This window comes from Saccostrea cucullata, unplaced genomic scaffold (genome assembly GCF_032062105.1).
Source record: "Saccostrea cucullata isolate Sc308-1 unplaced genomic scaffold, CSIRO_AGI_Scuc_v1 ctg4190, whole genome shotgun sequence".
Lineage (NCBI taxonomy): Eukaryota > Metazoa > Mollusca > Bivalvia > Ostreida > Ostreidae > Saccostrea > Saccostrea cuccullata.
This window is the reverse complement of record NW_026920770.1, coordinates 28,310-172,488: the sequence shown is the minus strand read 5'-3', so window position 1 is coordinate 172,488 and position 144,179 is coordinate 28,310. Positions and strand designations below refer to the sequence as shown.

The window sequence follows — 144,179 nt, the reverse complement described above, 5'->3', positions numbered from 1 at the left end:
ATTTTGTGTATTGTTTTGTGGGATTTTGCTCTTCAATGCCTTTGTTTATTTTATATATTTGTTAAATAAATTTATATGAAGAGAATTGTATAGGATTTCATGATCATTTGGTGACTTTGCCTTCAATGAAAATTTACTTAAGTTTGTAAGATAGGAAATTGTACACCATGTAATGAATTCGTATTAAATTGCAATTTTCATGACTTCTGTATCTTTTTTTTTAATACTTGGTAAAAAAATCAAATGAATGGTTGTGAGATTGCACTTATATTGACAAATGCGAAAAGTTACTTGAAAACAAGTTTCTTTTAGTATTGAAAATGTACCAAGTACTTCAACTTGCTGTGTTGAATTATGGCAAAAGAGCACTTTTTTACTCTAGGAAGGTACATTAATGTTTTGAAATGGGCATTCAGTCCAGATAAGCAAATTATTTGATTTGAATTCTAGAGTTATGTCCCTTTTAACTTGGAAGAAATGTTCAGTTTGTCATCGCAACTCATCTTAAACTGCTGCACAGAATTTCTTGAAATTTTATTGTTAAGAAGGTCAAAGGGTCAAATTAAAGATACCGAGGGAAAGGGAAAGCCTTGTTGTCACAAATACTATTGTGTAATATTAAAGTCCTAGCTCAAACTGTTCAAAAGTTATAGATAAGTTAAAGTTTTTCAAAGTAGGTCAAGGTCAAATTCTTGGTACCTAAGGGAAGATCTAGTCTCAAGAAATATAACTGTGCAATATGAAAGCTGGTACTAAATGTTCAGAAATTATCTCCAAGGTTAGTAAGTATTTTTAAATAGGTCAAACTCTTGGGTCAGGGTAAAAAAATCAAGAATATTTATAGCCATGGAAAAGCGTTCTAATAATAATATATTGTACATCTTTTGAAAGCCTTAGCACCAACTCATGAACTGCTAAAAAGTTATGACCAATATCAAGAATATAAAGTTTTTACTATTATTATTTTTTTGGCAAAAGTGGGTGAAACTGTCATACTCCATGATCAAATTTGTTGGTACCCAAAGAAAGGTCTTGTCGCAAGGAATACACTTGTAAAATATGAAAGCCATAGCTCTTACCAATCAAAAGTTAACATTTTTGCGGACAAACAGCTAGACAGACGGAGAGGTCGAAAACTACATGTATACGCCGAATCTTCGATTACGGGGGCATGGAAAGTGCGGGAAAACCAAGTGGGGCAGACGGACAGAAGACAAGGAGGAAACCTATAGTCTGGTTTCACCGGTATAGGGAACTACGTACTGGTATTAGTTATAAAGACGTGCCGTGTAGATGTCCATTTACATATAATGAGGACGACATACCTTATATACATGTATACATTTTCACAGAAATACTGATTTTTGTCTTGAATGGTATTGATTAAAAAAAAAACTTATATATAAAAGAAGAGAAGGGGTAGTATATTGTATACAAAACATTGCTATTCATTATGTGAAGCATTGTACAGCAATGTGTATATCTAAAGACTATATGAGCTTGCTAACTTTCTTTCCTTTTTTCCTCCAGAAAAAAAACTTTAAAACATAAATTGATATGTAAATGAGTACTAAAATAACATCGAGTATTTATCATTTTTAAGGTCTTCTATTTGAGGTCACTTGTATCTATTTTGATTTTTTTTAGGAAAGGAAAACATCTCGAGGACTAAAGATGAGAATTATTTAGAAAAGTTCATATTTACTCTTCAGATTAACACGATCTTGATAGGCCTATATGTACATGAAGATTCTGCCATTAGTACATATATATACAACGTAATTGCTGAAAAGGACATTTTATACAAAACATGTAATCATTTAATACCGGTAGTATAATTACAAAAATAAAATCAATTATTTTGTCCCTTACTTATTTCAATCATGGAACACTGGTTATATTTCTTTCTTCAATCAAATGCTTGAGTTTCTGATTGAAAAATTATCTGTGTGGTATTTGGAGACAATGTCTTCCAGTAATCTGTTGGAATTCCAGTGGGTACCAGTTGCGCCCCGTTATTAGCAGACCTATTTTTGTATTCATATGAAGCAGAATTTGTCCAAAATCTTATACTTGAAGAGAAGAAAACACTTGCTGTGGTCTTCAATTCGACATTTAGAGATCGACGACGTATTGTCAATAATAACAATTAATGGTTCTTTCCATTCTTATCATATGTCGATACAATATATCCCGGTAAGCTTGAGATTGCACAGAGTCTGACAAATATCTGTTTCATATTTGAATATTTTATACTTGAAAACGACGTTGATGGTAATGTAGCGCGACCAAACTCTATGATAATTCAATTCATTTTATTGACAACACCATCATACTTTGGCATATAGTCATGAATACAACAATTAACATACATACAATAAAAAAATCAAAGAAAGCATATCAGGTTTGTTGAAGGTTTTCTTTCCTAATATCTGTGTAATATCTATGATAAACGTGATGACTTTAACTTTTCAATCGTCAACTTCCCGGCCTTACTTGTTCAGCAATATAGCTTCATCACCTGCATACAGAATTTATATCTCTTTTGATTCAATACTAGTATACGCAAGAGCATGCTCTACGTATAAACAAGTTCTAAAACGCAGTAATAATAAATTATTGACAAACAAGTTGATGAAACAAAAATATCAGCAGTCTCGTTTAAAGCCATTATTTCGTATGTTCTTTGGTCGATACATTTACCTTGTCATCAAATACAATTTAACATTGGTTCATATATTGACTGCCATGGCGTTTTTTATACTATAATTCTATTGTTAGTCCATTATTCACACACTGAATTTTAGTGACGACAGAATGAGATTTTCCGTTATTTCCCGATCATAAGCAATTAAGGATCAGAAACGACGAGTGTGACCAGTCGGCAGGGGATGCTCACTCCTCCATGGAACCTGATCACACCTCTGGTTTTTTGGAGGTCCGTGTTTGCTCTGCTCCTATTTTGTATTGTTTACAGGACTTTTGAGCTTGAATACGGTTACTGTTCGTCATCTCCATATATTTCACTTGAATTCAATAAAAAAAATTAAATTGTTAAGTATAAACATGATAGCTTTAATTAAGAGATGACATCAAACAGGTGTTAAGCCATTGAACGATATCAGAATCATGTTATTCAGGTGTAAAATGTTTTTACTTTTAAAATCTAATATATACTTCTTGTGTGTATGGTATGATTTCAATTAATTTCACTTAAAAATGTTGAAAATATGAAATGTCTACAAGCTAAAAAAAAAAAACTTTAATAAAAATGTCTGCAAAATTATTTTTGTGCGAATTTAAATTAGTAAATGACTCAAAATCGTACATGAAATCCAGAGAAAAACCCCATATTAATTTCTCATATTTTACAGTTTTAGAGTTTCTATTTCATTCAAAACAAAAAATAAAGATCAAATGTTCATTATAATTTTGTTTTGTGGTTTTATTTTAGTTTGCATTTAGTTTGGTTTATTTACACCCAATGCTTTTTATATCGTTGTCAAGAAAACGGTCCCCTGGGGCTATTATTGAATCAAACAATACGGGTCGTCAGGTCGTTATCGTCTCCATAATTATTTTATCTGCGCATGCTCATGGAGTAATTGAAAAATGAAAACATGGACCGAAGCGGTAAAGGTAAACAATAAAATTAAATATATTGTAAGCTAACTTTTTCAGTGTAAATATATAGTATGCTAAATACATCATACAGTATATGTTTCCTCAACTGTGTCAAGACCATATATTTAATGCGCATGTTATGAAAACTTTGCGCACGTGTAAAAAACATGCAGAAGAAGGTAAGACGGGGTTATGTCAATATTTTAGATTTTTGAGTTTTGAGTCGAGGATGGTGTATCAGCAGAATAAGTAGACAGAATATCCAGTTATTTGTTAGTTTCATGTTGTTTGTAACAATTTTGTTGTATGATGAAACATTTCAAAATTATGTACCATTATATAAAATGTGTATTCAAGCGTGTGTAATTTCGAGAGCCGGGTTTTTGATAATTACGATGAAATTTACAGACATAGTTTATAAGTATATGTTTTGCCTTCGCTGAACACAATCAAAATGTTTTGTTTTGTAAATCGTTAGGAAATAAAAGAGATGTCCCTAAAAACAAAAGAAATGTTTGTGAATTTGAAAATGTTTTTTAATTCATGTTAATTTATAAATATGTCAATATTTATTTTTAAAGAGGGTGGGGTGGGGGACTTTGCCCGGGACAAATTATATATCAGTTAATGTTTTTTCCCCTACTGGCTACAGATAAGGGAAAAAATTTTTAATAAAAAATATTCACTTGATGTATACAATGTGTTCAGGAAATAATTTTGATTTCCAGTTTTTAAAATACACAGTTTATTTTCATGTCATATTTTAATTCAAAGAAAAAAAAATGGCATTGCATATGTAAAAGATTTCAAAACAGTTTTTCATACCAGGGTTAAAGAGTCTACAAAATAATTCACATGTACCAGCTACATAGGCTTGATTAAAGTCCTTAAATGTTTGAAACATTTATTAATTCATTAAAGTGTGTACTAGACATAAAGAAAATATTAATTGAAAAGTTGATCATGTTCTAGTTAAAAAATACATATTTTTTTTTTCATGGGCATTCACTTTCATATACAAGTTTTCCAATAACAAAAAGGAAATGTCTTATCGTTTTTGTTGTCCCAAAATGTGATTAGGATAAGCTAGGGAGTAAAAATTTTCATTTATGAAGATATTGCAATATATTAAAGTCAGTAAATTAATGTGACATTTCAAAATCGGTCACACGCGCCAATCATCGGTCATTTCTTTTTAATTTTGGGACATTTCCTAGTATAAATATGCAAATGATTATATTTCAATTATATGTCATTATCTGAATTTCAAATAAAAGGTTTTTCCCGACTTTACTTATTTGAAATTGTCAAATTATTTTTCAATAATCGTGATTTATTATTGCAAAGTTAAAAATTCACAAGTGTCAGAAAATAAATAATTGTACACTGCAATTTAATTTCAATCGCCAAAATTTTTGTCTCCCATTTTAGTCATCTTTAAAATGGTGATAATCAAAAAAACACAACATTTTGACCTAAAACTTTCTTCGAAGGCCAATCGAATTCATGTTAAATTTTCTCGTTTTTGTTTTATCAAAAACCCGGTTTTCGTCCACATCATCAGTCTTACCATCAGATTTATCACACTCTATAAAATGTGTATTCAAGCATGTTTATCGGTATGTTGACGAACACGTAATATTGCGCAACACAATCGAGATTGATTTTGTAAATCGTTAGGAAATAAAAGAGATGTCCCTAAAAACAAAAGAAATGAAAGAAAAGTTTTTTAATATGTTAATTTATAAATATCAATATTTGTTTTTAAAGAGCATGCTGCACTCCTGACACCAGTTTATTTCGTGTGCGTTAGATAAGGTGATAGAATTTTTAATAAAAGATATTCACTTGATGTATACATTGCAGGAAATAATCTTGATTTCCAGTTTCAATCCTCCTTTTTGATATTTTAGAAAAAGAGAAGAAAAAATGGAGTTTAAAGAGATTTCAAAACAGTTTTTCAAGAAAGAGTCATGAAGACTACATGTATCGTAATGCTGCTAGTGCATGATTATATATGCGCCATTATGTGTACGCAGCATTTATTAATTGAAAAGTTGACATTTTAAAAAATTCATATTTTTTTAATATTCATTTTCATTCAAGTTGTCCTACAAAAAAAGGTGTTTTTTCATTCAAGTTGTCCTGCAAAAAAAGGTGTCTTATCTTTGTGTTGTCCGTAAGATTTAATTAGCAGGTAACTTTAAAAAGGAGAAGAAGTTCTAGATTCCCTCCTTGCACACATGTTTGAATGCCATGAAAATCATGGGGTTAGGGCATGAAGTCTGGGAAAAATTCCTCAAACCCATATAAGTCTTAAGGACCATCTTGACTTTAAAATCAGACAGGCAAACTCAACGAATTGTGGTCCTCTGCTTTCGATGTCTTTTAATAAGTGGATGTGATGCTATTATATATGGCATACAATGCCCTTACATCTGTCATTCAAAAGTAATCACAAAACTAAATTTTTTTTTGAAAATTAGGACAGACATGAAGGTCAAGGTCAAGAGGTAAATAAAATAGCATAATAGGAAGTATCTTGTTACAGGTAATGCACATTTCAAATATGAAAAACCTCTTAATCAAATGTTTTAAGGAAAGACACATTTTTGAAAAGTATGTCAAACTTCAAAGTCAAGGTCACAGGATAAAAAAAATCATAGCATATTTGGAAAGGCCTTGTCACAAGTAAGATATACATTTACAGTGGACCTTCAAATATCCAGACGCCAGATATCCGTATGCTTCAGTATCCGGACGATTTTTCATCGGGACGGAATTTTTTAACGTTATTTTGTGTTGTTTAACAAGTAATTCAGATATCCAGACGCTTCACATATCCGGACAAATTGACTGGGAACCAAGTGTCAGGATAAATGAGGCTCCACTGTATTATGAAAGCCATATTTTTTCTCTATGAAAAGATTTGACCAAATTAAATACATGAAATAATGTTTAAATTTTTGAAAAGTAGGTCAAACTTCAAGGTGAAGGTCACTGAGACAGAAATCATACTGATTATGTACATGCGAAATATGAAGACCCTGTCTCTTCTCATTCAGAAGTTATGACCAAGTTTAAAGTTTGTTTGAAAGAGGAACAGACTGACAGATGAACATGATGAATGAGATAAAAGGGACCAGTGAGCGTATTTATTTTTCTTTTGACAGGTTGAAATTTTATAATTCTATTAAAAAATGATTCAGTTTGAAATGTCTATATTTAACTCTTTCTGTTTTACACTTATATTTAAAAAAAAAACAACAACAAACAAATTGGCCAACTTCTCTTCCTCCCCCCCCCCCCAAAAAAAAGTTTTAAAAAGGAGTAGAGGAAACTTTGCTGCAATAATGTGACAAGAAGTCAAATATTCGATGCATTGCAGAAAAAAAATGATTCCTTTTGTAGATTCTGTGTGTTTTTACATTATTTTGTTTAGCTATTATTTCAGTGCGTTATTTCCGTGCTGAGTCCTCACCGCTGACACATAGATCTAGCGAACTCTGTCACTTAGTGTAACAGCTGCCTCCGACTTGATATTGATGATCAATTAAAATATTTCATGCAAGGTTTGTCTTGCTCAACTGTGAGAATGGTATTTCAGCCCATATATCATTAAGGTATAAGTAGTAATTGCTCCTTGATAAAAATTATTAATACTTTTTTCAAGGGAGTGGGGGTGTACAGACAGATAGAATACACAATAAAACATTTAGCTGTTTAGGGAGCTTGCAAACACATAGTAAATGTTAGATACTGAGTAAATAACAAATCAATTGTCTTTCCTTTGTGATAACTTCTAGTAAGCTTGCTTGAGAGATTCAAAGTAGCTGCTAATGGCAGTTGCTATATAAATCTATTTTTACTAACCTCTGCATAATTCCATTGAGGAATGAACTCGTTTGTGCAGATTGATGTTTTCTTTAAATGACTACATTGTGGGACTATTATCCCCTTTCACTCTGCCCACCCAACTGACAATCAAAAAGTCTCCCTTTTTTCTTGATAAAAAAAATTTTGTATCCTGAAATGAACAACAGAATTTTGCCGTACCCGTTCCGAAAAGAAAATTTCCATATTTATTTGTTTTTAAAGAAATTGGCAAAACTTTGCAAATTATCCCTAGTTTATAAGCTATGTACTTTTTAAACCTTTAAGTGTGAATATCAAGCAGTGTATTGATTTAAGAATCTCCATTTGGTTAATATACCTAAGTTGACTTGCCTTTATTATCTTTTAATATGACATACATTATAGGAAAATTTACACATTCCATTGATCAGTTATAACAGGTGGAACATTGTAACCTAGGTAATCTAATTTCAGGGTATAATGTGTTAAAACTGGTGTTTAACTTGTAGAATCAATCTTCCCAATCATTCCGCGGGCACATTACTTGTTTGCTGCACTATATAGCTATTTCAGATGAAAAAAAAAATGGTCAATTCATTTCCAAGGAAAAAAGCAAAAGTGTCATTTAACAGCAAGTATAGATTTTTTGCAGAATTGATTTTGTTCCTCTTTGTCTGTGTTAATTTATTTTTTTGGCATTGTTATGGATATTTTATGGAATATAGAAAAGGGTGTATTAATTGATCATAAATAGGCCTTATTCAGGCATTGTTTATACTAAAGGCATTTATTTTGTGCAAAGGTATTAAATATATTTTATTCCTGTATATTTAAAATAATCTTTTAAATAGTTACTTAATTATTACAAAATTTAATTATGAATTGAGCGTGATCTTCCCCGAAACCCACTAGGTTAAAAAAAAAAATTGTTCAATTAATTTTTGGGGTTGCAATTTGAATTCATCTCATTTTAGCAACCCTTTACAAACAAGGAGTTTAATTTCTTTTTCATTTTAGGTAATTCACACAAGTATTTTTTTGTTGATCCAGTCTGGACATTAGGGTTACCGCAAACTTTCAGGCAAGTTTCTCAGTTTTGCTTTTATATGATATTGAACATAATAAAGAAAATTCCTACAGAACTGCAAGTAAAAAAAGTTCTCCAGATTTGTGAGAGACAACATGGAGAGAGAGATAAAAGTCATCTGTATTGATGATAATGTTTGCAGGAAAAAAGACAGATCTCCAAGCTTGTTGTCAGTAGTAAAAAAAAATATTCTCTGTAATGTAGGTTTAATGAAATTGGAAGAGGAGTAATGTGAACGACTGACAAGCAATCATTTTGATAATCTCATAAAAAAGGAAGATTTGAACAAGCTCATCATCCAAATGTATTGCCTTTTGTTTGACAATGCTCATATGTTACTGTAATCCTGTCATAAAGGTCACCTAGAATTGTGTGCCAGTAGAAATAAATCTTGCACTTTTTTTCTCTTTCATAATGAACTGGGCAAGGATTTGCGGGTGCCCTAAAAACTCTGTCTGTCCGTCTGTCCGTCTGTCTTTGTCCACAAATTTCCTGTTTTTTCTTAATAACTTTTTTTATGGTTGCCCAATTAAGATCAAATTTGGTATGGTAGTTCAATAGGCAGAAAGACATATTTTGATGCTAAGTTTGTTTCTCTATGTCCCTTGGTTTGGAGCTGGGGTGGTGGGGTATATTCCTTAACTTTATATAAGAATGCTTTGGCAAAGAGAGATAACTGCTGAAGATGTTTCCATTGTAAACTGAATGCTGCAATGAGTCCCTTGGGATTAATTAGCTTTCCTCCTGAAGAAAATCCAAAGCATTATCTTTATCTGTCACATTGAGATTAATTACCACCTCTGTCTGCAAATGAAGTTTGTTTTGAAGTTCAGTCAATTTGGAATGCTATGAACACTCTGAAATGTGGATTTAGATCTAAATGTTTATACTTTATTTTGGTTAAAATACCTACACAATGAGTTATGATTTCATTGAATTCTAAAAACAAGAAATAGATTAAAGAAGACATATCTTTTATATTTACTTTTTTCCCTTTATGTAAATTCAAGAATAATATTAATTTTTAAGGTAGTTGGATTATATAAGCCATTCTAATATTAACACTGAAAAAGTTCTTATTGTAACTTTAGAAGAAAATGATGAGAGAGGTACAATTAATCCCTCAGGATTAATTATCTAGCCTGCTGAAGAAAATTTAGTAGGCCTATCTTTATCCGTCATTTTAAGATTAATGAAAAACTTTTTCTGCAACTGCTGTTTGTTTTGAAGTTAAAGTCAAGCCTTCATGATACATGTATTTGCATTCATTGAAGACTGGCATTTTATATAACACAAACACAAACTTCATTATTGTTTATATATACATTCAATGTTAGGTTGTTCTTTACTGCCAGTGCCTAATGTAAATATACAAGTATTATTTACAGTTTTTGGATATTCAGGAATTATGTTGAAAATTTTAAGAATACAGTTGCTGTTGCTTATTTCTTTATATTTTTTAATCATTCCATAAGCTGCATCCTTATAATTCCACCCCATGGCGGGGCCCTTGCTGACTGGTCAGTTTTCTAGTTTCTTTGGGATATATACCTTGATCTTTTTAATATTGAAGCTGTTTTGCTGTAGCCTGTGATATCAACCTTATCTTAAGATTTTATGTCAAGAAGATTTGCTTGGTCATTCATCTGTTCAGTTTTATGAGCATACAACACTGCCTTTATCTCTTTATGTGATTGTTTGCAGATTTTGCAATATCAAGGGATATTTTATTTTTGTTTTTTCCTTTATAATGATAACAATTTTTGATCTGAAAATGGAAATTAAAATGAAAATTTAATGCAGGAAAACTTGAGTCAAATCAATCTGAAAGAGGAAGATTTTGTAATTTCTCAATTGAAGAAGTTTCTTCCTAATCAGAGGGAAATCTTCCATTGTAAGATTACTTCCCTTAAGAGATGGTCAGTCTTCCCATTTCAGAGTTATCTCTCTTAGCAGATGGACAGTCCTCCCATTTCAGATTATCTCCCTTAGAAAAGGGTCAGTCCTCCCATTTCAGAGTTATCTCTCTTAGCAGAAGATCCAGAGTTGTCTCTATATAATCAGATCAGTGGGTCATTCTTCCATTTCAGAGTTATCAGAAGGTAATATCGCAGAATTATATCCCTTTAATTTCTCCATTACAGAGTTATCTCTTCATGCAGAGGGTCAGTTCTCTGTTACAGTAATCTCCCTTAGCAAAAGGATATTCCACCTTAATCATCATTTGCAACAAAAAACATTTTCTGTCTACTTTTCCTTACATTATATTTACTCATTTCTCATCCACTAAATTTCTGTTGTGAATTTTGAAGAAGTTGAGATTGAAACTTCAAATTTAGTCTTACTGAAGGTCAAGAGTTCAGTTACTAATATTTAGATGTTACATGTACAATTTAAATGCAATGCAGTTTACCAGCTGCCTAATTTAGGAACATTGATGTTTAATCCATAGCTTCATTGAATATAGAGTACTTTAGGTACTAGCTTGTAAGAGTATGTGCTTATGTCTTCTTGAATGATATGGAAAGTGGAGAACATTAAAGTATCAAAATTGTTTATTATGGATGCCTGAACCTTGAAAAGGATGCCCATATTTGGTCCATTGAATTGTGAATTTTTAAAACAAATTCAGAAAGTACATGCATCATGTACATGTATCTAAATTATTCAATTTGCAGCACATTAAAAGAGAAGAGATGTCCATGCTTATTAATACAGGAATAAATAGTAGAATAATGTGATACGTTTATAAATTATAAATTCATTCCTTATTTGCATCAATATCAATTAGTGGTAATAAAATCAATATTTACCATTTAATAGGTTCAATTTAACAAATGAGAAATTTTATTAACAGCAAGCCTGACAAAGAGCCATTCTTTTGAAGTAGACTTCATAAGCATTTCTGCAAAATAAAAAAAAAAGTAATTTAGGAAAATGGGCAGTTTCTAAGATGTATTGATAAAAGCTAATGCATAGCAACACTAAGTTAGAGGGAAGATTGCAAGTTTTTCTTCCCGTCACGTATTTAAGAAATTTCCTAGCGTTTTCTGCAGGTCGTTATCAGATGATCAATAGCGTTTGAACTTTTCATTTGACAAAGTATGAATATTATGTGGGTCAAGTGATTACGCTTAAGAGAAAGGCCACCACTTTTTCATCCGTCTCTGAAAATTATTGTCTGTAATTAAGACCTAGATTTGCTGGAGTTTGGTAATTCTCGGAACACTTCTGGCATTTTCTATAGACAGATTAATACAGATATAATGAGAGAAATTACATTTAATCACCGATAAAGGTCCGTTATGGATTTTATACCTTTGCCAGGGGAACGCTTCTTAAAACCGCTATATGCAAATGATGGTGAAACAGAAGGCCAGATTGTTTTTATTTCTTTTTTTACGTAATATTTAGGATGGATCTTGGTTTTAAGTAGTGTCCTGAACTTTTGAATGGAAAATATAGGGTCATAATGTTCAGAATGGAGGAAGTAGGATATTATGAGCAAGAAGAGTAAAAATGTGAATTTTTTTCCCATAGGCATCTAGCTATACCTGTTGTTCATTGGATAAGTGGTCAGGAGATGGGATTTGTTCTATAATTCATTGGATCAGTGTGCTATAGGAAAAAGTGCAAATATTTTATTTGGATCCTTCATCTTCAATAAAATTTTATTTTACTCTTCACTTCACCTTTCAATTCAACTTTTACCATGGACCAGTATGTAGTGGTTATCTATGTGTTTGAAGTTTTATGAGGGTTGCTGTTCTGTGCAAATATCGCAATACTCTCCAGTTCAGTATAAAAGAATTTGAAAGAAATTTTGAAAACAGTGTGTTAAAATGTCAGTTAAACATGCAGTGATGGCATTTTCATGTCATAACATTCCTGCAAGTATCTAAGGACATTTATTGACTGGTAGATACTGCAAAATGTCAACAGTACTTTGTGGATGCATAGGTAAGATGACTGTTGATGGAATATTTTCAAGTTTAAGATGAAGGAAAATAAAATGGTGAAATTTATATTTGATGGAAGAATTAAAAATATTTTACAGTCATTTTCTATGTGATATGAACAATTTTTGTTAAAACTGATAGAATCAATATCTAATTCACAGTATGATGACCACTACCATGGCTACCACTTATGGGTGAAAATTATATAGTTCATTTTCTGAATCAATGAGTCAATTTTTTTTCTAGATACTTCAAATGTTGTGATATGACTTTGAAATGCAGGAATTATCATATGTAAATTAGAAATGGAATAAGATGACAACAAAGTGGTAGATAATTTGACTAAGCATGCTAGGTCACATCTTGTGATGTCTATGAATTTAAGTATTGCTAAAGAGCAGGGAAATGGAGGAAATCATCTGAAAGTTTTTGATGAGAGGATATATTGCCTGAATAGGAGGGAAGTCATTACACGAAGGAGAATAAGTTAGCTATATAAACCAAGAGGGAATATCTTGTTTCATTCGTTATCAATTTATGCTGTAAAAAGCCAAAGTGCCTGAAATCTGAATCTTTGTATATTAAAATAAGGATATAATGATCAGACTCTCTTTTGTTGGTGACGAATAAATTACAAATTTATATGCATGTAGTAATTAAAATATTGATTAAAGTACAATCCAATCAGTGAATGGGCTTGCAAGTGTACTGACAGTTTCTACCAGGGGAATGGAGATTTTGCGAAATGATTGTCAGTAACTGTCAGTAACTGTCATTTTTGGTTTGTATGATTTTAATTAAAAGATAAGAACTTAGAATCTGCATTTTAAAAAAAGGGGGGTAGGAATTTTTAGTTATTAATGTAATTAAATATTAGAATTTTGATCCACTTTCAATATTAAATGTCTGATGGTTTAGTTATGTACCAAATATTAAAATTCATGTCCACATTATTTCAATCTAATTAAAATTAGATCTTCCATCTGCTCCCCAATTTTTGTTATATGTTGCGACATATAAAAAAAATTGGGGAGTGGATGGAAGATCTAAAAAAAAATTGGAGAGAGAATGGAAGATCTAATTTTAATTAGATTGACATTATTTTTTTTATAATTACAGGTGTACCAGACGAGTCGAGCCGCCGAGCTAAAAGCTCCATTGACCTGTCCACGCGTCCTGACCCTCACGTCACGTCCCCACCCTCGGGCTCCAAGAGGCGCTTCTGGAGCAGCTTCAGGAATAAAACCAAGAATCTCCGACACCGACACAAGAGTAAGAGCAAGGAGGGGGTGGACGGGGGTCTGTCAATCAGCCAGCCAGACATTAACACCAGCAGGTTCTCTTATGATGAAGAGGAGATTACGTGTATTAACAGGGGAGGATCCAGTGATTTTGATCACTTATTTAGGTACCTAGATATTGGATAATGCAAGTCATGTGTATGTTCTAAAATATTGGATTTTATTTTTTCCAAAGGAATTTTTTTTTTTTTAGCAAAATTAGAAAAAAATATTTTGTTGCATATTATCTTATTTTTTCAAACCTTTGTACAACAAGGGTAAGCTCTTTTTTTTTTTTGGACACAAGAATAGTAATTTAAAATTATCCTTTTGTCATATTCTAAAATTTGAATAACACCAGGCTAAAAATTTTATGAAAAAACACCTCAAAAGAATGCTTTTATTATGATTAAAGGGGAACAACTCAAAAATCTTTATACAAGTTATCCCCCTTTATCATAAAATTACAGCCTAACTAAGTATGTTTTTCAAAGGAAATAAAATGCCCAAGAAAAAAGCTAGATTACTTCAAAAGTAAGTTATTGTTTACCAGAAAAATTTTATAACATTGATCATGATGCTCACTGAAAAATAATTATATTTGGGATGAAATTCATTTTAGCTCAGTTTTATTTTTTCAACCCGCATTTCTTCTATTGTTTCCATCACGTTATATTATTTTTTAAAACTTATTTCTGCATATTTCATACCTCAGTCAAAAGTTTTATTTGCAAAACTTTGAGAATGTCATGATTTAATGATTTAATTTATAGCATTTCCTAATTATTATAGCAGTCAACATGTTTGAATATTGTTTGTTTTTAGGACCATCCATGCTAGCTGTTACATTATTTCAGTAGATCTACCATTTATAATGGTTGCATTTTCATTACATCATGTTACATTATTTAATTTAATTAAAATTCTTATTTATGAATTATTAATAAAAAAAAAAGGTATATTTGTGAGCAAAATGAAGGAGCAAAACTAATTTTTTAAGTGATAATTTTTATTTATTTCTTCAGTTCTACAGACACTACTAGTCCAGAGAAATGTGACCCGGACCGAAGTGTTAGTGACCCAGATGTGAGCCCGTCTAAAGCTAACCCAAGTGTCTCGACCCCACGATCTCGCTCGCAGAGCGCGGAGGAGAGGGAGGACGAAGGGGATAGTGGGATAGCGGTCATTGAAACATCGCACTCAGGGGCACTGGTAAGTAGTTATCCATGTCATTTGTACTCAGTAGGGACTTCTTGGTGGATGGTGGGAAAGAAATCAATCATTGATGAATACTGATCTATGAAAATGGTAGGTAGTGTAAGGTTATCTTTGTTATTTGTATCTAATAGGGACTTCATAGTAAATATGAGGTTATAAGGACCCATGTCAAGGGATATTGACCTCGGACAGAGAAAGTGAAAACGACCTCGCAAGATAGGTTGATATCACTTTCTGTGTCTTCACCCAATACCTCTTGACATGTGTCCTTATTAAAAGCCATGTTATCAATCTACAATGATACCACATCCTGAATTGTATTTTATTATATTGGTATAGTAACACTATACATTTATTGACTGAGTTCGAGGGCAACATGCATTTTGTCGGACCCAAGAACCAAACTTTCTGCATGAGGCTGTTAGGCCAAGGCAGACAGTTTGGTTCGAGGGTCGACAAAACGCATTTTGCCCTAGAACATAGACAATAAATGTTTTGTTATACCTTTCATTTTAATTTTTTTACATACATGTATTTTTTACTGTCTTTCGTGATGTAACCTCAGGTTCGTCACTTTTGAACACTAACAAATGAAAATGAGATTAAGCTTTGCCCATTCTGTGACATAAGTGGTCCAACATCTCCTCAACCAGTACAGCATCTCACTCAGCGGTCCAACATCAATTTTTTTATGCCCGCTCAGCAAAACATTAGACCTTTTTTTTTTCGTATAGATTTGTATAGGAACAAATATTTAAAGGGATAATAATAGTTATTATTATAATTATGATAACCAATTGTCCTGAGCTTATTTAAAGATTTTACATAAAAAATGGTAAACCTGGATATCGGTATGCTTATTAGTGGTTATCACAATTTTGCAAACTTGTGCCTTTACTTATTGACTTGTGTGAATCGATCAACTTTCCCTTTATAGTTAAACATTTAAGTAAAATTATCCTATTTCAATATTTATTAACAGTATAGATTATAATTCCAGGCAATAAAAAAGCATGTGAGTTGTAACATCTTTAGATGTGTAAATAAAGCTATCATTTTGGTAAATCGAATGGATGTTATAATGTTTTAACACCAGTATCACTATCTGTATAAGAGATGCCATATTCAATTAAATCATTGAAAAGAGGAAAACAAATGGTAAGAATCTGAACCATTTCTTGTTTTAAAAATTGGGCATTTCTTTTTTAAGTTTAAATTGATGTATGCTGCAGTCTTTGAAATGATAACCGTATTTAAGTTTTATATACATGTTGAAATGAATTTAATAATTTTAGAATTCATTTGAAATGAATTTTCAAAAAAAAAAAGAATAAAAAAAAATCATTTAACATATTTTTTTGATTGCTAAAAAGATGAGACTTCGTGTAAGAATCATGTCTTTCAAGAAATTGTTTTTCAAGTCTATTTGTTTGCTCATTTACATAGTTTTATTATTTAGACACAGCTATTTCAATTTCTGATTTGTGAGAATGTGACAGAGAGTTGTCTCTCTTTTCACATACTTGTATTGTGCTTAACATGATCTATGCAATGAAAAACAGAAAATCCTGTGTCTACCTTCATAATTTTGTCATATTTTAAATTAATAGGAAATTAACAATTTTATGGATCCAGAATAGATATATCAGAATTTTACAGTAACTTATGTTTGTGTTCTGCAGTTAGTAGTTAATATTCCACATATATTTGTATTGACAATTCTTCATGTTGAAGTATTTGGGGTATTCACATGATTAATTTGATCAATATCATTTTGATTAAAAAAATAAACAAACAGTGTTTGATGCATTCAATAGAATATGACCTACTTTAGGATTTCTGTATGGGAAAAAAAAAAAAACATGAGAATTCCCTCTCCCTTCCCCCCAGTAACACCCCACTCTCTAAAAAAGACAGAATGAATGACCTGGGCCATCACAAACATGGTTAGAGCAGATCAGCTTTAAATCACTTAATTACCAAATTTATTGATTTATTTAATTGGTGTATATAAGTATGAATTACAGATTCTGAGACATAATTAAAGTTGAAATTTATTTATCATCTGTATTTTCTAAAAACTTCTAAAATTAAAGTTCTTAAGTTAGCAGTGTGACCTAGTACCCTAGGACATTAGCCTATTGAGGATTAACTTAGATGCTCGAGTGATTTCACCAGCAACAGGAAAACAGACTTTGATTATTTTAAAATCTTTTAAAAGGAATGTGTTGTTTTGTGTAAGGGTGATTGAACCAGGTATGCTGTCAGTGTGACTTCATTTCAAACAGGACCTGACCCAACCCAAACCAAGGACTGAATTGAATTCTTAATACTGTACAATAATGAAGTCTAGTATTTGTGATGTTTTGAACTCCACTAATTAAGAGATTTGGAATTTGTTAGATTTGACATGTTCTATCACAATGCTGATGTCCAGTGAGGTAAGAAATTTCTCTGTCTAATTGATGTATGGGGGATTTAACATATGCATATACAGGAAATAATATTGATCATGTGTTCATGCAGTCAGTATATATGTCTACCGGTATATCTTAACTTGTAGCTCACCTGAGCTTAGAGCTAAAATGGGAATTTCTGATCATCTGTTGTCCAGTGTCCACTCGTAAGAGTACAGTTATGTAGCTCTCTGTGTCCATTATGCCTACCTGATGGGGTAGCTGTTTGTCTCTCTCTGTTGTCTTTTCACCTTTTTGACTTCTCTCAAGAAACACTGAGCCAGTTTTTACCAAAGTTTTCATAAAACATCCTATGGGAATTATAAATTGTACAGATGTCATATGACTAGCCATGCCCCTTTCCAAGGGGAGATAAACATTTTTAAAAGGTGAGATTAGGATTGGGCAGCAGTGGGTGATCAGGTGTAACATTGGACTATATAAGACATATGAAAGAAATTTTAAGAACAGCTGGACCAGAAAAGTTAAACTTTTTGTGAAAGCTTTCAGACATAACGTATTTTTTTCAAGTCATGGCATCCGGAATAGGATAAGGTTGCAACGTAAAGAAAACAAAATTAAATGAGGTGTTTGTGACAAAATTTACAAAGCTACCTGTAAACCACAATAGAACCATATAAATTTTCAAACATTTCCAAGTGTGAGTTCAATTTCAATTGACTAGAGTTACTCAGGTGAGCCTTGTGGCCCATAAGCCTTGTGTTATATACAATGTGTGTCTTGCTAATACTACATACGCTATCCATTCTATGCACACTTAAAGATGTACAGTATGCCATCAAGGTTCTTTAGTGGAAACAGAATTAATACTTGGATGGAATATATACACTGGTTTCTGAAACCTGTTGTGCATGCATGTTTTGCAGGCCATAATTTGATAGCATGTGTTCTGGGCTTTGTATGAATGCCAGAAGTTAATAATGCTTAATTGTACTTCTCTTGTTAACTAGCTGTTTCACATTATACGAGGTCTAATACACTTTGATTTAAATAAAAAGTATTAAAGACTCAGGCAGAAAAAATGGTGAAGGACTCATACAAGTGTAATGCAGTCAATTTCACTATTGGGTGATAATCATGGTGGCTAATTTAGATTATTATAAGAAAATTGAAGCATTTGTACTATATTGAATATTTTCCTCATCCCTAATATATCTATTAGCAAGAATTGATGGATGGATGAACTAATAAAAAAACATAAGGAAATATTTGTTTAACAGAGAGTTTATTGCTTCCTGATAATCAATAAAAATTATTTATTTAATATATAATATATTAAAGTGATATTATTTTATTTACAATATTTTATGATTTAAATGGCTCAAATATGAAGGGTATGTGTTTAATCTTTCTTTTGAATTAAAGTATAAGCTCAGCTGTTTAATACTTATAAGTACTTACTTTAGACAATGTTTTTTTCTCTATGAATGAAGGTTGGATTTTATAAGTCACATACAGGAACATTCTCCCTGCAGACTATGTTTTAGATGAGTTGTACTAAAAAGGAATCATTGCTTTAAACCTCTAGAAAGCTACAGAATCTGTGTGGAAGACAAATTGTTAAGGTCAGAAAAAAACTTTTTGGCATTTTAATTGTTAATGGTTTGGGCTCTGAATATTAACCCCTGGGTAGCTCTGTCGGTAAACCTTCAGGTTTGTTTTACTAGTCCAGCCATACATTTATTTCTCCTTTCCTATTACAAATCATTATCAGTAGATCAGTAGGTACAATAGCCAAAGTATACAGTATTTAATCCCAATTTAATATATGAAAAAAAAATCAAGTGAAATGAAAAGCTTCATTATGATTATAATCATGATTATTATATGTAAATTAGAAAAAAATATATCAATTTTTTTCAACCCCTTAGATGAGACCAGATCATTAAATTGCTATCATACAATGGAAGCAAATGAGGAAAAAATTACCTTGGCCAGCATCTCTATGAATGTAGATTAGTGGATTTTTTTTTTGGTTAAGTCTGGCTATTGCAGTGTGTTTATGCAGGTGTAAGAATTGTGGGATAGTAGAAAATGAAGAACTCGGAGTAAGTTAATTCCACTGTGCCTCTATAAATCCTTCGTTCATTTGTGTATCTATAAGTATCTAAATATTAATGTCTGGGGAATAAGGCATGCAATTTCTGTCCCTCTGATGACTAGCCTTTGATATTGTCCATGGGTTTGAAGGTCAAAATTTACTAAGGTACTGTCTGTTCATTCCTATATATGTTTATATTAAGCAGTATTGTGATTTATAGATTGATCAGTGCAAATGATTGCTTTCTGAAAGGATGTCCAGATATACCACTGAATTCATTTTAAATTCTATTTTCTCCTTCATATTGTTTCATTACCATAAAATTCTGTCCTAGTAATGAGGGCATATTAGTGTAATGAGAAGAATATTGAAAAAAAAGTATCAGTTTTCCTTCATAACAATTTTTCTATTTACTGTAATGAAACGTTAATGATTATATTTGTACGAGTTTTTATTATTTTTTATTGATCCTGTTTGAAATTGTACCTAATAATTGGTTTTTTGCTTGTTTTTTTTTTTTTGCTCTCACATTTTTTTATCTATACATTTTGTAACATGTCCGTATATTGACATCGTTAAAAAAAAAAAGGCTGCAGAGACAGTTCACTGTTGTGATTATTTACATGTCAAGTAAAGAATCTGCAAGATAGAATCTCTTTACTTGCATGTGCATAGAAAGCAGGAAATAGAATTATATTGTTTTATAATTTTTATAAATTCTTTCTTTTCTCTTTTTATACCCACAATTACCTGTATCTTTTAAAACAATTTAAGCTTAAGAAAAAAAATACAACAGTTTTTATGCTCATCAGCTTGTTTTGTAAATTATTAAGTCATTAATATCATAGAGGTTCAAATTTAGGAAAACCTGTGTGATCCTTTATATATACAAGAGTGGTATGATTTACCAAATGTCAAACATGTTCTACTTTTCTTTGTAAAATTCATATTAATTAACAGTTTGGAACTAAATGTCAGACTCAATTCTGTATCAGCTTCTTCTGACAAATACATGTATAATATGAAAAAAAATTAACTTTGTTCTTACTAAAAAAATGTTGTTTTTTTTCTCAACAGGATATTGCATTAATGGTAAAATCAAGTTTCTTAATTATAGACTGTTTCATAAAAAACCAAAAAAAAAAATCACAAAAGATATTCCATGCTGCTTTTACCCTTCTAATGGACAAAAACATGCAAAGGTCACAAACCAAACCATAATTGACAGGTAATGGATTGATTTACTCCTTATTACGATGTACTTTATGAACAATTCTTATTAAACCCATCAGTGGCCATTCCATGCTAGCCACTTTGGTTCCATAATGGAAGAGATTTACGGATCAAATTTCATGAAATTGGTATCTTCTCCTCTTTTTATTGATCTCGATTTTCCGCTGGTGTATATATAAAAATGCAGTAGTTTTTCACACCTGGCTGTTTTTGCTCTGGGAGATCAAAGATAAGGCTTTAGACACGAGGCAAGAAAAAAAGCAGCCAGTAGATTGGAACTTTGTGTTGGAAGTGATTGCAGTAAATGGTTTTGAAAATTGTTTCTAATTATAACTCTGAGCATCAAAGAGATTAGAGATCGGTGACTAAACCTGCTCTCGGAAATTATTCTTGATCAATGCTGTGGTTCTGGTAAATGGACCGAGGTTTGATTGTGAAAATTCAGACATGACAACTTCAGAAGATTTGATTGAGAGTCTGTTGGTAGGACCCCTCCATTCTGTGACAAAGAGACTGAAGGTGTTGGAGAGAGAGAGGAGGGGGTCCTCAGGCAGTGACAGTAGTGTTTGGGATGAAATTCCTGTATATCATATGTCATGTCATCAGGTAGGCTTCCAGAAGTTCTTTTTATCATGTGCCATGTCTTCATTTAGGTGACTAGAAGTGTTTGGCAGGAAATTCTTGTTTAATATATGGTTTGTCATAAGGTAGGTTAACAGTAGTGTTTGGGATAAAATTCTTGTTTAATAGGTCTCATGTCATAACCGAGTACTCTCCACAAGTTGTTAGTACATGTAGTATATGACAGAGGAGTGAATTCCATGTCATGTTTCCATTATATCTTGATTATCATAGTAATAATTTCAGATTAGATGATGGGAATCTGTTAGCAGAGCAAAAAAGATGTTTTGAATTTATGTTAATTGTAACTAAGAATTTTCATGCCTATAGGGTACATGAGTGATGATGGCCGGGACAAGTGATTTGGTCTGTATGTCTAGCTTAATTTACTTAAAATACTTTCACATATTAAAAAAAAATTGTAATTTGAATTTATTTTTTTTAACCAAATTGTAATTTTAATGAAGGCTATAAAAACATAATGAATAGGTTTGATGAGAAGAAGTTATGCATATTCTATAAAAGTTTGTATGTTCTGTAAAAGACGTAACAATTACAGTCATACTGATCAAGCTTTTATGAGGTTGACCGAAAAAAAAAACCTAACAACAATTTTTGTAAAATTGATGTACACTTGAAAGGGGAGAAACCATTAGTAAGTGAAAGGTTAGCTTTGATAAAGGCCTTAACATTTGATGATCATCACTTTGAAGAGGAATCCATTATACATTAAACATCAGATTCTGACATCAGATATAGTCCAGAGAAATTCTGAATCATCTGATGGTAAGCCAATGTTTGTCTGTCATGTATTGGTTTGTGGAATCAAAGAAAGATAAAACTGTGCAAGATACATTTTGAATGTACAGACATCATGCAGTACATGTACCAGTATTTGTTTATGCGATTAGAAAAAAAAATATGAAAAAGCTTTGTGTTTTCCTTTTCCTGTATAAAAAAAAAGCAGATTTTTATGCACTCGAATTTATTCGGGGCGTATATTTTGTCCTGTCTGTCTGTTTATCTGTTTGTCTGTCTGTTGTCAACTTTAACCTTCACCATAACTTTTGAACCATTCAAGATAGAGACTTCATATTTGGAATGCATACTCCACTAATTAAACACTTTCAACCAACACCAAGGACAATGACCTTGTGACCTTGACTGTGACCTTTGTGCTAAAAATAGATTTTTTGAATTTTCGCTATAACTTTTGAACCATAGGAGATAAAGACTTTATATTTGTTATGCTTACATGTACTTCACTAATTAAGTGCTTTCAAATGACACAAGGTCAATGACCTTGTGACCTTGACTATAACCTAAAAAGCTTTTTCGAACTTTGTTGCCGCCGGGCGCATAGTGTTTCACAAACACATCTTGTTCCTCCTATTTCTAAAGTTGATTTATTTACATTTTGAACTTGAAGCATTCATTTGGATATTGAAATAATTATACAAACAAATTTTTAGTTAAAAGATACCGCTGATTCATTTTAATCCCTGTTGGAATATTAATTGTCATCAGATTCTATATGCTCTATGAATTTTAACTGTCATACTCATAGATTCATTTTCTATTAATTGTCATCAGACATCAGATATGCAATACGATTATGAATTAAAATGAAGTAGAGGTGTCAGATTTTAAATTACTACAATTGGATGATTTGAAGAGTATACACGTGCTGAAACTTTGCAGGGCTAGAGATATTGTAGTGCTCTTGAATTTTTTAGGAAGATGAATGATAGGATTGCACAATTATTAAACTAATAATTGAAATATTAATTAAAGCACAGTGCTTGATGCAACAAATTAAACATGTAATGAACCAAGGGGGAAACTTTAGGTACTCTCATTGGACATAGTTTTATAGATATTTTTGGCCTTGTGAATTCCTTGGGTAGTGTAAATTGCTTCTGGGGCTAGGGTGGGGCCACAATTATTTAGGGATTTACACTTGAATATTTAGGAAAAATCTTTTAAAATCTTCATCTCAAGAACCAGAAAAACTAAAGCTTATTTGGAAGCTTCCTTAGGTAGTGTACATAGATTCTAAATTGTTCAAATTCATAATAGTCCCCTGGGGGTAGGGTGGGACCATAATAAGTATAACAATAGGGAAAATCCTGTGAAGAATAGCAGGGCCAAAGTTAGTCAGGTGAGCATTATGGCCCATTGGCCTCCCAATTTTGTTTTTGTTTGAGTGTGTGTGTGTGTGTGTGTGTGTGTTTCACAGTATTTTTCTGAATTACTGTAAAATTCTTGCTGTGGGTGATCGCTTAATCAGAATGTTATTGATCCAGATTCATGTTACCAAAACTATTGGTCTTGATGTGTCAGGTTTTTCCACATCAAGTGTTTTCATGCATTAATACTAAAAAGATTCATACATCACTTAAGAAGCAATTACATGCCTGTCATGTTATTAGCTCTACTGGTCAGAGACCAGAAGAGCTTATGCGATAGTAATGCGTCCGGCATCCGTCCGTCTGTCTGTCTGTCTGTCTGTCCATCTGTCTGTAAACAATTTTTCAAAATGCTACTCCTCCTACAGTTTTGGTCTAATTTCAATATAACTTGGCACACAAGTAGACTACACTAAGATACATAATTCTGTGTATCGGTTTTTGATTTTGAACGGTGTTGCCGTGGTTACTAAAAATAGAAATTTCTGTGAAATTCTTTCAAAATGCTACTCCTCCTACAGTTTTAGTCTGATTTCAGTATAACTTGGCACACAAGTAGACTACACTAAGATGTGTATTGGTTTTTGATTTCGATGAACGGTGTTGCCGTGGTTACTAAAAATAGAAATTTCTGTGAAATTGTTTCAAAATGCTACTCCTCCTACAGTTTTGGTCTGATTTCAGTATAACTTGGCACACAAGTAGAATACACTAAGATACATAATTCTGTGTATCGGTTTTTGATTTCGATGAACGGTGTTGCCGTGGTTACTAAAAATAGAAATTTTTGTGAAAATCTTTCAAATGCTACTCCTCCTACAGTTTTATTTCAGTATAATTTGGCACACAAGTAGAATACACTAAGATACATAAATCTGTATATCGGTTTTTGATTTAGATGAACGGTGTTGCCGTGGTTACTAAAAATATATCTGTAAAATTGTTTCAAAATGCTACTCCTCCTACAGTTTTGGTCTGATTTCAATATAACTTGGCACACAAGTAGAATACACTAAGATACATAATTCTGTATATCAAATTTTAATTTTGATGAACTGTGTTGCCGTGGTTACTAAAAATTTTCTGTGAAATTCTTTCAAAATGCTACTCCTCCTACAGTTTTGGTCTGATTTCAGTATAACTTGGCACACAAGTAGAATACACTAAGATACATAATTCTGTGTAATTTCGATGAACGGTGTTGCCGTGGTTACTAAAAATAGAAATTTTTGTGAAAATCTTTCAAAATGCTACTCCTCCTACAGTTTTGGTCTGATTTCAGTATAATTTGGCACACAAGTAGAATACACTAAGATACATAAATCTGTGTATCGGTTTTTGATTTAGATGAACGGTGTTGCCGTGGTTATAAAAATAGAAATATCTGTAAAATTGTTTCAAAATGCTACTCCTCCTACAGTTTTGGTCTGATTTCAATATAACTTGGCACACAAGTAGAATACACTAAGATACATAATTCTGTATATCAAATTTTAATTTTGATGAACTGTGTTGCCGTGGTTACTAAAAATTGAAATGTCTGTAAAATTGTTTCAAAATGCTACTCCTCCTACAGTTTTGGTCTGATTTTATATATAACTTGGCACACAAGTAGACTACACTAAGAACATAAAGAGACTTTATCATATATATTGCTGTTGTAAAGTTTCAAATCCCAGCTGCTTAAGTACTCTTCTCTTCCTTTGCTATAAGTTCAAACCAGTAGAGCTTCAGTCCTGACAGAGACTTCTGGTTTTTTGTTGTAAATTAAACTCGATACCAGTTATCAGTGTTTTAGTCTCCCTTGACTTACAAACAATTCTATGATTGAGTTAATGTAATTTATTTAAGGAATGTATTCAAGTTTCTCTGTGTATATTTCTACGCATGAGTATTATGTACACGAAAATGGGATTCAAATCAGTTTTACAGTTGGCTTAGTAGAAAAACACAGTGAATGTAGTTATATACTGTAAAATAACATTTTTGTGGGGTCAAATTTTTCATGGTTTAAGAAAAAAATATGGGTTCATTCAGATTTAATTTTGTGGATGAAGAATTGTTGAGTGGTTATACATGTATATGCGAAAAATTACATTTCATGTAGGACATAACTTCACCAGCCTTTTCATACCTCTAAAACCGTGAAAATTAAACCCCATGAAAATTAATGATTTCACAATATACATGCAGTCAAACATGGTCAATCAGGACACTCCTCTTCCTCAGCAGAGTGTCCGGTTTATTGATTCTTCCAGATTAATGAAACATACTTGGTGTTCTTAAATTATGTAGTGTTAATTCCTACAGCTTTTGGCTAAAGGTGACTGGAAGCTGAAATGTTCAGATTATTGGGGTTGTACTGCAGTTTTTAATTAGCAAAGGAAAAGGTTATAAGGACAGAAATTTATTTTCTTATGCACAAGTCAAAGTAATAAAATGAATATAAAGTTTTTTAAGTTTTAGATGTGCATTGATTTTTCTCCCTTAATGATTCTAGCAATGATAAATGCAGCTAGAAGAAGGACTTTATTAATCACTTAAATATTTGATTTGATATAAGATTTATCATTATATGAAATTGAAATAGAGGATGGTTAATATCATCTGTATGTTGATATAATAAAAAAAGAGAATTATTTTTCACCACTTGGGAAATCGGATATACTTAATATAGTCATGCCCAATTGCTTTAAGGAAATACTTCCCCTGTGGAACATTTATAAGCCCTTGTATTAATTTGATAAGTCACAACAGTGAAGTTCTGCATTATAATGGAGTCCTTGGCTTCTATCTCTTCCTCAGTGATTTATCAAAGAAGCCTAAAATCCCCGATGTCAGTCCGATTATTCCATTGATTTGTAGGAAAATACGGAAAAATCTTTGAATGTCTCTTGGCAGGCGATGAATTTTGTCTTTGGCAGTGGATGTAGTGTTTATAATGAATTCATTATGGATCATAGCAAATAATCACATGCATTTTTTTTTGTAACAGTGGGAAAGTATTTGTAATTAGGAGGAAAAAAAATTGGACAGGCTTATTTACTAAGAAAACTGGCATTAATAGACCCTGCTCTAATATAGAGGAATTACAAGTAAAATAACACTGCATGCTTGTAACAGCTTGTGATGGTGTACAAGGATTCTTATTATCACCCCAAAAATGTACAAGAAATGACGCAAGGCCAGAGGAAATGGATTGTTACAAGGACTGCATGTAGAGGACACTATTTCACTTGATTTTAAGTGCTGGGGAATTTCACGCTTCAGTGAGATGTTGTGTTGTAATGTTAAGAGCCATAGGTCGCTCTTTTGATAAGTGTCAATTTACTCCCGAGGACAAGTTTATCAAGTAATGGAGTTTTTATCGTAGTGTGCAGTTATAAGAGCGATTGCCTTAAAATTGACCATTAATACACAGTTTATGGAAGTCAGTGATAATTAGCTTGATAGTGCAGATCAGTGTTTTGGTTCAGTGATTTTTCTACGTTTTCCTTAATTTATGAATGGACTTAATGAGAACTTGGAGTCTAGACATATTTCACACCTTTCTTCCATGAAGATGTCTTCTTCAGACGAAGACAACGTCTTGTCTTCTGCAGCGGCCATTATGATGAGACATGGTCAACGGAAGGACAAATGGTACAAAAGAGTGAGCTCCCACATGAAAGGGGCCTTCCACAGCAAAAAGAAAATGAAAAGGTTCGCAAAATCTGCCGAGAACCTCAGCAGAATAGCCGACAAGTCTCATAAGGGCCATAATGGCAGGAGAGAAAACTTAAGTGGGTCTCTGTTGAGTTTGCCCGGACAGTGTAGAACGGAATGGTCCGACAATGAGTCCAACTCAGATCTGGAGCTCTGGAGAGAGAATGGTAATGGTCAGTGGACGGACGGCGTTACGGAGCACGATTCTGTGTCCCAGGTGGACATCCAGGTGACCCCTGCAAATACAGACGTGAACTCCGATAAAGAGAATTCTCTGGGTGGTGCCGGCCACCACAAAAACCACCGCCACCACCATCATCACCACAGTGGCATCTGCTCTAGTAATTTTCTGTGTGTTCCTCACGAAGACTCTGATGGTTCCGATGTGTCGGACATGGAAACAAGGTCTTGGTCCGGGTCTCTGTTTGACTCGGTGTCAGAATCAAGTGTAGACTCCCTGCTTCAGGTGATTTTCTTAATTTTTATTTTTAAATGAAATGTCTGTTTTAATTTGATTTAATTATTCATACAGCAGCGAAAGTCAAATGATTGATGTCTTATAATACTGACATAGTTTGGCTTTAAGCAATCTGCATGCTTATTTACCACACACAGGTAATATGGCATAACATTTCTGTATTTTGAACCATTGATATGTCTGTGTAACTGTATTAAGAAATATATGAGCAAATAATTAATATTCCTTAATATTTACATGTACTAATGCTTTATGCAATATATTGCTTAATTTTTCTGGAAACAACAGGTTTATTTTGGCACAATTGAAGTACATTGCATACATTTTATACATTTATTACTTACATTATACTTGTTTTTATAAAAGCAGATGTAAAACCGCTGCTGGTTTTCATCAATACTGTTGCACTAACTGCCAGTGACTAGTCGCACTGCAGCTAAATTTCTCACTTAATATACTCCGATTTCATTAGATAAACATTGATCACTGGGTAATCAATGCACTATAAACTTTCATTTTCTCTGGAGGTAAATCTATTGAGTTTCATTGGTTTGTGCAGTGGAAGTTGACAAGGAAGAAAACAAAACCTAAGTTTCCTGTCATTTCTCAAGGAGTTTGATATTTAAGATTATGTATATGATGAAAGGGATTAATGTTGCATAAATTTTTCTGTGACTGTCAAGATTCAGTTACATAGGTGTACTTACTGGGCATTGTAATTCCACAGGAAATGATGAGGATGCTTGTGTAATGATTTTTTAATTCATTGTCTATACTAACAAGTGACTGGACCACACCATCAGATAAAACAGGCTCAACTTGTAATAGCGTTAAACCACTGAATGGTCGCTTGATTGTTGTAGGGGGAGAAATCCAATTGCTCGGTCTCTATCTAAACTTAGATATGCAATATACGCTAAAAGGCCCATAGTCCAGGGAGCATTCACAAAGCTTCCACTTACCAGAGCCAAATAAGTTCAGGTCCAGATGAATAGCTTGATTGACTGGAATATAAAAAGGCTTGAGAATTGACGTCTGCCAAAAGCTCGAAAATTTGCAGACAGTGCTTTTCCGAGTGATGGTAATGGGATATTGCATTGTGTCAAACATTCGGTAAATACAAGGAGTGAGACAGTTTTGGAAATTCCAGAAAATTGACACCTTATTCATGTCGAACTGTTCATTTAGGATGCGTTTTTTTAAAAACTACATTCATTATGTGCTGAAATTGGTTCAATATTGATCAATTATTCATTTGAATTGGATGCACTCATGAATTGTTATTGGAAAGTTATTGTTCTACAATCTACATCTTCCATTAAGACGAGGGAATGAGTTCTGTCGGGATATAAGTATGTGAGAAACTTGTCGAATGTTATGTGAACATAAGTTTGTTTTTAAAATGTGAAGTGGATGATATCCCTTAATTTTTATCATTATGTGCATGGATGCAAGTTTTCCTTAGATATTGATTTCAATGTGTGATAATTGTAATTTTGACGGATGTTAACATTTTTTCCCCCACAAAAATTATAAAAAGCAGTGGATAATTGTCATATCAGTAGTACAAAAGGGAATTCCAATCAATGAAGCTTTAAGGCTGCTAATGTGATAATCATTGGAGACTCATACAAAATTCATTGTGGTACATCATTTTATAAAGCTATGTGTTTTTCATCAGAACTTTTTCCACTGTTTGAAGTACTAGTCAACCCAGTTATAATGTGGTGAAGTAAAATAAATAATAAACTGGATGAGATGTTTTTGATCTGTGGATAATTTTGTTTATGAGTGTTTAATTGTCAAATTTGGACCAGGTGGAAGTATAAATTTGTTTAAAGATGGAGGAAGATGGAACAGGAGAAAATTTACAAGACTCCATGCAGGAGAGGAGTGCAGAATGTTGCGGCTCACCGAAGCAGTCCCCAAAAACAAAGCAGAAGAAAAAAACGAAGAGCTCGGAAGCTCTAGGAAGTGAATCTCCACGGAAAAGGAAGGAGTCCATATTTACAAAACTTGGACACAAACTTCTGCAGTCCCATAGAAAAACCTCCAGTGGTGAAGACCTGGAAGACAATTTGTCAAGGTCAATGGAAAGCTTGCATAAGTTATCAACAGAGGGCGGTAATGATGTTCAAAATGGAGCGCGATCAGCCTCCGAGGCTAGTATATTTTTGGGAAAGAAATCGTCCAATCAAAATTTATCAGCTTTTGAGGTGGAAAATTCTGAGGATGGAGAAGGAAGGGGTAGGTCTTCAAATCAGAGATCACCTATGCTAGGGATGACTGCAGGGGTTAAACGTGTGTCATCTGAAACATCAATTAAAACCCAGGATGTTTCTGCTAGTGGTTGGAAAAACATGGAGGAGGTCATCCCAGTTCTATCACAGGATTCAGAGTTCTTCTTGTTTGACATGAATGAAAGTGTTCAACAGGTACCATGATGAAAAAAGTCAATGACAGGTTTTAGAATATATTTTAGTTTTATTTTCAGCATATTTTCTGATTGATTGATTGATTATTTATTGTTTAACGTCCCTCTCCAGAATATTTCACTGATATGGAGACGTCACCATTGCCGGTGAAGGGCTGCAAATTTAGGCTTATGCTCGGCACTTACGGCCTTTGAGCAGGGAGGGATCTTTATCGTGCCACACCTGCTGTGACACGTGGCCTCGGTTTATACGTTTTTTAGTCGCCTTTTACGACAAGCAAGGGGGTATTTTCTGAAATAAAACTGGTGCACTTCAAAGAACAAGGTTCACTTAGGGTCATTTTTGGCCTTTTGCTCAATTTCTGAAAAATTAAAACTACTCATTTTTAGTTGACAATACATTTAAATTTCACTTGGACCTTATGTGACTGTATAGTAATTAAAAATAACACAATGTTCTTGCCAGTCTAAGTATTGACCTCATTATTAATGCTTTACTCTGTTTATTTCTTCATGTTTTCTCTTCCCCATGGCACCTGATCCCACCTCTGATGTTTTGGAGGTCTGTGTTCACTCCACTCCTATTTTTTTAATGTTTAATGGACTTTTGAGCCTTGAATACCGTTTGTTTTATCCACATATTTCATTTCATTATATTACTTTACCGACCACTGTGAATCTCTGGACCTCTGTATCATACCCGGTAATGGTAATTGCACAACAAGGTTTTAATATTAGGCCTAAAATAAAAATAAGTTTGTTTGCATTGTCTCCACATATCAATTTTTTTATATTTGTAATTTTATTTTTTTTTTCAATTTTTCAGAATATTGAACTGTTTCATTTTCAAATTTTGACTTTTGTTTTTATCAATCAGTGGTTTATAATAAGAGTTAAGCTTATTCAGGTCTATGAAAACATCTTTTATAATTTGTTATTCAACAAAAATTAGATTTTTTTTTTTTCAAAAAAAGAAAAAAGAATGCCTTACCCAGTAAATTTATAGTAACTGCAAACAAAGAATTTTTTAAGCTATTATTTTTGGTGCCTTGTTATCAGTTTTCTATTCTGAAACAAAAATGACTATATATATATTATCTCAATAAAACACTCGTAGTACTATTTCTGGTTCATGGGCTTTTTATTGGCCACATCCTTACACTAAGTGAACAAATGATTGCAGAAGATTTATGAAGTATGTTTAATTTCCAACGTTTGAAAGTAAGATGAAGATCAAGGAAATGAAATGATAAAGTGTATGCTATTTTAAATACTTTTTATATTTTTTCACTTTAAATTCATTTAAAATTTTAAGTGATCTTAATGATGTTATTTATTTAAAAATCTTTTTTAAAAAATCGTTTTTCTGGATGCTGACTCTCCGGACCAACTTGCTAAAATTGTGCAGATTCAAAACTTTTTTTTGTTTTTTTATTCCTGATTTTTTTCATGTCATCAACACTTGTATTAAAACTTTCTGGAAATTTTTTTTCCAAACCTACCTACTGATCCCAATTTTTTACCCTGAGTTTGTAATCCCTGTTGAGATTCTGCTAGGCTAGATATTTGGACTGACGCCGACGCAGAATCCCTGGATGACTACTAATAATTCATGTCTGGAGATTAAGTCCCCACTTCGGTCGACTATAGCAAGAATTATTCACCTTGATCACACTGCCGTTCGCTTCAATTAAGTCATTTAGTTGTTTATTTGACTCTCTGTCACTATTATTTCTACATAGCTTACTGTTTAGGCATGTAAATCCCAACATAAAAATATTCACTGAAATCTCAGTTCAAAATATGGCTCCCGTCACGAAATTGTTTACCTATAGTCTGTTTTTACCCTATGTGATGTTCAATAGTCACATTATACTTGGTTCAGAATCACATACGGTAAAAACAGACTATAGGAACTCTTTTATTCGAGGAGGTAAACAATTTCGTCATATTTTTGAGATTTCAGTGAATATTTTTATGTTGGGATTTACATGCCTAAACGGTAAGCTATGTAGTAATAATAGTGACAGAGAGTCAAATAAACAGCTAAATGACTTAATTGAAGCGAACGGCAGTGTGATCAAGGTGAATAATTCTTGCTATAGTCGACCGAAGTGGGGACTTAATCTCCAGACATGAATTATTAGTAGTCGTCCAGGGATTCTGCAACGGCGTCAGTCCAAATATCTAGCCTAGCAGAATCTCAACAGGGATTACCTGAGTTTGATGAAGACAAACATTACCTGTATTTAAAGATGGCCTTTATAATTTACTTATTTTAATGGGTGAATATCCAAAGGGATGGAATTTAAATGTGAAGGAGGCATAGATTCACCTCATTGAAGTTTGGAGAGGTGGGGGAAGCTTATGTGTAATACCCTTAGGGTGAAGATTTTTAAGCAAATGCATCTAAATTGATCCTATATCATGTATATTGATTAGTGATTCATGGAAGATGCATCAATATGTTTCACAGTGTACCAGCATTGTCCTGCAATGCGTAGATTTCTTCTCTTATTGTTTTTAAACATCTTATAATAAATTTGAGGAGGATAAAATTAGCAGCAAAAAATAAGTATTCTGAGAGTAAAAATTTTATCATTGCAGGACTCCAATATCAGACAGCGAAGACATGAGTTAATGCAGCATTCATTCTTTCATTTGGAGGTTTGGCTCAAGGAAGGAAAAGATCTGGTAGTCCGAGATAGTAGTGGTACGTGTTTATCTCGCAGATTTTATAAAAAGATCTGATAGTCCAAGATAGTAGTGGTACATGTTTATCTCGCAGATTTTATAAAAAGAGCTGGTAGTCTGAGATAGTAGTGGTACATGTTTATCTCGCAGATTTTATAAAAAGAGCTGGTAGTCTGAGATAGTAGTGATACGTGTTTATCTCGCAGATTTTATAAAAAGATCTGGTAGTCCAAGATAGTAGTGGTGCCTGTTTATCTCGCAGATTTTATAAAAAGATCTGATAGTCCAAGATAGTAGTGATACATGTTTATCTCGCAGATTTTATAAAAAGATCTGATAGTCCAAGATAGTAGTGGTGCATGTTTATCTCGCAGATTTTATATTAAAAAGATCTGGTAGTCCAAGATAGTAGTGGTACATGTTTATCTCGCAGATTTTATAAAAAGATCTGATAGTACAAGATAGTAGTGGTATGTGTTTATCTCGCAGATTTTATAAAACAAATGATAGGTACCCAGAGTTCTTGAAATCTTTCGGTCCTGTCGGCAAAACCGATTGAAACAACCAAGGACCGATTACTTTCCGTTCTGTGTCAGTCCAAATGACCGGACGGTGTTGACAGAGAACTTGCGAAAATCCGACTAAATTTCGTACAAATTCCCTATTATCGATCGATCGTTATCTTTCAAACTCTTTTTCTGCATGTTGTAATGGCTTCTTGATTAATACAAGTGCAAATTTAGAGACAATGTTCTATCGTTAAAATGATAAATGTCCTACGGACCCGGTTTAATAATAGAATTTGTTCCTTATATTCACTATGTCACAAAATAAACACCGGCAATGACTCGAACTCAGTACATTTACTACGAAGATTCCAGAGAGTTCCGAATGCAAACATGGCGTGTAAGAAGCGAGAAAAAAACGTTAAGAAAATTAGTTGAATTATCGTCTTTATTTGGATCATAATTTAGGTTTAAGGACATACGCGACCTAAATAATAGGTTTGTTGTAATTAATTTTGAAGTTATTTCCAGTGCATATCCTTTCCTATACTTCAAATTCGTTTCGGAGCAATTCTATAACTATTTGCTACATTGCGAGTATAACTGTTATGAGCTACTGACTTGTTCCGAGACACAGAATATTCTAACTTGCGCCAAACTATTGGTTAACTGTTAAAACAAGTTTCTTGACGGTGCTAGGGTAAGAAGTATGCAGTGTTCATATAGACGCTGTGTTTATTGATAATAAAATTTAAATACAATTTTTTTTTCATGTTTTTATTGAATTTATTTTGGACTGATAGAATTCTGTCTGGACTGACAAACTTCACATGGCAGTCGGTCCAAATGACTGACAGCGAAAAAAAGATTTCAAGAACTCTGGGTACCTGTCCTAAATAAAATGAATTTTATCTGACAGGGTATCTTTGTACAATACAGTCAAACCTTGTTTCCTCAAACTTGAAGGGACAAGGAAAAACTTTGAGGTAACTGAGGATTCAAGATATCAAGGGTAAAAATACTTGAGGAAAAAAGTATATAGTGGGGACATCAAAATGACTACCACATATCCATTGTATTCCATGTTTGAGATACTGAATTTGAACTGTATTTCTGTGTAGCAGTCAGAAAGGGCTAAATTGTTTAGATTATTCAAGGTCGGGTGAACTTTGACATGCATGTAGCAGTGTCACAAGTTCAAGTTAATCCCTGAAGTCCGGGTTGATATGTTTAGAAACATTTAAGGAATGACTCTAATTCTTGGCCAGATTATCGAGTATAATATGGTTTGGGTCAGTTTACGCTTTATAATCCGCGAAGCGGATTATAAAAGCGGATTATAAAAAAGCGTAAACTGACCCAAACCATATTATACTCGATAATCTCGCCAAGAATTAGAGTCATTACTTATAATTTAATTTTAAAATAATTAAACAACTGGGGATGTAAAATTGTGTTGTTTTTATTAACCGTAGTAACGGAAGTGATGGGAAGCAAGGGGAGGTAAAATCTGATACATAGATCTAGCAGCCATGATGCTTGTTTACATGAGGTAAGATCGAGCAACTGTTTGAAGTTAAAGGTACATTCATTAAATCCTGAATTTTTCATGAATCCGAAGGACTGGAAATGAGGGGATTGATGGATACAGATGATTCAGCTGGTTGTCAAGGGGGTGTGTCCCCATACCAAACCAGATTATACAAAATGTTATGCGTTCCTTTTTGGAAATCAACCAATGAGAGACAAGAATACAAACAGAATTAAATTATAGTAGAATAGAAAATACAGCAAAAACTGTCCAATCTGACACCTGAATAATCTGATACACTGTGAATTCTGATGTTCCCATTTTACATGATTGTACAATTTTTCATCTTTTTGACACTGTGCAATTCGACACCCTGTCTATTTTGACAAAAAAATTGTCTCTGAATTGACAGGAGAAAAAGCTTGACAAGGTTATGAGATTCTGTTTTGAATTGAGTGGGAACAAATTTTTCTGCAAAATATAATTTAGAATTTCATTAGAAGTAATTGAAAAGAATGTTACAATATATGATTCTGCTACTAGGTGATAATCATTGAAATAATGTCTTTTTCATTAATATATTGAATTTTAAAATTTTTTAAAAAAGATTCCCTCATTAAAATACTAAGAGTGTAATCACAAGAGATGAAGTGGTCACAATTGCTTTAAGAGGGTTTTAAGCCCAGGGTCTTGAAATCGGAAACTGTAAACAAAGTATGCATGGCTATTCTGTATTGCTTTACAAGCTGTTCTGCTGTTGTTTCTTATATATATATATATATATATATATATATATATATATATATATATATATATATCTTCGTATTTTGTTTTTTAGGTACCAGTGATCCATATGTGAAGTTCAAAATAGGTAGCAAACATTATTATAAAAGTAGAACTGTGTTCAAAAACTTGAATCCAAAATGGGATGAAAAGTTTACGATTCCTATTGAAGATGTGTTTAAACCAGTGTGTGTGAAATGTTACGATTACGATCGAGGAGTGTCCGACGATCGCATGGGATCTGCAGAATTAGACCTCTCAACGCTTGAATTAAATACGTAAGTAACGTCTTCTTTTTTTGTGTAAAGCTGTAGATTTTTAAAATCATAAGTTGAGACTTACAAAATTATAAGGAGCTAGGTCAAAAACTTTGTCCTAAATGCTTTGTCATTGAGACAGAAATTAAGCCATATTTTGTCTGTGGATCTTTCTGTCAGAATGTCGCTCTATAAATGATATTTGTTATTGAGAAATATTAACGATAAACTCCATATTCAAGGAATTATTTAATGTCTGTTAGCAAAGTATTTTGCATATTATGGCTGTTTTGGGAGTGAATGTGACTGCATAATGAAAAAGGATGTCATGGTTTCTGACAAGCATATTGGAACAAGTTGATAAACAGAGGATAATGAAATAACAAATAGTGACTTTTCTAGAGAATTGGATATCTTGTTTGAGAGGAAGGGGGAATATTTTGTGACTGTTCAATGTCAGAAATGAATTGCAAACATTATCAATGGCTTCGGAAATAAGTTTTGAGGGAAATACCTCTCGAAATTCTGGGAAAAAATTACGATGATGAATATTTCATCTGAGGGACCAGAGATGCTGGCGAGATAAAAATATTCATGACAGTGTCGTATCCATAAGATGTAGAGGGACTGTGTAGATTGACTATAGATTTACAAAATAAATTAATTGTAATATGGTGACCGTATTAGTGGAAATTTTAGCGAGATGCAAATTAAGTGATTGGTTCTTAAAAATGGTATTTAATTTTTTGCGAGAAAAATTAGTGATATTTAAAATCATCACACAAGAAGCTATTGCAAATAAAATGCGATTTAACCCTCACTAATAATGCCAATATTAAATCCTTGCGAAAAATTCTGCTATAGCCAGGCAAGTTTGTATGAAATGTGTGTATTATGTAGAAGTTTGTATGGCCATATAAATGATTTCGTGTATATCACGATTATGTATTTTATATGAAAAGTCATAATTTTTCTGAAAAAAAAAATATGCTAGAAAAGCAAAATTTTACTTTCTTGAAATTTTTATGTATACTATATAAAATCAATTATATTTGGACGATAAGATGCCGTTCTTTTCACTTTTTACAGCATTTTTTATACTTTCTGTAATTGTAATTTGAAAGATTGAACACATAAATGAATAATTTCTGGACTTTATAGTATGTACCTAAAAACCGGTATTTAGGTCTCCGTATCACGATACGTATCACACAACAAAAAATCGCGATAAACCGATATACCCATTAAATCGCACATCCCCTAATGATTTCAATCATTACCTGTACATGTAATTAAAATATTGATTCTCAAAGGAAAAATGGAATTAATTGATTTTATTACACATATGGCTGCATTTAATCAAAACAATAGAAAGATTACTGTTTTCAGAAATGAAAAGATTTTACAGCTCAAAATTCTCTTTGTATAATATGGTCTTCTTTTAAAATTGTTCAAGGGAATATAACAATGTTTTTGATCACACATCTATCAAATCTATAATAGTCAATCTTTCCATAAGTAGAATGAAGAGAATGCCCAGTAATTAAATGAAAATTTAAAACATGTAACATCCTGTTCTTGTATCAAGTTATTTTCCTTAAATTGAAGGGAGGAAAAAGTCAATTTATAAACAGCAGATTGATAGACTCTCCATATGTTCTATCTATTTCCATAGTTTAAATATTATTACATTGTTTTTACAGTCCCACAGAACTGAAGCTAGAGCTGAAAGAAAAGAAAGATGAGGGATATATGGGATACATTCTGTTACAGTGTACCCTAATACCCAAGTCCAGTGAAGAAAAGGAGGTAGGTTAAAGCAGTACAAGGATAGAGAGGTTCTACTGTAAAATTACAAATTACTGATTCTTTTTTCCGATTTTTTTTTTGATTTTGCGACTAAAAATGAAAACACACTCGCATTTTCACGACTGAGAAAATTTGGGCTGGAAACGTCAATTTTTAAGATATTTCATTTGTAAAGATTCTCTTTCAAGAAAATGTTTGAAGACATGTGTTTAAATACACTTTACAACGCATCGGATGGACTTAGATCACGTAATGTTATGGCAGCATGATGTACAAAGTTTGATAGAACCAAAGACGTGTATAAATAATGTTCCTGATAGGGCATTTGGTTTTCTAAGATCAGACCTTGTTATTGAAGCATTTGGTCAATTGCTTGCATATCACAATGAATCATGCTAATAAAGAGTCATTTATAATGACTGTGTAATGGGTTAGGTACGTAGTAGTAAGTAAACATGACAAACAGCAGGCAAAGTCCTGTCTCAACAGCTGTCAAGCTTGTACTTACATTTGATAAATTTTTATTTCTGTAATCAGATTACCTGTGTTCTTCTGTACAACCATAAGGGTACATGTATTAAATAAAAATATTTCATTCAACCTAGCAAATTTTAATAGTCACAGTAATAAGTAATGTTTTATTATAATAAAGACATAATTCATATCCTTATTCAAATTATCAAGTTTTATTCACAAAATGTATTATTTTATGGTGAGTGAAATATTTGATTATGGCGACCAGAAATTCTGAAATGGCAACAAAAAAAATTTTTAGGTCGCCATTTTGCGACCTAAGAGCAAGTGTGACTTGGAGCACTGGGGGTGGGGGTGGGGGGGGGGGGTAGTTTCATGGTTTGAGGAAAAGTTACTTGTTTGTGTGGATTTGGTTTTGTGGTTGAAGAGATGTGCCATTATAAAGTCTTTATCGATTTGATTGTTAGCAAAACATAATTCATTTTATTTAAAAAGTTCATTATTTCAAAACAACAGGAAATGAATATCATATATGTTTGAAATAACCCATTCTAATGTAGACAAAAATTAAACATGTACTGGTACTATTGTTAGAAATTTCCTGAAGGAAATTTTTTGTAGATCTTTTCAAACAAACAAAAAAAAATCAACAAAAAAGTCATTTCACAGTAATTTGCAGGCAGGAAAAACAAAAAAATGGTCAAATTTTGGGTCACCCTTCATTGATTTCAGAGGAGAGTGCCAGATCCAATATGGATGTAAAGCAACTCATTGAATGGATTCATTCATTTTTCTGCTGGTGAAAGAAAGATGGTCTTAATTGAGTTCAATGTCTTAGTCTTAGATTAGATATGTCTGTGACATATACTAGGAGATTGGTTGGGAGTGATTTAGTTCAGAAATGGAGGTCTCTGCCTTGTTCATTAATTACGAGATACAGTTCATTGTACTGTGAAATCACTTATTTTGATGGGGGTGGGAGGGGTGGGGGTGGGGTGAATTTTCGTTGTTTTCGAGGTAAAGAGAGACCCACAAATCTGTGACCACCATGAAATGTAAACTTTCATTTGCATTACTACTAAACATTTTCCAACCACGAAATCAAATGCCCCACAAACCAAATGAATATTTTTTTCTTTAATCCTCAAAAATTTGACCCCACAAAAATATGTGATTTTACAGTATACAGTTTTAAATTAGTCGTTTATTCAGATGAGATTATAAATATTGGGTAGTCTTTCGGTTTAACTGAAAAGGAGAAAATTTGACTGGCCAGAAGGCATCTGACCCCCTTTATGTTAAAAAAAAATCTTAGAGAGTTCTTTTTTTAGGGAAATGGTTGATTTTTGACATTTGAAATCTGACTTTTTGAGCTCTTGGGCTTGGTTAAAATGTTTTCATTTCATCACTAAAAAAAAATGAAATTTACCAGAACTCCAGTTCAGTAAACATTAAGCTACAATTCACAGACAATAAATGCAATTTTGATGCCACAGGGAATAGTTTGAAAGTTTTCAGGAATTTGTCCAGCCAGCACGTAGTAAACTATTCATTTGCTTTTTGTTATCATTTCCTGCATTGCCATGGCATCAAAGCTAGTGATCTATTGTCACTTTTTAGGGTTTTGTAATTAAAATCTTGCGTTCCTGATTCAGACATTTACATAAAGATTCAATAAACAGGAAAAAAACCTGAAATGAGAAAGAGAGATTGCTTAATTCAGATACATAGTGACAAGATCCAGCCTTCCAGGGATATGTGGTCGATAAAACCTGATCAGATAGCTCTTAGGTCAGCTTTGTTTTTTCACAAGGGATGTCTTGATGTTTCAAAGTAAACTGTTTTACATTCCTAGCAAATTGAAGTCTGAGGGGTATACTGTAAACATACTACATTTTGCTGTGAATCCTTTTTAGTGCCTTTGGCAGAAAGCAATTTCTGCTAATTCAGACATAATAATGCTGAATGTCTTGCACAAATATGCATATGTGCTAAATCAAATCTTCACCAGCCTAACTTGTTCAAAAATCATTTAATGTCAAATATGGTACAGGCTTAACCCCCATCCCCGCAATCACGCATTTTAACGCATTACCGTTGCCCCGCAATCAAAACGCATATACCTTTGCCCCGCAATCACGCACTTTAACGCAAATTTCGTTTTTGACGTTTTTTTGCTCTGATTACGCGTAAAGTTTTGATGGTGTGATAATAAATGATTAGAAAATAAATTTTATTATTCCATACTTATATATTTCGCAAATAGTATTATTTTTCCTCAATTTAATATGTCCACAACCCCCACTCCCTCACCATTCACTGGTGTGGTGATGTGGAATGGAAGTCACTCACTCTTGTGTGAGATAAGACATTTAATCGTTACATGTAAGTGTTTGATAAACACATGCTACACAGCAATAAAAAAAATACACATACACAAATAAAAAGGAACAGAATAAAGGAACGACAATATCATGTTGAAAAAGAGGTTGATTTAAATTTGAATGATTTCATTATCAAGTCAGCGTTTCCGATATTGTTAAATAAAGTGTTGCACTTACTCGATCGTGTGTCTTGATTTCTAAAAATATACGTATGTACATGTATACATAAAATAAGGTATTCGGTTTTACTCGGATATTTTTTTAAAAGGCAGAACAAACAAGAAGTCTGTGAGCCAATGTTCACCAATAATGACCCATGCACTCTGATGTGAATTTACACACGTTCAGTTAAAGTGCAAATAAATATGAAATTAACAAGTAAATTACTATATGACATGTCTCAAAAAAGATTGTGCTAAAATTTTAAGAATCTCTTAGTTGCTTAGAAAAATATAAAAATTTGTTCCAGTATGCACTGATAGGAAGTTGACATCGGATTTGATCAAAAACGAAAATGTATTTCTTTTGTAATAATGCTGCGTATTGCTGAGCACTGCTACCAAAAACTTTGTTACGGACAGATACACAGCTAGAAAGACGGAAAAACACACACATTTTTTAAAATTCAATGATTATTTTATCAGATATATACACAAGATATAAAATCATAAGTATGTTTCACAGTGTTACTTTTTTTTAACTTTCGTTGGCATCAATTTTTGTGGAATCTGCTCCGTAATTGTAATGTAACTCAAATTTGTCAATGTACATTGAAATTTGACGACAAGGAAATCCTTGAAACTTGGTGGTCAACGGAAATTGATGAAACGACAATATACTCTGAAGGTTCATGTATGTCAACACTGCATACCCTAAAAATAATAAGTTTTGAAAAATCTTAATTGGCCTAAACAGAGCGGAATTGGTCTGATTGGATTTTTCTACCAGCTAAATTTTTTTATGTTATACACAAAAAATACTTTTGGTATCCACATGTGTATCAGTTAACTAGATTTTATAATATTACGGGACGGTATTTTGTAGTTTGTTGCAACAATGGCCATCGGTTTAATTAAAGCCTTTGCCTACAACCAGTTGTAATCAAACACAGCCATATCGATAATCGCACATGTAATATCATCCGCACACATGATCTTTCAAATTTAACATCCATGTTTTTTAGAATTTACAGCTTCTGCCGAGAATTGACAAAAATATCTAATTTATTTAAACCTAATGGATTTAAAACGATGTTCAGTGAAAACAAATAATTAAAGCCAAACAAGAAATAAGGGTAGAAGACAGCCGAAGGTGAGAAAACCCTTGTCAGGTATATATTGCCCCAAGTGCTTGGTCACGATAATTACTGTATAATCACTGCCACAGGTGATAACGGTCATTTAGAGTCGTAGTAAACCCTAATTACTGTATGTACAAGTGCAATGAGCATTTTACGTTTTAAAAGAGATTGTTTAATGCATAATGAGTAAGCTTAGAAATATTCAAAAATATACATACTTGAATTCGAGTAACCGATATATACCGATTTTAGCATATTTTTCGATACTGCGGACGTCATCAAAAAGTAACAAAGGTAATGCTATTATTACGTCACAGACGTTAAGGGTTAATGTCATGAAACTTTACCATAGTAAAAATCTTATCCAGTCTCCTTGTTCATTTCCGTCAATCCCTCCACATCCCTATTATGTATATATACTTTATTTACAATATAAGATGTGCTTGTGTTTTGTGTTTTACAGTTTTTACTTAGTAATGAGATTTCACAAGATGTGAGTAAATGGTGAAAATGTTTTAAAGAACTTAGTAAAGAGAGAACCTTGATATTTAACAAGAGTTTAGTTTTGACACTAACAGCCCTTCATACTTACAATATTTTTCATATAGTTAGATACATCTCATGAGAGCACAAGTTGTCATTAATATTTTTCCTATTTCTAAACACATTCTGGAGTTATAATCATGATAATTGGTAAAAAATTGTATATATTTAATTATATTAATGTTTTATTCTTTTGATATGTTTGAGAGATACACAAAAATATGCATATATATATTTAGACTATATCTTTTAAATTTTTTGTAAACTGTATGATTCTTTTCAATGAATTAAATAAATCTTTCTAAGTTTCAATATTAAATGTTGATGATTAAGGGGAAAATAGATCCAAACATAGAATTCAAGTTATAATTAAAGGTTTAGAATTAAAAAAAAAAGAAGGAAAGAAACAGAGAAATTCGATCAGTATAGAATGAAAGAAGAAAGAATATATTGAACATGTTAACCGATATCATTCATATTTATATTCTATAATTTCCAGACAATCATAGTTTTCTCTGGAGAAGATCATTTAAATCATCTCAGCAAACAGTGATAATGATTTTTTTGCTAGACATCATATTATTATTTCGACAGCAATTTCATCAGTTTAAAGGATCAACGTTACGCAAATCACCCGGCACTCTCGAATCTCAGGCACGGAAACTGAAGATGCAGATCTGGAGTGGAATCGTGAATATCGTTTTAGTGGAGGGACACAATCTCATGGCCATGGACGACAACGGTTTGAGTGACCCCTACGTCAAGTTCAGGCTGGGTCAGGAGAAATACAAGAGTAAAGTATGTCCTTTTTCATTGGTGGTTTTTTTATATTTTGGTTAGCCAATCAAATGCTTTTGCACTTTAACGTTCACCAATAATGTAAAAAAAGGAATGGTATTTGACAATAAAATGAATTTTTTGGATGATTTTATGATCAGAAAATTTGGCTTAATTTCAAGGATCTATAAAATTCTTTTAAGCATCCCAGCTAGTGCAATATTTCAAAATTTGTTCACCCTTTAAACGATCAGAAGTCTAAATTTCCTTTATGAAATAAAATTACTTCACTTTGTTATTCATGTAATTTAAAATGAAATTACTTTTTCTTTACTTGATCAGTTTTGTTTCTATTTAGATTCAATATGAATTATTTCTCATTTTAGCACAAATTAAAGACCCTGAACCCGAGGTGGTTAGAACAGTTCAGTCTGCGAATCTTCGACGACCAGAGTAAGACTTTGGAGATCAGTGTGTACGATCACGACCTACGATCTGATGATTTTATGGGCAGGTTTGTATTTATTTCTCTCCTGATTCAAACGTTTCTGCACCTGGGCAATTTTTCTGTTAATTAATTCTAGAGACTAAATCAATGAAATAATAAATTAGAAAGGTGGGGATGGTTCACCTGTTAAAAAAAGAGTTTTATATGACATATGTGATTTGATCAACAGCACCACAATCTAAATGAATCCTTTTCATTCAGAAGAGTTGCTTTCTGTTTTGTAAATTCATTTAAGAAAAAATTCTTTAACTCTTTTGCTGATAAAATTTTTTAGGAGTTAGCGTGAAAAATAGTGATGTATTGTTGTGTTTAATTAAACTTTCTGAAATAATGACTACTATTTTGTCTAGACCAAATAATGGAAATGAAGACTGTTTAATGGATTCTTTGTAGTGACAAGAAAAGCCATCCTGTCTAATTTATCAGGATTCTATCTCCTAATTATAAATGACGCCTTCTCTTTTCTTCTTCTTCAGAGCAACAATTGATCTGTCTGAAATAGAGAAAGAAAAGACGCACACAATCGTTAAGGAGCTGGAAGATGGAGCGGGCACGATCAAACTTTTATTGACCATCAGCGGGACACAGGGTGCGGAAACGATCACCGATCTCGTCAATTACACGACCAACACGAAAGAGAGGGACGATTTGTACCGGAGTTATGTGAGTGACGTAATAATGCATATAATTTCCCTTTACTGCACACTCTGCAATCATATCAAACCATGCAGAAGCAAGAAACTTAATAGTGATTGATTTTTCTGTTTAAGAAAATAACACTATTCAGCAAATGAAACGGAAGAATTGCATCTGAAATTTTAAAAAAAGTGATTTCAATAAATCTTTGACTGTTACAGGAAGTTATAGTCAGAGTTCTAAAAAAAAAAATAAGAAGATTTTAATTGACCTGGATGCTAGAGTTTTAAGCCAGCGCTAGATCTAATAGTCTTAAAGTAGTAGTTGTCCAATATTTGAATGCCAATAATTTTTAAAAGACTACAAACATATTTGGTATATAATGATATCATGAGTTTGGCAAGAAAGCAATGTTTTATTGATTGCTTCTAACAAAATTGTTTTTATTGATAAATAGATTTTTTTTTTGTTTTTGGTTTGCATGAAAACCTCAAGTGTTTGTTAAACTGTCAGGAAATGTTCTGTAAAACATAAGTATTTTTTGAAATGATAATTGAAATGATATTGATGTAACACCCCCCTCCCCAAAAAAAGGTTGGAGAACAAATTTGTTTTCCATTAACAGAAAAATTATGCTTTATAAATTTTTGGAAATTTCCTTTATCCAAACCAGTAATTTGCAACTTGACTTACTTCACTCTTTATGCCAATAAAATTCAATCATTACTCTGCTTTTGTGTTGATTCTGTGATTAACATTGTATCACTGTTGTTTCAGGGAATCTTCAACTCCTCTAAGAACCTGAAGGATATTGGGTGGCTACAAGTGAAAGGTAAATATCAGAAAATATCACCTCTGTCCTGTTGTCTTGCTATAAGTGAAGCCAGTCGATGGATTGGTTATTATTCTTGATATCTATAATGCATTCAATATTTGCAGACAGAAAATCTATCCATTAATTAAATTGGATATTCTCCTTTTCTAGTGTTTATTTTTTATATGAAAATGTATTAACCAAATTGATTTTGGTTTCTATGAAAATTTGTCTAGAGTGACAGTTTCACTGAAAAAAATATATTAATACAATCGTGTTTTTAAACCTAATTCATCCGTAAAACATGTTTAATTAACTGGTTTACAGGGTACCTCTTGAAAAAACATGAATATTGTGATATATGCTAAACAAATAATTGTCAGAAAATGTTTCAGAAAACTTAATGATATTTGTGTTTTTGGTTTCAGTGATCAAGGCTCAGGGTCTAATGGCAGCTGATATCGGGGGTAAGAGTGACCCATTCTGTGTCCTAGAGCTGGTCAATGCTCGTCTTCAGACCCAGACAGAATACAAGACCCTCAACCCAGAGTGGAACAAGGTCTTCACATTGTAAGAGCTGATGAAAAGATTTAGAATCATTATATAAGCCTTAAATCTGTACAATAGTGAGTAGTGTTCCTTATAATCAAATTTTTAATCAGATTTTTGCAAAGTGCTCCATAGTTTAATGGGATAATTTTGATTTCGAGGTCTCACTGAAATACGATTTGTGGTAAATGTTTTTTTTTCTGCAATTAATACTCATATTTCAGGGAGGTTATTTTTTATTGTGTAACACATTGTAGACCAATCGAAATAGTTCTGTATTTTTTCTTTCAGTAATGTGAAGGACATCCATTCCGTGTTGGAGGTTACAGTGTATGATGAGGACAGAGACAAGAAAGCGGAATTTCTCGGCAAAATCGCCGTGCCTATTCTTCAGGTACAGATTGTTGTCCATTTTCTTTGGAAGAATCTTAATGATTTTTTTTTTTTAACATGTAGCATTAAAAATAGTACAGTTTTCAATAACTCTGAACTTTGACTATTTCCTGTCAATGACAGAATGCTAATGAAGCTGCTGAATTATTTTAAAATTTGATATTAAAAAAAAAAAAAAAAAATTATGATACTGTACATATATGTACAGTCGAATTTTGGTTTCTCAAAAACCAATATCCTGAATGACTGTATAAAATTATATATGTGTTTATTTATCTAACAAATCATTATTTTTACAGATGAAGAGAGGTATAAGACGATGGTATGCCTTGAAGGACAAGAAATTACTGGGCAGATCAAAAGGAGCCATTTTATTAGAGATGGATTTCATCTACAATCCGGTAATTTCTAGAATCTGTAAAGTTCTTTCCGAAATAACAGATATTATTAAGATACAACCAATAGCATGTTAATTTTGCGTGCAATCTGGAAGAAATGAATTATCTAACGAGCTGTGTTGGTTTCCCGTAATCTAGTAATGACATTTGCATGATTTTATGCATTATCTCTGATTTACTTCTTTAGGTATTGGATTTTCTTGTATAATCTTTGGGAAAATATTGATTTTCTTTTTCGGTTTTCAAGGTGAAAGCTGCTGTCCGAACAGTCAATCCCAGGGAAGAGAAATACATGCAACCAGAGCCGAAGTTCAAAATTGCGGTACGTTAATCCAGATCTCATGAGTGTTTGAATTTTTGTTCAGCATTGTTTACTGCATTGCACTGACACAAATATTGAATGAAACGATTGATTTATGATTAAATTAGATGTGAAAAAAAAGAAACGCCACAAAATGAAATATTTTTGTGGCAGTTCCTGATTCATATCATTGCTCATTTTTTGTGACAAGAGGCAGCCTTATAATCCACTGTCAGGCAATAATATTCCCATTGGAGAGTTGATATCTCTATGATATATAAAGATATTTAAATGAAATCACCCCATACATCATCAAGTATTGACAATATGTGGACCCATGGAATGGCATCTGAAATTTAGGCCATCATTAAAAAATTGTTTGTTTGGAATTGCCGCCTGAAGGGTCTCAGACACAGGAGGGAGGGAGGGAAATTATTTTTTTTTTAATTGAAAACCTAATTTTACATAGATCTGACTCTTTATTTCAGTGTTTTGTATGGTGCATGTGATACATGTAATGGGCAAAAAAAATTGATTTAATTAAAAAAAAATCTTCCTACTTTTGGTCAATAAAATTTTTTCAGGAGGGGGCATTTCAATGAGGCGGGAGGCAATTCCAAACAAACTATAATTTTATTTTGGCCTTATCCTCATTCCTTTGGGTCCTAGAATTAGAGTATCTGAAATTTGACCTGGTTTTGTTTTTCCATATTTACAGCTGATGAAAAGGAATATCAACAGAGTTTCGCAAATCATTTCATCTATCATGGAGGTCGGTAGATTCCTGCAGAGCTGTTTCGAATGGGAATCCAAGGCCCGGAGCATTACTGCCTTCACAGTTAGTATTTATACAGAGACCACATTAAACATTACTTTTACTACACTTCAGGTCGATATGTGTAGAAGTAAATCTATCTGCACTGTTTTATAAAGAGCATACAAGCATATTATAGCCAGTTCACTGTATTTCAAGTACCAGTAAAAATTCAATCAGGAAAAAAATAAAAATATTTAACATAAATAATAGCTGTAATATTAGTACATGTATGATGACATATATTTTTACTTACTGTTTATTTGACAACAGGTATTCCTTATCATTACCTGGTTTTTCGAGCCCTACATGTTACCTGTGACGTTACTCATACTCTTCCTAAAGAATTATCTCATCAAATCCGCTAAAGAGGCCTTCTCTGTGGAGAACAAAGAGGAAGTGGTAAGTTGTGTGTGATTGTTAATTTATTCAATGCAGAAAGGAAGTCGATTATTGTTGATAATTTTAATTTGACACTCTGTGTGATATTTTTCTCAAAGCTGTAAACCAAGTATTTTTCTCGACAACATATATGTGTGATTTTTTAAAATTTTTTTTTGTTTGAAATCCATCCAAGGCTATTAATTTCTGTGTCTAAGAAAACATTCTATTTAATTAAACACGAAATTGAATTAATGGTTCAGGGTATTAAAATTTGAGGCAAAAGAAGTTGCAAAACTCTCTGACAGATAGACTGTATTTCTTGTATGCAAATAATAGTTGTATACTGTATCAAATAAAATTTTATGAGTTCTTTAATGGACATGACCTAATTAACAGGTAAATATAATCTAATTAACAGGTAAATGTAGATGAAGAGGACGATGATGATGAAGATGAGGCTTCTAAGGTAATTACAAAATTAAAAGATATTGTTATAGTATTGGGATATTAAAATATTTATTACAGTGAAATGTATGGAGATAACGAACAGTATTCAAGCTCAATTTACCAAAAAAATACAAATCAGAAGCATCAAAAACATGAACCTCTTAAACTTCAGAGGTGGGATCATGTGCCATGGAGGAGAAATCATCCCTTGCTGAGCAAAACAAAATACAAATCAGATTTCCATTTCTCTAAATTGTCATGAAAATCTTGGTGTAGGTTCTGTACTAAAATTTCTTGTTGGAGCTCAAATGTAAGCTCAAATGGCAAATGAATGTGATTAAAATACAGTCTTAACAATTATGCATGTAAGCATGTTTGATTGATGTAGGTGTAATACTGCATGTATATTGTGATGGATGTTTTAATCATAATCATATTTTATGCAAAGCAAAAAAAGGTATGATTTTTATGTACTTTACAATTTTTTTTTAACAATTTTATTTTTCAATATAAAATAATCCTGAATCTGTTTCTCTCACAAAATACTGTACACATTTTTTTTGTATTTTTTTTCTCCGATTTACTACCTGCACCCTGACTTTAGTCCTGTTTCCCCGTCAGAACCTTTAACTTGCCACTGTTAGATATCTGATCTTTGACTATAATTCCTGTAATTTTACTAACTTTGATTGATTTTAAAGGGAAAAAATTGCCATAACAAAATTAGATTTTAGGGGTATATAGGTTGGTATTCAACATCAAGTTCTTTTGAAGTCTAAATTTTCTAAAATCCATTTGGTTTTGAGATACTTAGATGCATTACAATCCACTACACTGTATAATTATTTAATTTTTTTTTTTTATTTCTTCAGTGACAATTAATCCTCTTTTGTTGACAATAGCTTTGCACATTTTTTTTAACCACGAACTTAAAGCAGAAATAGGGTAGTTTTGATACCTTTGAATGTCTTTTTATCCTGCATTAATTATCCTACATGTATTAAGACAATGCCTTGTAGGAGGAATATGTATACTGAAATAATGAAGTGAATGATTTATTGATTTAGAAACACCGGAAAACATTTAGAAATATTATTAGAGTGATAAAGGTAAATTCAATTGATTTATCCCTATGAATACACAGGACACCATTCACCATGTTGTTTCACCAGTTTTGATGAACATTCCACAGTTTTGCATGATATATAATTCCCCATTAGTATCATCAGCTTTGATTTGCATTTTTGACAACCTGATGGTTCACTATTAAAATCTTCCTTTAAAAGAATATCAGTCATATAGAATTTGTTAGTCTAAACCTAATTTTTAATTTTTTGCAACTTTCTGTCAAAGTAATTGGACCTTGATATGTGAAGCCCCATTCTTGTTTCGAATCCATCACACCCAGGAATATTTTCAAGAACATAGGGGCTATTTAGCTCAAACAATTTGCAGTTAAAAATTGGGCTTTATAGAACTAGGTATATGACTTTAAAACTAGGATATCTGCAACAGTATTGAAAAAAGCTTGGGTTAGATCATTATAGTCTGGAAAAAAAATTTACATTGCAACTGCAAAACTTGAAATATTAATGAAGAACAAAACTGGTGACTGGTGACCTATATGTACATGCTAGTTACATAATCTATGCTCAAGCTAGTCCTTGAAATACAGTAAAACCTCAACGGGACAAAGAACAAAAATGTGATATCCAAGGATTTGAGAAAGTGAGGGTAAAATACTCTTACTAAGAATGTAATTGAGATATTCATGAAATTCAAGATACAAAATTTCAACTGTGTTAAGTGTGGTACTTACTACATAAATAAAAAGCTGTTTCACAGTCTAGGTGAAGAGAATCTCTTACAAACAGCATCAGGTCCCTGAAATATTTCTCCAAGGAAAAGGATTACTGCTTTTCGATTACATTGTTTGATTTTTTTTTTGGGGGGGGGGGGGGAGAGAAGGGGGATTTTTTTTTAATATACACAAAGTAGAAAATCTTAGAGCTTTAGTGCATGAATGTTCCCAGGAAAAAAGCTTTGATATCTTTCTAAACAGAATGATTTATAACAATGTAGAAAATAGAATCTGCTTGCTAGTAAACTGCCAAACATTTTATAAATACTGTGTAACAGGTCATTTCTACAGTTGTCCACTGCAGAAATTTTTGATTTAATCTTAATAACAAAATAATTGAGCTCCATGTATTTTTTTGTGATGTAGATTGCATGGAAATCTGAATCAACATCTGTCATATACAGTGGAGCCTCATTTATCCAGACGCTTTGGTCCTAGTCAATTTGTCGGGATATGTGAAACGTACGGATATCTGAATTACCAGTTAAGCAAGAACAAATAACATTAAAATATTCTGTTCCGAGGAAAAGTCGTCCAGATACTGAAGCATCCGGATATCATATATATATATATATATTTACCTATGCTTGATATTTTTTTGAACATCACCTTATTTAATTTTTTAAAATATTTCAAAAATAATTGTTTCATTTTTTGGGGGGGTCTGTCCTGTAAAAAGCTCCCTCCAGCACTTGTAGCATAGTTTTTGAATACCGCAGACTTGAAGCCAGATGCTAGCTACCTGTAAATTGCACTGGGTTGAAATTATTGTTTCACCAGTTCACAAGCATGTCATGGTAAACTTCAGTCATTGAGTATTGAACAATACCATTTGTACATTAATTGCTGCATTTTTTTCCCATTTCTCCTTTATTTTGGTAATATGTGCACCCTAAAAATAACTTGTTGCACTTGAAGACATGAGAAGTATTATGTCATGTACACAAAAAGTTCATATAATCTACTAGTCTTAAGACCTTTCTTTGTGGTTTCTTCCTTTTCCACCTTGGTATATAATTTTCCCTACACCCTAGTATTTTTTTCACCCCAATAACGTTCTTTTTCACTGCATATATATATACATGTATCAAAACTTGCTTTGAAAAAAAAAATTACTACATTCTTAACTTTGAGAGAAACTGTAAATTTGGACTTCTTATGTCTTAAAAAAATTAAAAATTACAAAAAAGTGCCATGGTGTTCAGTAAAATTGGCATCAGAAGACAAATAAATCTTTTTGTTTGGATTTAACACAGATTTTTGATATTTTAGGATGAGAAAAAGAGTGTTCGAGAAAAGTTACAAGCAGCCCAAGAAGTTTGTTTACAAGTTCAGCAGGGGATGGACATGGTGGCTTCACTCGGGGAGAGGATCAAAAAGTAAGACATCGATTGTTACTGTGCATCCTCTAAACTATAATTGGCATGTCAGAAATATACGCGAGTTCCGCAACCTACTTTAACAAGCCAATATTAGTCGCCGAGAACCAATCTTTTTGCTTAGTATTTGTAGAGAAATGCTCCCCCAGTTGTGAAAATTAATCGGCACAGATTGATTTCAAACTGGCAAATTGCGAATTTTAATTCCTTGTTAATAAGCACCATTATAAATTTTTAACACAATTGTGTGCGGACAAATTTAAAATTCGACAAAATTGTTTGCAAGTACATGTATGAAAATAACCCTGTAAAAAGAAGCTTGCAATTTTAGTAGTGCGGTAATGTGATATTTAACTTTTCAGTAGTTTTAACTGGACGGTGCCTTGGTGCTGTTATTATGTTGTCTATTCTTGTTATTTTATAGATGTACATGTAGTAATATTTAGTTATTTATTTTTTCAGTACCTTTAACTGGACGGTGCCTTGGTTATCCATTCTAGCTGTGATTGTGTTGTCTGTTCTTGTCGTGGTTCTATACTACATTCCAATCCGCGTGCTCATCTTATTATGGGGTAAGTATAGAGTTATCTACTACATTCCAATCCACGTGCTCATCTTATTATGGGGTAAGTATAGAGTTATCTACTACATTCCAATCCACGTGCTCATCTTATTATGGGGTAAGTATGGAGGTATCTACTACATTCCAATCCGTGTGCTCATCTTATTATGGGGTAGGTATAAAGTTCTCTACTACATTCCAATCCGCGTGCTCATCTTATTATGGGGTAAGTATAGAGTTATCTACTACATTCCAATCCGCGTGCTCATCTTATTATGGGGTAAGTATAGAGTTATCTACTACATTCCAATCCGTGTGCTCATCTTATTATGGGGTAAGTATAGAGTTATCTACTAAATTCCAATCCGCATGCTCTTCTTATTATGGGGTAAGTATGGAGTTATCTACTACATTCCAATCCACGTGCTCATCTTATTATGGGGTAAGTATAGAGTTCTCTACTACATTCCAATCCACGTGCTCATCTTATTATGGGGTAGGTATAAAGTTCTCTACTACATTCCAATCCGTGTGCTCATCTTATTATGGGGTAAGTATTGAGTTCTCTACTACATTCCAATCCGTGTGCTCATCTTATTATGGGGTATGTACAGAGCCATTCTGATGACACTTTTGGTTTGAACCTCCAATTGAAAAAAAATTGCAGGAGAAAGAATCAAATGAAATAATCACTCACCCATTAAAGTTGGCGTGGTTAGTTCCTACCATGCTAAAAATCCATTGTATATATATATATATATATATATATATATATATATTATATGAGTAAAGGTTTTAATCTATTGTGAGTAATAATAATCGAAAGTAAAGATCTTTTAAAATTGTCAAAATGCATTGCTGTACTGTTTGATTACTATATCAGTCTCTCTGATGTCTTCATCATTGTTTCAGGCATCAACAAATTTACGAAGAAGTTGAGGGCCCCTAATGCAATACCAAACAATGAACTGCTGGACTTCCTGTCCCGAGTGCCTTCAGATAGTGAAGTGGTAGGTCCTATCATCTCCTACAGAACATATTGTAAACCAAATACATTGTTTTGTGCACTAAAGGTCTTAATTTGTTCATTTATTATAAAATTCAGTTGCAACTATTAATTTTCAAAGTACAGTACATGTATACAATTAAAGAAGTGGTTTGCTATGAGAACTTTTTGCAAGTCAAAAGGTCCAAAAACATTAAAAAAAAAAAAAAAGAAAAAAAACATATCTGGCATTTGAGTTACACTGTAAGCCTACTATTATTTGAAACATCTTTTATTTGGAATTCTTCAGATTGGATTTAATCCATCCACAACATCTAATTTTGTGACTTTGGTAACATTCTTAAATACATTTGTGAATCATGAAATTGCAGTGAGAAACATTTGCAAGTAAAAGAAGAACAAACAAGAGGCCCATGGGCCACATCGCTCACCTGAGAAGCTTTGACCATTCTGTTCTTTACCAGATTCCCCCCTTGTAATACATAATGCATCCCACCCTACCCCACTGATCATAATTTAGACATTTTGAAATCTACACTACCCCAGGATCCTTCCATGTGCACATAAGTTTCAGCTTTTCTGGCCCATTGGTTCTTGAGAAGAAGATTTTCAAAGATTTTTCCTATATATTTCTATGTAAAACTTTGGTTCCCCATTGTGGCCCCGCCCTTCCCCCGGGGGTCATGATTTGAACAATTTAGAATCTACACTATACCAGGATGCTTCCACATAAGTTTCAGCTTTTCTGGCCCAGTGGTTCTTGAGAAGAAGATTTTCAAAGACTTTTCCTATATATTTCTATGTAAAACTTTGATTCCCCATTGTGGCCCCGCCCTTCCCCTGGGGGTCATGATTTAAACAATTCAGAATCTACACTACCCTAGGATGCTTCCACGTAAGTTTCAGCTTTTCTGGCCCAGTAGTTCTTGAGAAGAAGATTTTCAAAGATTTTTCCTATATATTTCTATGTAAAACGTTGATTCCCCATTGTGGCCCCGCCCTTCCCCGGGGTGTCATGATTTTTACAATTTAAAATCTACACTACCCCAGGATGCTTTCACATAAGTTTCAGCTCTTCTGGCCCAGTGGTTCTTGAGAAGAAGATTTTTAGCTCACCTGAGCCGAAGGCTCAAGTGAGCTTTTCTGATCACATTTTGTCCGTCGTCCATCCGTCTAGCTGTCCGTCTATCCGTCTGTAAACTTTTCACATTTTCGACTTCTTCTCAAGAACCACTGGGCCAATTTTGACCAAACTTGGTACAAAGCATCCTTGGGTGAAGGGGAATTGAAATTGTTAAAATGAAGGGACATATCCCCTCGCAAGGGGAGATAATCAAGAAAAGACAAAAATAGGGTGGGGTCATTAAAAAATCTTCTTCTCAAGAACCACTGGGCCAGAAAAGCTGAAACTTATGTGAAAGCATCCTAGGGTAGTGTAGATATTAAATTGTTCAAATCATGACCCCCAGGGGAAGGGCGGGGCCACAATGGGAAATCAAAGTTTTACATAGAAATATATAGGAAAAATCTTTGAAAATCTTCTTCTCAAGGTCTACTGGGCCAGAAAAGCTGAAACTTATGTGGAAGTATCCTAGGGTAGTGTAGATTGTAAATTGTTCAAATCATGACCCCCGGGGGAAGGGTGGGGCCACAATGGGGAATCAAATTTTTACATAGAAATATATAGGAAAAATCTTTGAAAATCTTCTTCTCAAGAACTACTTGGGCAGAAAAGCTGAAACTTATGTGGAAGCATCCTGGGATAGTGTAGATTCTAAATTTTAAAAATCATGACCCCCGGGGGAAGGGTGGGGCCACAATGGGGAATCAAAGTTTTACATAGAAATATATAGGAAAAATCTTTGAAAATCTTCTTCTCAAGAACCACTGGGCCAGAAAAGTTGAAACTTATGTGGAAGCATTCTTGGGTAGTGTAGATTCTTAATTGTTCAAATCATGACCCCCGGGGAAAGAGCGAGGCCACAATGGGGAATCAAAGTTTTACATAGAAATATATAGGAAAAATCTTTGAAAATCTTCTTCTCAAGAACCACTGGGCCAGAAAAGCTGAAACTTAGGTGGAAGCATCCTGGTATAGTGTAGATTCTAAGTGAAATCATGACCCCCGGGGGAAGGGTGGGGCCACAATTGGTAATCAAAGTTTTACATAGAAATATATTGGAAAAATCTTCGAAAATCTTCTTCTCAAGAACCACCGGGCCAGAAAAGTTGAAACTTATGTGGAAGCATTCTTGGGTAATGTAGATTTTAAATTGTTCAAATCATGACCCCCAGGGGAAGGGTGGAGCCACAATGGGGGGATCAAAGTTTTACATAAAAATATATAGGAAAAATCTTTGAAAATCTTCTTCTCAAGAACCACTGGGCCAGAAAAGCTGAAACTTATTTGCACATGGAAGGATCCTGGGGTAGTTGATTTCAAAATGTCTTAATTATGATCAGTGGGGTAAGGTGGGGATACATAATGTATTACAAGGGGGAAATCTGGTAAAGAACAGAATGGTCAAAGCTTCTCAGGTGAGCGATGTGGCCCATGGGCCTCTTGTTTAATGACCCCACCCTATTTTTGTCTTTTCTTGATTATCTCCCCTTGTGAGGGGACTTGGCCCTTTATTTTAACAATTTAAATTCCCCTTCACCCAAGGATGCTTTGTACCAAGTTTGGTCAAAATTGGCCCAGTGGTTCTTGAGAAGAAGTCGAAAATGTGAAAAGTTTACAGACGGACAGACAGACGGACGGACGGACGACAGACAAAATGTGATCAGAAAAGCTCACTTGAGCCTTCGGCTCAGGTGAGCTAAAAATCTAGCAATGAAATATTTCTCCCTTGCAAATGAAAGTTGGTTTACAGTAAATTTGTTAAAGTAACTCTTTTATGAAGGACACATCACTCTAAAAGTTTTCTTAGCTCAACATCTTTTAAAATACTTGAATTTCAAAGTCCGTTTTTATACATACCTCAATTTAAAAAATATTAGTTTTCAATAAGAATTTTGTTTAACCTGAGATGATTATTTGTTTTACAGAGTCAGTATAGAGAGTTTGCTCCTGATGTCCCAAACCTTGGCAAAAAGAAAAGAGCTTAAACATCAATTAGGATTAATTAATTATCTCAAGGTTGTGTTTTATCTGGAAATGTTTCTCGGTGACGTCAGGTGTAGCATTGCTCCAAAATTCAATGAAGGATCCAAAATATCAGTAGCTACAAATGCTCTAATCGAAGAGCTAAAACTATTTTCAAATTTATTGTGACATTTCATATTTTTTCAGGGTAATTCGTTTTTGGTTATAGTTTATTATGGAAGAAAGATCTGTTTTTTATTGAGGATTTCATTATGTATACATGTGTGTGTGACTGTGAATATTTTACATAAATTAAATTTCAAAACTTTTTTGAGATATGGGATATGATATATTAGAATGGGAATTTATGTGCAACACATATAAACATGTATTAAATATGAAATTTAAGAAACTAGTGAATTGCTACAGAAATATTTGTAAGAAATTTGAAGCATGACTGTTAACTGACATAGACTACTACTTTCAAATGCAGAAGGTGCTACCTATGCAAGTTACAAGTTCAAAGAAGCTACTAAGGTGTTTTCAAAATCAAAGTCTAAAAATTTTATTGGTATCAAATAGAAAGTTATTAAGTTCAAAGAAAGATGTGTTCAAATGTGGAAAAAAAAAAATCAATCAAAATTTTAATTTTTATGGGTATTAAACTTGATATTACAGACAGAACATATGATAATTTATTTAATTTCAAACCTTTAGAATACCCTCTCATGGATAGCATCATTCTTCTGTCATAGAGCAAACCATATTGAGGAATAAATCTAAATTTATATAACTGCAGCATAAGACTTGCATTTAAAGTTTTTAGAGGGGAAATGTATAGTTTCAAAAAAAAAATCATCTTAAGATCATGGTTATCAAAGAGTTCTTAATATTGTGATTGCTGAATTAAGAGCTCCAAAGATCATGATTATTACACAAGTGTTCTATAGATTTTAGGATTAGAGAAGAGTTCTAACTTTCATGTCTTCCATGTAGCATTAGATTTTTTTTTTAAAAAATAATAGAATAGGTTAAGTATCTTAAATCATTGTGCCTTGGCCAATACACTGTAAACCATAAAGGTTAAACTGATGTTCCCCCTAATGATATGATCTTGACTAGATGATGTGTTCATTTCTACAACAAAAAAATAAGTATTCTGTTGTGCATCAGCTCTTATGTTTATATGCTCAAGATGAAGAAAAGTACAATGTACATATTTTATTTTAATACTCAGTAGTCTTTAGTTGTACATTTTTAGGTCACCTGAGTAAACTCAGGTGACCTATTGCTATCCGTTTTCGTCCGTCGTCGTGCGTCGTGCGTTGTGCGTTAACATTTGAACATTTTCAGCTTCTTCTCTGCAACCACAGAACCAATTTCAACCAAATTTGGCCTAAAGCATCTATGGCTGAAGGGGAACAAAAATTGTGAATTTCATGATCCCTGCCCCCCTGGGGCCTGAGGGGTGGGGCCAAAACCACTAAAATTAATGCAATCTTTAAAAATCTTCTTCTTAACTCCTGGACATCAAGCAGTCAAACTGTTTGCATGATTGTAATCAGCAATGAGTCCTCTACCAAAATTGTGAAATTCATGGCCCTGGGGTCAGGGGTTCTAGTGCTAGGGCGGGGCTAAATAAGTAGGTAGTGAAAATGCATTATTTCTTTGAAAATCTTCTTCTCTGCTCCTGGGTATTAAATAAACTAACTAAGTGCATAGTTATGATGAACAAGAGTGCATGCCTCTACCAAAATTGTGAATTTTATGGCCCCAGGGTCAGGGGTTCTGGTGTTAGGGCGGGGCTCTATTGATTATATAGTGAAAATACATGAATTCTTTGAAAATCTTCTTCTCTGCTCCTGGGTATTAAATAAACTAACTAAGTGCATAGTTATGATGAACAAGAGTGCCTCTACCAAAATTGTGAATTTGTTTGGCCCCAGGGTCAGGGGTTCTGGTGTTAGGGCGGGGCTCTATTGATTATATAGTGAAAATACATGAATTCTTTGAAAATCTTTTCTGCCTCTGGGTATTAAATAAACTAAGTGCATAGTTATGATGAGCAAGAGTGCCTCTACCAAAATTGTGAATTTTATGGCCCCAGGGTCAGGGGTTCTGGTGTTAGGGCGGGGCTCTATTGATTATATAGTGAAAATACATTAAATCTTTGAAAATTTTCTTCTCTGCTCCAGGGTATTAAGCAGATGAACTACCTATATAGTTATGCTGGACAAGGGCCCATATCTTCCAGAATTGTGAATTTCAAGGCCCCAGGGTCAGGGTACCAGAGCTGGGGGGGGGCTGTGCGTATATACTGAAAATGAATGAATGGTTTGGAATCTGCTCCTTGGTATTAATCAATTATCAAGGCCTAAGGGTCAGGGGTTCATGTGTGGTAGGGGCACTATTGATTATTGCTGAATATTACTGATTAGTTGAAATGCATTTTTTGTTCCCTTACCCTGCATATGGGTATTAAGTAAACAAACTAAGCAGCTGCTAAGTGTATTGATATGATGATCAATGGTGCCTCTTTCAAAATTGTGAATGCCATAGCATCTGGCTTAAAACATGAATCAAATTCAATCACTGGAAAGTTGTTGCATAATACTCAGGTGACCTATAAGGCCCATGGGCCTCTTGTTTGTGTTTTATTGTTCATACTGACTTGGATCAGTCTAAAGTAAACAATTTTTACATATGAGTTCATGTTTTCAAAATATCAGATGAAAATTTTTAACAACCAGGTACATATTTGTATCCAATATATTTTCAATATTTCAATGAGTTTTTGTTTTGCAGTATTTGAATATCGGTATAAATTTTAATTTTTGGGGAATGGTTATATATTTGAGAATGATATTTTTTTATTATAGATTTTCTTAACCCAGTTTCTCAATGTTTGAATAAAAACTTAAGAAGTAAATTATTTTCCACAGCAGAATTAATAGCACAGGAAATAAACAGAACTGAATAATAAGTTTCTTTTTGGGGGAAAAGGAGTAAACTGCTATCAAAGAAATTATCATTTTAGGCCATACATTTAATATTTTGATGGTTTAATAATTAATGTAAACTTAATAATTTAAACTTGAAAAAAATTATTGAAATTTTGATACAGGGGGATTTTTTGAACATGTTAAAAGGATATAAATACAGTGCTGAATATTGAAAGTTTGTGGAAAACAGTTGCAGGTGAAGATAAGATTGATAATTATATAACTGGGTATTTTACTTCCTGTTGATAGAGTACATGTACTATAAATCTCCTGTCATCATGAACGTAACATTCCTATTATTAAATCCGTCCTATCCATCTTTTGCTATTTCTTTTCTTCCCTCATATATACAAGTCATTAAGGAGGATTGATCCTCTGCAAAGGGAGATAATTCTATAATAATGATTGAAAATAATTTTTTATTCAACAGTTTCAAAGTTATTTTTGAGTGGTATATGTTTTTAAAAATGTTTAAAAGTGTTATCTCCTGTTATCTTTAGAAAATTGTGTAGAAAAATTCCATTTCACAGGTTCTTTGTATCTTAAAGTTGTTCAAAATTCTCCATGTTTTTCCACTGTACACATGGAGAATATTTTTTTTTAATTAGAAATAAGTTTTGATATAGGAAACTTTCCATGTATCTGTCTCCCTGATTTCAGTTTATTGTTATGTTGGGGTTGATTGTTGCAATTACCAATATTTGTTATTTATTTACAATTAAATATTTTATAAAAACAAAAAGGTGTTCATCTTTGAAAGGTTGAAAAACACTGATGTGATATAGTACTGCCTTGTGTGGTCATCATTAATATTTTGGGACCTCATTCCCATGATAAGCTAGTGAAGGATTTTATAATCAGTAAGGAAACTCGCAAATTCAACCATCATTTGCATAACAGTGTATTTCTCAGCATTTGATTTAAATTGTGGTTTTCGCCAGTATTATTGGATATCGACTAATCAGAAGACATAACCACCATATTATAATACCTGTTAATACATGTATACTAGCTGCTCTGAAGAGGAGCAAATAAACCAATGCATATGTTTAAAATTCCTGCATGTATATTTTGGGCAGGATCAATTTCATCACTCTATTTGGTCTATATTTAATGAAAAACATCGACACCACTAATGCATATTATTTAAACAATAAAATGCTTTCTTTGTGTTATTACTGGAATTAACAGAAGCACCTGTTGCAGAAAAAATACATAACCCGCTTACGTGGGTTATGTAAATTTTTTCTGCAATAGCTGCGACCGTTAATTCCAGTAATAACAAACAAAGAAAGCATTTTTTTAATTTTTAATTTAGTATTGCATGTCAAGCCCATAAAAACAATATGTAGTCTCTGATGCTGGATCTACTACCTTTTCATTTTAACATCAATTTTCCTTACTGTGCACAATTTTCCACAAATATCCAACCTTTTCTCGCCTTGCATCATCATTTGCAAACCGAGGATTTCAAGAAGTCTGCCATAGTTCTCTCCCTTGCAAGTTGCAACATTAACTTTTCAAGATAAATAATGCATTAAAGTGGTTTACTATAATGCAGCAAAATATTTCAACAAGATATAAATTGCATGATACAAATTTTCCTTCCATAATCTAACTTAAAACCACTCCAACTGCATCATTTATCATGGACATGTATACACTTAAAAGGAATTCTGTTGCATACTAAATCTGATGTCACATGGTCGACACAAGTTGTTGCGACAGTTGCTATTTTAATAATAAATGATTGACAAAAACAAATAATAAGAGAGGAGTAAATTTATTTCTGTTCTTTCTGTGCCTTTCTCATTTTCTGTAAGACAGCCTGCATTTCTTCTCTCTTCCTCTTGGCACGGATGTGTGATCCCAGCTGAAAGAAAAAGAAAAAACTTTACAGACATCAGTTAGGCACAGCGCTTAATGCGTCCTTTTCTGGCTACATGGTAATGCACCCATTCTACTGAGAATTTTTAAAATGGGAAAAAATAACAATTTGGAAGTATTCAGAACGTGTGATGTCTTAATATTGTAACACTCAGACAGATGGATTGTAGGTTTATAACCTCAATGCGAACCATTACATACGTATAATCTCAAAATTCAAAATTTCCATCTGTCTATCAGTTTGGATTTTTTACCATATGGAGATAGGCAAAACTGAGGAATTGAGGATAATGGATAGGTACTCAAAAATTTTAGAAATACAATGCAATAGCAGTTTCCAAGTTTGGCTATGTGAAACACAAAATGTCTGTTTGCTCAAAAACAAAAGGCTCAAGAACTCAAGAAGTTTACTTTAACACCAGTCAAAAGATAGTCTCACTACATGTGCAACCTTGACACTGATCTAGGGTTGCCAAATGAATTTCACGTTGCCCCATTTGGCCAATAAAATATCAAATGAAACAATGTGTGAAATTACTGTGTGAAGATTTTATTGCATTTCTCCCTGTTTCAAAATGCTCTTGAATTATTAAATGTAAAACTTCCCATATTTTTCAAACAAGAATGACAAGCAACAAGTGATGTAGACATACTAATGTTTGCGATATCATTGAAGTGCTGTTCTTTCTATGAATCAATGACACTAAAAGAAATTTACCCTTCTCTTGGCAAATTTGAGTGCTCGTTTGTCTTTCTGTATTCTCAGCAATTCCTGCATGCGTCTCTCATAAGGAGCAAATCCTGTGATTTCCCTGACTAAGTCTCGGACAAATCTAGCGTGCTTGGTTAGTGCCTGACAGAGAAAAAATACAACACACATCAGAAAATCATTGAAATATCAGCATGACATACATTTTATACAAAAAATACTCGCAGCAAAAGAATAACATGTAAGAATTTAGCCAATGTAGGTTAAATCTGTTTACAATACAATCAGCAAGACCAGTTTCAGTAAATGGTTAAAAAGTTATAACATTAAAATCTTTCAGTAAATTTTCATTTCTTTAAATGTTTCCACAACAAGAAACAATTATTTATGTAACAAAAGGCCCAGGGGCCACAGCACTCACCTGAGCACACAGGCTAGGAAAAAGCAAATTATTCTCAGATCAGAAATGAAAATTTACTGAGTTTTGAGGGGGGGGGGGGGGGGCTTAAATCTTAACTCCCCAGGGGGTCATGATTTAAACAAACTTGAATCTGCACTACCTGAAATGATTCCACATCAGTTTCATCTTTTCTGGCCCAGTGGTTCTTGAGAAGAAGATTTTTAAACTTTGATCGGCCATTTTGGCCCCACCCTACCCCCGGGGGTCATGATTTGAACAAACTAGAATCTACACTACCTGAGGATGATTTCATATAAATATCACTAATTATGGCTTTGAAGTACTTGAGAAGGAGATTTCAAAAGATTTCCCTATATATTCTTAATAAAAAATTTGATCGACCATTTTGGCCCCTACCTTCCCCCGGGGGTCTGGGTCATGATTTGAACAAACTTGAATCTACACTACCTGAGATGATTCCACATTAGCTTTAACTTTCCTGTCCTAATGGTTCTTGAGAAGAAGATTTTTAAAGATTTTTCCTATATACATGTATTCCTATGTAAAACTTTGATCTGCTATTTTGGCCCCACCCTACCCCCGGGGGTCATGATTTGAACAAACATAAATCTACACTACCTGAGGATGATTCCACTTGAGTCTCATGTTTCCTGGCACAGTGGTCCTTGAGAAGAAGACTTTTGAAGATTTTTCCTATATATTCCTATGTAAAACTTTGATGGGCAATTCGGGCCCCTACCTTCCCCCGGGGGTCATGATTTAAAAAAAATTAAATCTATACTACTTGAGGATGATTTCACCTGAGTTTTATCTTTCCTGTCTCAATGAATCTTGAGAAGAAGATTTTTAAAGATTTTCCCTATATATTCCTATGCAAAACTTTGATCGGCCATTTTGGCCCCCTCCTACCCCGGGGGGTCATGATTTGAAAAAACTTGAATCTACACTACCTGAGGATGATTCCACATGAGTTTCATCTTTCCTGGCCCAGTGGTTCTTGAGAAGAAGATTTTTGAAGATTTTTCCTATATGTTCCTATGTAAAACTTTGATCGGCCATTTTGGCCCCACCCTACCCCCGGGGGTCATGATTTGAACAAACTTGAATCTACACTACCTGAGGATGATTCCACATGAGTTTCATCTTTCCTGGCCCAGTGGTTCTTGAGAAGAAGATTTTTAAAGATTTTTCCTATAGATACATGTATTCCTATGTAAAACTTTGATCGGCCATTTTGGCCCCTACCTTCCCCCGGGGGTCATGATTTAAAAAAAATTAAATCTATACTACTTGAGGATGATTTCACCTGAGTTTTATCTTTCCTGTCTCAATGAATCTTGAGAAGAAGATTTTTTAAAGATTTTCCCTTTATATTCCTATGCAAAACTTTGATCGGCCATTTTGGCCCCCTCCTACCCCGGGGGGTCATGATTTGAAAAAACTTGAATCTACACTACCTGAGGATGATTCCATATGAATTTCATCTTTCCTGGCCCAGTGGTTCTTGAGAAGAAGATTTTTAAAGATTTTTCCTATATGTAAAACTTTGATCGGCCATTTTGGCCCCACCCTACCCCCGGGGGTCATGATTTGAACAAACTTGAATCTGCACTACCTTAGGATGATTCCACATGAGTTTCATCTTTCCTGGCCCAGTGGTTCTTGAGAAGAAGATTTTTAAAGATTTTTCCTATATGTAAAACTTTGATCGGCCATTTTGGCCCCACCCTACCCCCGGGGGTCATGATTTGAACAAACTTGAATCTACACTACCTGAGGATGATTCCACATGAGTTTCATCTTTCCTGGCCCAGTGGTTCTTGAGAAGAAGATTTTTTTTAAATGCCATTAATTTTTCTTTAATTCATAATTATCTCCCCTTGGAAAAGGGCGTGGCCCTTTATTTGAACAAACTTGAATCCCCTTCACCCAACGATACTTTGTGCCAAGTTTGGTTGAAATTGGCCCAGTGGTTCTTGAGAAGAAGATGAAAATGTGAAAAGTTTACAACGACAACGACGACGACTACGACAACAACGACAGACAACGGACAAATTTTGATCAGAAAAGCTCACTTGAGCCTTCGGCTCAGGTGAGCTAAAAACACTAACGTTACATGCATTGCAGATCATACTAAGTTTACACATACCCCTCTCCTTCTTGTGGGCCTGGTTTTTCTGCCAGCTTTTAAAGGAATGGTCTTGTGGCCCTTGTTGAGGCCAACAGCCATATTATACTTGATACCCATGGCTGTAAAAGAAATTAAATGAATACTGTATAATGCATGTTCCAGGAGAAACTATCTTGGAAGTTGGAGGCAATTCGAGTTTACATAATTCAACAAATGTGGAGACACACACAGTTCAAGCAGAAGAAAATGTATGAGGATGTAGTTTACAACAAAGATTAGAAATATAATTTTATACTGATTATCATCCAGTGTTGAATGACTAAAACTTCAGAGAAATAACCAAAATTATTGCACTATTTCTGACGTTCAGAAGTAAACAGTGAGATTTATGTTCATTTTTCTAATTTTCCTAAGAAACAATGGGATCAAATTTGACTTATATTGGACGTGTCGATTTTAAATATTCAAAATATATCATGATTAGGGTTCCAATTTTTCCTAAACGAGCAGGATTACAGAGATTTTCATGAACTATCAGTAACTCCATACCGACTGACTATGGGCAAACCGGAAAAGGAAGTAAGCATTATTATTGAGTTGTCTGCTCTTGAATGATCCCGCCAGTTACGAAAATCAACAAGATCACTCATCTTCATCCTTTGAACAGGTTTCAGTTAGTTAACTGTTATAAATAACAGAATGGTTTTATGATGTAGAATTTCTTCAAACATGGATGGGAAAGGTCCCAGGTAAGATAATTCAATATGTCAATACTGGAAATTAATTAATAAACTTATGTAAAATAAAATTTGTCATTTGAAAGAGTCGATCCACCATTTAATTTAGAAATAAAAAAAATATTACAAAATCTACTACGTTTGTCACTTTTAACAATTCCCTGTTTTAGTATGCATAATATAGGCTTTGTTCTCATCCTTCATTTCTTCTTTATCTCGGATAATGGTTTTGAATTTTGTTGCAGTCAATTTCTATGTTTATAATATTTTTCAAATTGAAGGACCTTTAAGTTTAAGAAGACACTTAGCTTGAACAAACCAAGTAAAGCCCTCGGCGAGGTAAAGCTTCCTCCTCCAATCGACAACGATGTAAACAACAAAGTAAACAACGAGACTGAAGAAGATGGTTGGTTGACGACACGTCCCTATTCCTTCAAAGATGACAGTCGGGAAACAGTTAATCAAGGACCCACTACATCATCAAAGGCACAGCTACAAGGCATACTGTCTTTTAAGACTTTTATAAATTATTTAAAACTAATACTTGGCATTATTTAAAACTAATACTTCACTATAATACTTGGCAGGTATTTTTTTCTGCCAAGAATTATTCAGTAACCCATTTTAGACAAAAGGGGGGAAATGCACGGATCATGCTCAGTTTATCACACTAGAAGCATGATTTAATAAGATATCGAATTAGAAGAAGAGTACATCTTGTCATCTTCCTATTTCATAGGAATTTATAAAATTCCTTATTTAGGGGACCAGAACCCATAAATTTAGCTATGTGTCCAAAATGTTCTGTCATGCCTTTTAAAGTAAAAAAGTGTTAGTACAAATAAATGAGCTACTTCTGTTATTTTTGAACAGATGATTTTGCTAAGAAGCCCACAACTGAAAGTAAAACAGTTCCATTTAGTGGGAGGAATAAAAAGGTAACAATAGAATCAATTTCTTTCCCAATCATCTAGCAAGGTTTGTCTAATTTGAAATTTTCTACATGTTCTATGAGTAACATGAAAAAATGAAGCTTAGTTTCTTCAATCTTGTATGGAAAAATAACACCCATTTTAAGATGTTATAGAATGAATGAAAAACTAAATGTTAATATTTTTGATGAGAAAAGAAAATTCACTGCATTTCAATTTGAATGTTTTCAAGCCTCATCAAACCTCCATCATGGCATTTGCTCAGAAGAAGAAACCAGTGGCTGCAGTCGCTCCACATAGGTATCATACTTACATTTTACAGCATCTGACAGACCTTTATCCTCATCCTTCATCTTGATCATATTTGCGACTTATATTATATTCTGTCACTTAACCTTTTGTTTAAAATTTATCCCCATTTCTGTTTGAAGGTCCCCTGTGAAGACTGAGGAGGGCGGGGCTAAGAGAAAGCGATCCCCCGGGAAAGCTGTCATCAGCATTCTAGATGATGATGACGATGACTTCCTTGATGATTTCGACATACCAAGTAGGATTTTATATGTGTAGAACTTGAACAAAATTCATATCAATTTTCTGATCAATTCATTTGTTTCAGTGCTAAAATTTTAGTTCATGGAACAGAAACATTAAGGAATTAAAATGTTTTGTCTCAATTTCAAATTCCTATTGTAGCATATATATTAATTATCTCTTGTAGCAACTCCAGTAGCAAGTAGAAGAAATGCTAATTTTTCTACTAGCAGAGAGGTACACATACATGCCCATGTTGAAAGTTTTTGTCTTTTGAATTTTTAAAATTTCATAAAATTTTCTTTGATTTGATTTATGTTTGTACGTTGTTGTTTCCATTTTACAGGAATCGCCAAGAAAGATGGTAAACTTTAACAAGACCACTGACTCAGAAAGACAGATTATGGATGCCTCTGGGGTAAGCAATTAATTTCTTGTATAACATGTATAATATCACTTAAAACCACCTTCATGGAAAAACTTTTGTCAGCCAATGCTTTTAAAGAACATACTTTAAAAAAGATTATAAACAAGTGAAACTTTTATTAATACAGGAGGCACCTTGTGAAAGCGATTTTAATTAAAATCATGTATGTCATGAATTTTTCTTCCAACAAATATTTTGACTGGTACAATCATGATTTCATCGATCAGCAGGATAAAAGTACGTGGTACTGTCAGATTTTGAAAGGCCTGTCTTGAACTACTGATATAGCCAAATAGCAACACAATATTAAAGAACAATAATTTTGCTATTTCTTTTTCTCTTTCTCTTCTCATTCATGTAGATGACAGATCTGTTTGGAAACAGCGATTCAGATGAAGAAAGTCGTGTAGTAGCTAAGCGACGTCGGACTCTAGAAGATGTATCTCCCAATCAAAGTTCTTCCTCTGTAATGGGTAAGACTGAGACATGACTAACAAATATCGTCCTCTAGTCTGGCTGTTTGTCTCTCAACTTTTTTGGGCCATAATTTTGTAAACTTTACAAGAAATATTGCATGTATTTTGTATAAATATGAGATATATAGAGGATATCTATATTGTGTGATTTGATATTGGCTTTATCCAACTCGTTGAAAAGGTGTGTGTATTATTTATATAATATACACCATTTCAATGAGTTGGATAAAGCAAATATCAAATCACACAATTATATATGTTCTATTTATCTCATAAGACTTTCGTTTTAACAAAATTTTGAGACTTCCCTTGCGAAACTACATGAATGATTGCTAATTCAAATTGATGACGTATAACTTGATGACGTAGCACCGTTGATGTTGACATGCCTCAAAAGAAAGTAGATCGTGTTCAAAATTTAGAATTTTTGCTATCTGCGTCTTTGAAAACATTATGTGTCAATTGCTGGGACTTAACATCAAACGAACTTCTGACTTAAAGTTGTAAGGACCATGGGATCATGAAAACTAACTCTGTACGGTGGTAGTACAAAACGTGTTAGGCAAGGCCATAGGCGATTCATTGTTGATCCATAGTAAGTTAAACCTACATTACTAGGTAGGCATACATAGTATAATATAAGAAAGCATTATTGAAGATGTTAAAGGAATCTTAGAACAACAAATTAACTGCTGGGCTAGCTTGACTTTCTCCGAAAACGATTTTAAGGGGGGTAACAACTGTCTTCAAGTAGCCAATACAGGTTCCTTGATAAAATAAAAAATAAGACACTTCTTTGACATATACAAATATTTTTCTTGCTTTCAACGATATTATCGCTCTTTATCATTCATTTTATTGGTGCAATAATTTTCACAAATGAAAGTTTCAATAAAATAAAATCTTGAAGTGAGGGATCATGTCAAAACCGGAATTGCTATTGATAAAGCATCTACCCATTGATAAGGCACAAGTTTATCTAATGGGCTGTATCTCCAACATGTATGAGATAAATATGTTATGCATATATTATCAATTTTGCCAATTTGAAGTAATGTAACAGCATACTCAAAGGTACATTTAAGATTTCATTTAGGAACTTGCTATGCAGGGAAATTTTATATTGCAAATATATTATTTATGATTAAAAATTTTTTAAAAGGTATGGTATACTTACACTCAGGTATTTAGACGTCTGTAGATAATTCTTCATCTAAAGCCAACATGAAATACAGGAAAATAGGCAGATCAAAGCAGTAATGAATATTTTTATTTCTTTCTTATTTTTACAGGAAAGTGCTTGCCATTAAGAAAAGATAATTCCTTGGATCGACTTGAGCCTCAGGTGAACATCATACCTACACGGCAGGCAGAATCAATGTCAACACCAGAGGAAAACATCTCTGTTAGAACAGAATTACAGACAGGCTCTAAACCAAAGTCTCGGGAAAATAGGGGTGTTAGACTCAGAAGTCTTCAAACAGACCAAAAAGAACAAAAGTACAGAAACCAACAGAACATGGGAATTCCAAATGCAGCTACAGAGGTATACTCAATACAAGATATACCGTATTTGGCCGAGTATAATACGCATTGATGTAAAATACGCACCCCCCTTTTTGAGTCTGAAACTGGGGAAAAAAACGCAGTTCGGATGTATTATACGCAACAGAAAAATTTACCAAGCGATGTTCTGAACTTTGAAAATCGCGGTAATTTGTTACGAAAATCGGCGCGAGGATTAAGTGTCAAAAATTTACTGAACACACTTTTTTTTTAAATACACACTTTATAACTTCTCTTAATCCTGACATTCCATATCGCGGCAATATGGAGAAAATTATTTATTCATTTATTTCAACAAAGTACAAGATAATATTGCGTAAAAGTAATAACAGATTTTTTTAAAGAATAGTTACGGTGATTTTGAAATAATGCGTCGCCATATTCTTAGATGAAATAATTTTATTTCAACAAAGCAAGAGATATTGTTGAAAGTTTTATCAGTTGTCATATTTAATTTTGGTTCTAGATAATCATGCTGAAAATTATCTGACAATATTTTAACAGGAAACGAAACTGAAACATCAAAGTATTTATTTCTTTAAAAAGACTACGATTTTCCTCTTCTAATTCTTCGCGGATATCTTATTTTCTAAATGATACCACTTTTATTAAAAGTTTTAGCATAATTTATATTTCATTTGTCAACTCTCAATTATTTAAACAAGAGGCCGATAAGTATAAGATAAGGTAAAATTACATTTAACAAGTGTTTAATTGTTTAAAGTGCCGTAATCAACACATGCTCACACATACGAAAGGTCATAAACCGACCCCCCTTTTTAACAAAGAAAATAATCAAAGCAATTAACATGGCAGTAAATAATCAGTGCTGTAACTGTAAAAACATTGCTTTGGAGTCGGTAGACATTTAATTGCCCCGAGGGGTGTTGATAGGTAATTATCATTTGACCAGCGCACGTGTGTCACAACATTGGCTTCCTTTCATTGGGACGTATGGAGGGGTGTTAGATATTGTTGCAGATTATCAATGAGTTATTTTAAACCTAAAATTAATAATTATTTTATTGTATTTTATTAAAAAATTATTTATTACTTTGTCTGGCAGATAAGGTGCATGTGCACTATCATTACGGAAACACGTGACATAAGCATGAGTTAACGTCTAAAAATAACATCGGTAATGGCGGCCTCCTCGGAGACAATCAACATGCAACTCAAATTACTTTTAACTTACTTTTTCATGTCATTTTGGTATCAAAAGATTGTGAAAGTGACATTTTTAAGAAGCATACCTTCCAACAATAACTTTCCGAAGTTTAAAATATGGCAATAAACAAAAGAAATTGCATATGTCTCTAGGTAATACTACGGTATTTACGTATGATAGCCGTGTTTCACCTGAAAGAAAAACTTGTCAAAATCCCATTGTGATGTAAAATATGCATCCCTTTCTCACAGTAATTTATTTTAGGAAAAAAGTGCGTATTGTATTCCCCGAAATACGGTATATAAACTCAAGAATGGAACATGTTACTTTGTACAATGCTCATTCGTACATCATTGAAATATTCAAATCTTTGAGATCATTTTTATATGGATGGTTTTTGGCTTATCTAGCTTTTAATCATATAATATTTTACTATGTATACATAGGTACACGATGACAACATCCAAACAGAACTGTTTAGGACAATGGAGGAGATCTGTGATATTGTGTGTAAGGCCAGCACAGCTGATCTCATGTCCATGCTTCCTCAGAACTATCAACGACTTCAGCATTTACTTGCTCTAAGGTACATAGAAGAACTGATGTGTAAGATTTCCTATTGGTATTTTTTGTGAGTTTAAAATTTTTTTTTACCTGTGATAGAAAAATAGATAATGGTTGGCCAAATGTTATTAATATCATTTATTCCTTTCAATAATCAGAATGTGGAATATGGTCTTTCCTACTTCGTAAGATTTTCTTTGTATGAAATTTTAGGAAGCAGCTGAAGGATTCTTATGCTGCAAAAGAGCAGAATAGAAGCATAAAGAGACTGTCAGCACCAGCAGCAACATTGACAAGCAATGCAGCAGGCAGTAAGCTCCCCTTGTCAGATAATTATCAGACATTTGACAATATGGATTCAGCTTCACATCAGAACAGTGTGAAATCCGGTGATATTTCTAGTCCCATAGTGCCACCCAGGTCAGCACTGTTGTCCAATACCTCAACCCCTGCCACAGAAAGGACATTTAATTCTCCAAGTTCTGGACCTAGCAGGTCTTTCTCTTTCAAGAAGACCACTCCCACTGGTTTTAATTCTCCAATACCTTGTGGAGACAGCTTCTTTGAGGAGGATGCTAAATTGACTCAAACGCATCACAGTTTCATCAGCTCTTTCAACAGGAAATCTCCCAGTTCTTCTTTCAAAGAACCACCTGTGATGAGTTTCAACCAATCATCCGGTACCTCATTTATGAACCAATCAGATACATCATATTTGAACCAATCAGCATCTAACTCACATTTCAACCAATCAAATGATAGAGGTTACTCATTTGGTACTTCACACAACCAGTCATCAGTAACAGGCAACTCCATAAGTACTATTGAAGCACCTTCTACCACAGACTTCAGTTTCGACTATAAACTAAATAACGACAGTGGTGTGATACAGACCCAGTCAGCTAAGCAGGACAAACCGTCCACTAGTGTTCCAGATTCTGAAGACGAGGCTGATTTGATTGATCAGTTTCCAGAGGAACTGTTTGCCCCTGATGACTTTGACTCGGAGTTTACAGAGGAAGTGCAGTCAGACTCTTTACCACAGATTTCTGTGACGCCTAGACGACAGAGCACCAATCAGAGCTTTGGTAAGTAAGCTTTAATCTGTAAAAGGTAGCCAAGCAGAAAATAGCAACTCCCTACACACTATTAAGCAGACAAGAAATGTGAAAGCAGATAGAAAATGTTGAAGTCACAGACTTTGTACTTATTGACTGAAATCTAGATTCCTTGAAAACTGTGACGAAATGAAATCCATTTGATGACTGAGTAGCACAGGGAAGTAGGAAAATTTCTGAAATAACTGAATAATTCATTCTGTTAATCTATGTATACTTAATAAACCCTGCAAGATTTCATTACTGCAATAATTTTTAAAGTACAATATGTATATACTCTTGGTAATGAATATGTTCATGTATCTGCACGTTTCACTCCCGAATTATTCTATATGAATTATACATTTGAGTTGTTTTTTGTTGCAGTCTCCCCACCAAGTACCAAGAGGAGAGAAAAGGAGGAGAACAAGGAATTTGATGGTTATAACTTCCCACACAGTGTGATCATGAGGGAGACGTTTAACCAGGTGTTTGGTTTACGTGAATTCCGTACTAACCAACTCAAGGCTATCAATGCTGCACTGTTAGGAAATGACTGTTTTATCCTTATGCCTACAGGTATAAAATACAGTAGAACTTCTATATCTCAAACAGTAATATCTGAAATTTTTTTGATATGTCAAGGTGATCTGGAAGTCCCAACACCTTATTCTCTGAGTATTTTACCCCTGATTTCTTGAATCCCCTGATAACTTGAATCCTCTCACTCTGATATCTTGAATCCTATGATATCTTGAATATACACTGATAACTTGAATCCTCTGATATTTCGGAAGTATTTTCTCAGTCTCATCAAGTTTGATGACTGTATTCTGTACTTTACATGTCAGAATCACCCCACTTAAAAGGTCCTTCTTATACTGTACATATATAAACAGATAAATATTAGGATGGTTTCCAAAAAAAATCAATGTACATTTGCAGGTTGAAATATCAGGGGATCAAAGGTCATTGTCTAATTTGTCTTATAACTTAATGACATACATGTATGAAAGTAAACCTTAAATAATGGGCAATGAATGAATGCATTCCTCTCTAAAATAGATTTTGGATTAATTTATCATTAATCTATCTGATCCGTGTTATCCTTCTGATTGTAGGGGGTGGTAAGAGTCTGTGTTACCAGCTGCCTGCCCTGGTGACGGGGGGCGTGTCTATCATTATATCCCCCCTCAAGGCTCTCATACAGGACCAGGTCACCAGACTCTGCTCCATGGATGTAAGTTTAATAAGATCAATTGGATTAGTGGGCCATGACTATAATACAATACTTATTGCATGTTGAGTGTTGACCAGTCTTGAATTTAGAATTTTTACGGGATAGCGTATTGCATAGTGAACATTATGTGTGATTTTGTGAAAAATGGAATACTGTGTATGTATATATTATATGTACTTTAAAAAGTGGGCTTCATATTTTTGCAGTTTGGCATGGACAATGATTCACCAATTAATGAATACCGCAAAGAAATCATTGATTAATGCAATATATTGCACATTAGTGTGTTCTGCTAATTCATGAATATGTGTGCAACTTAATACTAAGTGATTCCACTAAATTTTGAATTCACCAATTTAAGTACACATACAGTAATTTACAGATCGGTAGATAATGTCCTACTTGTTATGACATAAGAATTTTATATTTTTTACAGATACAGGCAGGCCAGCTTTCATCAGACATGGACCAGAGTCAATCTGATCAGATCTACAGAAAACTGTACTACAAAACGCCGGAGATCACATTACTCTATGTCACTCCAGAAAAGGTACGTGTGTACTAAAAAATGACAGAAAAATCTGTGTACACTGATATACAGGAATATATGTATTTTGTTTGACAGTAGAATTGAGATAATGAGGGTTGATTGTAGCTATATCAGATAAGAAATTGATGTTTTGTTTTGTAGATTTCCGCTAGTGGTAAACTGTTGAGTAGTTTGGACAATTTACACAGAAGAGGGAAGTTGACTAGATTTGTTATTGATGAAGCACACTGTGTCAGCCAGGTAAAATTAGCATTCTGAGAAATCTTTCACAATATGCAGACATATTTACCCAGCAAACAAAATCTGTTAAAATAAAACTAGACACAAAGGAATTTATGTGTACTTGCAATTGCAAAATGTAACAAGAGGCCCATGGGCATTATAGGTCACCTGAACATTATGCAACAACATTCCAGTGATTGAATTTGATTCATGTGTTAAGCCAGATGCTATGGCATTCACAATTTTGAAAGAGGCACCATTGATCATCATAATTATACACTTAGCAGTTGCTTAGTTTGGTTACTTAATACACATAGGCAGGGTAGGGGAACAAAAAATACATTTCAACTCATCAGTAATATTCAGCTATAATCAATAGTGCCCCTACCGCACATGAACCCCTGACCCTTAGGCCTAGATCCACACATTGCACAATTTTTGAAAAGGTATCCTTGCTTTTCAAAAATATTTGATTAATACCAAGGAGCAGATTTCAAACCATTCTTTTTTAGTATATAAGTACAGCCCCCCCTCCCCTCTATGGTTCCCCTGACCCTGGGGCCTTGAAATTCACAATTATTAAGACCCTTGCTCATCATAACTATATAGGTAGTTCATCTGCTTAATACCTAGGAGCAGAGAAGAAAATTTTTAAAGATTTAATGTATTTTCATTATATAATCAATAGAGCCCCGCCCTAACACCAGAACCCCTGACCATGGGGCCATAAAATTCACAATTTTGGTAAAGGCACTCTTGCTCATCATAACTATGCACTTAGTTGGTTTATTTGATACCAAGGAGCAGAGAAGAAGATTTTTAAAGAATTCATGTATTTTCACTATATAATCAATACAGGCCCACCCTAACACCAGAACCCCTGACCCTGGGGCCATAAAATTCACAATTTTGGCAGAGGCACTCTTGCTCATCAAAACTATGCACTAAGGCTATCTAAATTTAATTCCCTGGTTCTCAGGCCAATTTTCTCCAAAACAGATGCGGGAGGGCGGCATTTTATTTTTCATTTTATTGGCAATAAAGTAGATGAGGGAGGTTTTTTTTTTTTTTTAATTTCCGAATTTTCTCTAACATAAAGATAATTTTTTTAATCAAAGATATACTTTCCATTTCTGGTCAAAATTTCTGCTTTATCTATTGCTTAACAGCGTGTAAACATCGTAAGTAATGTCCTCGAATGTATTTTCAAACAAAGTAGCCAAAATCTCATTGTAAATGGCTACCGGAAGTGATATTTGAATACTAAACTACGAAACAAATGAGGTCGGAATTTTTTTTCCCGGATTGGTCTCCTCAATACCAACTTATTATTTTATCAAAAATGCAATAAAATCGGCAATGCGGCTACCTCAAAACGGATGCGCGCGGGCCTGAGAACCAAGATTTCAATTTTATATGGCCTAAGTTAGTTTTTTTAATGCTCAGGAGCAAAGAAGAAGATTTTCAAAGAAATAATGCATTTTCACTATATACTTTTTTAGCCCCGCCCTAGCACTAGAACCCCTGACCCCAGGGCCATAAATTTCACATCTTCGGTAGAGGACTCAATGCTGATTAGAATCATGCAAACAGTTTGACTGCTTGATGTCCAGGAGTAAAGAAGAAGATTTTTAAAGATTGCATTAATTTTAGTGGTTTTGGCCCCACCCCAAAGGCCCCAGGGGGCGGGGACCACAAAATTCACAATTTTTGTTCCCCTTCACCCATAGATGCTGTAAACCAAATTTGGTTGAAATTGGTTCAGTGGTTTCAGAGAAGAAGCTGAAAATGTTCAAATGTTAACACACGAAGGACGATGGACGACGGATGACGATGGAAGAAAACGGATAGCAATAGGTCACCTGAGTTTACTCAGGTGACCTAAAAAGGGAAATGAAAAATCTGAGGGAAAATATTCTCTTATTTTCAAATAAATTATCATCAAAAAATCAAAGCCTATGTGTATATGTATGATGAATTGTTTGCCAGGCTATTCACCAGAGAAGTTTAGATAGACTTTGTCTTTGTAGTGGGGCCATGACTTCCGGCCGGACTATAAGAAGCTTGGGGTCCTGAAACAGAAGTACCCAGGAGTTCCTATGATGGCACTCACCGCCACGGCCAACATGAGAGTCCGCAAGGATGTCATCTATCAGCTGGGAATGAAGAATCCAAAATGGTACTTTTAACTTTTAACATTTTTAAGTTTTCAAAAATATTAAAAGGAAAAACATACCTTTTGTACATGTATGTATTTTGATTGCTTTTCCACAGTTTTGTTCAAAGCTTCAATCGCCCAAATTTGAAGTTCCGAGTTGAACCTAAGAAACCGTCAACACTAACAGCAGATGTGACAAAACTGATAAAGGAGCAGTTCCCAGGAAAATGTGGCATTGTTTACTGTCTTTCCAGGTCAGTATTTTGGTTCAAACTGGGGTTCACTGAAAGAACTTTTAAATTCAGTATCTCAAAATAGATTCAAAATTAGCTCAGAAATGAAGTTGTAAAAATTAATTTAAACAACAGTAGATTCATCCTTACCTCAAATATGAATGACTGTCACTTTTCTAGAAATTGTATTAGTAAACATTAATTTTAGGAATGATAGATTCACCATTAACTGAGAAAATAATAACTATTAGAAATTGTAAACACTAAATTTAACAACTCTGGTATGAATATTCTGAGCTTGATCTTAGTCAGCTACAATTTCAATCTGATAAAAATCAGATTCTTTGATCCACTCACATGGATCGCTACACAAAGGACCTGAAGAAACTCCATTCAGGGTCATGTCCTGGTGACCTTTCTATTAAAAATATTCATTAGAATTTTGACCAATCAGAGAGATTGTACGTAGCAAAAGTAGCTGTGAAGAATTTATCATTTCATACAAAACTTTTAAAAAGTGGAATAAAAACAAGGCAAAAGCAAGCTCTTATTATAATTCTGTACAGAAAAGACATCATTCTCTTGGCAGGCTACCGAAACTAGGTCACAGTTTTCCATTCTCGTATCATAGGGGTTTTCACTTCTGCAATAGATTTCTGAGATACTTCTAAATTCATAAGTGATCGATTGATTGGATAATTGAAAGGTCACCAGGAGATGACCCTTAATAGGGTTTCTTTAGATCATTGTGTAGCGATCTATGTGAGTGGATCAAAGGATCTCATTTTAGTTGGTTGCTTCAAATTTAATGTGGATCTGTCTTTAACCTGTTTATAGAAAGGAGTGTGACACAGTCGCTACAGAGCTGAGTAAATCTGGTATCCAGGCTGTATCCTACCATGCAGGTCTCGGTGACAACGACAGAATCTCTATCCAGGAAAAGTGGCTCAATGGACAGCGATGTAAGGTGAGTGACCAGTCAAATTAACAGTGGAGACCCCATCTTCAGTCCTCAATACTTGATATCTTTGTGATATGTCATTATTTATGGCATATTGTGTCAAATATGATTGTCCAATCATATGTCATTCAGAAGTAATCACCAAAATTTTTGGAAAGTTAGGTCAATCGTGAAGGTCAAGGGGTCAGGAATCATGACATGCTCGGAAATATCTTGTCATAGATAATACATGTCAAATATGAAAAGCACTATCTCTTCTCTTTAAAAAGTTATGAGGTAAATATAACATTTGTGAAAAGGTCAAGGTCATGGGGTCAAAAATCACAGTGTATAGAAAGGCCTTGTCACATGTAAAATACATATGAAAGGTAAAAGCCCTATATCTTCTCAATCAAAAGTAATGACCAACGATCAAGTTTTTGATTTAATTTTTGAGAAGTAGGTTAAACTTTAAGGTGAAGGTCAAGTCAAAAATCAAAGTGTATTTAGAAAGGTCTTGACACAGGTAATACACCTGTTTAGTATGAAAGCCATATCTCTTCTCATTCCAAAGTTTTGGCCAATTAAGTGTTGTGTATAAATTTTTGAAAAGGTCGAACTCCAATGTCAAGATCATGGAATAAAAAAGCTTGTGCATTTTAAAAGGTCTTGTCACAGGTAGCCCTAGCACACATAATATGAAAGTCCTATCTCTTCTCATTCAAAAGAATGTAAAGATATGACCAAGGTAAAAGTTTTTGTTACAAATTGACAGACAAACAGATGACTGAGAATTAATGTCACCTCACTTTCGCGAAAATGTGGGACAGTTATATGTATCTCAGTGTAGTCTACTTTTATGGCATGCCAAATTATTTTAAAATCAAGCCAAAACTGTAAGAATTGTTTACAAACAGACAGACAGATGGATAGATGACACGTACTCTTCTGGTCTCTGACCAGCAAAAAAAAATTACATGAACTATAAAATACAAATTTAAATGCATTTTAAAGAGCAGTTGTTGAAGGTATTTAAATCCCATCTAGACCAGGAAGTATAAACACCTGACAGGTAGATAACACAGGTGTGTCACGTGATTAGAGTACATAACAGATAGACTGCAGTTGGAGTTTGATCAACAGGGTGGACACTATTGCTGAAGTCAGGTAAGAAATTCAGAAGTTTTCTGAGCATATGAAAATAATTCTGAAAGTATTGAAAATTCAATATTACAAGCTTTCACTAAGGGGAACAAAATTTCCTTCCTACAAAGCCGTTTATGTATAATATGATGATTTTTCTATCTACATGTTTATCTTTAAAGCTTGTTTATATGTTGGAGTCAGTAAAAATGCATGTTATTATTAAATCCAGTCAATAAATGTATAATCCTTAATTTATTGATTTTTTATGCTTCAGTTCAAAAAAACAATGGACCCCAGTACCAGTGCCCAGGACGTGATGCGATGTGACTTGTGTGAGACTTCTGTGGTTCAAGTGTACTGCAAGACTTGCCATATCAACCTGTGTAGGGCCTGTATGGGAGAACATGTTTTTGATGATCTCTCCAAACCTCATAAAATTGTTGACTTTAAGGACAGGAAATCCACCCTCCTTTACCCTGGATGTACATCTCATGCCAAAGAACAATGTGAAATGTACTGTAAACAATGTGACATTCCTGTCTGTCTTTGCTGCCTTGCATCCAAACACCATTTAGGTCATGAATTTTCTAAAGTCTTGCAAATTGTGGATGAAAAGAAGGACAATATTATAAAGGAAAAAAATGAACTAAATGATGCAATCTACCCTACCTACCAGGACATTGCCTCTGATGTACAGAACAGAATGAGTCAGTTAGAAAAGGAATATGGAGATCTCTCAACAGCCATAACAAAACATGGAGAGGACTGGCACAGAGAAATTGACAAACTTGTCCAGAAACTTAAAGCTGAAGTTGATGAGATGAAAAACACACAGTTACAAACTCTACAGAAACATCTGGATGAAATAAACAAGACAATGTCTGACATCAAGGAAGAAATCAATTCAGTGGAAACTGCAATAGACACCAATGACTTGTCAGAACTATTTAGTTTCAAGTCCAATGTACCTAGATTCATAAATCTTCCACACAAAATAATACCATTGTTACCCAAATTCATTCCAGGAAAAATTCATCAAGAAGAATTAAGTAAATTGTTTGGAGCCTTATCACCAAGTTCTTTAACATCAGATAAAAATGGCTACAGCATGAAGACAACACAGAAATCACCAGAAGCTGGATCCTCTGCTCCAGTCAAACAGATGCTTGATGAACCAGAGACTGTCACCACCATATACACTGGGTATGGAGAACTTTACAAGGTGGCCTGTCTGAGTGATGAAGAAATCTGGACAAGTGGACTTAACAGCACCATGAAACTCTACAGCATCAATCAGGGATCACTACTCAAGTCAATCACAACCAAGTCAGGGAACAGACCATATGACATAGCAGTGACAAAAAGTGGAGATCTAGTTTATACTGATTATAGTAATAGAACAGTGAACATTGTGAAGAATGAGAAGATAGAGGAGGTGATCAGACTACAGAACTGGGGACCTCACGGTGTCTGTAGTACCTCCTCTGGTGACCTCCTGGTTATCATGGACAGTGATGATTATAAACAAACAAAAGTTGTCCGTTACTCTGGCTCCACAGAGAAACAAACCATTCAGTTTGATGATAAAGGTGAACCTCTCTATTTTTTTGATATATATATAAAGTATATAACTGAGAATAGGAACCTGGATATCTGTGTGTCTGACATTGAAGCTAAAGCAGTAGTGGTGGTCAATCAGGCCGGGAAACTGAGATTCAGGTACACTGGACATACTTCTGCTCCAAAGAACAAACCATTTGATCCACTAGGAATCACCACAGACAGTCAGAGTCACATCCTTACAGCTGATAATAGCAATAACTGTGTCCACATCATAGACCAGGATGGACAGTTCCTCCGTTACATAGAATGTGGACTTAGTGTACTCTGGGGACTGTGTACAGATACAAATGATAATCTGCTTGTTGCTCAGATTGGAAACAAACAAGTGAAGAAAATCAAATATCTGCAGTGAAATCTATGACCATTGTTACAGTGAAACATTACAATGATTTATATATAAAATATAATTATACCCCCCGCAAACGAAGTTTAGGGGGGGTATATTGGAATCACCATGTCCGTCTGTCCGTCTGTCTGTCTGTCTGTCTGTCTGTCTGTAGACGAGATTTTGTCCGGACCATTACTCAGAAACTATTGGAAGGATTTGTCTGAAAATTTGTACACATATTATTCACAATATGAAGTTGTGCACCTGATATTTTCATCTTGATTCGATTATTATTTTGAATTTTACAGGTGTTTTTTCATTTTTATTTTGTGGTTTTGTCCGGACCGTTTCTCAGAAACTATTGCAAGGATTAATCTGAAAATTTGTACACTTATCATTCACCAGATGAAGGTGTGCACCTGGAATTTTCAACTCTTTTTGTTAATTTTTTTGCATTTTACAGGTTTTATTTTTTATTTAAATTGACTTGTTCATTTTGGGCTCATGTATAAGGTTTGAGATATAGAATCTAGAATATCTGTTCAAAAATACTACATCTTAAAACTACTCATAAAAACGTAAAAAAAAGAAACATCATCAAGTGTTAAAAACAGTTTTTACATTGCACAGAAGATAATGTAATTTCATTTGTCTCTTGGGAATAATGACTGGACAGTGGACATGCATCCAGTTAAAGATAAATTAATGAGTTTGGTGTTGGAAGTTGTTAAGGCATATCTCTTATCAAGCGTGTGTGTTATCTAATCAGTAATCTCCAGGGAATAAGGCACAAGGATTAAAGATCTCTCTTCTCTTATTCTCTTAATTGTAATTTATTGTCTGTCAAAGCACTTCATTACTGGATGACCGGCTCTTTATTTTCAAAATACATGTCAAATTGATATATCAAGATTAATTTGATTTTGTATTATGTTTTTTTTTAACAATCGGTTTGCAGAGTGACATAACACATCATTGCAATATATTTTTTTAATGCAGAAATTAAAAAAAATAAAATGAAAAAATAAAAAAAAATGTTACAGTGGAATTACAATGTATTAGTATTGATGTTTCATTTGGTTGCACCTTTGTTTCATTCATTAAGAAACATGATGAGCAATTATATTTCACTGCAAATTTTTGTAAGTAAATTGTGAACACCTCTAGATCCATAAAGTATATTTGAATTGGCACCTTCTCTGAAAAACCCAGCGGGGGGTATTTGTCCCTATTGGACAGTTCTAGTTTGAATTCTTTCTAATGTAATGATAACTATTTCCCTCAAAAGAAACACTAAATATAAAGTGCAGAGAGATGAAGGTCTATAATGCTCTTAAATCAAAAATTTTGAATTATTATTGTACAAGTAACAATTAAGAATGTTATGTACCAGTAATATAACAAGTAAATAAACCTTGTACAGTCTACACCGAATTCCTATTTTCACCATTTCTATGATAGAATGAAATTTGAAATTTCAAATGTATGATAGTCTAAGAAGGTGAAAATAACAATGAATGGAAATGTACAGAAACAAAGCATCATGTTGTTACTTTTGTTTTCTAGATTAAGTGATCAATTCTGCAACATACTAAGCTACATGAAATAGTAGTCACTTACACGCATTTAGCAATAAAAAAAAATCTCCAAACTGTAAATAATGAGAAATGTTCAGAGTTTAGTTTATGGATATCAGAATATTTATTTTCCTATTATTTGACTGCATTATACAAATGATAGTTGAATATTTTGGAACATTTTTTGAAACTAATCTTTTTCAAACTTCACTTGACATATTTATAACTCAAAATCTCTTTTACCTCAGTATCACATTGTCAAAATTTGCCAAACCCACTCAAAGGTATGGTCTGTTTGTTGGATTTGACCAATCTTATAATAATGAAAGATATAATTAGTTATATTAGTTATATAATTCTACATAATTGTTTAAATCATGCCCCCTTGGATAGGGTGGGACCACAATAGGTAACACAAGACAAGAAGTATGGTGAAGAACATCAGGGCCAAAAGAGCATTGTGGTCTTGTCTAATTATAATCATATTCCACTGTTGTTTCATTATTTGATAGTCTGTCCATTTGACTGATAGTTGAATAGTCAACTGTACGTTGACACCCCTAAAAAATCAGATACGTTTTATTAATTTGGACAATTTGTTCCAAACCCAAGCACATAGACTCTATATGCATTTTCAGGTTATATGTGCCACCATTGCTTTTGGAATGGGGATTGACAAACCCGATGTCAGATTCGTCATCCATTACTCCTTGCCGAAGTCTGTGGAAGGATTTTATCAGGAGGCGGGTCGAGCCGGGCGGGACGGACTGCTGGCCCACTGTATAATGTACTACACGTACCAGGACGTCAAAAGACTGAGGAGAATTATAGAGAGTAAGTAGGCGGGGGGTCTGTTAGGATTATAGAGAGTAAGTAGGGGGTCTGTTATAATGTACTATACATACCAGGATGTCAAAAGACTGAGGAGGATTATAGAGAGTAAGTAGGGGGGTCTGTTAGGATTATAGAGAGTAAGTAGGGGGTCTGTTATAATGTACTATACATACCAGGACGTCAAAAGACTGAGGAGGATTATAGAGAGTAAGTAGGGGGGTCTGTTAGGATTATAGAGAGTAAGTCGGGAGGGTCTGTTATAATGTACTACACGTACCAGGACGTCAAAAGACTGAGGAGGATTATAAAGAGTAAGTAGGGGGGTCTGTTATAATGTACTACACATACCAGGATGTCTAAAGACTGAAGAGGATTATAGAGAGAAAGTAGGGGTGTGTGTTATAATGTACTACACGTACCAGGATGTCAAAAGACTGAGGAGGATTATAGAGAGTAAGTAGGGGGGTCTGTTATAATGTACTACACGTACCAGGATGTCAAAAGACTGAGGAGGATTATAGAGAGTAAGTAGGGGGTCTGTTATAATGTTCTACATGTACCAGGACGTCAAAAGACTGAGGAGGATTATAGAGAGTAAGTAGGGGGGTCTGTTATAATGTACTACACGTACCATGACGTGATATTTTATTTACATGTATGAGGGTCATTATATAAGCTGTACATATTGGAAACATGTTTGATTTTGTTCAAACAACCACATTTTGACTTTAAATCTTAAATATTGAGTATGTTTTGTTTCTTCACAGTGGATCAGGCAGCCACATTTGATTCCAAGAGAGTTCACATAGACAACCTCTTCAGAATGGTACAGTACTGTGAGAATGTGGCTGACTGTCGACGATCACAGCTGCTTAATTACTTCGGAGAGCGAGACTTTAATCGAGAGGAGTGTGGGAATTTCCGTGGAGCTATTTGTGACAACTGTGTGTCCAAGGTTATTTTTATTCTTTGTTTTTGTTTTAATTTTTGTATACATGTACCTGCTACATGTGTAATAGTTTATGTTACTGTAAGCATGGGTTCTTAATAGAACTGGCTCCACGTGAGAACAGTACCTGATATAACATCAGAATTCTCAAAATTGACAATATAATGTTTACTTTTATCTGAATTTTTACTCAACATATTTCACAGTGCTTCATTTCATTCCACATTGCAAATGTTAATAGTTTTTCTGATATTTAAAAATGATATAATTTTGGAGGGTTTGCATCTACAGTTTTGGATGATTAAGCAATTTCTTATATTTTAAGGAATCCTTCCAACTCCGTGATGTCACAGATGATGTCAAGGAGATTGTGAAATGTGTGAAGGATCTGACAGTCAATGGAAGACGGGGAAACGACTACACCCTTATCTACTTTGTGGATATATTTAGAGGTATACCCTTATCTACTTTGTGGATATATTTAGAGGTAAAGAAAGATTACGGAGAATCCTTCTTGGAGACCATTTGTAGTCACTGTGGAAACCATTGTAGTGGAACCTCATTAATCATCAATCTTGTGTTAGAGCAAATTGTCTCTATTAATGAAATATCTGGATTAATAAAACATATATGTGTTTTAATAGTTTGAATTCTGTTACCTACAAATTTTGTCTGGAAAGCTAAGTTTCTGGATAACCGAGATTCATTTTTTTTTTTTTTACTGTTATGTGATTATTTCTAGTATTACTTTTAAAGATAGCAAAGTGTTGTCAACATTACATTCAGTTAATTTTAAAGTAAAATCCCACACCAACTTTACCACTGTTTAATCCATATTCAAACATAATTATGTATTTACTTTAGTTTTGTCACCAATATTTGCATTTTGTTAAGTGCATACTATACTTTATGATAATAATGCAAACCAAATTTACATTTCAAGGAGCTAAAACTGGTAAAATTTCTGATGCTGGACATGACAGGATACCCCTTCATGGTCGTGGTAAAAATTACAGCAGGGCTGATGCTGAAAGACTGCTGAGAAAATTGGTTATCGACGCCATTTTACACGAGGATCTAAAAATTACTGCGGCAGATACCACGGCTTGTTATATCAGACTCGGACCTAAAGCCAATGATGTGATGATGGGAAAACGCAAGGTAATATCTTAATAGTACATGTATTAGGCCATATAAAATTGAAATCTTGGTTCTCAGGCCCGCGCGCATCTGTTTTGAGGTAGCCGCATTGCCGATTTTATTGTATTTTTGATAAAATAAAAAGTTGGTATTGCGGAGACCAATCCGGGAATTCCGACCTCATTTGTTTTGTAGTTTAGTATTCAAATATCACTTCCGGTAGCCATTTACAATGAGATTTTGGCTACTTCGTTTGAAAATACATTTGAGGACATTACATACGATGTTTACACGCTGTTAAGCAATGGATAAAGCAGAAATTTTGACCAGAAATGGAAAGTATATCTGTGATTAAAAAATTATCTTTAAGTTAAAGAAAATTCGGAAATTTAAATTTAAAAAAATACCTCCCTCATCTACTTTATTGCCAATAAAATGCCGCCCTCCCGCATCTGTTTTGGAGAAAATTGGCCTGAGAACCAGGGAATGAAATTTTGATAGCCTTATGTAAAGAGGAATATATCGTCTTATTTAAAAAATCAACGTTAAAGTGATTTCATATATGGAATGCAGATATTCTAGAAAATGTACATACAGGTATATAGATGCTTTGATTTTTCTACCCTCATTGGACATCTTAAAGATTTTTATACCCCCCGCAAACGAAGTTTGGGGGGGGGGTATATAGGAATAATCTTGTCCGTCCGTTTAGCTGTCTGTCCATCTGTCTGTGCAAACATGTCTGGTCCATATCTTTCTTACAGAAGAACATTAGAATCTACTACTCCTCACAAAGATTGCCCATGACCTAAGGATGTGTCATGACCTTGACCCAAGGTCATTTGCAGAAGTTCAAGGTCACTGAAAGAAAAATTTCATAATTTGTGTCCGGTCCATATCTTTCTTATGGATAAACATGTTAAGTTCTTATTTCACACAAAGATTGTCCATTACTTAAGTGTGCCATGACTTTGACCCAAGGTCGTTTTGGGAAGTTCAAGGTCACTGGAAGACAAATTTCATAATTTGTGTTTGATCCATATCTTTTTAATGGATAACCTTGGTATGTTCCTATTTCGCACAAAGATTCCTCATGACTTAAAGGTTGACCCAAGGTCATCTGTGCAAGTTCAAGGTCACTGAAAGAAAAATTGTATAATTCATGTTTGGTACATATCTTTATAGAAAAACTTGAATTTACTATTTCACACAAACATTGCTTCTAACCTGAGGTTGTGTCATGACTTTGTACCAAAGTCATTTATGCAAGTTCAGGGTCACTGACATAAAAAGTTAATAATTTGTGTCTGGTCTGTATATTTAGTCTTCTATCTTATTAGGCTGTGCCTTCGTTTCATTTATAAAAAAATATAATGAGCAACTACATTTGCACTAAAAATGTTTTCGCATTTCTCTCTTTTCTTAGATGCATAATATATTCATGATTAAGTGCCTCTAAAAAAAAAAACCCAGCGGGGGGTATTTTGTCCCGTTTGGACAGTTCTAGTTCTCTTTCCTATCAAGTTCAAAAAATGAGGTTTTACTGTTATTGTATTGCAAGCAACATGTTAAATTAATTCATTATTAACGAAAGTATAGATGACATTTACACCCTTTCTATTTTCTTTCTGGAAATTGATAAATTCAAATTTACAGGTAGAGTTACAGGTACAGGGCAGTAGGAAGAAAACTGAAGTGGCTAAGATTGGTAAAGAACCCGTCAGTAAACATGAGAACGTGATCGAAGAATGTCTCAACGAACTGCTAGAAATGGCAAAGACAATCGGTAAGGTTGACTGTCAGTGGTACATCTAAATTAATTTTTTTGTACTTTCCCTATTCCATTTTGTTGATAAGATTAAGCATAAAGATCTTAATATTTTACAGCTGCTGAGCATGGTCTACGTAACTATGCAACTGTTTTCCCGATTTTAACACTGCGGCAGTTGGCAGAAAAGACTCCACTAACTGTAGACGAGATGACGGCAAGTATCGATGGTTTGCCGAAAGCCAAAGTCAACAAATATGGAGCTGAGAGATTCCTTGAAATCACCAAGAATTATAATCTTATCCTATCAAGTAAGTTATTTACGCTTATCTGCATATTCCAAGTTTTGACAATAGTTTTCGAATTGTGTCATAAATGAGGAGGATTTTGAATTGAAAATGCTTTTTTGTAAGACTTTAAAATATTTCCAAAAGAAAGACAGCATTGTAAAATAAAAATCTAATTAAATTGTTTTATTGATGTTTCCTTCATATTTAGTTTAACTAAACTTCTATATTCTTTAAATGATCTCCATTAATCTTACTTAGTTTGCTTTATCTCCCTTTTATAACTTTATTGATCTCCATTTACCGTATTTGGCCGAGTATAATACGCATTGATGTAAAATACGCACCCCCCTTTTTGAGTCTGAAACTGGGGAAAAAAACGCAGTTCGGATGTATTATACGCAACAGAAAAATTTACCAAGCGATGTTCTGAACTTTGAAAATCGCGGTAATTTGTTACGAAAATCGGCGCGAGGATTAAGTGTAAAAAATTTACTGAACACACTTTTTTTTTAAATACACACTTTATAACTTCTCTTAATCCTGACATTCCATATCGCGGCAATATGGAGAAAATTATTTATTCATTTATTTCAACAAAGTACAAGATAATATTGCGTAAAAGTATTAACAGATTTTTTAAAAGAATAGTTACGGTGATTTTGAAATAATGTGTCGCCATATTCTTAAATGAAATATTTTTATTTCAACAAAGCAAGAGATATTGTCGAAAGTTTTATCAGTTCTCATATTTAATTTTGGTTCAAGATAATCATGCTGAAAATTATCTTACAATATTTTAACAGGAAACGAAATTGAAACATCAAAGTATTTATTTCTTTAAGTAGACTACGATTTTCCTCTTCTAAATCTTCGCGGATATCTTATTTTCTAAATGATACCACTTTTATTAAAAGTTTTAGCATAATTTATATTTCATTTGTCAACTCTCAATTATTTAAACAAGAGGCCGATAAGTATAAGATAAGGTAAAATTACATTTAACAAGTGTTTAATTGTTTAAAGTGCCGTAATCAACACATGCTCACCATGCTCACACATACGAAAGGTCATAAACCGACCCCCTTTTTAACAAAGAAAATAATCAAAGCAATTAACATGGCAGTAAATAATCAGTGCTGTAACTGTAAAAACATTGCTTTGGAGTCGGTAGACAATTAATTGCCCCGAGGGGTGTTGATAGGTAATTATCATTTGACAAGCGCACGTGTGTCACAACATTGGCTTCCTTTCATGGGGACGTATGGAGGGGTGTTAAATATTGTTGCAGATTATCAATGAGTTATTTTAAACCTAAAATTAATATTTATTTTAATGTATTTCATTAAAAAATGATTTATTACTTTGTCTGGCAGATAAGGTGCATGTGCACTATCATTACGGAAACACGTGACATAAGCATGAGTTAACGTCTAAAAATAACATCGGTAATGGCGGCCTCCTCGGAGACAATCAACATGCAGCTCAAATTACTTTTAACTTACTTTTTCATGTTATTTCGGTATCAAAAGATTGTGAAAGTGACATTTTTAAGAAGCATACCTTCCAACAATAACTTTCCGAAGTTTAAAATATGGCAATAAACAAAAGAAATTGCATATGTCTCTAGGTAATACTACGGTATGTACGTATGATAGCCGTGTTTCAGCTGAAAGAAAAACTTGTCAAAATCCCATTGTGATGTAAAATATGCATCCCTTTCTCACAGTAATTTATTTTAGGAAAAAAGTGCGTATTGTATTCCCCGAAATACGGTATATTTGATCTCTCTGTTTGGTGTTATTGATCTCCCTTTATACTCTTTGATTGATCTCCCTTTGTGTATTTGATTAATCTCTCTTTGTGTATTTCATTGATCTCCCTTTGTATATTTAAAGCAGTATGAGCTGTATCTTTGAAAATTTTATTTTGCTGGTAAAATGTGCTTTTATGATTAATTTGTACGTAATTTAAACCCTTATGACCAATAAGCCCAAAATAAAGTTTAAAATGTTTCAGAAGAAATATTTCTTTTCAACCGAATATACAGTTTTATATAAGAAATCATTATTGTACAGGACGACAATAATTCAATTTTGCTTCAATCAAAGCTAATTAAAAAAATTCTATCGCAAATATGAACAACAGAAGTTTATAAATGATTTATTTTTCTGTCATTAAATTAGTTAATTACAATTTTGCAATAAAATTTTCCGATGTCAAACATGCAGCTCATATTGCTTTAATTGATCTCCTTTTATACTCTTTGATTGATCTCCCTTGGTTCTCTATGAATGATCTCCCTTTGTACCCTATGAAATGATCTCCCTTTGCACTCTTTGATTGACCTCCCTGTATTTCTTTTCATTGATCTTCCTTTGTACTCTATGATGTGATATTCCTTTGTGCCCTATGATTGATATCCCTGAGTACATTAGATTGATCTCCCTTTGTACATATGATTGATCTCCCTTGGTACAGTGTATATTTGATTGATATCCCTTTGTACCTTTTGATTGACCTCCCTTTGTACATTTGATTGATCTCCCTTTGTACATTAGATTGATCTCCCTTTGTAGATTTACAACAAGAGGAGGAGGAGGTGGAATCAGATGTTCCGGAGTGGGAGTCTCCCTACTTTGTAGACGAGTCAGCAGGTTCATCTAACACAGGCAGAAAGAGGGGCTCCTTCAAAAAGGTACTTCTACAATATCACTGATTAGTTGCATTAATTTACTTATTCTCAGTATTTTAGCATGTTCCAAGTTCAACAGCTGTACATTTTAAATAATTTGTTTGATGAGATTTCATTTAATTAATTATTATTAAACTCTTTTACTTCGAAGATAGGTTTTGGAAAAAAGAAGAGAGGTGCTAGAAGCCAGTCAGGTTCAGGGAATTCTGGGTAAGAGACAAAAACCAGGAAGGGGCAAAGGGATGTTCAGTGGAGTGCCCATCTTGCATTGATTGATACTTTGAATCTACTGTCAAATCAAGCCTAGTAAAGTCTTGTAAAGTCTTGAAAAATTCTTGATATGAAAGTCTAATAGGGAGCGCAAGCCCTTAACAATGCCTGTGCAAAGAGAAAATTCAGACTACTGCACATTCATTCGATAGAATTTTTAGTAGTAATTTGAATGCACAATGTATCACTTCGTACACAAAATTTATAGCAATGTTTTCGCCAGAATAATAGCAAAAGTTAAACGAATAATAAACTTGCCTTGATTTAATGAATTAATTGCAGATGAATAGTCAATAAAATAATTCTCCATTAAAATCAATCCTGTTTATGCTTTGGTTTGGTAAAGCAACATGCATATGACGTCAGAGTCCTAGACGCACTGAATGTCATGTGCGGTTTGACAAGCCCGATCTAAAGATTTAAGAGGCAGTCCATGGAAAAACCAGGCAGCATTGTATTAATAGGCGGCACATCGAATGTGAGGAATATTTGGTATTTTATTAAAAACAATATCAATGTAGTCCAAAAGGAATAATGTAACTGAAGATTTGTTCGAAAATTGCTTATTTAGTAAAATATCCTTATGTTTTGTGTTTTTGAATTCCCCTATATAAACCATTGAAAGTAGGTAAGAAACAAAGAGCTGTAATTTCTAATACAATTTTAACAGGACTATAATTCACACTTAAATAAATGTAGAAATTTTTCATCTTTTTGTTTAAAAAATAAAATCATTGGGAAAAACACTTTTAATAGAAGTTTTCTGGCAAAATATATAGACGTTTTTATGAAAATTTGCGATTCAAGAGTTATCTCCCGTGGCATCGGTAAATCTGCTAAACACATTTTAATCGGAATCCTAGAGAAATATTTAGAATAGATACACCAAAGAAATTATTAAACAAAAAATAAATAATTTATTTTCAAAATATAATTTATTTTCGCCTCCAAACATAATATTTAGATTAAAATTTACTATAATATTAGGTTAAATCCACGTTTCCATTGATGTATCAGTGACGTCATAATATTGCGTCACAATGAAATAGTTACAAGTTTTCCAAAGAAGTTCGTAAATTCTTTGCGTAAAGTGTAAAGAAAAATATTTTTAAAAAGAATGATTTATTTTTTCTGTTTAATTATTCTTCAGGGTGCATTATACTAAATGTTAAATAATATTTTAATTTCAAAATGTATTTTACACAGTACACGGGCAGCGTCTCAGCAAGATGACGTTTTGATAAGTAATTTTATACATGTCCGAGAACTAATTTTTTAAAATTGATTTACCAGGATATGCGTTTAAATAATTAATGAAGTGTTCATAATGAACATTTCTTATAAAATTGGGAATCAATGATGAATGTTTTAGATTTACGCAACATTTAATTAAACGAAGTTGGTAGATATAAAAACTAAAACTTCAATACATTTATCTATGCAATCAAATCAAAATAAACGATCTACAGTTCGATTGAAAATGAAAAAAAAACTGAAAAATAAGTTACCAGGGTATAAAGATACATCTATTTACTGCCGAACTCCCGACTATAATTTGGCACTATAACGGAAGGTGGTTTAGTGAAATGTTTTAATTTTTTTTGTTTTTTAATTTTATTTATTTATTTTTATTCGGCGATTGAAACAATCACACGCTCATATTTAATATGGAGTATAAACCTGTGACTATGTTGACCAATACTAAAATGTTTTCACGTTCATGAAACCAATTTTTAAAAATAATGATGCCATGACCCCGCACCCCCCCCCCCCTTCCGCGCTTCTTGCTTGCGATTTATCGGCTCTTGAATAATCATACCATACATGAAAGAACTTATTTTCTTATTTATATAAAAATCAAATTTTGTAAAAGAGGAAAAGGCTTTACAGATGACAGATAAGAAAACACTTGGATAAAGTCGAGACTGTACACATAAAAATATTTCTTGCATTTAGGCAATTTTAATTTCGCTACTTATAGAATTTACTCTTTAATTCCTGAGACAAATAAAAAAGAAATTTTACTTGGAAATAAGATGAATAATGAAGCTAGAAAGTTGTCTGCTCTGGTTGTTGCATAATGCATGCACAAATACTTTTTTAAAAATACCTAGTATCTATTTAAAGAAAGCAATCAGATCAGATGTTTTACATGTAATCTTCATGTAAGTAAAAGTCTTTTGTAATTCAAATAATACATACATTTGAATCTATGGTTACACTCATTTAAAAACAGTAAACTGACTGAAAAGAAATAACAGACAAGCATTTTTTTCTGATAAATTAACATGAAGAGCCAAATGTAGGAAATTTTTCTAAATTTACGGTAAAAACCGATCCCGATTGAAATAAAACCGATCCCGATCGAAAATAATGCAAAGTTAATAAATTTATCAAACTAAAGGCACCTGTCACCTATATAATATGTTAAAAAATAAATCAAGTAATATCTTAATCATATTACAACAAAAGAGCCAAATTTGACATTACTATCTTAGTATTTTCTTATTTATACAATTCCGGTCGGGATCGGTTTCATTTGTGAAAACTATAAAAAATAAGTAAATTTGACTCCTTTTATTTCTTTCAAAATACATTTTCCCAATGATTTTATTGAATGACCCAAAAGTTTGTACTTTGTATTCATAAAAACATAAGTAAACAAATATGTTCTTGTATTGTATTGGGTTTTATAATGTAATTAAAATTGGATACTGAATTTAAACATTTACTTGCTAATCTCAAATTTGGACCAGATAATTTTTTCTAAAGAAGTAAAAATTGGAGTCTTATTCATTCATAAAATAAAAGATAAAAGTATATTCTATAAATAATATTCATCGGCACATCCACCTTTGGAGTATCTGTTACATATAAAACAAAATAAAAAAGTAGTATTTTTTTTACCCTCATGTTGACCTTTTTGCACTTAAAATTAAGCATTTACCAAAACTAGGACTAGAGAAGCACTATAAATTTTTTTGATGTTGTCATATGTGAACACTTGCTTTAATAAGTCCACATGCAATATATAATTAAAATCCATGACATGCGATGTGCCACCTATTGCCTGGTTTTTCGGTGGACAGCCTCTTAACTGAATAAGTCTCTGTGTTAGCACTAATGGTCGCACAGTCAACATATTATACATTTTAAAATGAACACTAAATGTATTTAATATTTTTATGCCCCGCCATGAATATGGCCGAGGCATATAGTGTTTGTCATGTCCGGCTTCTGTCCTTCCGTCACACTTTGCATTTAGCTCTGTTCAAAGCTTAGTTTCAAAGAAACTATCCAAGATATTTTCATCAAACTTCATTTGCTGATAGATATTAGAGAGGTTTAGCAAACCAACGTGTACGCGTACGTGTACGTGTATCACCAGAAATCTGTGCATTACGTCATCACTTTTGCTAATGACGATTTTCTACACGTATCCTCTTACACAGGTTACGTGTAGATTGCAAAGTACACGTAAGTCTAAACTTGTAGCTTATAATTCTTTAACTGATGTTTATTTTTCAAAAAGTGTGCTATTTTCTAAAACCTGAAAACAAGAAAAATAATGTTAACGTGTACGTGTAATTCTAACTTGTAGTTTACATGTACAGGTACACGTACAAGTGAGCTTGCTAAACCTCTCTATTGATGAGAGCTATGCAACTGCATCAAAATTTTTTGACCTTGACCTTTCCTTTCACCTTGACCTCACTTTTCTTAAATTAGTGTTTAGCTCAATTTTAAACATACCATTCAAGATGGTGTTATCAAACTTCACATGTTGATACAAACTTGCACAGATGATGCATCTAGGGATGAACACTACCAGAATTGCTTCTGATGCTGGATCTGACCTACATTTTCCGGATGGTTGACCAGGTTAAAGTTTTTGGAGCAGGTCCATTCCTAAGGAACTATAAGCCCTACTTGAACCAAACTTGCATAGATGATGAATATAGAGATGGACACTACCTAACTTGCTTCGGATGCTGGATCTGACCTATATTTTCATTCCCAAGTTACTATAAGCCCTACCTAAACCAAACTTGCATGGATGATGCATCTAGGGATGGACACTACCAGACTTGCATCGGATGCTGGATCTGACCTATATTTTCATTCCCAAGCAACTATAAGACTTACCTGAACCAAACTTGCATTGATGATGCATCTAGGGATGTACCAGACTTGCATCGGATGCTGGATCTGACCCATATTTTCATTCCCAAGTAACTATAAGCCCTGCCTGAACCAAACTTGCATGGATGATGTATCTAGGGATAGACACTACCAGACTTGCTATGGATGCTGGATCTGACCTATATTTTCCAAACAAGTTTTATACACATACAAATTTTCATGTTGCTTTACTAATATATCCTCAGCGGGGCATTCATATCCTATGGACATATTTCTAGTTTTATTTACAACGAATCTACTAATATTTGCAGGGGATTTTCTGACAAAGGGAGCAAATTTGCAGCCTACAAGTTCTCCAGAGGGTCATCCAAGAAGGTCCAAAGTGCTGGAAAAAACCAGAGGGGTGGATCAAGCAGTTCCAGGGGTGGTTCCAATAGTTCCAGGGGTGGCTTAGGATTTATGCCAGTCCCACAACCTAAGCGATCATTTCTGGGTGGTGGGGCTGGTACTTACTTTTAAATATGAAGGGAATAAACATTTATTTAAGAAAGTTGATTTGAATTAAATTGTAAATAAAGCAATTTCTAAACCACTATTTCGAGCGTTTTCTTGTCTGTTGGGGTGTTTTCCTGATTTTGATTGAGAATTTGAAACTTCAACAGTTCTTTGAGAGATTTATATTATACCAAATACTCTTTATGTAAATGTAAGCTTCTTAGAGGAAAAAGTCTTAGGTTCTCTAAATGAAATATAAGATAACAATAAGTAACCATGTTCAAAGGTCCATCAAAACTATACAAATCAGGAGCAAATGAGACATGAAAGAAAAAAAGAATGGATCAGGTGCAAAACATATTCTGTACACCTGGCACACCAGTCACCTACCTTGTGCTCCTTTTCATGATTGGCCATATGTTTGGATTTGCTTTTGTTCAAATCTGATGTCAACTTAACTGTTTATCCCGCATCTGTCAGCGCCATACATAATTTTTCGTCTCAGTTTTCTCAGCAACTACTCATTGCAGATGCTAAGGCATGCTATATGGTGGTTCATTTTTGTTTAAATCCAATGTCATCTATTTATCCATGCATCTGCCTGTAACTATACCTGTGTATATTCACATTATATAGTGTATACCGGTATTCACATCAAATTGGGGGTTTTACTAGTGAGTATTAACTCACAGACTTTTAATTGAAAGCATAATTAATTTGTTTATTTATTCTGATCTGATTTCTACAGCTTTGTTTAAGGCTTCAAATGCCTAAATTTGAAATTTTATGTTGAACATATTGAGAAACTGGCTCCTCTAACAGCTGATACCATAAAACTGATAAAGCAGATCCCAGAGAAATGTGGCTTTGTGTATTGTCTTTCCAGGTCGGTATTCTGTTCGAAGCTGGTGTTCACTGAAAGGACTTTTACCATCAGATACTTGCTGTATACAGGGAAATTTTTGTCCCCGTTTTATTTTCACCCTTTTCACAATTGGGCGAATTTAAAACGGGATGAATTAAAGACCACAGTATTAATTCTTAAACAGAACTGTGACTGGGCGAATTTAAAACGGCAAAATTGTTAGCAAATGTAAAATTGCGAGAGAAAAAAACTGGGCCAAAATAACCCTGTATACAGTACTACTTATAGATTTATCAACTCAGAAAGCAATGGCTTTACTAGTTTAAACACGAATTTTAATAACTCTAAGCTTAATCTGAGTGAACTCCAATTTTCAACATAGATCTGATTTTATAGAAAGGAGTGTGACACGGTAGCTACAGAGCTGAGTAAATCTGGTATCCAGGCTGTATCCTACCACGCAGGTCTCAGTGACAATGACAGAATCTCTATCCAGGAAAAAATGGCTCAATGGACAGCGATGTAAGGTGAGTGAGCAGTCTAATACCTCCTCCTCCTCTATCCCTTCCCCACCCACCCTCCCAACTCACGGGGAAAAAATCAGTGAAAAGTGAAAACCCCAAATCTTATCAAAAGTTATGACGAAGGTTAAAGATTTTAGAAGTACGTCAAACTTCAAGGTGAAGGACATATAAAAGATCAAAGACAGTGTATTTAGAAAGGTCTTGTCACAGGTAAAACACATGTTTAGTATGAAAGCCACATCTCTTCTTAATTATTCTAAGTTTTGGCCAATTTAGAGTAATGTATAAATTTTTGAAAAGGAGGTCAAACTCCAAAGTCAAGGTTAGAGGGTGAAAAATCTTAGTGCATTCAGAAAGGTCTTGTCACAGGTCATACTTAATATGATATGTAATGTGAAATTCATATCTCTTTTCATTCAAAAGATATTACCAAGGTAAAAGTTTTTCTTACAAACTGACAGATGGACAGACAAATGAGATTTAATGTCCAGGGGCTCCGCTTTTGTGAAAGAGAGGGGCAATTATGTATCTCAGTGTAATCTTCTTGTTTGCCAAATTGTATCAAGATCAAGCCAAATTTCTAGGAATTGTTAATAGACAGACAAACAGATGGAACTCTTCTGGTCTCTGACAAGAAGAGCTAAAAATCACATGAACTATAAAATAGATGTTAGTTCCTGTCCCCCGCTTTTGCAAAAGTGGGGGGACAATAAATCTCATTTTATTTTCAAAGAGTGTTGTTGAACATGTTTAGGTATTTAAATGTCTATCTGGACCAGGAAGTATAAACACCTGACAGGTAGATAACTAGGCCTTTCAACTAATAGTCTCGTTCAACCAGACCTTCGGCTGTCTCCGTAAATCTCCGACCACCCAGAGGGTCTGGTAAACATAGACCTAAAACGTGGTAAAGAATCACGTTAGCGTTTGTAACCGTCAGAGGGCGCTATCTTGTTTTCATTTTGACGATCCTTTTTGAAAACAAATGTTATATGTGTTTCTTCTCCTGGATTGTGACTTTATATTAATAATCTAATCTTTAATTTGGGACACCAAACGATAACTTACAATATCAATCGAAGGAATGTGTATTACGCAGGTAAGGGCTACACTACTTTCACTTTTGCTTTCGTACAGAACCTATAACTGGTGGGCATTACCGTAAACAATGAACCATGTATATGTAATATGTAAATGCAACAATTGATCATCGTATTTGTGTTACTAAGCACGAAGGGGAAAGACCGAGTATAGATAGTTTTCATATGACCTAATTTTAGCAAAAGTTAGCTCCCGTTGGCCGCCATACTGGAGGTCCAAATGCTCATATTCCTTCATTGTTCAACCAATTTAAAATTTTTATATTTGCGATTTTGAATTAGGAATCATTATTTTTCTGAAGTATATAAATTTTTGGAAGCTCCTTTATTAAGAAAAAATTATTTAATAAAGATATTCTACCAAATATTTCTGCTATATTTTCTTAAACTTGGTACGACAAAGAGGAAAACTCACCGTGTCGACCTCCAATATGGCGACCAACGGGAGGTAACTTTTGGTAAATTTGGGTCCATCGAAAACTATCTATAAAAATTTTAATTATATGCAGTAACCGGTGTCCGCAACTATACAGTAAATAAGTTTAACATTGGTGCTAAATTTTAAAACCACTGGATTCTACTGAGAGCAAAGAAACACTTGGGAAATCCTAAAAACTGCCTTGCGTGAAAACGGTTAGATACCCCGAGCCTGCTCTAAACTTTTTAATGATGTAATATTTAAAGTATGCATAAGTTATTATCTTTTTTGATAATTTCATGTACCTATAAATCTATCTATACAATGTTTTTTACCATTTGTGCAACTTGAAAAATTTGTTGAATAGTCTCGTAAAACAATGTTCAACCAGACCCTCGGCTGTCTCCGTAAATCTCCGACCACCCAGAGGGTCTGGTATCGTTTGTAACGCCAAAACGAGGCTTACCGAAATTCTGGTAAAGTTTTTGATTGGTTGAAAAGAACACACCTACACGATTTAAATAAATACATGATAAATCAGCAGAAAAATAACTTGAAGATGTAAAAGTTATATGTCTAAAAGTTAAAGCTGTTAGATATAAATTGTTTGGACACTAATGACTTGTCAGAACTATTTAGTGTCATGTCTAGTGTACATAGATTCATAAATCTTCCACACAAAATCATACCATTGTTACCCAAATTCATTCCAGGAAAAATTCATCAAGAAGAACTATGTAAATTAATTGTTTGGAGCCTTACCACCAAGTTCTCTAGCAACAGAAAAAAATGGCTACAGCATGAAGACAACTAAGAAATCACCAGAAGCTGGATCTTCTCCTCCAGTCAAACAGTTGCTTAATGAACCAGAGACTGTCACCACCATAAACACCACTGGGTATGAACTTGACAATGTTGCTTGTCTGAGTGATGAAGAAATATGGACAAGTGGAAATGACAACACCATGAAACTCTACAGCATGAATCAGGGATCACTACTCAAGTCAATCACAACCAAGTCAGGGAAGTGGCCATCTGACATAGTAGTGACAAAAAGTGGAGATCTAGTTTATACTGATACCATAGAAAGAACTGTGAACATTATGAAGAACGAGAAGATAGAGGAGGTGATTAGACTACAGAACTGGGGACCTAAAGGTGTCTGTGGTACCTCCTCTGGTGACCTCCTGGTTATCATGGACAGTGATGATTGCAAAACAAAAGTTGTTTGTTACTCAGGCTCCACAGAGAAACACACCATTCTGTTCGATGATGAAGGTAAACCTCTCTATCCTTTTAATAGCTTTAAAAGATATATAACTGAGAACAGGAACCTGGATATCTGTGTGTCTGACTTGGGAGGGAAAGCAGTAGTGGTGGTCAATCAGGCCGGGAAACTGAGATTCAGGTACACTGGACGTACTCCTGCTCTAAAGAACGAACCATTCAATCCAATAGGAATCATCACAGACAGTCAGAGTCACATCCTTACAGCTGATTATGGCAATGCCTGTGTCCACATTATAGACCAGGATGGACAGTTCCTCCGTTACATATACTGTGGACTGAGTGATCCCTGGGGACTGTGTACAGATACAAATGATAATCTGTTTGTTGCTCAGTATACAAAGAAACAAGTAAAGAAAATCAAATATCTGCAGTGAAATCTGTGACCATTATTATATTGAACAGGACAATGTTTTGTTTATAAAACTGTATCATTAATTATAATTTACTCAAAGATAATGATAACCTTTTCCACAAAAGAAACATAATATAAAGCAGTGAAGAGGTTAAGATCTGTAAAGCTCTTTTAAAATTAAAATCTCTGCATTATAATTGTATAGGTAAAGAGAAATTGATGTACTTGTAATATAACAAATAAATTGCTTGTACAGTCTACACTTAATTCTTATTTTTCATGATAGAATGAAATTTGAAATTTAGAGTAGATGCATGTGTTACACTATACATGTAAGTTTAAAATGTATGAAAGTCTAGGAAAGTAAAAAAAATAACAGTGCGGGAATGCTAGAGAAACAAAATATTGTGTTGTTACTTTTGTTTTCTAAAATAAATGATCAATTCAGCAACATACTTAAACTACATGAAATAGTTGTCACTTCAAAGAATTTAGTCCCCCCCCCCCAAAAAAAAATTCTCTAAACTGTATATCAATAGAAATGTTCACACCTATTCTCACATAATCCGTCCACATTCAGCCTGACTTTCATTAAAAAATAAAGTTTTTAATTTGGGGAGAAGTCGATGTTTTTAAACAAACAAAACATTGGAGAATTATTTTTTCAAAATATTAGAACCTAATCATGCACGATAACAAAAATATTCAATAAGTAATATAGGTAGTGTATTTTCCTTTGTAATTTACGGTATTTTCTTAGGTCGATTTGACCCCCGCAAAAAATCTTTTTATTGCCGAAATGAATGTTTAATTTCATATTTTTTTTTTTAGAGCTTTGTCTGTGTTAAAAAGTATTTCAAAAATTTTGCTTTTGTGCAAATGTTTTTCTCCTAATTTGTAATTAACGAATGTTGTTTGCTTTAATCTTATTTTTCAACTGAAATAATTCTATTCTTTTTCGTTAAAGATTTTTAAACTGAATTTCGGTGCGACTTAATTTTTATGTTTTTGAATCCTGAAGAGAAAGGGATTTTAAAAATTTACTTTGGTAAGAAACTGTGAAAATCTAAATCATTTCTCTTAAAGAAATATACTGATAACGTAAATTAAAATTCCATTGATATTCAAACCAAAAATTAATATTTTCTTGAACTTATTTCCACCTTTCTAAATGACATACAGTATTTTTAAACACCCATAAAATGCCACAAATACTGATTATTTTTCATTCTTTTCAGAGATTTACAGTTAGATATAATGATAACGCAAGATCTGCCGTTAGAATGTATTTTTCCTTAATTTTTCTAGATAAGTCTCTCCCTATTTTATCTTCTTTAAGGGGAGACAGGACACATGTCACATGACTAAAAAGACATATCACGTCATAATCGGTGATGATATACATGTTAAGAGCCATTCTCTGTAATGATTTGTAATTTTATATAGGAGCTGTGGCACGCATAGTCTCAGAATTTCTCCGAACTCTCTATGATAAAAGTCATTGATACCCTAAACTGAAATCAGGCAAAAATTGGTTGCTATGATTTATAGTTACCATGGCAACATGTCTTAAAGTTCGAAAAATGGCATTTTTGAACATGTTTAGAGTCCCCATAGTTAACCTTTGCGGCAAAGCAAACAATTGGCAATGACTGTTTCCAAAAGTTGAAGGTCAGATGTCTCAAATGCATGATAAACATGTTTGGTAAATCAACTATTACATACGTTACTATGGTAACAAAGTATTCAAAAGTAAAAAAAATATTCAATGAATTTTATAAAGTCATACACATAAAAATAAAAAGCAATTATAGGATGAAATGTGACCAAATAATAGAAAAAAGAGCCTTGAAACATATACCAAGAACAAAATATGATATTTCATTTTGGTTGGCAATGGTTGCCAAGGTTTTTATACCACAGAGAGCCTTCAAAGTAACACTATGTATGTTTAAATCTGATCCTATGTTTTAAAAAAAGCACATTTCCTCATAACTAATGATCAATTTTATAAGATGTTGGTGTGCTCCAAGTTTTCCCATTTGAAAAAATTCAGATTAGATTCTTTAAATAGAGCGTTGCTATGGAAATAAGCAGAAAATATATGCTTAAAAACCTGAAAAATATTTTCATTCCTTGGATACGTACCCTTAAATGTAGATTCCCAAAACTTTTATGATTGATATTTATTAACAGCTAACATGACTTATAATTTTGACTATCATCCAATCTCTAAGTGGATGCAAGAAGTTGGCTCACAGGATTTAATATTGATATAAAGTTCACAAAATCGAACATTTTCCCTTCTTGGTAACCATAGCAACAGTGTTGTTTTGTTCATCAAATTTTATCAATATATGATATTGAACTTCAGTTCTAACAGATAAGTACTATTCAAGCCGAGTCCTTTAATTTGTTTCTTGATTAAATGGCAATTTAATTCTTAATGCAGCGAAAAATAATTCACTTTTAAGTACTGGTATTTTGTTTCCATGGTAACACCACAAAGTAGCAATTATACCCAATTTTTCTTATGGTTTTGGAGTTGCAAGGTCCTAAGGATGCAAATTTGCCAGTTTGAATTTTCATGTTGTTCCTCAAGACAGTAGCATTAACCCAATCTTAAAAATGGTTTTGCATGGTTACACTGTGTTACCATGGCAACCATAAAAGTTATATATAGAATAATATTGCTTATACTTATATACTTAAGGTCAAACATTTTCATTGCTTTTCTTAAGTCGTTGATTGAGTTTGAGCATGTAACACCTACCAATAGTGAATACGGAGTGTTTTTCAGCATATTTCAGCATTTTAAATGTATTCCAAAAGTACCCTTGGTTACCAAACTGTGAAAATCTTACTTAGAGATATAATCTAAACAGTTTCTTTACAGTATAATTGACATCAAGGTGTCATGTTTTTGTGAGAATGGTTTGTTTGCTTTTTCTAGTTTTTATTAAGCCACAGTGAAGATTTAAAGTGACTTAAAATCTCTATTTTTCAAACTTTTCTGGCTGTTGCCATAGCAACCGAGACACATAGCAACGAAATTTTGTTTGATATTTGTTTCTGGTGTCAAGTACTAAGCATGGGTGAAGTTTCATAAAAATCGGTGACCATGCGTGGCAATGAAGTTTAAGTGGTTACAGAGAATGGTTATTAAAATCAACATTTCTTGTGTAAATTATTTTATTCTAAATTTTAAAAATTGTTTTTTAAACATTTAAGTTTAGAAATTATTATTAATAAAATTTTTAAAGATCTTGCCATCATTTAGATATTGTGAAGTTGCCCAATCCACACATTTGTTTCTCTTTACCCTGCAGTCTGACGTCAGTGACGTCATAGACGTAGTGTTTGAATTCTCAGTGCAGCGAGATCAAGTACACACCCGTCATGATCAGTTTTATTTCATAATATTTACATTCGCTGTGTTTTTCTACTAAGCCAACTGTGAAATTGATTTGAAAACCATTTTCGTGTATACTCACGCGTAGAAATATACACGGAGAAACGTGCGTTAACGTGACGTCACAATGAGACTAAAGCGACGTTATTAAAAATGCAACAATAAATATAAGGCATGCAGGAAAAAATTCAAATATTGAGTATATTTTAGCTGCTTCCAAACATGTAAAATGTTCATATAAGGAATGTTTTTAAGTTTTGTGTGAATTATTGGTGTGAGAATCACACAGACTTGCACGTAGGCATATTTTTCATGAAGCGCGCTACGTGACAAGTCTGTGTGATTCACACACCAATAACTCACACAAAACTTAAAAACATTCCTTAAATAAACGGGTCACAGTCAATGTATCGTGATAAATTTCTGAAGCAGATTTTTTAAAATTAATATTTTTTCGTGTTTAGTAGCAGAGATTCTCGCTATTTAGATAATTTTGAATGTTCATATATTCGAGTGACGTCACAATTGATTTACGGCACTCGGAAAATACAAACGTGAAGCGTTTTTATCATGCTTACGTCTAATTCAACGATGTCCTGTGCGATATTGAGGTAAGCTTCACCCTGTGATATTTATGCAGTTAAATAATTACGATGAAGGACTGACATTCACTCGTAAATTTAGAAATATTTATCGACAGATTTTTTTCCAAATGAGGTTTTTGTCGTTGAAGCTGCCTTGAAAATTGCAGAAGTTATCCCAAACACATTTTATATAAAATAAAAACAATTGCTTTCAGATAATTTAAACACTATGAATATCATGAAATATTTGAGTATATAGTGTTATATATCATATTTATCGTTTTTGCGTAAAAATTCGCATTATACGGACATGAAGTATCTAAACTCCATACAAACTCTAAACAGGGCGGTATTTGTGGGGCGATATCTTTTAAATAAGTCAAGAAATCCCATGACAGGACCGTTTTAAAATGTTAAGTACATCTAATTTAGAAAATGAAATTGCAAACTACAGAAGTAAAGGAGAGATTTTTATTTGTGGAGACTTTAATGCTCGTACTGGGGGGCTTCAAGACTTTATACAACATGACACACTAAATGATACATTTTTGGATTGCCCTCTGCCAGAAAACATATATGAGCCTGACATTTTAGTGAACAGAAACCAACTCGATAAGACATCAACTTTACATGGACATCTACTCACTGATATTTGCAAAACATATAGATTATCTATCCTGAACGGAAGATTTCTTGGTGACTCACTTGGCTATTTCACATTTTTTAATTCTAATGGTTGAAGCACTGTTGACTATATGTTGGCATCAAGTCAGTTGTACCATAAGATCGAACATTTCAATGTAATACCTCCAACAGAAATATCAGATCATTGTCATATAACTGCAAGTGTGCATATGAATATGGACTTATTTTGTAACGAAAAATATAAAATACACTCTTTAAAGGGGAAATACCTCTGGTCAAGCACTTGTAAAAACCAGTATATAGAAGCTATTAATGAGGAAGAGACAAAAAATCAAATACTTATGTTGAATAATTTAGTAGATGAAATATATGATGATAAGAAATATGACTCAAATGATCTTGTCGATAAACTGTCAAATATTATAATTAATGCTGCAAATAAAAGTGTCCCATTTAAACCTGCAAAACTTACAAAACCAATTAGAAAAAATGAACAAAAACCAAAATGGATGGCTACAGATTGTCTACTTCTACGAAAAGAAGTTAGAAATTTAGGGAAGAAAGTACAAAAATATCCAAACAACTGTGAACTAAAACATGCCTTTGCAAACTGTAGAAAAAATTATAATAAATTAAGGAAAAATCTTAAATCAAATTTTTACAGTAGTATAGCAGAAGAAATAAACTCACTTTCGCCACAAAACTCAAATAAATTTTGGAATAAGATAGAAGAAAATAAATCAAAGAAAACTAATGCAGAAGCAATTGGAATTTCAGAATTCGTTGATCATTACAAATCTCTACTGAACATACAATATACCGATAAAGAAAGCTCAAAATACAAATTTACTGAACTAAATACCGAACCGAATCCATTAGACTTTTTGTTTACTTAAGATGAAATAAAACAAAGCATTTTAAAGCTAAAAAATGGTTTTAAAAAATGGTACCAGTTCTTAACTTCTTACAAAACTGTTCAATATTTTACTTAAAAATGGAAAAATGCCCAAAGAATGGAACCTATCACTTATTACCTCATTATACAAAAATGGGGATCCTAATAATACAAACTATTATAGAGGTCTTAATGTTACAAGTTGTTTAGGAAAACTTTTTACAGGCCTTCTACAGAAACGCTTAGATAATTATCTTGAGTCAAATAACCTACTAAGCCAATATCAATCTGGATTTAGAAAAGGTCATAGGACCACAGACAATATATTTGTATTAAAAACACTTGTAAACAAATATCTTTATGCAAAGAAACAGAACTTATATGTGTGTTTTGTAGATTTTTCAAAAGCATTTGATACTGTATGGAGATCCGCACTTTTATACAAATTGAATAAAAAGGGTATTGGTGGTAACTTTCTCAAGCTTTTAACAGACATGTATTCAAACACATACTATTCTTGTAAAAAAGACAATCAAATAAGCGAAATCTTTAAAGCCAATAGAGGTGTCAAGCAAGGTGATAATTCAAGTCCAACACTTTTTAATATTTTTGTTGATGATTTTGTGAATTATTTTAAGAATGTAAGTACATATCCTGCTTATCTAGATACTATGCCAATTAATCATGTTTTTTGCTGATGATCTTGTCCTTGTATCAGAATCAGAAGTTGGTATACAAAATTGTATAGATATTTTAGGAAAATGTTGTTCAGACTGGAAATTGTGTGTTAATATGGAAAAAACAGATGTTATGATTTTTTCAAAAAAATCTGTTGATGAGGCATCATTTAGATTTTATTATAAACACAAAATGATTAACATAACAAATGAATATAAATATTTGGTGTTGTTTAGATCTGATGGGAAAATGAAATTTGCTGCTGAACAGCTATCAGAACGTGCTAGAAAAGCATATTACGCTATTAAATCAAATTTTCCTGCAAATGTTAATTTTTCTGCTGAAATTATGTTGAAACTATATCAGTCAATAATACCAATTATAACATATGGATCTGAAATATGGATAACTGACTTTAAATGTGATTTAATGTCTTCAGACCAGTTTCCTTTTGAAAAAACACAGCACTTGATATTTAAAGACATACTAGGGGTACATAGAAAGGCATCAAATCTTGCTGTTTTATGTGAATTGGGTCGTTTTCCTTTGTACTATTTATGTTATGAATATATGTTAAAATATTATATGAGACTGAAGGAAATGGAATGCAAACATGATTATAACAATTATTTAGTGGTTTCTGCATTTAAAGAAGACAAAAATCTTATATCTAAAATATCTTGGCAAAAGAAACTGTCTTCATTACTACAAAAATTAAATATTAGTTCTTTGGAAATATCTCACATAACTTTGAAAAACAAATTACAAGAGCATTACCAAAACAAGATATATGAACAACTGAAAAATGTTAGCAAATCAGACTCTGGAAAGTTAGCATTCTATAGCAAAATTGTGAATCAAGATGAATACAAACTGCAAAGTTATTAAAAACTACCCCTGAAAAAAAGTTGTAGATCTTTATGAACAAAATTAAGGATCAGTGCCCACCCACTGTTTATTGAAACGGGTAGATACTGTAAACCCATCATTCCTAGAGAAAAACGTTTATGTTATTCATGTAAATTGTTTGTTGAAGACGAAAAACATTTTGTTCTTTATTGTCCAAAGTATGATCAATATAGATGCAATTATAATGATATATTTAATGTAAACACATATACTAAGTGATAACCCCATTAGAAAAATTGTCAATCCTACAAATATTTCAACTGCTAGAAGGATATGTTGTTTCTTGAAAAAGTGATTTGACATCAGAAAAGAAAGTCAAAAATGAATATTAATATTGAGAAATACACAATTTTTGTTCGCCTCATATATCTCACTTTGTATATGCTTGTATTAATTGTGTTAATCTGTTATGTTATTTAAATGTTCATGACTGTATGCCGACATGGTAATTGTCAATAAAGTGAATTGAATTGAAATTATTAAATTAGAAATATATAAATACGAAAAAAAATTCATTGACAGGAATTTTTTCAGCTAAAGGTCCTGTTCCTCCTTAAATTTCTTCTTTCGACCTTACCATCTCTGATAAACGAAGTTTATGAAATATAATTACAGAGAAAGACATTCAAAGCATATTTACGTTATTTTTACTGTAATTTACGTTATGAATGTTTTGCTTCAGTAAGTCACCAATGAACAGAGATTTATGCGTGAACTATTGCTTCAAATAAAAAGAAGTACACATTGTTCGTAAAATCAATTAAAATCCACGCCAAAAATGCATTCTTGACGAATCAATAAAAAAATTTGAAAGTTTGTAAAAGTAACACGTAATTTACGTTATCTTCTGCGCTTCCTGCATCAGAGCTACATCGGAAAGTTCGGTGATGTTAAGATGCTTTGGAGAGAAAACCACTAACGTTTCCTGCATGGTTCCGTATTGTTCCAACGTCTTATTTGCAAGATATGTACCATGTATGTTTTCTACTCATAACGTTAATTACATAAACGTAAATTACTTTTTATCAGTTTCATTGGTGTAAAATGAGTACTGGCACAGACCAATGCTCGTTTTGATATTTTACGTGTTTGGTACGTCAGGAAGAATAAATAAATTTGTATGCAAAGACACTTATACTCGCATTCTTGTAGTATCGTTGATAACGTAAAATACATCCTTAAAACGAACCGCTCACCTCTGGTTACAAGACCAATGTGTTTTTGTAAGTATCCTGTCATATAACTTTTCTTTGATTCTGTTGCATTTTATGGACTTCGTTGGATATTCAGGTAGATAGTTTATGTTTTTAGATACTTTTTAATGCTTTTAAAACAAATGATAATACTGTGGTTTCATCATTATTCGTTGAGCACCAATTTTCGTGGATTTCGTTGTTGAGCCGATCCATGAATTCAGATGTCCATTGAATTAGGAAATATGACATACATTTGTATAGGCAATGCTTTTGTCCACGAAATTACGTATCCTCGAAAATGTCTGTTTTACAAATTCCACGAAAATTGATGAAACCACAGTATTTTGATAACGTAAATTACACAAATTTTGCGACATAGTCATTTTACAGTTTTTTAAAATTTCACTGTAGACAAATGTTTTAAAGTGCTAAAATTCAGTATATTTATGCATTGTTACATGTAAAAGTCCTAACTTTTAGCACAAAATATAATTGCTGTGTTTTATTCTACGGTCCAAATTTTGCCCTATGCCCGTGCGACAGATTAAAAAGCCACTTTTTAGACTATATACTTGGATCCCAGGGAGGTTTTAACCTATGTATTATAAATTAAAAAAAATAATAAAATTGCTGCACAAATCCTATGCACTTTCTCAATCGATAAAGAAGTAAACTTACACTGGACTGTGAATTTTTACCCTGTTTAAACTAAAAACTACAGGAAGAAACAATTGTGGTGCTGACATTTGTGCAGCAATATCTTAAAACCTTGGAATATCCTGCATCTTTTTATACCTCGTTTCTGTAAAACTAAGTAAGGTATGCCCTTGCGCCGAAGCGATTTTGTTGATGTTTCTCATAACTTTTGTAGTAGAGGTCGATGATGTCATAATATGACGTCATAATGTGTACTGGCTATCGCATGTTATGGGTACCAAGAATGTATTTAAGGAATGTTTTTAAGTTTTGTGTGAGTTATTGGTGTGTGAATCACACAGACTTGTCACGTAGCGCGCTAGCGCTTCATGAAAAATATACCTAGATTCTACGTGTAAGTCTGTGTGATTCACACACCAATAATTCACACTAAACTGAAAAACATTCCTTATATTTACATTTTACATGACTTGTATGGAAGCAACTAAAATATACTCAATATTTAATTTTTTCGCTGTCCTATATTGCTGCATTTTTACTAACGTCGCTGCAGCCTCATTGTGACGTCACGTTAACGCACGTTTCTCCGTGTATATTTCTACGCGTGAATATACACAAAAATGACTTTCAAATCAATTTCACAGTTGGCTTAGTATAAAAACACAGCGAATGTAAATATTAGGAAATAAGTCTTAACGTTTTCTGTGCAGTAGGTAGAGCACTTATGTTATTGCGTGGACCCTGAGGTCCATGCAGTAAATATATAAGCGAGGTTAAACCGGATGCCATGGTCACACGTCAGGCTACGCATGCGTGAGAATGCTGGAGAGTCATCTCGGGTTTTTCCGTCAGAGGTTGGAAAAACAACTTCCGCAAGTCGCAAAGGCCCGAGAATTTGCGATTGGGAGAGTTCGCCCCCCCTCCCCTAAGACAGCTTACCCGTAGAATAATTCGCCCTATTCGAATTACAATATACCATGTTCATCGGCAAATCTCAGCTTTAAATCTGCATATCGTATTTATTAATTTATTGGCAAAATTTTCTTTCTTATACATACACATTTATATAGAAACTAAACATCGATTCTACGGCAGATGCGGTTTTTTTTTAAAGTATAGGAGGAACTTGCAGAATATAGAATGCAACTTGAATTAAGAACTTCATTCAACGAATAGTTCTAGGTTTAAAAAGATAGAACAAGTCTTCTTCGGCATTTGTTTTGTGCATCAAGCCTTGCAAAAATAATTTGATATACAGCAATCCATGTTTTCCATGTGGAGGAGGGGGGGGGGCTCTGAAAAAAAGAGCTGCGTACTACAGAGCTGTGCTACACGTGTATCATCAGATCTATTTTCCCAATTATAGATTTCTTCCGTATAAATCCAGAACAGATGTAAAGTCCCAGCCATTATGGGTTACATGTATAAATATAGCCCAATTTCTTTAAATGACAATACTACATAGGTCAATCGGAGATAACATTTAACAATTTTGCTATATGTAAGTACTATCAGTCAAAGTAGGCAGATCATAATAGAAAATGTGAACGAACCTACATGAATATTCACTAAACCTAGGAATTGTCTTGAATTGAATTTCGTTTAGAAACACATGCATATGGTCCACGTATTGTAGTCCTTTTTTAAAGGACAGCAACTTGTTTATTTAGATATTTTTATAGAAACCTCCATATGTAGCCTTAACTCACTTGCATATTTATCGATATTTGAATGGAGTGCAACCTCTGATCTAAAATATGCAACTAGTAAATGATAGAACTGTTTCTGAGGATTAAAAGACATATTTTATTTTTTAGATCAGAGAGTGCGCTCAGATTATTTTTCTTCACTGAAAGTACTCAAATACTAGTATACCTGTTGACATTAAAATTCAAGAACATTGCAATTTCATATTTAAGCCAGTTCTACAAGACCTTGACTTTTAGGAGAAAATTTTTTAATAAGAAATGAAAGCACCAAGTCTCTATAGTCTATTTAATTTATTTTAATGCTTCAAATGGAACATCAAGTGTTAATCAGTCTACAGGACCAATTTATGCATAAAGTGAACCGAGCTCTTTTTAATGATTGTATTATTCAAATATTAGTCGAATATTTGGATGACAAAATAGGATGGGGTCATTAAAAAAATCTTCTCAAGAACCTCTGGGCCAGAAAAGCTGAATATTTTGTGGAAACATTTTGAGGTTGTGTATATTTTAAATTGTTCAAATCATGACCACTGGAGGTAGGGGGGCACAACAGGGAATCCGTAGAAATGTATAGGTCTGAAATTTTTATTTAAATCTTCTCTTCAAGAAGTTGACAGTTGTCCGCGTGGCACAGTAGTTAGAGCATCTGCTCTAGTGTCGCGAAGTAAGGAGTCAATCCTTACGTTGTGGATTTGAATCCCAATTTGGGATGTGGAGACCGGTCTTCAGATGAGACCGTATAAACTGAGGAATCGTGTCGCAGTAGAGCGTTGAGCATAGGACACAATTTTTAGCTGTCCACCGGCAAGTGGTGGTATCTCGATATGAGTGAAAAATTATCGAGCGGGACGTTAAACAACATACAATTAATCAATCTTTTCAAGAGCTTAAGGACCAGAAAAGCTGACACTTATGTGGAAGCATTCTGTGGTAGTGTAGATTCTAAATTGTTTAAATCATGACCCCAGGGGGAAGGCGGGGCCACAATAGGGAATCCAAGTTTTACATTGATATATAAAGGACAAATCTTTAAAAATCCTCTTCTCAAGAACTACTAAATCATAAAAGCTGAAACTTATATAGAAGCATCCTTGGGTAGTAGTGAAGATTCCAAATTATTAAAATTATGACCCTCAGGGGTAGGGTGGGGCCAAAATACGGAAACCAAGTTTTACATTGAAATATATGGTAAAAAGTGTTTTAAAATATCCTCCTAAAGAACCAATGGGACAAAAAAGCTGCAAATTATGTCGAAGCATCCTTGGATAGTGTTAAATTATGATCCCTGTGCTGTCCTGTGGGTAGGACAGGGCAACAATGGGGAGTCCAAGTTTTACCTTGCAATATATAGGAAAAATCTTTCAAAAAAAAAAAAAAAAAAAAAAACTAAAACAATCACTGGGCCAGAAAAGCTGAAATTTGAGTGGAAGCTTCCTGGGCTATTGTAGATTTTAAATTGTTCAAATCATGACCCCTTGGGTAGGGTTGGTCTACAGTAGGTACTACTGATGAAGAACAGTAGGGCCAATATTACTCGTGGGCGATCCGGCCCATGCGCCTCTTGCTAATATTCAAATGTCCTTTCATTATTAGATCATTAGTCCATTCTACTGACAGTTGAATACTCAACTGTTTATTGAAACCCCTAAAAAATTAAGACTTTCATTAATTTGACAATTTGTTGCAAACCCAAGCATCTAGACTCTATATGTATTATCAGGTTATATGTGCCACCATTGCTTTTGGAATGGGGATTGACAAACCTGACGTCAGATTTGTTATTTATTACTCCTTACAAAAGTCTGTGGAGGGATTTTAGCAGGAGGCTGGGCGAGCCGGGAGGGACGGACTACTAGCCCACTGTATAATGTACAAGTACCAGGACGTTAAAAGACTGAGGAGGATTATAGAGAGTAAGTAGGGGGGTCTGTTAAAATGTACTACACGTACCAGGACGTCAAAAGACTGAGGAGGATTATAGAGAGTAAGTAGGGGTGTCTGTTATAATGTACTACACGTACCAGGACGTCAAAAGACTGAGGAGGATTATAGAGAGTGAGTAGGGGGGTCTGTTATAATGTACTACACATACCAGGATGTCAAAAGACTGGGGGAGGATTATAGAGAGTAAGTAGGGGGTCTGTTATAATCCGACTTAACTCAATATGAGTTAAGTCTCGTTATGGAGACAAATAGAGATAAAAAGTTCAGGAAAGATAACTCTCACTCAAATGCACTGACTTCATTTAGCCACATCCATTACGCATGTGCATTTGCTCTTCCTTTCCATCTTCTGTCATCCATTGAAGTTCAGCATCCCACCCACCTTTCCCACTTTATATGATTTTGATGAATTGTTCTTTTGTGTCAACAAAATGTTGCTGCTGTCTTTGATTTCCTTTTTCAGTCAACATCCATTCCCTTGATTACCAGCAGACGAATCCATTACATCCATTCCCTTGACCAGCAGCAGAAGAATCCATTGCATCCATTCCCTTGACCACAAGCAGAAGAATCCAATTCTTCCGTTCCCTTGGCTACCAGCGGTAGAATCCATAACATCCGTTCCTTGGCTACCAAAAGAAAAACCCGTTAGCGTCATGGCTTTTCTTAGGTCTCATTGAACTGCAGGATATATGGTCCAGTGGCCAATAATTGAGCTTCCATCATTGTGCCATTGCTATTGATTCTACGTCATATACTATTGATAAAGTCGAAGTAGACCATTGTCTTTGTAATACATTGCTACCTGCTCATTGCAATTCATTTATCATTGAATATCAATGTATATCATTGAATACCATTGCATATTATTGCATATCATTGATTATCATTGCATATCATTGTATATCATTGTAACCATTGTGTAAATACATGTATACACTATGCGTACTTCATTGATTGAATATCATTGTTTATCATTGAATATCATTGTACCCATTGTGTGTTAATCATTCAATATACACTTTGTATACATCATTGAATTGATACTTTATGTACATCATTGTAGAGATACCTTGTGTACATCATTGTATTGTATTGATGATTGATTTGACTATTGATTGTATTGATGATTGATTTGTCTATTATGTCGACAAAACAGATTAACAATGATTGGCAGTTTTTGTCATGGCTTTATTGAATAATAGTCAAAATGAATTATCAATACAATGATGTACTCAAGGTATCAATACAATGATGTACATAAGGTATCAATGCAATGATGTACACAAAGTGTATATTGAATAACTGCTACTAAATGGGTACAATGATAGTTCAATGGTATTCAACGATATTCAATGATATGCAACAATATTCAATGATATTCAATGGTATCCAATGATACAACAATATTCAATGATATTCAATGATTTGCAACGATATTCAGTGATATTCAATGATATACAATGGTATTCAATGATATTCAATGGTATCCAATGATACAACAATATTCAATGATATTCAATGATATTCAATGATACAATGATATTCAATAATATACAACTATATTCAATGATATGCAACATTATTCAATGATATACAATGATATTCTATGATATACAATGATACCTGCATAGCAATGAGCAGGTAACGATGTATAACCAGGACCATGAACTACATCGACTTTTTCAACAGGGAATGATGTATAAGGTTCATAGAATGACATAAGCCCAATTATTGGCCACGGACCCTGGAAGATAACAGGATCAGCAGCGAGCTTCTAGCAAAATTCGGTTCACAGTCCGTAAGAAGTCCAAGTACACCGCAGTTAAATCATACCTAAGAAAAGCCATGACGCTTATAGTTTCTTTTGCTGGTAGCCAAGAAATCGAATGTAATGGATTCTTCTGCTGGTAGCCAAGTGGAACGGATGTAACGGATTCATCTGCTGGTAACCAAGGAATCAAATGTAATGGATTCTTCTTTTGGTAGCCAAGAGGAAATGTAATGGAGTCTTCTGCTGGTAGTCAAGGGAAAGGATGTAACGTATTCTTCTGTTGGTAGCCAAGGGAGTGGATGATGACTGAAAAAAGAAATCAAAGACAGCAGCAACAACTTTGTCAAAATAAAATAACAACTTATTAAAATCTGGTGAATGGGGAGGATGGGTGGGATGCTGAGCTTCAATGGATGACAGAAGATTGAAAAGGAAGAGTAAAATGCACATGCGTAATGGATGTGGCTAAGCAGTTATACACTGAACCAAACTTCTAAGTGTTCACCTCACATTTTTGAAGTTTTAAAGAACAAATGCAAACAATAAATAATTTCTTTAATTCTTGGTTAATGATGCATATTTAAGTTCAATGTTGCGTAAATTTCATGTAAGTATCTCGTCAGAATTTTAAGCAAAGTGTCAAGGAAATGATGTACCCTCAAAATGAAAATTCGCACAAAAAAATCTCGATGGAGTACGATCCACTACTCGCTCTATTACTTCAAGACAATCTTTATTGTTGGATACCATGTACCCCTGAATAGGAGATTGACCCATCTACTGTCAAACCTACATGTACTGCATACGAGATCTTCCAAACCATTTAAATTGTGAGGAAAAGGGGGGGGGGCTTTGACATTTCTTTTAAAATCCCAAAAGTGTTCCATGGGATTCAGATCCGGGAATTTGCCAGTGTATCGTCACACAAGTACCTTTTGGTCAATATCCTTGGGTGTTTAGCACGTAAGTGCGCCACTTTAAGGATAATTCAGACTGCTTGAGCTGATATAAGACTGCCACGAGCACCGATTTCCTATCATTTTCATACGATTGAATAGGTTTGTTTCCATGTTTCTAAGATTTTTTCAGGACACTTGAACACTCTCTTTACTTGGTATAACGCGAAATTTTCTCCCAAGATGAATATTAAGGTCACTTCCGGTGTGGTTAAATTTTGTCAAAAACTTTCAAATTGTGATATATTGGTGATGAAAAAATGAGCACAGCGTATACAAAAATGTGCTTAAATGGGTTTTTGATATTGTTTGATAATTTTTAAAAGTAATATCAAGTACAATTAAGCACTAAAATGAATATGAGTAAAACGTGGTGCGAAGATGGTCCAGATATCAATATTCCAACGGCTCTCCCCTCTACATCAATGGTTATTTTGCCAATGTTTTGTGTTTTTTAGTGAAACCAGTTTTTAAAATTTGATAATGATCACAAAAAGATGCTTATTACACAAAACACGTACTGCAAAGTACAGATTTATTGTTTTTAAGCTTCGTCACGGAACATTGGTTTTCATCGGTGATGTTGAATTTTCTTTCTACAGTTTCTGAGAAGACTCATTTGTTGTAATAGTGTGAAAATATCATACCATTCTATAAAGTAGTTTTTAAATAAATGCATTTATTAAAGTGAACACTTAGAAGTTTTGTTAAGTGTATACATTTGCATGAGAGTTATCTTTCCTGGACCATATCTCTATTTGTCTCCATAACGTGACTTAACTCATATTGAGTTAAGTCTGATTATGTCGACAAAATATATAGATTAACAATGATTGGCAGTTTTTGTCATGGCTTTATTGAATAATAGTCAAAATGAATTATCAATACAATGATGTACTCAAGGTATCAATACAATGATGTACATAAGGTATCAATGCAATGATGTACACAAAGTGTCTATTGAATAACTGCTACTATATGGGTACAATGATAGTTCAATGGTATTCAACGATATTCAATGATATGCAACAATATTCAATGATATTCAATGGTATCCAATGACACAACAATATTCAATGATATTCAATGATACAACGATATTCAATGATATGCAATGGTATTCAATGATATTCAATGGTATCCAATGATACAACAATATTCAAAGATATTCAATGATACAACGATATTCAATGATATATAACTATATTCAAGGCCGAAGGGTGTATGGAATAAAACCTGGGGTAAATCCCCGTACACCCTTGATTGGACCTGGATAACGAATTTATTTCCTATGTAAAACAAATAAATTTATTTCTTATGTCAAAACAAGGTTGTATATATAACACTTTCAAAATATTTATGTACTCCTGCGTATTTATAAACTCGTCAGAACATGTGATCTTTGAGCTGTGTATAAAAATTAAAACAATAAAGTCAATTTTAAATTTAACCAACATTTTTAATTAATCAAAAATTATGAACACTTTGAAAAAAAAGTCTGTTTAGTTCTTTTAAAAATTACGACTTGTAAATGATTTGAACAGTGCCAATTGAACAGTGCAAAATTTGCTCGTCTTTGTTGAACATTTACTGTAGTTTTATTCATGGATACCATGCTTGATATTTGTGACCGTTCTTCATACATGTCATCAAAAAGGTCATCAATGTTTACACCTTGCAATTGAAGATTGTCGCCTCCTGATGCGGTGTCACTCGACACAATGCTGAGGTCACTTTGAGTAGGCGGGGCGGGTAACATAGGAATGATCGGTGGTGCTGGTAAACATGGTTGCTCGGTGTTGACAGTGTTTTGTATTGCCCTACTCATTTGCAATTTTTCATGTTCCGAAACTCGGTGGTACACAGCAAGGGAGTTCACCGATTTGTGGCCCGTTACGGACATGATTTGCGAATCAACTAAGTTGTTTTTAAAAAGGATGCTAGTTCCGGTAACCCTGATTGAGTGGTTTGTGTAAATTCGGGAGAGGTCACACTTTTTGCTGAGTTTTGACATGAAAGAACTAAGGGAATCTTTTCCACAAGGCTGTTTTGTGTACCATATGGGGTCACTATCTAGGAATGTTTCTCGAGGTCGCTGCCACAGTCGGGTATTTTCCGGATTTAATTTCGTTGTATATTTCTGAAAGGATGCAACTGGACAAAGAGGTGAGTCTTTATTTTCAACCATACAGCCTCCAAAATTTTCTTTTTCATTCGATCTTCTATTTTTTACCAGTTCATCTTTGGCTTTTTTTACGTATCTCAGTCCAGTGTTCGGATCAGTGGAAACACAAAATGTATCTTTCGTCATCTGTGCCATATTTTCTAATCCCCTTCGACAAAAATAAAGTCTTATGTCCATTTGGACTTTATTGAGTAGTCCACAAGGAGTTTCGGTCGATAAATGCACACTATTATATAGTTTTTTAATGTCACAATCCTCTATGCAGGGATAGTGTTCCACATCTCCCTTTCCTTCTTTTTTTCAACTCGGCCATGGCTGTTTTGAAACTCTCGTTACATGAATAAAACTCTGGAACTTTTTTATTATATCAATTGTTTTTAAGAAAGGTGGAGCTTTTAAATACCGATTTAATCTATACCGTGTATTTTCTAGGGATGTAGATTTATACAATTCTCCGTCAATCTTTCGCAAGTCTAAGTAAAAGTGAGAGAGAACTTCGTTCAATTGATGAGCGTCAAAGTTTTCGAAATCCAAGGCTTGTTTTTTTTTTCTTTTAGGTAATCCCTCAACATTTTTGCGCTTTTTTTGGTTCCCTTTAATGGTATTTTTTGGCACAACATTGGCCCGTTTATCTATTATTTCCGACGGAGTATGTGAGGCAAATCTTTTCGCCATTTTCGCAGACGATGATTGAAAGAGTTATTTCGCTTTGTATATATACTCGAAAGAAAAAAGTTCGAGTTAATTATCGATTGATTTCTTTTAATTTGTGTGAAATTTTAACAAATCGTTATTACAATACAACGAATTTTTTATTTGTGTTATTGTTTAGAAGAATAGATTATTTATCCTACTTTTCCCCATCTCATTTGTATTTTGTTTTGTTTTTTTTTTTTGTTTTTTCGTGCGTGTAGATAGACATGCATTGTGACGTCACGTTTTATTTACCCCCGGCTGAAGTCGGGTGCACGGAAATTTACACCCGACTTTGTAACCAATCAAAACTCGTGTTACAAGCTACATAGGAAATAATGCCACTTGTCCAAAGGATTAAGATTTGTGAAAGTACAAGGATGTGTCAATCAAACCCGCCAAAAATTTTAAAGTTTTAATAATTTTTAATTAATCTTTGTGTGAAATGCTATTGAAATATAGAATTCGTGACCTTTAATCTATTTTGTCGACATAAGGTACTACACGTACCAGGACGTCAAAAGACTGACGAGGATTATATAGAGTAAGTAGGGGGGTCTGTTATAATGTACTACACGTACCAGGATGTCAAAAGACTGAGGAGGATTATAGAGAGTAAGTAGGGGGTCTGTTATAATGTACTACACGTACCAGGATGTCAAAAGACTGAGGGGGATTATAGAGAGTAAGTAGGGGGTCTGTTATAATGTACTACATGTACCAGGACGTCAAAAGACTGAGGATGATTATAGATAGTAAGTAGGGGAGTCTGTTATAATGTACTACACGTACCAGGACGTCAAAAGACTGAGGAGGATTATAGAGAGTAAGTAGAGGGGTCTGTTATAATGTACTACACATACCAGGACATCAAAAGACTGAGGATGATTATAGGGAGTAAGTGGGGGGTCTGTTATAATGTACTACACGTACCAGGACGTCAAAAGACTGAGGAGGATTATAGAGAGTACGTAGGGGGGTCTGTTATAATGTACTACACGTACCAGGACGTCAGAAGACTGAGGAGGATTATAAAGAGTAAGTAGGGGGTCTGTTATAATGTATTACACGTACCAGGACGTCAAAAGACTGAGGGGGATTATAGAGAGTAAGTAGGGGGTCTGTTATAATGTACTACACGTACCAGGACGTCAAAAGACTGAGGAGGGTTATAGAGAGTAAGTAGGGGGTCTGTTATAATGTACTACACATACCAGGACGTCAAAAGACTGAGGAGGGTTATAGAGAGTAAGTAGGGGGTCTGTTATAATGTACTTCACGTACCAGGACGTCAAAAGACTGAGGAGGATTATAGAGAGTACGTAGGGGGGTCTGTTATAATGTACTACACGTAGCAGGACGTCAGAAGACTGAGGAGGATTATAAAGAGTAAGTACGGGGGTCTGTTATAATGTACTACACATACCAGGACGTCAAAAGACTGAGGAGGATTATATAGAGAGTAAGTAGGGGGGTCTGTTATAATGTACTACACGTACCAGGACGTCAAAAGACTGAGGAGGGTTATAGAGAGTAAGTAGGGGGTCTGTTATAATGTACTACACGTACCAGGACGTCAAAAGACTGAGGAGGATTATAGAGAGTAAGTAGGGGAGTCTGTTATAATGTACTACACGTACCAGGACGTCAAAAGACTGAGGATGATTATAGATAGTAAGTAAGGGGGATATTTTTTAATGTACTTCAAGTACCAGGATGTCAAACGACTGAGGAGGATTATAGAGAGTAAGTAGGGGGGGGGGGGGGTCAGTCATAATGTACTACACATAGCAGGACGTCAAAAGACTGAGGAGGATTATAGAGAGTAAGTAGGGGGTCAGTTATAATGTACTACACATACCAGGACGTCAAAAGACTGAGGAGGATTATATAGAGAGTAAGTAGGGGGGTCTGTTATAATGTACTACACATACCAGGTCGTCAAAAGACTGAGGAGGATTATAGAGAGTAAGTAGGGGGTCTGTTATAATGTACTACACGTACCAGGACGTCAAAAGACTGAGGAGGATTATAGAGAGTAAGTAGGGGGGTCTGTTATAATGTACTACACGTACCAGGACGTCAAAAGACTGAGGAGGATGATAGAGAGTAAGTACGGGGGTCTGTTATAATGTACTACACGTACCAGGACGTCAAAAGACTGAGGAGGATTATAGAGAGTAAGTAGGGGGGTCTGTTATAATGTACTACACGTACCAGGACGTCAAAAGACTGAGGAGGATTATAGAGAGTAAGTAGGGGGGGTCTGTTATAATGTAGTACACATACCAGGACGTCAAAAGACTGAGAATTATAGAGAGTAAGTAGGGGGGTCTGTTATAATGTACTACACGTACCAGGACGTCAAAAGACTGAGGAGGATTATATAGAGAGTAAGTAGGAGGGGTCTGTTATAATGTACAACACGTTCCAGGACGTCAAAAGAATACATGTAACATTAATTCTTATGTTATATACATCTTGTTAGAGGGTCATTAGATACAGTTGAACTTCATGAGTTTGAATATCATGCATATATATTGAAAGGATTTTTAAGTTTCAACCATTTATTTCTAAAATTGTTTTATAGTTGGTATCTCAAGTCCTCGGATATCTAAGAGATTTTTCTTGGTCCCATGATTTTTGAGATAACATGTTGAATTTTGCAGAGAATCAATCCCCACATTTTGATTTTGACTTCATTATGTGAAGAGTGTTTTGATTCTTCACAGTGGATCAGGCAGCCACATTTGATTCCAAAAGAGTTCATATAGACAACCTCTTCAGAATGGTTCAGTACTGTGAGAACGTGGCCGACTGTAGACGATCACAGCTGCTTAATTACTTCGGAGAACGAGACTTTAATAGAGAGGAGTGTGGGAATTTCCGTGGAGCTATCTGTGACAATGGTGTGTCTAAGGTAAGAATTATTTTCTGTTTTGCTTGGATTTTTGTATATAATATATGTAATTATAGTTTATGTAAGTGTAAGCTTAGGTTTTCAATAGAACTGGCTCCGCATATATTCATTACTTTAGAACAGTATCAAACAAAATATCAAAGGAATTTTCAAAACTGACAATTATTTATGTTCTGTTAACTTTTATCTGAATTTTCACTCAACATATTTCACAGCGCTACATTGCAGTAATGAAAGTTTTTGCTCTATATTTGTTTCATACATGACATTTATTTGAAATACATGCGTAATTTCTCAATAAATGAATGAATGAATGAAACTTAATTGGAAAGAAGGAATCGAAAGACATGTATTTTTACATATACAGGTACATCATATATGTATTCCAGATTGAATAATTAACATGTACCAAGATGTTAGAAAAATTGTTGTACATCTGTATCTAAAACTTATATAAATTGTTTTGGTATGCAGTTTTGGATGATTGATTATTTGATTCTTATATATTAAGGAGTCCTTCCAACTCCGTGATGTCAAAGATGATGTCAAGGATATTGTGAAGTGTGTGAAGGATCTGACCGTCAATGGAAGACTGGGAAACGACTAGACCCTTATCTACTTTGTGGATATTTTTAGAGGAAAAGAAGAATCTTTCTCAGAAACCATTTGTAGTCACTATTTCCTTGTATACACTATGTGTTTTAGTAATTTGAATTCTTCTACATGCGACTTATTTCTAGTGTTACGTAAGATAGCAAAGTGTTATCAACATTCCATTCAGTTAATGTTACAGTAAATGCCAAACCAACTTTACCACTGTTTAATCCGTATTCACACATATATATATACATGTATATGCTTTAGTTTTGTACCAAATATTTGCATTTAGTTATTATACGTGCATGCCATATAATTAAATATGATAATTATGCTAACCAATTTGCACATTTCAAGGAGCCAAGACTGGTAAAATTGCTGATGCTGGTCATGACAGGATACCCCTTCATGGTCGTGGTGAAAATTACAGCAGGGCTGATGCTGAAAGACTGCTGAGAAAATTAGTTATCGAAGCCATTTTACAGGAGGACTTAAAAATTACTGCCGCAGACACCACAGCTTGTTATATCAGGCTCGGACCTAAAGCCAATGACGTGATGATGGGAAAACGCAAGGTGGGACTTCCCGAACAGTATTACGTATGGAGGAAAATATATTGTGATTAAAAAATCAACAATAAAAATGGTTCATATGTGAAATGCAGATAGTCTTGACTACGTTCATATAGATTCTTTATTTTGTCCCCCCTCATTATCTTGAATAATTAGATTTATCAATGTTTCTTTTCTCATTTCTATCAAGTTGAAAAAAGGAGATGTCACTGCTGTTGTACTGCAAGCAATATGTTTTATTAATTCATTAATAACGAAAACGTAGATGAAATTTACACAATTATTTTCTTTCTGAAAATTAATGAATTCTTTTTTGCAGGTGGAGTTACAGGTACAGGGCAGTAGGAAGGAAGTGGCTAAGATCGGTAAAGAACCGGTCAGTAAACGGGAGAACGTTAAGCCATGAAAACAAATGCTTTTCTCAAGATAAATATGTGAATGGGTATAATGATGAGAAACACACTAATCTATTTTTGTGCAAAATGTATAAGATTGTACATTTAGAAAATTTGGTCATCTTTCTACTGTTTAGTTTGAATTTCTCCTCTGTGTATTGATTTAATTCAAAACTAGCCTAGTTTACAAAATTTGGAAAGCTTTATAATATAAAACCAGTGAATCATCTAAATTAAGTGAAAAGGTTTTTTTTTTTAAAAAGCTAAAAATTATTTTAAACTTTCTTTTCTGATTATTGTAGAATTACCTTTTTCCGCGTGGTATTAATATACACTATGTACACTATGTTCCGCAGAAATTTGTCCAAGCGTACTTAATATAAAATGCAAGGCATATAGTGACAGTTTAGGAAATCCGTTGAGATTCCGCGGAATTATGACCCCGTGGAAAAAAGTACGTCTATAGTATATTAAAAAAGATGAAACATATAGATCTGATTTTTTTTTACAGCTGCTGAGCATGGCCTACGTAACTACGCAACTGTATTTTAACACTACGACAGTTGGCAGAAAAGACACCATTGACTGTAGACGAAATGACTGCAAGTATAGATGGTTTGCCTAAAGCCAAAGTCAACAAATATGGAGCTGAGAAATATCTGGAAATCACCAAGAATTATCAACTTATCCTCCCCAGTATGTTAATTACTCTAATCTGCATATTCCAAGTTGTGACATAGATTTCAAATTGTGTTATAAATGAGGTGGGTTTTGAATTGAATGTGTTTTTTTGTAAGACTTTAAACTATTTTTAAAAGAAATTCAGCATTGTCAAGTGAAATTCTAATTAAATTGTTTTATTGATGTTTCCTTCATATTTAGTTTGATTGAACTTCAATCTTCTTTTAATGATCTCTATTAATCTTACTTGGTTTGCTTTATCTCCTTTTTATAACTTGATTGATCTCCCTTTATATTGATTTCTTCTTGTATGATGTTATTGATCTCCCTTTCTACTACTTGTGATCTCCCTTTGTATATTTGAATGATCTCCCTTTGTACATTAGATTGATCTCCCTTTGTACATTTGATTAATTTCCCTTTCTACCTATTAATTGATCTCCCTTTCTATATTTGAATGATCTCCCTTTGTATATTAGATTGATCTCCCATTATGTATGTATTGATCTCCCTTTGTACATTTAGTTGATCGTACTTTGTACCCTCTGATTGATCTCCCTTTGTAGATTTACAACAAGAGCAGGAGGGGATGGAATCAGATGTTCCGGAGTGGGAGTCTCCCTACTTTGTAGATGAGTCAGCAGGTTCATCTAATGCAGGCAGAAAGAGGGGGGACAACAAAGAAGGTACTTCTACAACATCACTAATTAGTTACATTTATTTACATCTAACACTGGCGGAAGGACGGGGGACTACACAAAGGTACTTCTAAAACATCACTGATTATTTACATTTATTTACATCTAACACAGACAGAAAGAGGGGGGCCTACAAAATGTACTTCTACAAAATCACTGATTTGTATTTATTTACATCCAACACAGACAGAAAGAGGGTGGCCTACAACAGCACTGATTTGTTACATTTATTAACATCTAACACAGGCAGAAAGAGGGAGGCGTACAACATCACTGATTTGTTATATTTACTTACATCTAACACAGACAGAAAGAGGGGGGCCACGAAAAGGTTCTTCTACAACATCACTGATTAGTTACATTTATTTACACCTAACACTTGCAGAAAGAGGGGGGGGGGGGGGGGGGCTACAGAAAGATACTTCTACAACATCAGTGATTAGCTATTTATTTATATCTAACACTGGCAGAAAGAGGGGGGTCTACAAAAAGGTACTTCTACAACATCACTGATTAGTTACATTTATTTACATCTAACACAGACAGAAAGAGGGGGGCTTACAAAAAGGTAGTTCTACAACATCACTGATTAGTTACATTTATTTACATCTAACACAGGCAGAAAGGGGGGGGGTTAAAAAATGTACTTCTACAACATCACTGATTAGTTACATTTATTTACATCTAACACAGGCAGAAAGAGGGAGGCGTACAACATCATTGATTTGTTATATTTACTTACATCTAACACAGACAGAAAGAGGGGGGCCACGAAAAGGTTCTTCTACAACATCACTGATTAGTTACATTTATTTACACCTAACACTGCCAGAAAGAGGGCGGGGGGGGGGGGGGCTACAGAAAGATACTTCTACAACATCACTAATTAGCTTTTTATTTATATATAACCCTGGCAGAAAGAGGGGGTCTACAAAAAGGTACTTCTACAACATCACTGATTAGTTACATTTATTTACATCTAACACAGACAGAAAAAGGGGGTCCTTCAAAAAGATACCTCTACAACATCACTAATTAGCTTTTTATTTATATATAACCCTGGCAGAAAGAGGGGGTCTACAAAAAGGTACTTCTACAACATCACTGATTAGTTACATTTATTTACATCTAACACAGACAGAAAAAGGGGGTCCTTCAAAAAGATACTTCTACAACATCACTGATTAGTTACATTTATTTACATCAAACACAGACAGAAAGAGGGGGAGGACTACAAAAAGGTACTTCTTCAACATCACTGATAAGTTACATTTATTTACATCTAACACAGGCAGAAAGAGGGGGGGGGGCTTCAAAAAGGTACTTCTACAACATCACTGATTAGTTACATTTATTCAAATCTAACACAGACAGAAGGAGGGGGGGGCTACAAAAAGGTACTTCTACAAAATCACTGACTTGTTACATTTATTTTCATCTAACACAGGCAGAAAGAGGGGGGGGGGGGCTACAAAAAGGTACTTCTACAACATCACTTATTAGTTACATTTATTTACATCTAACACAGACAGAAAGAGGAGAGGGGCGGCTTCAAAAATGTACTTTTACCACACCAATGATTAGTTACATTTATTTACATCTAACACAGACAGAAAGAGGGGGGCCTACAAAAAGGTACTTCTACAACATCACTGAGTAGTTACATTTATTTACATCTAACATAGACAGAAAGAGGGGGGTTACAAAAAGGTACTTCTACAACATCACTGATAAGTTACATTTATTTACATCTAACACATACAGAAAGAGGGGAGCCTAAAAAAAGGTACTTCTACAACATCACTGATAAGTTACATTTATTTACATCTAACACAGACAGAAAGAGGGGGCGTAAAAAAAGGTACCTCTACTACATTACTGATTAGTTACATTTATTTACATCTAACACAGGCAGAAAGACGGGGGCCTAAAAAAAGGTACTTCTACAACATCACTGATTAGTTACATTTATTTACATCTAACACAGACAGAAAGAGGGGGGCTTACAAAAAGGTAGTTCTACAACATCACTGATTAGTTATATTTATTTACATCTAACACAGCCAGAAAGATGGGGGGTCTAAAAAAGGTACTTCTACAACATCACTGATTAGTTACATTTATTTACATCTAACACAGGCAGAAAGAAGGGGGCAAAAAAGGTCCTTCTACAACATCACTGATAAGTTACTTTTATTTACAACTAACACGGGCAGAAAGAGTGGGACTACAAAAAGGTACTTCTACAACATCACTGATTAGTTACATTTATTTACATCTAACACAGACAGAAAGAGGGGGGTTACAAAAAAGGTACTTCTACAAGATCACTGATTAGTTACATTTATTTACATCTAACACAGACAGAAAGAGGGGGGTTACAAAAAGGTACTTCTACAACATCACTGATTAGTTACATTTATTTACATCTAACACAGGCAGAAAGAGGGGGGTTACAAAAAGGTACTTCTACAACATTACTGACTAGTTACATTTATTTACATCTAACACAGTCAGAAAGAGAGGGGGTGTACAATAAGGTACTTCTACAACATTACTGATTAGTTACATTTATTTACATCTAACACATACAGAAAGAGGGGAGCCTAAAAAAAGGTACTTCTACAACATCACTGATAAGTTACATTTATTTATATCTAACACAGACAGAAAGAGGGGGCGTAAAAAAAGGTACCTCTACTACATTACTGATTAGTTACATTTATTTACATCTAACACAGGCAGAAAGACGGGGGCCTAAAAAAGGTCCTTCTACAACATCACTGATAAGTTACTTTTATTTAAAACTAACACGGGCAGAAAGAGTGGGACTACAAAAAGGTACTTCTACAACATCACTGATTAGTTACATTTATTTACGTCAAACACAGACAGAAAGAGGGGGAGGACTACAAAAAGGTACTTCTACAACACCACTGATTAGTTATATTTATTTACATCTAACACAGACAGAAAGAGGGAAGGGGGCTACAAAAAGGTACTTCTACAACATCACTGATAAGTTACATTTATTTACATCTAACACAGGCAGAAAGAGGGGGGTTACAAAAAAAGAACTTCTACAAGATCACTGATTAGTTACATTTATTTACATCTAACACAAACAGAAAGAGGGGGGGGGGGCTAAAAAAAGGTACCTCTACAAAATCACTGACTTGTTACATTTATTTACATCTAACACAGGCAGAAAGAGGGGGGGGGGGGGCTACAAAAAGGGACTTCTACAACATCACTAATTAGTTACATTTATTTACATCTAACACAGACAGAAAGAGGAGGGGGGCGGCTTCAAAGATGTACTTTTACAACACCACTGATTAGTAACATTTATTTACATCTAGCACAGACAGAAAGAGGGGGGCCTACAAAAAGGTACTTCTACAACATCACTGAGTAGTTACATTTATTTACATCTAACATATACAGAAAGAGGGGGGCCTACAAAAAGGTACTTCTACGTACATCTACAACATCACTGATAAGTTACATTTATTTACATCTAACACATACAGAAAGAGGGGAGCCTAACAAAAGGTACTTCTACAACATCACTGATAAGTTACATTTATTTATATCTAACACAGACAGAAAGAGGGGGCGTAAAAAAAGGTACCTCTACTACATTACTGATTAGTTACATTTATTTACATCTAACACAGGCAGAAAGACGGGGGCCTAAAAAAAGGTACTTCTACAACATCACTGATTAGTTACATTTATTTACATCTAACACAGACAGAAAGAGGGGGGGCTTACAAAAAGGTAGTTCTACAACATCACTGATTAGTTACATTTATTTACATCTAACACAGACAGAAAGATGGGGGGGGGGGGGGGGCTAAAAAAGGTACTTCTACAACATCACTGATTAGTTACATTTATTTACATCTAACACAGGCAGAAAGAAGGGGGCAAAAAAGGTCCTTCTACAACATCACTGATAAGTTACTTTTATTTACAACTAACACGGGCAGAAAGAATGGGACTACAAAAAGGTACTTCTACAACATCACTGATTAGTTACATTTATTTACATCTAACACAGACAGAAAGAGGGGGGTTACAAAAAAGGTACTTCTACAAGATCACTGATTAGTTACATTTATTTACATCTAACACAGACAGAAAGAGGGGGGTTACAAAAAGGTACTTCTACAACATCACTTATTAGTTACATTTATTTACATCTAACACAGGCAGAAAGAGGGGGGTTACAAAAAGGTACTTCTACAACATTACTGACTAGTTACATTTATTTACATCTAACACAGTCAGAAAGAGAGGGGGGTGTACAATAAGGTACTTCTACAACATCACTGATTAGTTACATTTATTTACATCTAACACAGGCAGAAGTAGGGGGTGTAAAAAAGGTACTTCTACAACATCACTGATTAGTTACATTTATTTACATCTAACACAAACAGAAAGAGGGGGGCTTACAAAAAGGTACTTCTACAACAACACTGATTACTTACATTTATTTACATCTAACACAGGCAGAAAGAGGGGGTGTACAAAAAGGTACTTCTACAACATCACTGATTACTTACATTTTTTCACATCTAACACTGATAGAAAGAGGGGGGGGGGGAGCTACGAAAAGGTACTTCTACAACATCACTGATTAGTAACATTTATTTACATCTAGCACAGGCAGAAAGAGGGGGGCTTACAAAAAGGTACTTCTACAACAACACTGATAACTTACATTTATTTACATCTAACAGAGGCAGAAAGAGGGGGGCCTTCAAAAAGGTACTTCTACAATATCACTGATTACTTACATTTTTTTTTACATCTAACACTGATAGAAAGAGGGGGGGGGGGGGGGCTACGAAAAGGTACTTTAATATATAATATCACTGATTAATTTATGTTCTAGGGAAGTTCAACAACTGTACTTGTAAATGATTGTGTATTATATATGTTTTGAAAATAAACTCATTAATTATCATTAAACTGTTTCACTTCATAGAGAGGTTTTTGAAGAAAGAAGAGGGGAGCTAGAAGCCAGTCAGGCTCAGGGAATTCTTGGTAAGAGACAAACCAGTATAGGGGAAAACAAGGGGCAGAGCTTTATTAAAGATCAGGTACCGCTGACTCAGGCATGGGATGAAATTTAGATATTTTATCAATGGATTGAGTTTTTCTTTAAGATGAACATATACCATCCTGTAAGTATTAAAGTAAGAGTCTCCTTTGAAGTTTTTAGAAATGTTTTCTCAATGCAAACTACAACATTCCTGCATCACGTGTAATGTTTTTGATATCTGTAACTAGGGCAGAGCAAGGGTACATGTAATGAAATGACCCTAATTTTAATTGAATGTTCAACAGGGTATCTTACTTTATGAAATGCATGAATATCCTTTCAAAGTAGACTTTGCTCTCATACATAACATCGGTATGAACACTTAAGTTAAAATGAAAGGGGGGATGTTTGAATATGTAAGTGTTATAATTTTACATAATACTAATGATTGTGTATCTTCTTACAAAGTTAACGGAACAATCATGAGTTAACTAAATTGAATCTAGTTTCAAATGTAAGCAAATAAATTCTTGTAAACCTGAAATGCTTGACATTATAGTCATACATTAATTTTAAATGAACACTAAAACTATAATTAAATTCTAATCTACAATGAATTGACTTTAATTTTGCAGTGGATTTTCTGACAAAGGGTTCAAATTTTCAGCATACAAGTTCTCCAGAGGGTCATCCGAGAAGGTCTCGAGTGCTGGAGAAAACCAGAGGGCTGGATCAAACAGTTCTAGAGGTGTCTCCAATAGTTCCAGGGGTTGCTTAGGACTTATGCCAGTCCCACAACCTAAGCAATCATTTCTGGGTGGTGGGGCTGGTACTTACTTTTAAATGTGAATGAAATAAACATTTATTTATGAGAGTTGATATGAATTAAATTGTGAATAAAGCAATTTCTTAATCATTAATTTGAGTGCATTCTTGTTTGTTCGTTGTTATTTTTTTGTGACTTCAATTGAGAATTGGAAACTTGAACAGTTCCTTGAGAGAGAGATATTTAACCAAAAACTCTGGTATTGACGAAAGCTTGATAGAGGAACACATCTTAGGTAGAGAGATATAGAGAGATAACAAACAGTAATCATGTTCATAAGTCCATCAAAACCATACAAATCAGAGGCAGAAGAGACATGAAAGGAAAACAGAGGTTGGTTTAGGTGCCAAACATATTCTGTAAACCTGTTACTCCTCCCGTGTGCTCCTTGTCATGATTAGGTGAGGTACTTTAATGATAAGATTTGTATTTGTTCAAATCTGTTGTCAACTTCCTGTTTATCCATGTTTATCCATGCGTCCGTCCGTTCCATGCATTATAAATTTTCAATGCAGTTTTCTCAGCAACTACTCATCGAAAATGTTTGAAATTTTAGCCTGAAATTTTTCCTGTTTATCCGTGTGTCTGTACGTACCTACATAACATAACAAATTTTCGTCACAATTTTCTCAGTAAATACTCATCGCAGATGATTGAAATTTTAGCACATTCTTTGCTGAGATATGCCATATGGTGGGATTTATTTTTGTTCAAATCCGATATCATAGTTCCTATTTCTCCATGCATCTGCCCGTAAGAAAACTTGTGTATATTTACTTGATAATGTATATTCACATTAGTTCTGGGGTCTTACTAGTGAGCATTGGCTCACAGACTTCTTTTTGTTGTTGTTGTTGTTGTTGTTGTTGTTGTTGTTTTTTAAGCATAATCAACTTATATGTATTTATTTCTGATTGGTTTTCTACATCTTTGTTCAAAACATATCTACATTTCCAATGTTTTGTAGGTAATGAAATTACAGATAGTTAATGTATTTAAATTCCACATAAATGGACTGGTTGATCGATGGGCGCGGTTTAATAAATCACGTTGGGAGGGGGGATGCGGGCCAATAAAGGCAGAATTAAAATTAATTAAAACGACTAGCTCCACAATTAACTCAAAAAAAGAATGATTTGTCCGGAAAATGTAATAGACATTAATCTTAGGAATAATAGGTTCACCATTAACTCAGAAACGATGACTTTGCTACAAATTGCAAATTTTAACAAGTGGTATAAACATTCTGAGAGGTCGATCAGGATCAGCTACAATTTTAATGTGGACCTGACTTTATCCTGTTCATAGAAAGGAGTGTGACACGGTACATGTGTAGCTGCAGAGCAGGGTAAATCTGGGATCCAGGCTGTATCCTACCACGCAGGTCTCGGTGACAACGACAGAATCTCTATGCAGGAAAAGTGGCTCAATGGACAGCGATGTAAGGTAAATGAACAGTCTAATACCCCCTCCCCTCCCCCAAAAAATTGAGAGACTCCATCTTCAGTCGTCAATAATATTGATACTTGACTTCGTGAGGAAATGTATTGGGAACTATTTTCAATTTTACAAGTAAGAGTAATTTATTGTACTTTAGCTAAAAAAAAGTTGTAATTAAATTAAAATAAGCAAAATCAAAGAACTGGGGTCCCTCACATTCGGTGTCTTTTTGATATGCCATTATTTATGGCATATTGTGTCAAACATGAACGCCCTATCATATGGCATTCAGAAGAAATCACCAATTTTTTCGAAAAATTAGGTCAATGTTGAAGGTCAAGGGGTCAGAAATCATAACATATTCGGAACGATCTTGTCACAGATAATACACACGTCAAATATGAAAGCCCTTTCTCTTCTCTATAGAAAATTATGCGGAAAATAAAAAAAATGTGAAAAGTAGGTCTAATGTAAAGGTCAAGGTCATGGGGTAAAAAATCATAGTGTATAGAAAGATCTTGTCACATATAATATGCATGTGAAATGTCTTCTAAATGAATGATCAACGTGAAAGTTTTTGAGAAGTATGTCAAATTTCAAGATGAAGGTTACATCAAAAATCAAAGTGTATTTAGAAAGGTCTTGACACAGGTAATACACATGTGTAGCACGAAAGCCAAATCTCTTCTCATTCCACAGTTTTAGCCAATATAGTGTAAAGTATACATTTTTGAGAAGGGGGCCAAACTCCAGTGTCAAGGTCAAGGAATAAAAAATCTTAGTGCATTTAGAAAGGTCTTGTCACAGGTCAAACACATGAAATTCCCATCTCTTCTCATTCAAAAGATATGACCAACTTGAGGTAAAAGTTTTTGTTACAAATTGACAGACGGTCAAACAAATGAGATTTAATGTCACCACACTCTTGCAAAATTGGGGGACAATTATGTATCTTTGTGTAGTCTACTTGTGTGGCATGCCAACTTATATTAAAATTAAGCAGCCAAAACTGTAAGAATTGCTTACACACAAACAGACAAATAGAAAGATGACATATACTCTTCTATTTTCTGACCTGTAGAACAAAAATCACACGAACTTTATAAAACAAGTATAAATGCACTTGTAGAAAGTAAATTCCTCTCTGGACCTGGAAGTATAAACACCTGACAGGTAGATAACACAGGTTTATCACGCGATCAGAGTACATAACAGATAGACTTCAGTTGGAGTTTGATCAAAAGGGTGGACACCATTACTAAAGTCAGGTAAGAAATTCAGAAGTTTTTTGAGCATATGAAAACAAGTCTGAAAGTATAAGAATTCAGTATTACAGACTTTTATAACTAAGGGAAAGAAAATTTCCTTCCCAAAGCCCTCTAGGGCTACACGCATTTTTATGGAAATGCAACATGTAACAGGTAGATAAACAAACTTTACAGACATGTTTGTCTGTAAAGTTTGTTTATCTACCTGTTACATGTTGCATTTCCATAAAAATGCGTGTAGCCCTCAAATTCAGACAATGAATGTATAATTTTTGATTTATTGAAATTTTTATGTTTCAGTTACAAAATACAATGGACCCCCGTACCAGTGCCCAGGATGTGATGCGATGTGACCTGTGTGAGACCGCTGTGATACAGATGCACTGTGATACATGTCTTGTCAACCTGTGTAAAGCCTGCGTGGGAGAACACATCTCAACAGGTGAATCTAAAGATCACAAGGTTGTCAAATTTCACGACAGGCAATGCACTCCCCTCTACCCTAGATGTACAACTCATGCCAAAGAACGATGTGAAATGTACTGTAAACAATGTGACATTCCTGTCTGTCCTAGCTGTCTTGCATCCAAACAACATTTAGGTCATGAATTATCTAAAGTCTTTCAAGTTCTCGAGGAAAAGAAGGATATTATTGTAAAGGAAAGAAATGAATTAATTGACACAATTTATCCAACTTACCAGGACATTGCCTCTAATGTACAAAATAGAATGAGTCAGTTAGAAAAGGAATATGGAGATCTCTCAACAGCCATAATAAAACATGAAGAGGACTGGCACAGAGAAATTGACAAACTTGTCAAGAAAATTAAAGCTGAAGTTGATGAGATGAAAAACACACAGTTACAAACTTTACAGAAACAACTGAATGAAATAAACAAGACAATGTCTGACATCACAGAAGAAATTAATTCAATTGAAACTGCAATAGACACCAATGACTTGTCAAAACTATTTAGTGTCAAGTCTAATGTATCTAGATACATAAATCTTCCACACAAAATGATACCACTGTTACCCAAATTCATTCCAGAAAAAATTCATTGGGAAGAACTAAGTAAAATATTTGGAGCTTTTTCATCAGATTCTTTAAAAACAGATGAACATGGCTACAGCATGAAGACAACACAGAAATCACCAGAAGCTGGATCCTATCCTCCAGTCAAACAGCTGCTTGATGGACCAGAGACTGTCACCACCATAGACACTGGGTATAGAGATAACCTTTACAATGTGGTCTGTCTGAGTGATGAAGAAATCTGGACAAATGGATATGACAGCACCATGAAACTCTTCAGCATCAATCAGGGATCACTACTCAAGTCAATCACAACCAAGTCATGGAAAATACCATTTGACATAGCAGTGACAAAAAGTGGAGATCTAGTTTATACTGATACAAGTGATAGAACTGTGAACATTGTGAAGAATGAGAAGATAGAGAAGGTTATCCGAATACAGAACTGGAGACCTCGCAGTGTCTGTAGTACATCCTCTGGTGACCTCCTGGTTATCATGGACAGTGATGATTACAAACAAGCAAAAGTTGTCCGTTAGACTGGCTCAACAAAGAAACAGTCCATTCAGTTTGATGATAAAGGTAGACCTCTCTATTCCTTTGATAGTTATAGAGAGTATATAACAGAGAACAAAAACCTGGATATCTGTGTGTCCGACAGTGGAGCTAAAGCAGTAGTAGTGGTCAATCAGGCCGGGAAACTGAGATTCAGGTAGAATGGACATTCTCCTGCTCTACAGAACAAACTATTCAAACCACTAGGAATCACCACAGACAGTCAGAATTGCATCCTTACAGCTGATGTTAACAATGACTGTGTCCACATCATAGACCAAGATGGACAGTTCCTCCGTTATATAGACTGTGGACTGAGTTATCCCTGGGGACTGTGTACAGATACAAATGACAATCTGTTTGTTGCGCAATTGTTGAACATACAAGTAAAGAAAATCAAATATCTGCAATGAATCTATGACCATTATTACAATAAAACATGACAATGATTTATCATATAAAACTTATCGTAATGATTCACTCTTAAACTGTTTCCATGGTTTCCCACAAAAGAAACAGTTGTGTGCATTGTATAAAGCAGTGGAGAGTTGAAGCTCTGTAATGCTCTTTAATTAAAAACTCTGTATTATTACTGTGCAAGTAAAGAGAAATTCATGTAATATAACAAATGAATAAACCTACCTTCTTCAGTCTACGCTGAATTCTTATTTTCACCCTTTCCATGATAAAATGAAATTTGAAATTTAGAGTAGATGCGTCTTTGTGTGACATGTATGTTTCAAATGTATAAAAGTCTAAGAAAGTGAAAATAATAATGAGTGGAGTGCAACAGAAACAAAATATTGTGTTGATAATTATGTTTTCCAAAATAAGTGATCAATTCCACAAAATACTTCCATGCTTAAGCTGCTTGAAATAGTTACAATCACTCCCGAGCATTTAACAATAAAAAAAATTCTCCAGACGGTTAATGATTAGAGTTGTTCAGAGTCTAGGTTAGGGACATCAAAATATTTATTTTTCCTAGTCCATTGTTTGATTGCATTATTCGAACGATGAGGTCATATATTTGGAAACATTTTCCGAAAATGATTTGTTTTAAAAAAAACGGACATATAATGACATATTTATTACTCAAAAATCACTTTTCCTGAATCTATTCAAAAATAAACCTCAAAATAACAATATACAGTCTCTAATAAATTGTTGTATTTTAAGCTCAGCTGAGCTGAAGGATCAAGTGAGCTTTTCTGATCGAAATTTGTCTATTGTCTGTCATCATTGTTCACATTATCTTTTCAGACACATTTTCATCTTCTCAAGAACCAAAGGGCCAATTTCAACCAAGCCTGCCAAAAAGTATTTTTGGGTAAAGGGAATCCAGATTTGTTCAAATTCAGGGCCATATATCTTCCAAGGTGAGATGATTATGACTTCATTAAAAACTAATGGCATCATTAAAGAAAATCTTCTTGTCAAGAATCACTGTGCTTGAAAATGAACTTTTGTGGAATCATTGTGAGGTAGTTTAGATTCAAATTGGTTCAAATCATGACCTTCAGGGGTAGGATGGTTCCGCAAAGGGAGATAAAAAATTTGCATGGGAACACATAGGGAAAATCTTTAAATATCTTCTCAAGAACAGCAAAGCCAAGAGTCTTATTTTTATGCAAATATTTCCATTTCCAATTGTTTTCTCTATGATAAACACTACAAAAGTCGTCTTGTTAATTTCTCTTTAATTCCAGTGGCATGTATATATCTCTATTGAAATACTACTGAAAAATTTGTCAAATGGCTTTGCCCGTTATGCAAATTATCCCACGTTTCCCACTTTCGTTGATGCCCTGGAATAGTCTCCTAACTAGACAGTGACTCCTTAAATATCCTTATTTTGTGTATAATCAAATTTGTTAAAATCATGACTTCCAGGGGTAGGATAATGGTACACAATCGGGGATCAGTTTTTGAATGGAAACACATCTGAAATTTTTCTTCAAAAAATCTTCTAAAAAACCACTGGGCCAGAAAAGTTAAAACTTATGTGGAAGCATCCTAGGGTACAGTGTAAATTCTGAATTGCTCACAAATTGAGAACACAAATGAATATGTTCAAATTATGACCCATATGGCAGGGCAGGGCAGGGCCTCATTTGGGGAAAATCTAGTGAAGAATAGGAAGGGCCAAAATTACTCAAGTAAGAGTTGTGGCTCATGGGCGTCTTGTTTAAATATGAAAATATTCAAAATGTTGTTTCATTATTCAATTGTTGTTTATTTCAACTGATAGTCGAATAGTCAACAATTCATTAACATCCCTAAAAAAATCAAGTATGTTTCATTAATGTGGACAATTTGTTCCAAACCCAAGCACCTAGACACCCTATGCATTTCAGGTTGTATGTGCAACCATTGCCTTCGGAATAAGAATTGACAAACCGGATGTCAGATTCGTCATTCATTACTCCTTGCCAAAGTCAGTGGAGGGATTTTATCAGGAGACAGGGCGAGCCCGAGTGAGCTGAGCTGCTAGCCCACTGTATAATGTACTACACATACCAGGACGTCAAAAGAATGAGGAGGATTATAGAGAGTACGTAGGGGGGGGGGGGGTCTGTTATAATGTACTACACGTACCAGGACGTCAAAAGAATGAGGAGGATTATAGAGAGTAAGTAGGGGGGGGGTCTGATATAATGTACAACATATCAGGACATCAAAAGACTGATAAGGATATTAGAGAGTAAGTAGGAATGGATTCTGTAGAAATATGATATTTCTTATACACATATGAAGGTCGTTACTTAAACTGTACATATTGGAAACATGTTTGATTTTGTTCAAAATTAAATAGCCACATTTTGATTATGTTTTGTTTCTTTACAGTGGATCAGGCAGCCACATTTGATTCCAAAAGAGTTCATATACACAACCTCTTCAGAATGGTACAGTACTGTGAGAACGTGGCCGACTGTCGACAATCACAGATGCTTTTAAATTACTTGTCTTTGGAGAACGAGACTTTGATAGAGAGAAGTGTGGAATTTCTGTGGAGCTATGTGTGACAACTGTGTGTCTAAGGTTAGTTTTATAAATGAATTAATTTTTATTGAATTTTAATTGGAAAGATTTTTTGGAATTTATTTCACACATGACACAAATTGTGTACATGTACAATAAATGAATTAATGATTGAATTTTAATTGGAAAGAAGAAATCAAAAGAAACACTATTGTGCATGTACAGGTATATTTTCTGTATTACAGATTGAATGATATATACCAAAATGTAAAAAAAAATCTTGTACATTTGTATTTAAAACTTATATAAATTGTTTTGGATAAATGATTATTTAATTCTTATGCAATGTATATATGAAGGAGTCCTTCCAACTGCGTGATGTCACAGATGATGTCAAAGGAAATGTGTAAAGGATATGACTGTCAATGGAAGACGAGAAAACGACTACTCCCTTATCTACTTCGTGGATATATTTAGAGGTTAAGAAAGATTACGGAGAATCTTTCTCAGAAACCATTTGTAGTCACTGTGGAAACCATTTGTAGTGGAACCTCATTAATCTAGAACTTGTTTTATGAGCAAATTGTCTGGATTATGAAATATCTGGATTAATGAGAAATATTGTTGTTTTAATAATTTGAATTCTGCTACATATAAATTTTGTATGGAAAGCTAATATATATCTGACTTATTTCTGGATAAATGATGTTATCCTCTTTTATAAAAAAAAATGGAATTTTTTTTATTCTGTATGTGACTTATTAGTTTTGTCACCAATATTTGCATTTAGTTTAGTGCCAAATTTACATTTCAAGGAGCTAAAACTGGTAAAATTTCTGATGCTGGACATGACAGGATACCCCTTCATGGTCATGGTAAAAATTACAGCAGGGCTGATGCTGAAAGACTGCTAAAAAAATTAGTTATTGACGCCATATTTTACACGTCAGGATCTAAAAATTACTGCGGCAGACACCACGGCATGTTATATCAGACTCGGACCTAAATCAAAAGACGTGATGATGGGAAAACGCAAGGTAGCTAGACTCCCCAGCAATATATTATTATGTATGGAGGAAAATATTCTTAAGTTTACACTTGTAGATGTTTTGAGTTTTATGCCCCCCTTCGAAGAAGGGAGGGCATATTGCTTTGCTGTCTGTCTGTTGGTCCACTTAGCTTCTGTTCGTTTTCTTATTACCGTTGCACATACTGAAATAAAATTTGGTATACAGATTTATCAGATAAATATCAAGGTCAAGTTCTGTTTTGGGTATGATCGCACCAATTTTGACAGAGTTGTGCCCCTCGGACTTACAAAAATTCCAATTATTTGCAGTTTCCATTCATTTTCTTTGCAGAGGTTGCACATACTAAAATGAAATTTAGTATACAGATTTATCACATAAATATCTAGGTCAAGTTCTGTTTTGGGTACAATTGCACTATTTTTGACAGAGTATGCCCTTTTGGACTTAGAAAAAAAGAAAAATTCCAATTTGGGAGGAGGGGGGCATAAGTGTTTTATAATCATCTCTTGTTTAAAGGAAGTTCTAATATATTGATTGGAACTTTTGGTTTAATTTTTGAGAATCCTGTCTCCAATCCTTGATTGACATGTACAGCAAGTTTAAGTATCATTGTCTTCGATATTTTCATTATTTTGGATATGTCATTGTTGGAACTTGAAAGTCCCAGCTGTTCAGTCTTTATGCTTTTTAACCTCATTATCTAAAACCATTGGATATCTCGAGGTTTTTTAGCTCACTTGAGCCAAAGGTTCAAGTGAGCTTTTCTGATCACATTTTGTCCGGCGTCCATCTGTCTGTCTGTCTGTCTGTAAATTTTTCACATTTTCGACTTCTTCTCAAGAACCGCTGGGCCAATTTCAACCAAACTTGCCATAAAGCATACTTGAAAGGGGATTTAAGTTTTTTCAAATAAAGGGCCATGCCCTCATTCAAGGGGAGATAATTGAGAATAAGTGAAAATTTGGTGGTATGTCTTAAAAATCTTCCTCTCAAGAACCACTGTGCCAGAAAAGATGAAACTTATGGGGAAACATCCTCAGGTAGTGTAGATTCGAGTTTGTTCAAATCATGTCCCATGGGGGTTGGGCGGGGCCACAATGGCCGACCAAAGTTTTATATAGAAATATATAGGAAAATTCTTTAAAAATCTTCTCCTCAAGAACAGCAGAGCCATAACTGCTCATATTTATATGGAAGCATCCCCATGTAGTGTAGATTCAAGTTTGTTTAAATCATGACCCCTGGGGGTAGAGCGGGGCCACAATGGCTGACCAAAGTTTTGTATAGAAATATGTAGAAAAATTCTTTAAAAATCTTCTCAAGAACAGCAAAGCCATAATTGCTCATATTTATATGGAAGCATCCCCAGGTGGTGTAGATTCAAGTTTGTTCAAATCATGACCCACGGGGGTAGGGCAGGATCACAATGGGCGACCAAAGTTTTATATAGAAATATCTAGGAACTTCTTCTTAAGAACAGCAAAGCCATGATTGCGCATATCCCCAGGTAGTGTAGATTCAAGTTTGTTCAAATCATGACCCCCGGGGTAGGGCGGGGCCACAATGGCCGACCAAATTTTTATATTGAAATATATAGGAAAATGACCCCCAGGGGTAGGGCGGGGCCAAACTTTTGGATTTAAACTTTTCAATAGTATTGAAAACTATTTTCTAATTTTTTCCTAACCACAATGCTCAGGTGAGCGATGTGGCCCATGGGCCTCTTGTTTTCAGTGATACCAAGGATTTGTCTGAAAATACAATAGGTAAGTACTGAGGGGACCTAAGATTGTATTGAGTTCTATGGGAAATTAATTGGTACTCTTTTCCCAATATAGAGACCCCCATTTTGAAAATTATGTCATGTGACTTTAAAGACAGAAATTGTTACTTTAGCTATTCTACTCAAAGAGTATTAATAAGCTAAGAATAATGCCAGATATTTATATATTTGAGACCCTGAGGGAGAAATTAGCCTCAAAAAGTGAAAAAGTGGGGGGTTGCAGGCTTTGGACAGGGGGAGGGCAAGAAATGGGTATGGGAAGATGAGGGTAAATTGGCCAGGGGAGGGCAGTACAGTCGAGAGGGTGCATCGGGTAGCTCTTATGGTAGAGAAGAGACAGACTAGGTCGCAGTTTGCAGTTGCAGGCCTGGAGGTCAGTCATCTCTACCATAAGAAGTTATGCATCGACCTGATGCACCTTACTCCGGAGCCGCATGCCACTAACCAGGAGAGGATAATTTTCCGTGGAAGACGGTATTGTAAAACCTTGACCTAAATAAGTACTCCTGTTAACCCAGTTATTTTTTACTTTCCCTTTGCACACCAGAGAGTGTTTTCTGCATAGTGCATGATCTCCCATGTAACATTTCAGTATTGCATGTTTGGCATATGAGAGCTTGTTAGCTCTACTGGTCAGAGACCAGAAGAGCTTATGCGATAGTAATGCGTCCGGCGTCCGTCCGTCTGTCCGTCTGTCTGTCTGTCTGTCCGTCTGTCCGTCTGTCTGTAAACAATTTTTCAAAATGCTACTCCTCCTACAGTTTTGGTCTAATTTCAATATAACTTGGCACACAAGTAGACTACACTAAGATACATAATTCTGTGTATCGGTTTTTGATTTCGATGAACGGTGTTGCCGTGGTTACTAAAAATAGAAATTTCTGTGAAATTCTTTCAAAATGCTACTCCTCCTACAGTTTTGGTCTGATTTCAGTATAACTTGGCACACAAGTAGACTACACTAAGATACATAATTCTGTATATCGGTTTTTGATTTCGATGAACGGTGTTGCCGTGGTTACTAAAAATAGAAAGATCTGTAAAATTGTTTCAAAATGCTACTCCTCCTACAGTTTTGGTCTGATTTCAATATAACTTGGCACACAAGTAGACTACACTAAGATACATAATTCTGTGTATCGGTTTTTGATTTCGATGAATGGTGTTGCCGTGGTTACTAAAAATAGAAATTTCTGTGAAATTCTTTCAAAATGCTACTCCTCCTACAATTTTGGTCTGATTTCAGTATAACTTGGCACATAAGTAGACTACACTAAGATACATAATTCTGTGTATCGGTTTTTGATTTCGATGAACGGTGTTGCCGTGGTTACTAAAAATAGAAATTTCTGTGAAATTCTTTCAAAATGCTACTCCTCCTACAGTTTTGGTCTGATTTCAGTATAACTTGGCACACAAGTAGACTACACTAAGATACATAATTCTGTATATCGGTTTTTGATTTCGATGAACGGTGTTGCCGTGGTTACTAAAAATAGAAATTTCTGTGAAATTCTTTCAAAATGCTACTCCTCCTACAGTTTTGGTCTGATTTCAGTATAACTTGGCACACAAGTAGACTACACTAAGATACATAATTCTATTTATCGGTTTTTGATTTCGATGAACGGTGTTGCCGTGATTACTAAAAATAGAAATTTCTGTGAAATTGTTTCAAAATGCTACTCCTCCTACAGTTTTGGTCTGATTTCAATATAACTTGGCACACAAGTAGACTACACTAAGATACATAATTCTGTGTATCGGTTTTTGATTTCGATGAATGGTGTTGCCATGGTTACTAAAAATAGAAATTTCTGTAAAATTGTTTCAAAATGCTACTCCTCTTACAGTTTTGGTCTGATTTCAGTATAACTTGGCACACAAGTAGACTGCACTAAGATACATAACTTTGTGCATCGGTTTTTGATTTCGATGAACGGTGTTGCCGTGGTTACTAAAAATAGAAATTTCTGTGAAATTCTTTCAAAATGCTACTCCTCGTACAGTTTTAGTCTGATTTCAGTATAACTTGGCACACAAGTAGACTACACTAAGATACATAACTTTGTGCATCGGTTTTTGATTTCGATGAATGGTGTTGCCGTGGTTACTAAAAATAGAAATTTCTGTGAAATTCTTTCAAAATGCTACTCCTCCTACAATTTTGGTCTGATTTCAGTATAACTTGGCACACAAGTAGACTACACTAAGATACATAATTCTGTGTATCGGTTTTTGATTTCGATGAACGATGTTGCCCAGGTTACTATAAATAGAAATTTCTGTGAAATTCTTTCAAAATGCTTCTCCTCCTACAGTTTTGATCTGATTTCAGTATAAGTTGGCAAACAAGTAGAATACACTAAGATACATAATTCTGTGTATCGGTTTTTGATTTCGATGAACGGTGTTGCTGTGGTTACTAAAAATAGAAATTTCTGTGAAATTCTTTCAAAATGCTACTCCTCCTACAGTTTTGGTCTGATTTCAGTATAACTTGGCACACAAGTAGACTACACTAAGATACATAATTCTGTGTATTGGTTTTTGATTTCGATGAACGGTGTTGCCGTGGTTACTAAGAATAGAAATTTCTGTAAAATTGTTTCAAAATGCTACTCCTCCTACAGTTTTGGTCTGATTTCAGTATAACTTGGCACACAAGTAGACTACACTAAGATACATAATTCTGTATATCGGTTTTTGATTTCGATGAACGGTGTTGCAGTGGTTACTAAAAATAGAAATTTCTTTGAAATTGTTTCAAAATGCTACTCCTCCTACAGTTTTGGTCTGATTTCAGTATAACTTGGCAAACAAGTAGAATACACCAAGATACATAATTCTGTATATCGGTTTTTGATATGATGAATGATGTTGTCGTGGTTACTAAAAATAGAAATTTCTGTAAAATTGTTTCAAAATGCTACTCCTCCTATAGTTTTGGTCTGATTTCAATATAACTTGGCACACAAGTAGACTACACTAAGATACATAATTCTGTGTATCGAATTTTAATTTTGATGAACGGTGTTGCTGTGGTTACTAAAAATAGAAATGTCTGTAAAATTGTTTCAAAATGCTACTCCTCCTACAGTTTTGGTCTGATTTCAGTATAACTTGGCACACAAGTAGACTACACTAAGAACATAAAGAGACTTTATCAACGATCATTATTCTATTTAATGCTGTTTATAAAGTTTCAAATCCCAGCTGCTTAAGTACTTTCTCTTCCTTTGCTATAAGTTCAAACCAGTAGAGCTTCAGTCTCGACAGAGACTTCTGGTTTTTTAATTTATCTGCATCTCCAGCATATACTGCATTAGCTTGATTAATCTCAGCTGTACATCTGTCAACAGCATCTAGGGCAAAATTATGCAAAAGTTTGGTTTTTAGGTCACCTGAGTAAACTTAGGTGACCTATTGCTATCACTTTTCGTCCGTCGTCGTTCGTCGTGCGTTATCATTTGAACATTTTCAGCTTCTTCTCTGAAACCACTGAGCCAATTTCAACCAAATTTGGCATATAGCATCTATGGGTGAAGGGGAACAAAAATTATGAATTTCATGGTCCCTGCCCCCCTGGGACCTGGGAGTTGGGTAAAAACCACTAAAACTAGTGCAATCTTTAAAAAATTTCTTCTTTACTCCTGGACATCAAGCAGTCAAACTGTTGGTATGATTGTAATCAGTATTGAGTCCTCTACCAAAATTGTGAAATTCATGGCCCCAGGGTCAGGGGTTCTGGTGTTAGGGCGGGGCTCTATTGATTATATAGTAAAAATGCATGAATTCTTTGAAAATCTTCTTCTCTGCTACTGGGTAATAAATAAACTAATTAAGTACAAAGTTATGATGAGCAAGAGTGTCTCTACCAAAATTGTGAATTTTATGGCCCCAGGGTAAGGGATTATGGTGTTAGGGCGGGGCTGTATTGATTATATAGTGAAAATGCATTATTTCTTTGAAAATCTTCTTCTCTGTTCCTGAGTATTAAATAAACAATTTAAGTACATAGTTATGATGAGCGAGAGTGCCTCTACCTAAATTTAGAATTTTGTGGCCCCAGGGTCAGGGGTTCTGGTGTTAGAGCGGGGCTGTATTGATTATATAGTGAAAATGCATTATTTCTTTGAAAATCTTCTTCTCTGTTCCTGAGTATTAAATAAACTAATTAAGTACATAGTGATGTTGAGCAAGAGTGTCTCTACAAAAATTGTGAATTTTTTGGCCCCTAGGTCAGGGATTCTGGTGTAAGGGTAGGGCTCTATTGACTATATAGTGAAGATGCATTAAATCTTTGAAAATCTTCTTCTCTTGTCCTAGGAATTAAGTAAACTAACTATTAAGTACATAGTTCTGATTAGCAAGAGTGCCTCTACCAAAATTGTGAATTTTAAGGCCCCGGGGTCAGGGGTTATGGTGTTAATTAAGGCGGGGCTCACTTGATATTGATTATATAGTAAAAAGGCATTTATTCTTTTAAAGCTTCTTCTCTACTTCTAGGTATTAAATAAACTAATTAAGGACATAGTTATGATGAGCAAGAATGCTTCTACCAAATTGTGAATCTTATGACCCCATGGTTAGGGGTTATGGTGATAGGGGCTGGCATGGCTCTATAATGATTATATAGTGATAACACATTACATCTATGATATTCATGCATTTACTCTACTCCTGGGTAATAAGCACATGAACTATTTATATAGTTATTTTGTGCAAGGGCTCTTCTTCCAGAATTGTGAATTTCATTGCCCTTGGGCCAGGGATACCAAAGAGGGGGGGGGGGGGCTCTACTTATATTCTGAAAATTAATTGTTTGAAATCTGCTCCTTGGTATTAATCAAACATTTGTGATAAGCAAGTGTGCCTTTTCAAAAATTGTGCAATGTGTAGACCTAG

The 144,179-nt window shown here is 33.9% G+C and overlaps 9 protein-coding genes and 1 long non-coding RNA gene across 17 annotated transcripts; 9 read left to right on the top strand and 1 right to left on the bottom strand.

Annotated features, from left to right (window-relative positions):
* The first annotated feature begins 3,592 nt into the window (after positions 1-3,592).
* LOC134257342 (multiple C2 and transmembrane domain-containing protein 1-like) lies at positions 3,593-56,615 on the top strand. 8 transcript variants are annotated; one of them, XM_062739990.1, is made up of 23 exons: positions 3,593-3,639; positions 5,538-5,615; positions 13,645-13,933; positions 14,831-15,017; positions 32,809-32,914; positions 35,771-35,993; positions 37,676-37,781; positions 42,403-42,432; positions 43,077-43,280; positions 43,646-43,773; positions 44,244-44,430; positions 45,181-45,235; positions 45,646-45,787; positions 46,058-46,160; positions 46,459-46,560; positions 46,805-46,879; positions 47,577-47,696; positions 47,946-48,074; positions 48,475-48,522; positions 51,637-51,743; positions 52,206-52,315; positions 53,218-53,315; positions 56,360-56,615. In XM_062739990.1, the coding sequence occupies exons 1-23, from the start codon at positions 3,621-3,623 to the stop codon at positions 56,417-56,419; spliced, it is 2,706 nt and encodes a 901-aa protein (XP_062595974.1). In that variant the 5' UTR covers positions 3,593-3,620; the 3' UTR covers positions 56,420-56,615. The 8 variants fall into 8 exon arrangements, with proteins under 8 accessions (XP_062595974.1, XP_062595979.1, XP_062595997.1 ...); XM_062739995.1 differs by lacking the exons at positions 3,593-3,639; positions 5,538-5,615 and adding an exon at positions 12,364-12,526 and having other exon boundaries at positions 56,360-56,614; XM_062740013.1 differs by lacking the exons at positions 3,593-3,639; positions 5,538-5,615; positions 13,645-13,933; positions 14,831-15,017 and adding an exon at positions 21,178-21,380 and having other exon boundaries at positions 56,360-56,614.
* A 4,550-nt stretch (positions 56,616-61,165) lies between these two features.
* Positions 61,166-64,863, bottom strand: LOC134257250 (large ribosomal subunit protein eL36-like). Its single transcript, XM_062739895.1, has 4 exons — positions 64,860-64,863; positions 64,565-64,666; positions 62,004-62,138; positions 61,166-61,271 (listed from the first exon to the last, which is right to left on the bottom strand). Exons 2-4 carry the CDS (start codon positions 64,661-64,663, stop codon positions 61,182-61,184), a joined length of 324 nt encoding a protein of 107 aa, XP_062595879.1. The 5' UTR covers positions 64,664-64,666; positions 64,860-64,863; the 3' UTR covers positions 61,166-61,181.
* A 285-nt stretch (positions 64,864-65,148) lies between these two features.
* On the top strand, positions 65,149-77,435 carry LOC134257281 (recQ-like DNA helicase BLM). Its single transcript, XM_062739920.1, has 18 exons — positions 65,149-65,295; positions 65,565-65,782; positions 66,157-66,221; positions 66,448-66,515; positions 66,647-66,762; positions 66,934-66,983; positions 67,093-67,164; positions 67,535-67,646; positions 68,942-69,195; positions 70,830-70,969; positions 71,161-72,035; positions 72,432-72,623; positions 73,166-73,284; positions 73,721-73,834; positions 73,976-74,074; positions 76,087-76,235; positions 76,331-76,468; positions 77,285-77,435. The coding sequence occupies exons 1-18, from the start codon at positions 65,276-65,278 to the stop codon at positions 77,433-77,435; spliced, it is 2,952 nt and encodes a 983-aa protein (XP_062595904.1). The 5' UTR covers positions 65,149-65,275.
* Positions 65,276-94,742, top strand: LOC134257269 (recQ-like DNA helicase BLM). The gene is made up of 27 exons (XM_062739913.1): positions 65,276-65,295; positions 65,565-65,782; positions 66,157-66,221; positions 66,448-66,515; positions 66,647-66,762; positions 66,934-66,983; positions 67,093-67,164; positions 67,535-67,646; positions 68,942-69,195; positions 70,830-70,969; positions 71,161-72,035; positions 72,432-72,623; positions 73,166-73,284; positions 73,721-73,834; positions 73,976-74,074; positions 76,087-76,235; positions 76,331-76,468; positions 77,285-77,414; positions 82,700-82,895; positions 83,663-83,850; positions 84,170-84,296; positions 84,788-85,005; positions 86,641-86,770; positions 86,872-87,063; positions 89,619-89,737; positions 89,886-89,944; positions 94,459-94,742. Exons 1-27 carry the CDS (start codon positions 65,276-65,278, stop codon positions 94,664-94,666), a joined length of 4,368 nt encoding a protein of 1,455 aa, XP_062595897.1. The 3' UTR covers positions 94,667-94,742.
* LOC134257293 (tripartite motif-containing protein 55-like) lies at positions 78,489-80,552 on the top strand. Its single transcript, XM_062739930.1, has 2 exons — positions 78,489-78,554; positions 78,808-80,552. The coding sequence occupies exon 2, from the start codon at positions 78,820-78,822 to the stop codon at positions 80,506-80,508; it is 1,689 nt and encodes a 562-aa protein (XP_062595914.1). The 5' UTR covers positions 78,489-78,554; positions 78,808-78,819; the 3' UTR covers positions 80,509-80,552.
* Positions 94,743-96,983: 2,241 nt separating the features above from the next.
* Positions 96,984-99,449, top strand: LOC134257313 (tripartite motif-containing protein 2-like). The gene is made up of 2 exons (XM_062739951.1): positions 96,984-97,130; positions 98,263-99,449. The coding sequence occupies exon 2, from the start codon at positions 98,350-98,352 to the stop codon at positions 99,211-99,213; it is 864 nt and encodes a 287-aa protein (XP_062595935.1). The 5' UTR covers positions 96,984-97,130; positions 98,263-98,349; the 3' UTR covers positions 99,214-99,449.
* A 12,177-nt stretch (positions 99,450-111,626) lies between these two features.
* Positions 111,627-121,160, top strand: LOC134257323 (recQ-like DNA helicase BLM). Its single transcript, XM_062739958.1, has 4 exons — positions 111,627-111,748; positions 117,929-118,046; positions 120,164-120,351; positions 120,863-121,160. The coding sequence occupies exons 2-4, from the start codon at positions 117,998-118,000 to the stop codon at positions 120,956-120,958; spliced, it is 333 nt and encodes a 110-aa protein (XP_062595942.1). The 5' UTR covers positions 111,627-111,748; positions 117,929-117,997; the 3' UTR covers positions 120,959-121,160.
* On the top strand, positions 121,046-121,926 carry LOC134257260 (recQ-like DNA helicase BLM). The gene is made up of 3 exons (XM_062739905.1): positions 121,046-121,055; positions 121,306-121,523; positions 121,840-121,926. Exons 1-3 carry the CDS (start codon positions 121,046-121,048, stop codon positions 121,924-121,926), a joined length of 315 nt encoding a protein of 104 aa, XP_062595889.1.
* Positions 121,927-130,524: 8,598 nt separating this feature from the next.
* On the top strand, positions 130,525-136,417 carry LOC134257335 (uncharacterized). Its single transcript, XR_009989903.1, has 3 exons — positions 130,525-130,622; positions 135,833-136,029; positions 136,323-136,417. It is a non-coding gene; the product is annotated as an uncharacterized LOC134257335 (long non-coding RNA).
* Positions 131,562-134,409, top strand: LOC134257302 (pyrin-like). Its single transcript, XM_062739939.1, has 2 exons — positions 131,562-131,884; positions 132,185-134,409. Exon 2 carries the CDS (start codon positions 132,197-132,199, stop codon positions 133,457-133,459), a length of 1,263 nt encoding a protein of 420 aa, XP_062595923.1. The 5' UTR covers positions 131,562-131,884; positions 132,185-132,196; the 3' UTR covers positions 133,460-134,409.
* Positions 136,418-144,179: the final 7,762 nt, after the last annotated feature.

Coding starts and splice junctions, on each gene's coding strand:
- LOC134257342 (XM_062739971.1), top strand. CDS start 27,087: ATGAATGGACTTAATGAGAACTTGGAGTCTAGACATATTTCACACCTT. Junction 42,433..43,076: donor GTAATGAGATTTCACAAGAT/GTGAGTAAATGG, acceptor TTATTTCGACAG/CAATTTCATCAGTTTAAAGG. Junction 46,561..46,804: donor TGGATTTCATCTACAATCCG/GTAATTTCTAGA, acceptor TCGGTTTTCAAG/GTGAAAGCTGCTGTCCGAAC.
- LOC134257250 (XM_062739895.1), bottom strand. CDS start 64,663: ATGGGTATCAAGTATAATATGGCTGTTGGCCTCAACAAGGGCCACAAG. Junction 62,139..64,564: donor GGCCCACAAGAAGGAGAGGG/GTATGTGTAAAC, acceptor TTTCTCTGTCAG/GCACTAACCAAGCACGCTAG. Junction 61,272..62,003: donor TCAAATTTGCCAAGAGAAGG/GTAAATTTCTTT, acceptor TTTTTCTTTCAG/CTGGGATCACACATCCGTGC.
- LOC134257269 (XM_062739913.1), top strand. CDS start 65,276: ATGGATGGGAAAGGTCCCAG. Junction 66,984..67,092: donor ATTTTTCTACTAGCAGAGAG/GTACACATACAT, acceptor TCCATTTTACAG/GAATCGCCAAGAAAGATGGT. Junction 67,165..67,534: donor AGATTATGGATGCCTCTGGG/GTAAGCAATTAA, acceptor TCATTCATGTAG/ATGACAGATCTGTTTGGAAA.
- LOC134257281 (XM_062739920.1), top strand. CDS start 65,276: ATGGATGGGAAAGGTCCCAG. Junction 69,196..70,829: donor TTCCAAATGCAGCTACAGAG/GTATACTCAATA, acceptor ATGTATACATAG/GTACACGATGACAACATCCA. Junction 76,469..77,284: donor ATTGTTTACTGTCTTTCCAG/GTCAGTATTTTG, acceptor ACCTGTTTATAG/AAAGGAGTGTGACACAGTCG.
- LOC134257293 (XM_062739930.1), top strand. CDS start 78,820: ATGGACCCCAGTACCAGTGCCCAGGACGTGATGCGATGTGACTTGTGT.
- LOC134257313 (XM_062739951.1), top strand. CDS start 98,350: ATGAAGACAACTAAGAAATCACCAGAAGCTGGATCTTCTCCTCCAGTC.
- LOC134257323 (XM_062739958.1), top strand. CDS start 117,998: ATGTACTACACGTACCAGGATGTCAAAAGACTGAGGAGGATTATAGAG. Junction 118,047..120,163: donor ACTGAGGAGGATTATAGAGA/GTAAGTAGGGGG, acceptor GATTCTTCACAG/TGGATCAGGCAGCCACATTT. Junction 120,352..120,862: donor GTGACAATGGTGTGTCTAAG/GTAAGAATTATT, acceptor TTATATATTAAG/GAGTCCTTCCAACTCCGTGA.
- LOC134257260 (XM_062739905.1), top strand. Junction 121,524..121,839: donor TGATGATGGGAAAACGCAAG/GTGGGACTTCCC, acceptor TCTTTTTTGCAG/GTGGAGTTACAGGTACAGGG.
- LOC134257302 (XM_062739939.1), top strand. CDS start 132,197: ATGGACCCCCGTACCAGTGCCCAGGATGTGATGCGATGTGACCTGTGT.